The sequence below is a fragment of the Martes martes genome, assembly GCF_963455335.1.
Source record: "Martes martes genome assembly, chromosome: 1".
NCBI classification, from domain to species: Eukaryota; Metazoa; Chordata; class Mammalia; order Carnivora; family Mustelidae; genus Martes; species Martes martes.
The window spans coordinates 208640811-208773918 of record NC_137888.1 but is presented as its reverse complement, the minus strand read 5'-3'; the positions used below and the strand labels follow the sequence as shown (position 1 = coordinate 208773918).

General features: G+C 55.2%; 13 protein-coding genes across 26 annotated transcripts in view; 5 read left to right on the top strand and 8 right to left on the bottom strand.

Annotated features, from left to right (window-relative positions):
• Positions 1–26383: 26383 nt before the first annotated feature.
• On the bottom strand, positions 26384–42095 carry MAN2B1 (mannosidase alpha class 2B member 1). Of its 2 annotated transcripts, none has more exons than XM_080798082.1 (24): positions 41886–42095; positions 41042–41144; positions 40701–40874; positions 40142–40335; positions 39228–39360; positions 38835–38980; positions 37626–37742; positions 34743–34828; positions 34540–34660; positions 34383–34461; positions 34086–34195; positions 33700–33807; positions 33265–33381; positions 31855–32028; positions 30696–30793; positions 30494–30611; positions 29182–29300; positions 28990–29091; positions 28731–28818; positions 28471–28551; positions 27831–28058; positions 27167–27319; positions 26958–27060; positions 26384–26578 (listed from the first exon to the last, which is right to left on the bottom strand). In XM_080798082.1, the coding sequence occupies exons 1-24, from the start codon at positions 42048–42050 to the stop codon at positions 26469–26471; spliced, it is 3027 nt and encodes a 1008-aa protein (XP_080654208.1). In that variant the 5' UTR covers positions 42051–42095; the 3' UTR covers positions 26384–26468. The 2 variants fall into 2 exon arrangements, with proteins under 2 accessions (XP_080654208.1, XP_080654209.1); XM_080798083.1 differs by having other exon boundaries at positions 34743–34825.
• Positions 42096–42895: 800 nt separating this feature from the next.
• On the bottom strand, positions 42896–44502 carry WDR83OS (WD repeat domain 83 opposite strand). Its single transcript, XM_080806296.1, has 4 exons — positions 44203–44502; positions 43981–44086; positions 43369–43466; positions 42896–43273 (listed from the first exon to the last, which is right to left on the bottom strand). The coding sequence occupies exons 1-4, from the start codon at positions 44250–44252 to the stop codon at positions 43207–43209; spliced, it is 321 nt and encodes a 106-aa protein (XP_080662422.1). The 5' UTR covers positions 44253–44502; the 3' UTR covers positions 42896–43206.
• A 44-nt stretch (positions 44503–44546) lies between these two features.
• WDR83 (WD repeat domain 83) lies at positions 44547–48682 on the top strand. The gene is made up of 9 exons (XM_080806281.1): positions 44547–44742; positions 44820–44940; positions 45023–45128; positions 45737–45785; positions 45861–45987; positions 46843–46910; positions 47005–47113; positions 47193–47307; positions 48380–48682. The coding sequence occupies exons 1-9, from the start codon at positions 44640–44642 to the stop codon at positions 48527–48529; spliced, it is 948 nt and encodes a 315-aa protein (XP_080662407.1). The 5' UTR covers positions 44547–44639; the 3' UTR covers positions 48530–48682.
• On the bottom strand, positions 48577–52265 carry DHPS (deoxyhypusine synthase; the record flags this gene model as incomplete). Of its 5 annotated transcripts, none has more annotated exons than XM_080806237.1 (9): positions 48577–48784; positions 48866–48991; positions 49732–49835; positions 49915–50020; positions 50580–50666; positions 50747–50843; positions 50926–51047; positions 51273–51437; positions 51968–52265. In XM_080806237.1, 9 exons carry the CDS (start codon positions 52172–52174, stop codon positions 48689–48691), a joined length of 1110 nt encoding a protein of 369 aa, XP_080662363.1. In that variant the 3' UTR covers positions 48577–48688. The 5 variants fall into 5 exon arrangements, with proteins under 5 accessions (XP_080662363.1, XP_080662367.1, XP_080662364.1 ...); XM_080806241.1 differs by having other exon boundaries at positions 48866–48920; positions 49728–49835; positions 51968–52174; XM_080806238.1 differs by having other exon boundaries at positions 48866–48949; positions 51968–52174.
• On the top strand, positions 52075–58591 carry GNG14 (G protein subunit gamma 14). The gene is made up of 5 exons (XM_080806306.1): positions 52075–52212; positions 52654–52746; positions 52945–53023; positions 56160–56252; positions 56338–58591. Exons 4-5 carry the CDS (start codon positions 56160–56162, stop codon positions 56461–56463), a joined length of 219 nt encoding a protein of 72 aa, XP_080662432.1. The 5' UTR covers positions 52075–52212; positions 52654–52746; positions 52945–53023; the 3' UTR covers positions 56464–58591.
• Positions 57040–62234, bottom strand: FBXW9 (F-box and WD repeat domain containing 9). 2 transcript variants are annotated; one of them, XM_080806227.1, is made up of 10 exons: positions 61755–62234; positions 60499–60638; positions 60293–60421; positions 59227–59339; positions 59050–59141; positions 58075–58223; positions 57871–57984; positions 57651–57740; positions 57494–57559; positions 57043–57421 (listed from the first exon to the last, which is right to left on the bottom strand). In XM_080806227.1, the coding sequence occupies exons 1-10, from the start codon at positions 62161–62163 to the stop codon at positions 57347–57349; spliced, it is 1377 nt and encodes a 458-aa protein (XP_080662353.1). In that variant the 5' UTR covers positions 62164–62234; the 3' UTR covers positions 57043–57346. The 2 variants fall into 2 exon arrangements, with proteins under 2 accessions (XP_080662352.1, XP_080662353.1); XM_080806226.1 differs by having other exon boundaries at positions 57040–57421; positions 57871–58223.
• A 1246-nt stretch (positions 62235–63480) lies between these two features.
• TNPO2 (transportin 2) lies at positions 63481–79904 on the bottom strand. 2 transcript variants are annotated; one of them, XM_080806470.1, is made up of 25 exons: positions 79822–79904; positions 78236–78347; positions 77485–77560; positions 77250–77399; positions 74343–74449; positions 74126–74259; positions 73968–74049; positions 73771–73893; positions 73547–73665; positions 72677–72737; positions 72411–72576; positions 72045–72197; positions 69869–70094; positions 69492–69663; positions 68929–69015; positions 68742–68849; positions 68493–68651; positions 67774–67861; positions 67489–67587; positions 66820–66915; positions 66447–66552; positions 66086–66185; positions 65932–66006; positions 65662–65789; positions 63481–65571 (listed from the first exon to the last, which is right to left on the bottom strand). In XM_080806470.1, the coding sequence occupies exons 2-24, from the start codon at positions 78332–78334 to the stop codon at positions 65682–65684; spliced, it is 2694 nt and encodes an 897-aa protein (XP_080662596.1). In that variant the 5' UTR covers positions 78335–78347; positions 79822–79904; the 3' UTR covers positions 63481–65571; positions 65662–65681. The 2 variants fall into 2 exon arrangements, with proteins under 2 accessions (XP_080662596.1, XP_080662597.1); XM_080806471.1 differs by having other exon boundaries at positions 66447–66522.
• Positions 79905–84634: 4730 nt separating this feature from the next.
• On the bottom strand, positions 84635–88081 carry TRIR (telomerase RNA component interacting RNase; the record flags this gene model as incomplete). 2 transcript variants are annotated; one of them, XM_080806452.1, is made up of 3 exons in its annotated part: positions 87652–88081; positions 85397–85474; positions 84635–85066 (listed from the first exon to the last, which is right to left on the bottom strand). In XM_080806452.1, exons 1-3 carry the CDS (start codon positions 88003–88005, stop codon positions 84959–84961), a joined length of 540 nt encoding a protein of 179 aa, XP_080662578.1. In that variant the 5' UTR covers positions 88006–88081. The 2 variants fall into 2 exon arrangements, with proteins under 2 accessions (XP_080662578.1, XP_080662579.1); XM_080806453.1 differs by lacking the exon at positions 84635–85066 and having other exon boundaries at positions 85398–85474; positions 87675–88053.
• A 1440-nt stretch (positions 88082–89521) lies between these two features.
• On the top strand, positions 89522–94916 carry GET3 (guided entry of tail-anchored proteins factor 3, ATPase). Its single transcript, XM_080821148.1, has 7 exons — positions 89522–89704; positions 90537–90684; positions 92640–92788; positions 92873–93023; positions 93631–93738; positions 93827–94024; positions 94430–94916. Exons 1-7 carry the CDS (start codon positions 89544–89546, stop codon positions 94559–94561), a joined length of 1047 nt encoding a protein of 348 aa, XP_080677274.1. The 5' UTR covers positions 89522–89543; the 3' UTR covers positions 94562–94916.
• A 3865-nt stretch (positions 94917–98781) lies between these two features.
• On the top strand, positions 98782–102619 carry BEST2 (bestrophin 2). Its single transcript, XM_080817701.1, has 8 exons — positions 98782–98854; positions 99556–99789; positions 99883–100037; positions 100378–100455; positions 100634–100786; positions 100873–100953; positions 101149–101303; positions 101785–102619. Exons 2-8 carry the CDS (start codon positions 99606–99608, stop codon positions 102206–102208), a joined length of 1230 nt encoding a protein of 409 aa, XP_080673827.1. The 5' UTR covers positions 98782–98854; positions 99556–99605; the 3' UTR covers positions 102209–102619.
• A 1289-nt stretch (positions 102620–103908) lies between these two features.
• On the bottom strand, positions 103909–115684 carry HOOK2 (hook microtubule tethering protein 2). 5 transcript variants are annotated; one of them, XM_080800024.1, is made up of 22 exons: positions 115543–115684; positions 114941–115026; positions 114799–114871; positions 113763–113813; positions 113526–113658; positions 113366–113433; positions 112943–113005; positions 112564–112644; positions 112275–112435; positions 112044–112184; positions 110841–111042; positions 110464–110574; positions 110268–110355; positions 109827–109896; positions 109002–109139; positions 108807–108894; positions 108565–108599; positions 105390–105472; positions 105206–105309; positions 104881–104991; positions 104741–104812; positions 103909–104650 (listed from the first exon to the last, which is right to left on the bottom strand). In XM_080800024.1, the coding sequence occupies exons 1-22, from the start codon at positions 115585–115587 to the stop codon at positions 104501–104503; spliced, it is 2154 nt and encodes a 717-aa protein (XP_080656150.1). In that variant the 5' UTR covers positions 115588–115684; the 3' UTR covers positions 103909–104500. The 5 variants fall into 5 exon arrangements, with proteins under 5 accessions (XP_080656150.1, XP_080656152.1, XP_080656153.1 ...); XM_080800025.1 differs by having other exon boundaries at positions 103918–104650; positions 105206–105306; XM_080800026.1 differs by lacking the exon at positions 114799–114871.
• An 11025-nt stretch (positions 115685–126709) lies between these two features.
• Positions 126710–128467, top strand: JUNB (JunB proto-oncogene, AP-1 transcription factor subunit). The gene has a single exon (XM_080821188.1). It carries the CDS (start codon positions 126983–126985, stop codon positions 128024–128026), a length of 1044 nt encoding a protein of 347 aa, XP_080677314.1. The 5' UTR covers positions 126710–126982; the 3' UTR covers positions 128027–128467.
• A 1716-nt stretch (positions 128468–130183) lies between these two features.
• PRDX2 (peroxiredoxin 2) overlaps positions 130184–133108 on the bottom strand; it is a 3605-nt gene continuing 680 nt past the window's right edge. Inside the window, exons 2-6 of one of the 2 annotated variants that reach the window (XM_080829619.1) lie at positions 132934–133045; positions 132693–132846; positions 131965–132087; positions 131667–131797; positions 130184–130890 (exon numbers count right to left, since the gene is read on the bottom strand). In XM_080829619.1, coding sequence (XP_080685745.1) covers positions 130805–130890; positions 131667–131797; positions 131965–132087; positions 132693–132846; positions 132934–133036 — 597 coding nt within the window. In that variant the 5' untranslated portion in view covers positions 133037–133045 and the 3' untranslated portion in view covers positions 130184–130804. Of the gene's footprint in view, positions 130891–131666; positions 131798–131964; positions 132088–132692; positions 132847–132933 lie in introns of both variants that reach the window. The other variant, XM_080829620.1, reaches the window with a different exon arrangement.

Genomic DNA, 133108 nt, shown 5'->3' with positions numbered 1-133108 from the left:
ATGTGTGTCTGTCATTTCTGGATCATGTAGTCTACTTTCCCTTCCCTAAACACTCCCTGTCATGCATTTAGTCATTCCTCCTTCCCACCCCCCAAATCCCTGGCAACTGTGGCTCATTAACTGTCTCCGGTTTTGGGCTTTCCAGAACTATGCTTGGAACCATACAGTGGGTAGCCTTGCCATAGTCTCTGCTTTCACCTCACAATATGATTTTGAGGTTACCCCATGTCTTTCTGGCTTGATGCCTCCTTTCCTGTTACTACTGGATAATATTTCATTATATGGAGGTCCCAGTGATTACTTTTCCATTCACCTGTTGTAGGATACTTTAGTTACCTGTAAGTCTTGGCAATCCCGAATAAAGCTCTTATAAACACTCATGTGCAGGTTTCTTTATGAAGTATTTTTATGAGTTTATAACTCAGTTGGGGTAATAGGAAGAATAGTGACTGCTGGATAGGATGGTTAAAAAAAAAATAGGTTGTTTTTTAAGAAACTGCCCACCTCGGGCACCTGGATGGCTCAGTGGGTTAAGCCTCTGCCTTCAACTCAGGTCATGATCTCAGGGTCCTGGGATCAAGTCCCGCATTCAGGCTCTCTGCTCAGCGGGGAACCTGCTTCCCTCTCTCTCCCTGTCTCTCTGCCTACTTGTGATCTCTCTATGTCAAATAAATAAATAAAATTTTTTAAAAAACTGCCCACCTCCCCAAATATGCATATATTCTCCATTCCCATCGGCCATGAATGAAGGCTCCTGTTGCCCCACATCTTCACTATTAATTTGTTTTTTTTTTCAATGTCTTGAATTTTTGCTCTTGTAATAAATGTCTAGCTATATATCATTCTCTCATTCACAATTTCTAATGACACGGTGTTGAGCATCTTTTATATGCTTAATTACCATCTATATATCTTTGGTGAAGGGTGTGTTCACACCTTTCTCCCATTTTAAAGATTTTATTTATTTATTTATTTGACAGAGAGAGAGATCACAAGTAGGCAGAGAGGCCGGCAAGAGAGAGGGGGAAGCAGAGAGCCCGATGCATGGCTCGATCCTAGGACCCTGAGATCATGACCTGAGCCGAAGGCAGAGGCCTAATCCACTGAGCCACCCAGGCACCCCATCTTTCTCCCATTTTTTAATTGTGTTGCTTGTCTTATTGGTCTTAAGAGTTCTTTGGACATTTTGGATACTAGCCCTTTATCAGAGAAGTGTTTTGTGAAGATTTTCTCCCAGTCTGTGGCTTCTGTTTTCCATCTCTTAATTTTCACAGATCGGGTTTTCATTTTAATGAAGCCAAACTCAACTACCTTTTTTCCTTTCATGGATCTTGAGTTTGGTGTTCTGTCTGAGAAAGAATTACCAAACCCCAGGTCATCTAGATTTTCTCCTATGTTATCTTACAGGAATTTTTTATATATCTCTGAGTCCGTTTTGAGTTAATTTTTACAAAAGCTGTAAGCTCTGTATCTATAGATTTTTTTTTCATGTGGATTCTGCTTTTCCTGGCACTTTTTGTTGAAAAGACTGTCTTCTATATTGAATGGCCTTTGTCTTTTGTCATAGATCAGTTGACTATATTTGTTTGGATCTATAGGAAGGCACAATTTTTCCTTTTCTATATTAACTTTTTTTTTTTTTTTTTGAGAGCGCAAGCATGAGAGTGGAGAGGTCAGAGGGAGAGCAGACTCCCCGAGGAGCAGGGAGCCTGATGTGGAACTCGATCCTGGGACTCCAGGATCGTGACCTGAGCCGAAGGCAGTCGCTTAACCAGCTGAGCCACCCAAGTGCCCCGCTATATTAACCTTTTATCCCTTCAGCCTTACTCTACTCTCTTCTAGTTCAAAGGACTTTCCTTGTTGTTGTGGATTGTTTGACATTTGCTCCTTAGATAGTCATTTTTATATGTGTCAAAGACAGTTTTTGTTTTTTACTTTCCATTCTGTATGCCCTTTTTTTTTTTTTAAGATTTTCTTTATCTGACAGACAGAGATCACAGGTAGGCAGAGAGGCAGACAGAGAGAGAGCAAGAAGCAGGCTCCTCACGGAGCAGAGAGCCCAATGCGGGACTCGATCCCAGGACCCTGGGATCATGACCTGAGCCGAAGGCAGAGGCTTTAACCCACTGAGCCACCCAGGCACTCCTGTATGCCTTTTATTTATTTTTCTTGTCTCCTTTTTTTTTATTTTTTTTAAAAGATTTTATTTATTTATTTGACAGATCACAAGTAGGCAGAGAGGCAGGCAGAGAGAGAGGAGGAAGCAGGCTCCCTGCTGAGCAGAGAACCCGATGCAGGACTCGATCCCAGGACCCTGGGATCATGACCTGAGCAGAAGGCAGAGGCTTTAACCCACTGAGCCACCCAGGTTTCCCACTTTTTCTTGTCTCCTTATATTAGCTTTGACTTCTAGAGATCGTGTCCGCTTCCAGAGGTAGAGGTTGAGGTCCTACGAGACCACACACACACACCCAGGCTGCTATCCGTGCTTCTGACCTACAGATTAGAATTTCTGTCAACCCCCTCCAACTCAGGAGGGCTGGCACAAGTCCAGGTTGTGACCTATTCTGACTGGTGATAAATCAGAGCTTCCCACAACCTCCTCCTTGGCTCTGGTTTGATGAATACTAATTTGCTAGAGCGGCTCACAGAACTCAGTGAAACATTGTACTTACTAGATTGCCACTTATATAAAAAGTTACAGCTAGGAATGGCCAGATGGAGGGGGGTAAGGTGTGGTATAGGGAAAGGGCTCAGACCTTCCATGTTGCCTGGATGCACCACTATCCCGTCACCTTCATGTGCTCTCCAGCCCCATCCTGTTAGGTTTCTGTGGAGACTGCATTACATAGGCTTGATTGGTTAAATCACTGGCCTTTGGCCACTGATTCAGCTCCAGCCCCTGGCCCCCCTGGAGGTCGGGGCCGGGTGGGGGGGGACCTGAAAGTTACAACTTTCCAATCACATGGTCGGCTCCATTGGCAACCCAGCCCCTTCCTTAGGTGCTTTCCCAAAGTCCCTGCACTAACATAGCACCAGCCCTTACCAAACTCCAAGGTTTGGGGTAGGTTTTGAGGCCGGAACTGTGGAATAAGACCAAATATGTATGCAAAATATATTTGGTCATTGAGATGACCAGATTGCACTATTGCAGTCTTTGTGAATTTTCCATGTGAACTTGAGAAGAATATGTATTCTCTTTGATGACGTAGCCCACAGTTTTAAAACTAAATCCAGGGGTGGCACTGCCCAATTAAACTGCGACTTCTCTAATATTCTTCCTCCTGATCTGATTACTAATAGAGGGTGTTGACGTATTCAACTCTAATAGTGGATTCGTCTGTTTCTCCTTGTCATTCTGTCCATTTTCCCTCATGTATGTTGCCACGTTATTATTCACATAAGCAGCATGAAATTCTGTGTCTCCTTAGAGACTTTTTTTTTTTTTTTAGGAGAGAGCCTGAGTTAGCAGAGGGAGTTGGGGGGATGGGCAGAGGGAGAGAGAGAGAGAGAGAAAATCCCAAGCAGGCCTCAGCCCAACACGGAGTCCAATGCGGGGCTCAGTCTCACAACCCTGAGACCATGACCTGAGCTGAAATCAAGAGTTGGACGCTTAACCAGCTGGGCCACGTGGGGTAAATACAAGGAAGACGTTTGGTCTTGAGCACGCTTCCTGGCAAAGATCCCTATAGCCCTCGGAATTTCCTGAGCGATAAGGGTGAGAGAGCGTGTTTTGTTCTAATGAGGCATTTCTTGGTGGACTCCTGCGTAGCTCCAGGATGAGGATTGGACACCAGAAACGCCAGGCCTCGATGGGAAGTTTAGAACTTTCAGCCCCAGTTCCCAGCCTCTGGAAAGGGAAGAGTGGTTAGAGATTGAGTTAATCACCAAAGGCCATGAGTTAATCACGCCTGCCTACATAATGAAACTTCTATCAAAACCCTTAAAGATGGGACTTTGAGGGCCGCCTGGGTGTCTCAGTTGGTTAAGCAACTGCCTTCGGCTCAGTTCATGATCCTGGAGTCCTGCGATCGAGTCCCGCATTAGACTCCCTGTTCAGCAGAGAATCTGCTTCACCCTCTGACCCTCCCCCTTCTCATGCTCTCTCTCGCTCTCTCATTCTCTCTCTCTCTCAAATAAATAAAATTAAATAAAATTTTAAAAAGGTTGGTGAACCCGTGAAGGTACTGGAGGCAGAGGGAGGTGGGGACAGCTTGTGGGGAGAACATGGAAGCTCCAAATGATCCTGCCCCCCTCACCCCTGCTCCCATTCTTTTCCCTATGTATGTCTTCCATTGAGCTGTTCCTAAGTTGTTATCTCTTGTCGTAAACCAATAATTGTAAGTTAGTTGCTCTTTTTTTTTTTTTTTGAAGATTTTATTTATTTATTTGACAGAGAGATCACAAGTAGGCAGAGAGGCAGGCGGAAAGAGAGGGGGAAGCAGTTTTCCTCTTGAGCAGAGAGCCTGATGCGGGACTCGATCCCAGGACCCTGAGATCACGACCTGAGCCGAAAGCAGAGGCTTAACCCGCTGAGCCAACGAGGCACCCCAGTCACTGCTTTCTTGAGTTCTCAGAATTGTTTTAACAAATTATCAAACCTCGGGGGTTTCAAAGGCATCTGTGGATTTGTAGTCGGCTGGGTGGAAATGTCAGTAGACGAGGCACACCATTTAGGCTGGCATCTGAAATGGGGCAGTTTTGTTGTAGTGAGTGCTTAATCTGTGAATCTGACACTTAGTGTTAGTACTGAGTTGAACTAATGGCCACATAATGGGGGAATCAGAGTTGGAGCCGTGGTGTTAGGGGAACCGTCACATACTTCATGTCAGGAAGGAAAAATCCTGTCACTACCAGAAGTATTTCTCTGTCCTCCACCTCCTCAGGTCCACCAGGTGCCAAGAAAATCACAGTCAGTCATGCTCTCATAAAATAGATTTTGAGAGGTGCCTGGGTGGCTCAGCCGTTAAGCATTTGCCTTCAGCTCAGGTCATGATCCCAGAGTCCTGGGATCCAGCCCCGCATCGGGCTCCCTGCTCGGTGGGAAGCCTGCTTCTCCCTCTCCCACTCCCCCTGCTTGTATTCTCTCTCTCACTGTCTCTCTGTCAAATAAATAAATAAAATCTTTAAAAAAAAATAGATTTTGAGAGGACAGGCCTGGTAAAGAACAGGATACTTTGGACATATTTTTAATTGGCTACTTTTTGTCTCTCTGACTTTGGAAACGGTAGTTTCCCTATGACCTCAGTTCTCTGATGCATCTAAGAGAGTTGTTGATTTTAACGCGTGTGTGTTTTTTTCCTAGGAGGACAAGAATAGCAGCGTCTAAACTCCTTACATGACTGACCCGAAACCAGGAGTCTCTGACATTTTTTGATGTTTGTCTGCTGACAGCTTTCAACCTTCATCTCTCCTTTCCTCCCCTTGCACTGCATCTCCGTACAAGGGGACAAGACAGCCTAACTGTTCACTGCCTTGGCGCTGGCAAGATATTCAGTTCATTGAAGGCCCTGTTCCTGTACCTGAAGTCTCACCCTAGCCCACTCCCAAACCTTCATAAAAAATCCAGCCAGGTTCCTTTCCTTGCTTTCTCAAGGCATTTCTCCCCTGGTCGAGAGGCCTGCCCTGCCCTACCTCCACTGGGCACTTGCATTATGGAAGAAATCTTTTCATGCCCTGTTGGCCTGTGTGTGTGGTCAGTCTGATCTGAGTCAGATCTTGGGTGGGTGTCTACCTTCCTCTGCGGGTGACTATTAGAGCTACAGAAAAGGTAACCTGGTGTATATATTGCAATGCATTTTCCTTACTTTTTCTGTTGATAAATCCTTCACATCTTTCCATACCAATATGTCTCACCCTTTGTTTTTAAGAGCTATGTAACCAATTCTTTCAAAATAAACACTTGTTACCAGTTTTTGCTGCCCAAATCTGTGAACTAGAATAGAATTCAGATTTCTGTATTACAGGGCCAAGAATAAAAAAAAAGAACTTCATACTTCTCCAAACTTAATTGTTTAAATTTTTATCATCAGATATATTCAGAAAATTATATACATAATGCTTTATGGGAAGATTTTATAGTAAAAACAATATAATAGTAATAATAACATCTTTGTGATTATCATTATTTATAAGTGGACCTTGGGCAGGTTTTGCCTCCTGAGGCTCCTGACCTGACTTCTCTCCATCCTGCACCATGAATGACCTCTGACTTGATGCTTTATTCTCCCTAACCTTTGCCATCTTTTTGTTTTTCCACTAAATGGTATTCTTTTAGTTTTACCTTTAGATATATGAGTACAGGGGCGCCTGGGTGGCTCAGATGGTTGGACATCTCCTTTTGGCTGGGGTCATGGTCCCAGGGTCCTGCGATCAAGCCCCGCATCGGGCTTCCTGCTCGGCAGGGAGCCCGCTTCTCCCTCCCTCTACTATCCCCCCACGCCCGCTTGTGCTCTCTCACTCTCTCTGTCAAATAAATAAAAATAATAGATTATTAGATAAATAAATAAATAGATATTAATGAAATCACATTCAAAATGTGTTTTTGTTTTGGTTGGTTCTTTGCAATGGTATGTTTCGTAGATGCTTGTATCTTGAGGCTGCGAGCCGTCCAACTTACTCACCCGTTGCTATGCTTTTGGTATTTGGACTTTTTCAAATTTCATTTTTACTCTTATTAAAAATACAGCTCCTTTCTTTCTTGTGTCAGACTGCCAAGTGCAAGTACACAATAAATTCTCTGGACATTGGAGGAATATTGTAGCTCGTGATCAAATTCAGATTGACAGGAAATGGCAATGGAGCATATCAGTTGATGGTTTCCTCCATTCGTGCATGATTTATGTATTTGTTGACTGGTCATCCACACCTGGCGTTATTAAATTGACTAATTTTTATCCTAATCAGTATGAAATGTAATGTGCTTGGCCTTTTTTTTTTTTTTCCTGAGTACTTAGCAGATAGACTTTTTTTTTTTTTTTTTTTTTTAGATTTATTTTTTTAGAGAGAGATGGCACAAGCGGCAGGGGCAGAGAGAGAGAAGGAAAGAGAATCCCAAGCAGACTCTGTACTGAGTGTGGAGCCCTACGTGGAGCTTGATCCCACAACCCCAAGATCACAACCTAAGCCAAAACCAAGAGTCAGATGCTTAGCCAACTACACTACAGAGACAGCCCCAGATGGACTTATTTTTTTCATATATGGTCTTTCATCTTCCTGTTAAATATGTTTTGATTATTTTCTAATCTTTAAACTGTTCAGTCTTACTCTGCAAGCTATTTTTTAATATCGTTTTTTAAGATTTTATTTATCCATTTGACAGAGAGAGAGCGCACAAGCAGGAGGGAGCAGCAGGTAGAGGGAGAAGCAGGCGCCCCACTGAACAAGGAGCCTAATACAGGGCTTGATCCCAGGACCCTGGGATTGTATATGTGCTGCCGAAGCGAGCACCCAGGACCCTGGGATTGTGACCTGAGCTGAAGGCACACGCCCAGCCAACTGAGCCACCCAGGTGCCCCCTAACTCTTTAGTATTGCGTGTTATTACGGATATTTTCTTCTACCTTGTTTTTTAATTTCCTTACTTTGATTATGAATTGTTCAGTCTCTTGTTTCAGGTCTTACTCTTTCCCTCTTAGGAGAAAATCCTTACTATTTTGGGGTCAATGAAGCATTTATCTATGACTTCTACAAGTGTCCTAGTTTTATCTTTCACATTTAAATCTATAATGAATTGGCTATTTTCCGTGGAATAGAAGTGAACACAATGCATTTTTCCAGGTAGATAACATTTTGTCTTTCTGGGAACACCTGGGTGGCTCTCAGTCAGTTAAGCATTTGCCTTCCGCTCAGGTCATGATCCCAGGGTCCTGGGATCGAGGCCCGTATTGGGCTCCCTGCTCAGCGGAGAGTCTGCTTCTCCCTCTCAATCGGCTCCTCCCCGAGCTCATCTCTCTCTCTCTCTCCCCACCCCACTTTTAAATAAATAAATAAAATCTTAAAAAAAAAAAAAAAGGGTTTCTGATGTCTGCCACTGTACTACAATGCCTGATTTGCCCTTGACCAGCTTCCAGAATTTAATGCTGGCCCATGGAAGATGCCTTTCCTTTCTCTTGGTCTGTTTTTCTCTCGCTAATGCGGTGCTGTCTGGAATGCTATAGTTTGAGAAACTTTGATGTGTATTAGGCAAGCCACCCCTTTGTTCTTTGGAAGACCTTTTTTCCTCTTACTAGGTTTAGAGGAATAGTTTTTGTTGACCCCTAAAAAGTCTGTTTTGGGGATTGATGGGATTTTATAAAAAAAACATTTTGGGAGAGGAAACATCTTGGGAAGTGGAGTTGTTTCTAAGAACATGTACCATATTTTCACTTTTTTCATTCTTTGATGCTCAGTAAAAATGTAAATCTTTTTGGGCACCTGGGTGGCTCAGTCGGTTAAGCCTCTGCCTTTGGCTCAGGTCATGGTCCCAGGGTCCTGGGATAGAGAGCCACATCGGACTCCCTGCTCAGTGGGGAGCCTGCTTCTCCCCCTGCTTGTTCTCTCTCTCTTTTGTCAAATAAAATCTTTTTAAAAATCTAAATCTTTTTCTGTTAGGATCATTAAATATCATCCATTTGTCTTATTTAGTATTTAATTAAATTGGTTTGGCAGGGGGGTGGGGGGAGCGCCTGGCTGGCTCAGTTGGAAGAGCGTGCGCCTCTTGATCCCGGGTCATCAGTCTGAGCCCCACATTGGGTGTCGAGATTGCTTAAAAATAAATAAACTTTAAAAATTATAATATAAGTAAATTTGTTCTGGAGGAAACCAGATGCAAGCTTCAAGGAGATGTTGGCTCCTGTTGTACTCCATAGGAAGGGTTCAGTCCCCCAAGTGACATGTTGTGACAGCACATGTAAATGTTATCTTCCCAGGAAGCTTATTTAGAGACTTAGTGCCTGGGTCACACAGGCACCCCCTTCTGTGCATAATGAAAGTTCAGACTCTCAGAGTGAAAACTAGAGTTTGGGATGTATCATATTCTTTGCAGAAACAGCTTATGGCACACTGAGTCCCTCTCATCAGGTTGGTGGGCTCCCTCCTATATCTTGGCTCCCAGATACCAACCAAGGACAAATACCGTGGGCAGGCATTCATAAGGATCAGCAGTCTCATGCCTGCTAGTAGTGTCCACTCTCGTCTGCACACTGGGTCGTAGGACGTTTTATGAGCAAGTGCGTGGGTCCATTATAGAAAGAGTCATTAGAGCCCACCTGGGAGCTCATTTTACTTCGTGGATCTGCCAAGTGTGAGTTTCCTCTCTCTTTTCTTAACCAAATGGGTGAACTCTGCCATCCAAATTACTGTGTGGGAGCTGTTATCCCCTGCATATAGACATCTGTGGGTTAATCATCTTTTTCAGAGACCAGCATTTAGGGGAATGAATTAGCTGCGGGCTATGCAGGTCGGGAGGTGAGGCAGTCATACCCCTGTGCCATACTTGAGGGGACAGAAGTGAGAGAAATGGAAGGGTGGCCCCCAGAGCAGCTGGTTGAAAATCACTGCCTCCTGAAATTGGGGAAGGGAGGTCTTCTGTTCTCTTGGAGGAAAACGCCGCTGAGCCCTGTGTGTGTTTTACAGCAGTGGACACACTTGCCACCAAAGACTATAGCTTTCAAATGAACTTCCTTGCAAATTGCAGCTTTTATCCCATTCCTCACGCTCAGCAGGGCCTGGAGTACGCCATTAATGGTTCTGGAAAAGCTCTTCTAGCCTCTTAACCATCCCAGTAGATGTGCATATAAATGCTAAAGGTTGGTGAGCGGCAGCTCTGAGGCCCATGAGTATAGGGATTTTTGTAGAGTTCTAAGTTGTGATGCTGCCTTTTTGAGCTGTAGTTTCTGGGTAACTCCCTCGCCCCATGAAATGGGGCAAATAGAAAGGAGTAACTCAGTTTCTGAAATAAATTCTTATAGACAAGTTAAAATTAATACTCTCTGCTAGGTACCTTCATTCAGCCAGTGGCATCCGACTACTTCTTATGCCCTGGAGCGCTTCAGGACAATATGGCCAGCTGGTCCTGGTTATACATGGGATCCCCACAGGCCCGCTGGCCTTACATGTCTGGTGATGGACATAGAAGGAAAAGCTCCCCATGTTTCACTGTGTTTTTACGCATTAAAACTTCATGAGGATGTGACCCTGTACTTCGTGGACTGCTTTGTGATATGGTGGCTAATAAGGAAGGAGCTGAGTTCTCTTCTCACAAGGACTTGGTGGTCTCAAAATGCAAATGTTTCTTTCCTTTGGATATCATTTCTCGCATTCTCTGACGTGCTTGGGACGCTACCATCAGAGAGCAGTAAGATTTGAACGTAGTAAAAAAGTGGAAATAATTTCCGTGTGTTCATGATATTCCTAAATTTATGAGAAATGATTACCTACAGAGAGTGAGAATTCTGATGACCAAGTCATAGATAGAATTTTTTGAGATTACAGAATCATGTGAGCTTCTTACGAATTGACTAGATTCCTAGTGCTGTCTCATCCAGCCTCCTCTGCACATATGTGGGATGTTTTAGGACCCAGTGGCCTTTGAGGATGTGGCTGTAAACTTTACCCTGGAGGAGTGGGCTCTGCTGGATCCTTCCCAGAAGAAGCTCTACAGAGATGTGATGCGGGAAACCTTGAGGAACCTGGCCTCAATAGGTAAGGACGACACCTTACTTTGACCTTGTCAATTAGAGGACAAGTGTTTCTCGCCCATCAGCATTCTTTGATTTGGAATGGGAAAAGGAATACTCCGGTAACTCAGGCATGGTCAGAGCGCATCATGGACTTGTATTAATTCTTCTATAATTTATTGGTTTTTTCTGGGTTTTCATTGTAGGGAAAAAATGGAAAGACCATAACACTGAAGATGAGTACAAAAACCAGGGAAGAAAACTAAGGTGAGTTGCACTCGTGGTGGAAAGCAGCATCCAAGGGAATCTTTGTATGTTACGAAAATGCAAAAGCAAGCCTAGCTTCAGGTGTATTTTCTTCTAGAAAATTTTCACCAGAAATGTTTTCTTAAATGTGACACATCTTCAGTGTTTTCAAAAATAGTTCATTTGGAAATTCTATCCAGAAACTCCATATGTGACTATCACTGTTCTCATGTAATAGTTATGGTTGAGCCCTCTTGCAGAATACGCATTTTCAGACAATTCAGACAAGACAGAAAAACCTACCCTTTCCCCTATATGTAAATGATAACAATGTAATTCGGGTACTTACTAATAGATGGGAAATCACAATAATACCCTTCTGGTTGTTTTTTGGGTTTGTTTTACAGAAGTCATACGGTAGAGAGGCTCTGCCAAAGTAAAGAAGGTAATCAATGTGGAGGAAACTTCAGTCCTCTTCCAAATCTTAATCTGAACAAGAAAACTACTGAAGTAAAACCATGGGAATGCAGCATGTGTGGAAAAGTCTTTATGCGCCATTCATCCCTTAATAGGCATAAGCGATCTCACACTTCACCTAAACCATACAGGTATCAGGAATATGGAAAAAAGCCTTATAAATGTAAAGAATGTGGAAAAGCTTTCAGTTATCTCCAGCCTTTTCAAAAACATGAAAGGAATCACAGCGTAGAGAAATCTTACAAATGTAAGGAGTGTGGGAAATCCTTTAGATATCGCCAGTCTGTTCGAAAACACGAAAGGACTCACACTGGAGAGAAACCCTATCAGTGTAAACAATGTGGAAAAGCCTTCAGATATCATCAAACCTTTCAGACACATGAAAGGACTCACACTGGAGAGAAGCCCTACCAATGTAAGCAGTGTGGTAAAGCCCTCAGTTGTCCCAGCTCCTTTCGAAGTCACGAAAGAACTCACACGGGGGAGAAACCCTATGAATGTAAAAAGTGTGGTAAAGCCTTTAGTTGCCCCAGTTCCCTTAGAAAACATGAAAGGACTCACACTGGAGAGAAACCCTATGACTGTAAGGAATGTGGGAAAGCCTTCATTTCTCTTGGAAGCTTTCAAAGACACATGATAACACACACCGGAGTTGGACCGTACAAATGTAAGGAATGTGGGAAAGCCTTCAGCTGTCCCAGCTCATATCGAATACATGAACGATCTCACACTGGAGAGAAACCCTATGAATGTAAACAGTGTGGCAGAGCCTTTAGTTGTTCTAGTTCCTTTCGAACACACGAAAGGACTCACACTGGAGAGAAACCCTATCAGTGTAAAGAATGTGGAAAAGCCTTCCACTGGCTGACCACTTTCCAAGTGCATGTTAGAACTCACACTGGAGAAAAACCCTATATATGTAAGCAGTGCGGGAAAGCCCTCAGTTGTCCCACTTCCTTTCGAAGACATGAAAGGACTCACACTGCAGAAAAACCCTATGAATGTAAGCAGTGCGGGAAAACCTTCAGCTCTCCTCTAGGTTTGCAGATACATGGAAGAACTCACACTGGAGAGAAACCCTATAAATGTGAGGAATGTGGGAAAGCGTTCGTTTCTCTCACAAGTTTTCGAAGACACATGATGACACACACTGGAGATGGACCTTATAAATGTAAGGAATGTGGGAAAGCCTTCAATTGTCCCAGTTCCTTTCGGATACACGAAAGAACTCACACAGGAGAGAAACCCTATGAATGTAAAATATGTGGCAAAGCCTTCAGTTGCTCAAGTTATGTTCAAGTACATGAAAGAACGCACACTGGAGAGAAGCCCTATGAATGTAAGGAATGTGGGAAAGCTTTTATTTATCGTACAACCTTTCGAGGACACATGAGAGTGCACACTGGAGAGAAACCCTATAAATGTAAAGAATGTGGGAAAGCCTTCAGTCGACCCAGCTCGTTCAGAAGCCATGAAAGAATTCACACTGGAGAGAAACTTCTGGAATGTAAACATTGTGGGAAAGCCTTCAATTGGCCCACATCCTTACATAAACATGTGATGAGAATGCACACTAGATAGGTAAATTATAACTGAAAAAATACAGGAGAGTTTTCAGTCTTAACAAATACAAGGTCATGTAAAAACACCACTGCAGAGAAATACTATAAATGAAAGCAATAGGGGAAAGTCTGATATAAATTAATTCAAGTATAATACTCCAGAGAATTTGCTACGTGAAAGAAATGCTTCAAAATTTAAAATAATGAATTTCATTCTGAAACTCAGTCTCCAGACTGTGGTTTCCAGTTGTTGCTTTTCAGCTGGACACTGAGTCGAGACAATTCTGTAACCACTGTTTAAGCAATAGTACATACGTAAGCTTAGTAGGTAGCGTTTTTCCTTGAATCAGGTCATAAAATTTTTGTCTTTCCCTTTTGAAGTCTATTGGATCGATGGATGAGTTAAAGTGTATTTCTAATATGTAAGGAGGGCTAATTTTTTTATTTTTTTTAATTGTTCAGTAAGTGAAGGGGCCAAGGAATGATGACATTTTGGTATTTGTTGAGATTTTCCTATTGACCTCATGTCACAGGTCCTGGATATTCCTTATCCGTTATAAATATTCCTCCTTTCATATGAGAAAAGATTTCCTTCTTTTTCTTTCATCAGAAGAGACTTACTTTCCTGGCTAAGAAGTAGTTGGCATACATTTGTAAGTATGCAGAGTTTATCATAGAGTATTATCTCGTTAGAATTGCTGTTTACTTATTTTCCTTTTATTCTTTGTCATTTCTCCTGTGGGTTTGGATATGACACTTTAGGAGACCTGTGATCAAACAAACAAAAAATGTAGACTTGGAGACGGCTCTCCTGGAATGTGCCAGGTCAACATGGGTAATGTTTTGGCCTAATTTTCTAGAATCTGTTCTCTTTATAGTTTCCTATTAGAATTCACTAATAGCCTCACTTGCATGAGATTTGGAAGGCAGAAGGGAAGAAGGCCTTCATTTTTGGAGTTACAGTACAGGCAGTGATAGAGACCAGAGGCGTTTTCCACACACCTTCCAGGCCATTCTTTGCCCTGCCCATCAAGAGGATCTTCAGTACCACCACCAACTACTTGACTTCCATTTTCTCAGAGCGTAGGTTTCCACAGATGTGTTCACAAGTTCCACAGCAAAGATCGATGCCATTTGGATTTTCCTGCAAGCCATCATGTGTCCACCAGGCAACACATGTAGACTATCGTGGTTGAGAATGTCCTTTAAAACGCTGACATCCTTCTTCTCTGGATTGTGTTTGTGTAAGGTCTAATACATGTAGTGAGCATCTTGTCCTGGGTTCCTCGTTCCACCAGCACAGCTACAGTGATGCAGTCAAAAGGAACCCTGTAGTAGTTTGTTTCTCTACTGCATTGTACGGTGACTTCTGTGACCCAGTCCTTTCTTGTGAGAATAAACACCTTCCTCTTACAGGCAGACTGTGGGTGTTTCTCATTACTCAAAACCGAACCTAATTCTTCAGTACGTTTTCAGTTATGTTTGTATGTGATTTACATTTTTTTAATCAAACCAGCATTTCTGTACATGTTCCTTTAAAGTGTCTTTATTAACTGCTGTATACGGACAAATATTATTTTCTCCATTTCCTGATAGGATATATTAAAACATGCCATTGCAGTTGTGGATTTTCAAATCAACTTGTAATTTTGTCCTCATGATACATTCTGGGCCAATATCATCATGTGCATACAAGTTAAAGTATTTTTTCCTCAAATGTTTTATTCTGTAGTTAAAATTTTTGCAATTAAACAAATTTGTCATCATCCTTAATTCCAAAAACTTACATCATGGTTTTGTCAGTGCCTTCTTGCCAGAGACTACCAGAATGACATCTGCAGTCAAAAAGAGAGGGGGAATGAATTGTAGTTATTAAAGATGACCACAAACCATAAAGAACAATGGATATTGGGCACCTGGCTGGCTCAGTTGGTGGACCGTGTGATTCTTTATCTCAGGGTTGTGAGCTTGAGCCCCACACTGGGTTGTACAGACTACTTTTAAAAAATAAGTAAAACCTGGGGCGCCTGGGTGGCTCAGTGGGTTGAAGCCTCTGCCTTAGGCTTAGGTCGTGATCTCAGGGTCCTGGGATCGAGCTCCATGTCGGGCTCTCTGCTCAGCGGGGAGCCTGCTTCCCTTCCTCTCTCTGTGCCTGCCTCTCTGTCTACTTGTGATCTCTGTCAAGTAAATAAAATCTTAAAAAAAAAAGTAAAACCTTTTTGGGGGCACCTGGGTGGCTCAGTTGTTGAGCATCTGCCTTCGGCTCAGGTCATGATCCCAGGGTCGTGGGATCCAGTCCCGCATCGGGCTCCCTGCTCAGCGGGAACCTGCTTCTCCCTCTCCCACTCTCCCTGCTTGTGTTTCCTCTCTCGCTGTGTCTCTCTCTGTAAAATAAATAAAATCTTTAAAAAATATAAGTAAAACCTTTTTTTAAAGATTTATTTTAGAGAGCATATGAATGGGGGGGACGGGACAGGGAGAGGGAAAGAATCTTCAAGCAGACTCCCAGCTGACCGAGGGTTCGAGCCCATGACCCATAAGATCATGACCTGAGCCAAAACCAAGTCAGTTAACTAGTGAAAACCAAGACACTTAACAAACTGAGTCACCCAGGTGCCCCCAAAATAAGGAAAATTTTTTAAAAAATGGATTGTATCAGTGTGAAGCTTCTCAAAAGATTTAGGATTTGGACTTAATGAGACTCCTGCAGATATTAATACATTTAAAAGCAGACATGTAGGGACGCCTGGGGGGCTCAGGTCATGATCCCAGCGTCCTGGGATCGAGTCCCACATCGGGCTCCTTGCTCAGCAGGGAGCCTGCTTCTCCCTCTGCCTCTGCCTGCCTGTGCTCACTCTCTCGCTCTCCCTCTCTCTGACAAATAAAATCTTAAAAAAAAAAAAAGACAGGTAAAATTAAAAAAAAATTTTTAAGTAAAAAATAAAAGCAGACATATATATGGGGGAATTGGGGTGGAAATCACACCCACAGACTGAGGGAAGACCCATGCCCAGAAAAGGCCTGAGAATACCTTAAGTCTTCATGCTGGGCTGGCAGTGAAGGTCTTTCTGTGCATGGAGCCAGCCTGCAGGGTTCAAATGCCCAAGTTTCAACAGAAGAGCACAAGGCTCACAAAGATACTTGAAAACGTGGCCCACTTGAACAAATTAAATCCTAAATCTCCAGAAGCCAACCCTAATAATGAAACAGAGGCTTCAGAGTTAGGAGACAAAGAATTTAAAGTAATACTCTAGGGCACCTGGGTGACTCAGCTGCTTGAACATCCAACTCTTGACTTGGGTTCAGGTCATGATCTCAGGGTTGTGAGATCAAGCCCCACATCCACGCCCAGCATGGAGCCTGCTTAAGATTCTCTTCCTCTGTACCTCCCCCAGCTTGAGGGTGTGCACACTCTCTAAATAAATGTGTTAGATATATTTGCATTTTATATATTTATATATAAATACATATTTATATATTATATATGTATATAACTCTTAAAGGACTTCAGAGGAAAAGTCAGGAGAAGAATAGATGAAGAAATTGAGAACATCACAGAGAATTATTTTTAAATTGAATTGAAAAAAGTCACTAAAAGGATCAAAAGCAGATTTGTACATGCAGAAGAAACAATCTGTGAACTTGAACACTGGTCATTTGAAATGGTAAGTCTGAGGAGCAGAGAAAGAGTTAAGGAAAGTAGGCCAGGGACCGTCTGGGATACCATTAAACCAATCAATATTCACATTATGGGAGTCCCAGAAGGCGCAAAGGGAGAGGAAGGGGCAGAGTATTGATTCTTCTTGGTCTGATACTTCCATTATGCATATGTTTTTGTACTTAGTATTCCATGTTTTCCAAGGACTCTTCATTTTTCTTCATTCTAACCTGTTCTTTAGATTGCATAATCTCTCTCCGTCTGTAACTCCTCGTTGATAGTCTTTAATGTGACATCATCGTACCCTCTTTTACTTCTTTAACTGTGGTTTCCCTTAGTTCTCTGAGCAGATTGATAATGGCTGCCCTGAAGTCCTTGTTAAATCTGTCATCTAGACCATCTTGCAGGCAGTTGTCTGCCTTTTTTCTGTTTGTAAGTCAGTCCTTTCCATTTTTTTGCAAGTGTTACACATTTGCAGTCGAAAATTTGACATTCTAGATCTATAGTTCCCAGGGCTGCTTGTCTGTTTTATTCGCTTTGTGATTAGCTGGCTGACATTTTGGTGACATGTGTTTTTTCCACATGTGAGCATCTGATGTTGCTCCCCAGGGGACCCAGCCTCGGGTTTGCTCACAGTCACAGTGGGATGACCGGTTTTGACAGGTCGTTGACTCTCTCTTTCCCCGATCACACTGTCGCAGCAGACTGCTTCATTGTTTTTAACGGTACCCTGGGATGCAAATTACCCCAGAGCATGATCAGTTTCATTCTTGCCCCTTTGTGGAAGCAATTTTTGAGGCCAGTGTTTGAGGCTTGTTCTAATCCCCAGAGGGCTTTCCTTCTCTCTTTCCCTGGTTCTCTAGTAAACTAGTTGGCCTGCTTGGTTCATAAATTGATCTCCTGAAGCTACTAGCCTCCTCCTCTTGGCTTGCCGTCAAAACCTCCCTTGTCTTGAAGAGCACCGTTAGTCTTGAACTTCCGCCATTTGTTTCAAATAAAGTTCACCCTTCTGGAGAGAACTTCGGAGCTGTCTGCTCTTAGGAACTGCCTCTGCTTGTGAACAAAATCCTTGCACCACAGCTCTGGAATAAATGGGTGGGGTCATTGGCCTGCATTTCTCGGAATGACCCTCCCCCCACTTTGGGGGAAAGATTTTTTTTTTTTTAAAGATTTTATTTATTTATTTGACAGAGATCACAAGTAGGCAGAGAGGCAGGCAGAGAGAGGAGGAAGCAGGCTCCCCGCAGAGCAGAGAGCCCGATGCGGGGCTCGATCCCAGGACCCTGAGATCACGACCCGAGCCGAAGGCAGAGGCTTTAACCCACTGAGCCACCCAGGCGCCCCTGGGGGAAAGATTTTAATAGAGCGGCGGGAGGGTCAGAAGGACAAGCAGACTCCACACTGAGTGCAGGAGCCCCACACGGGGCTCAATCATGACCTGAGCCAAAGCCAGACTGAGCCCCTGAATAACCCCCTTTTAGGGGAAAGACGCTAGGTGTGGGTGGCAGCCTCTTCTTGACCTGCCTTTTGGCGTAGGATTTCTGCCCTATAAATGAGCTAGGAAGAGGGCAGTTGGGCCTCCAATGTTCTTAACATGCCATATCTGAAGTGGGGTCTCCACGCCTATCAGTGGCAGCCAGATGGAAATGGCCCCCCGCAGTCTGTAGCTGGGAGGGAATGACAGGGGCTGGTGCCTGCCCCTCCCGGGAAGATAGATCCCTGGACTGAGAGCAGGGTTCGGGGAAGCCTTGTGTTCTTGGCTGCCCCTGCCTGGGGTGGCGTTTGCATCATTGACATGAGAGGGGCGGAAAGCAAGGTGTGGTTTCAATGCCACAGACTCTCACTCCCCTTACTCTTACTTAGGTTTTACTGAATACATGTTTATTTGTTATATCCCATTATGACACTTCCCAGAGGCTTACAATAATGGGATTTTTTAAAGATTTTATTTATTTATTTGACAGAGATCACAAGTAGGCAGAGAGGCGGGGGAGGGGGGAAGCAGGCTCCCTGCTGAGCAGAGAGCCTGATGCAGGGCTCGATCCCAGGACCCTGAGATCATGACCTGAACCAAAGGCAGAGGTTCAACCCTCTGAGCTACCCAGGCGCCCCAATAATTGCATTTTTAAAGTGACTCTTTATATTTGTTTCACTGGGGAAGGGGTCCACAGAGCTGGCTCCTCGTGCTGCCATTACAGAATAGTGTCTTTCCCTTTGGTGCTGTGGGGAATGGGATTTTCTTAATTTCGGTTTGGGATTTTTCATTACTAGTTCAGAGCAAAGTGGGTTCTTAGATCTTCGATCCCATGACCTTGCTATTTTAAGTCTTTTCCCCTCAGAGTCAACAGTCACTTTTACAAACAAGATTGTGTCATCTGCAAATAAGAGTTTTGCTTCTTTCTTTCTTATCTTTGTTTCTGTAAGTGTTCTTCCTCGCCTTGCATCAGCTAGCGGCTCCCGGACAGTTTTGAATGGAAGTTGTGGAAGAGGACACTTGTTTTGTCTCCATTGTGAGGGGACGCGCATTCAGCCTACACCTCTACACGGGTAGAGTGTTAGCTGTAGGCTTTTCACATTTCATCAGATTGAAGTTTCCTTCTAAACAGCATTTGACAAGAATTAAGTCCACCCTTCTCTTCTTGGACAAACTCCACTTCGTCATAGTGTGTAAACCTTTATATGTCTGGCCATGTTTCATTCGTCAATATTTTGTTAAGAGGTTTTATGTTCGGGAAGGTCTTCATCTGATTGTTGGAGGTTTTTTCCCATTCCTTTTTTTCAGTCGACCCAAACCCACTTCTGTTTTGGCGTTCTTTCTTTCTCCTCCAGCTTCACTGAAGTATACGTGACAAATACATTTATTATTTTTTAAAGATCAACCTAAGTATACCTTTTTTTAAAAAAATATTTCATTTATTTATTTGACAGAGAGAGATCACAGAGAGAGATCACAGAGATCGCAGAGAGGGGGAAGCAGGCTCCCCGCTGAGCAGAGAGCCCGATGCGGGGCTCGATCCCAGGACCTTGAGATCATGACCTGAGCCAAAGGCACAGGCTTTATTTAACCCACTGAGCCACCCAGGTGCCCCTGACAAATAAATTTAAAATATACTTTAAAATATACATGAGAATGATTTGACACAAGTACACTGGGTGAACGGATCCCTGCCATTTTTGTTCTTGTAATACCTTTGTCTGGATTTGATAAAATTATTTTCAGTGTAGTTGCTCCTCTTTTATTAGTGTGGTCCTGGTATTTCTTCATTAAAGTATGTTAGAATCCCAACGGTGAGGCTGTCTGGCCCATGGCTCTTCTTTGTGTGAAGATTTTTAACCAACTTCTTCAACTTCTTAACTTGATAGAGACCTGTTCAGATTTTCTATCTCTATTTCTTCCTGAGTTTAGTTGGTATGAATATGGCTAGGAATTGTTCATTTCAAATAAATTATCTAATCTAGGGCACCTGGGTGGCTTAGTTCACTGGACGAGTGCCTTTGGCTCAGGTCATGATCCTGGAGTCCTGGGATCGAGTCCCGCATCAGGCTCCCAGCTCCACGGGGAGTCTGCTTCTCCCTCTGACCTTCTCCCCTCTCATGCTCTCTCTCTCTCAAAGAAATAAATAAGATCTTTAAAAAATAATTATCTAATCTTTTGGCATAAAATAGTTCATATGATTCCTTTATAGCTTTAAAAATCTCAGGTATGTTTGTAGGGCTTGTGGGTTTTATTGGGAGAGGGGTTGGAGCAGGTATATTTGTTTCCTTGTTTTTCTATTTTTGTGATTCGTGTCTTTTTTTTTTTTTTTGGTTGGTCCTGTTTTGATTTTATCAATTTTCTTGATCTTGTCAGAGAACCAATTTTTTGTTTTATTGATTTTTTTCCTATTGGTATTCTGGTGTTGTATTTCATTGATTTCTGCTTCTATTTTTTTCTGCCTAAATATTTCCTTTTTTAAATTTTACTTTTGATGTGCTTTTTCTAGTTTACTGAAGTTGAAACTTAGACTATTGGTTTTAGACCTTTCTTCCTGTCTAATGTATTTAAAACTATAATCTTGACCCTAAAATTTGTGTGTGTTCCATAAATTTTGATATTCTATTTTCATATTCATTTACTTCAAGGTGGTTTTTTTTTCAATTTTTTTACTATTTGGTTTTTAATTCCTTTTTTGTGGTTTGAATTATTTGATTTCTTTGAGGATCCAAAGCACTTTTTAAGGTTAAACTCTTTTATTCCCATACACTTAACATCTTTTCCATGAAAATGACTTACTATTTTTTTTATGACTTACTATTTTAATAGAAACTTATATCTTGCTTTCATCAGTGCTGTGCAGCCAGAGATTACCAGGAACACAGCTACAGTAGAACATAGTTGAGTTATTGACCCATTGCAGTGGTGGAGACCATACGCCATGAGGAACCATGATGCATCTCAGTAGACGGTAATGGGAACAGAGGACTTATTCTGTGATCTGGGCTTACACTGGTTGGTTGGCAGGGGGAGGGAGTTCAAGAAACTGGGACACTGATTAATGATATAGGAAGTAAATGTAATTCTATGATCAGATAATTTTTTAAAGATTTTATTTATTTTATATGACGGAAAGAGATACAGCAAGAAAGGGAACACAAGCAGGGGGAGTGGGAGAGGGAGAAGCAGGCTTCCTGCTGAGCTGGGAACCCAATGCAGGGCTCGATCCCAGGACCCCAGGATCATGACCTGAGCCGAAGGCAGACACTTCACCGTCTGAGCCACCCAGGCGCCCCTCTGATCAAGTAATCTTAATCATTAGATCTAGAAATGGGGCTAAAACCAATGATAAAGAAGTAATTGTCAATCATTTTTGTCAGAATAGTGAGATACTTGGTAATTTCTGTGGCTTGGACAATTTCGTTGTATAATCCAGTTACAGACAAGATAGTGGCCTCATGTGGGTCTTGTTCCATCAGTCAGAGAATGAACCTGTGGGCTTTGGTTGTCTGGAAGATAGTTCATGTTCAACATCAGAACAACATAGCCTTGGGGCACCTTTGTGGCTCAGTGGGTTAAAGCCTCTGCCTTCGGCTCAGGTCATGATCCCAGCATCCTGGGATCGAGCCCCGCATCGGGCTCTCTGCACAGCGGGGAGCCTGCTTCCCCCTCTCTCTCTGCCTGCCTCTCTGCCTACTTGTGATCTCTCTCTCTCTGTCAAATAAATAAATAAAATCTTTAAAAAAAAAAAAAAAAGAACAACATAGCCTCGTTACAACAGGCCAGCAACTAGCAACACCAACGCCTATCTAGCACCATCTGTCCAGCTCCCGCCTTGCCCGGTATGCTGGCAGACACCATGTCCATCATCTCATGGAAATTACTCGGTCCCCACAGATTAATTCAGTAAAACTTGAGCAAATTCTATAAAATAGCTCTGTATCCTCTTTAAAAAGCAAGTGATTGCAGTAAATTTTAGTCACAAAAGGTAGTAAATGATAAAAGATTGAATTCAAACCCACAGCATTTGGCAGTTCTAACTTTAAAGCCTCTCCTCTGGGCCAGGGGTCCTCATTCAGAAGTAGATCCACTTTCTGCAAAAGAGTCAGATTTGTTCACCTGAGCAGTCTCCGTGAGCTCTGTCACAACTACTCAATTCTGCCATTGTCCTCTCCATGAATGGGACAGAGGACTCAGAGTTGCAAAATATTAGAGTGACGTCAGCAGAATGGTGGCTGTGAAGCTCGAAGCCCTTGCCCGCCCCCCCCTCCCAGAAGCGTTGGAGAATAGTCGACAGTACGAGCTTTACAGCAACCAAGTGATACCCTGGCAAGAAGTCGCCATCTTCAAATGGGAGGAAAGTTTTTATGTTTTTTGTTTTTTGTTTCTTTACTTAACGCTGCCTGGTCTTCCCAGCATGTAAGTGGCCTTGATCTTGAAGCAATGACACCTTGGTTCCCAGTTCTTCCCTTGAACCCAAGGGAGCAGAGCAGACCTGATCTGCAAAATTATTGTGTGTGTCTGTCCTAACCTGTCTGGAGGAGCCTGAAGGAGTGCGCGGAAGCCACACGAGACCACAGCTCTGCCCAGAACACCTTCCCAGGCTTCCTCGGCCAGACATGGCCCATGCCCAGGACACCAGTGAGATTCAGAAACATTTCCAGAAAGCCCATCGGTCAACAAGGCCTCGTGCAGGATAATGGCTGGACCCAGTCAACTTTCCCGGGGTGTCCTTAGCATGTTCAGGCCGGAGCCTTAGAAAATTTGGAACATACTCAAGTTGGCCTCATGTGGGACCATGGCTGGTTGGGGTCCCCTTCCAATTCCTCCCCCATCCAGCCCAAGGCAGTCCCAGCCTCCAAAGAGGGACTAAGAAGACTTCTGGGAGGCACACTCTGAGACCATGACCCATGGTGGACTGAGGCCTAGCCAGGGTGCCCTCCGAGAGCCGGCCACGCTGTCCAGGAATTGGGAACGTCTTCGTGAGCTAACCTGGGCCTGGCAACACAGACCGATGCTTCCACTGGTGGTGACTGAACACATTTCAGAGATCGGCCTTCATGTCCAGGGTGCCCTCACAGGTCATCCCTAGCGGGCCCAAGACAGCGTCTCCCCTCCAGGAAGGGGAATCAGAAGCTCCTTCAGGAAGTGCGTGAGTCAGCAGTGACCTCTTGAATCCCTGCGGCCAGACCTGGATGCCTTCCCCAGCCACCACGGACCCTAGACAAGCTGATTCTCCTCCCTTGGTTTAGAAGGCCTCTCCTCTCCCCGGTGCAGGAGGGAGGACCCAAGCACCCTGAAAACACTTCTCCCAACCCGTGGGCCCCACCCGGCTGTGGACGGGACCTGGGCACGCTCCCTCGGCCTCCCTGTCTGGCTGGCTTGTTACCATGGAGAGACTTAGAAAAATTTTCTGGAGGAGCAGCCAATGAACCCCCACGTGACTGCTCTTCCCCTCACACAGGGAGTTGACTCGGGGCCTTCCTTTCCTCCGGAAACATTTTCAGAAGGGCTAGGGAATGACTGGAACCCCACTGAGGACAGCTGCCCGCCAGGCCTCCCTGCCCCCTCCTCAGAAGGGGAAATTTCAGGGTGCACATCCAGGGACCCGGCCCCACACAGGACTGCAGCCGGGTGAGGGGAACGCCCCCACCAGGACTTCCTGACCATGATCCCGGCCTCAGGAGGGAGAATCTAGAAACCAGGCACCAGGTGGGAACACGACCAAGCCCAGGACACTACCTCATTACCTGCAACGTCTCAAGGGAGTCCCCGTGAGCGGAGGGGACCGCCGGGCGCCGGTCAGCCCATCCGCGCAGTTCCTGGATGTCGCTCTCCTCTATATTGCAGTGCCGATCTCAGGGGAGCCTGTCTCGCCAGGGCGACACCGCCACCAGTCTCCTGGAACTCAGCCTTGCTTTTCAACAGTTGGATCCCATCCCACGCCCGCACAGCCGAGCTCCGGGGACGACATAAAAACAGCCACCAGGTGGCGCAGTTCAATCAGCGCGACCCTGATGAACCTGGATCCACCAGGACCCAGCTTGCGTGAGTAGGTCTCACCCACATGATGTAGCTCGGCCCACAGCAGCCGAGGAGGAGCCTGATGGGCCCAGGGCACCATCCGTGGAACTCCCGGGGGCGCCCAGGCCGCTCTCAGCTCCCAGAGTACAATTGAGACGTTTTCAGGAGATGCTCCCAGTGACTAGACCCTCTCTGAAGCTGGCCCGCCACGCCTCCCTGGCCATCTCAGCTCAGTCTTCCCGCTGCCAAGAGGGCTTAAAAATATTTTTGAGAAGCATATGTAGCCACACAGCCCAGCACAGGAAGGCTGCTGGGCCCAGGACACCCTCCCCGGTGGCCCATCGCCCAGCAGGCTGCTGCCTTCCTTTAGAGGAGGACTTGGAAACAATTTCCAGTGGCATATGTGATGACTAGGGCCCTACATGTCACCGTGGCTGGGCCTGGAACTCGCTCCCTGGGCCTCCCTGGATGGCTAGGGCTGTTTGCCCCGTTCAGAGGGGGAGGGGGAGTGCATTCACCCTCTGGGTGGTCCTGAGCTCCACAAAAGAACATAGAAACTTCTCGGGAGGCGCTCCCAATGACTGGGACCCAAGAGTGACAGCACCTAAGCCCACGGCATCCTTCATGGGTTTACTTGCCCAGCACAAGCCATTCAGTGACTTCCTTGTGGATGGGGATGTGGCTGTGTTTTCAGGGGACACAGCCAGGTGGGTCCAATATGAGGGCCCATGCAGAAGCTCAGCCTGGCCCTGGGCACCTTCCTCCCCCCAAGTCTCTCTGGCTGGCCTGTCCTTGTCTCCATCACCAGATACAGAGGTTTGCAGGGGCCAATCCAACAATCAGGTACCATGGGGACTACAAGGGGGCCTGGGGCAACCTCCAGAGTCTCCTTGGCCAGCCAGGATGGTGTCCACCTTTGGAGGAGGGTTAGTACTTTTCAGGAGATCGCATGGACTACCAGTCTAAAGATGTCATCCCTGGGGTGCGCTACCTGGCCAGTGTCCTCCTTACCACCAGAGGATACTTACAAGCAAATTTGGTGGGCACATCCTAAGATGGGACCCTACAGAGGGGTCCAGACCACCCTGCCTGGCTTTGCTGCCTTTCCTTTCTGGAGGGAAACTTTTTTAAAAAGTGGGGGGGGGGGGTATTTATTTGAGAGAGAGAGAACAAGAGCTAGCACAAGCAGGGGGCAGGACAGAGGGAGAAGCAGACTCCCCACTGAGCAGGAAGCCTGACATAGGGCTTGATCCCAGGACGCTGGGATCATGACCTAAACTGAAGGCAGACGCTTAACCTGAGCCACCCCGGTGCCCCAGAGGGAAACTTTAGATGAAGTTTCTGAGAGGTGCATGCAGTGACTGGACCCCATGTAGAATGGCAACGAGCCTGGGGCTCCCTCCCTGGGTCTCCCTGGTCCATCTCTTTAAGGGGAGACTTAGAGAAAATTTCAAGATGCACATCCAGCACCCAGGCCCCATCTGGAACCTTACCTAGGCCTGTAGTGCCCTCCCCAGCGGTTCCTAGCTGCCCAGGCTCATCCTGCCACCCCAAGAGGGACTTACAGATTTTTTCTAGAGGGGCATCTGACGATCAGGGAAGCACGCATCCCAGGTCAGCCTAGGATGCCCTGCTGGCCTCCACACACCTTCAAGGGACTTGCATAAGGCTGTCCTGACCAAGGGGGAAGTCACTCACTTTCGAGTCTAAATCACCAGTTTCATCTCAAAGTGTCCTTCCTCCATAACAGACCCCAGAGCACACCAGGGTGTGCCAGGCTCTCCACCTGTCTCCTAGGAGCCCAGCAGCTCTAGCCCACCTGTCCAAGGCCTCACTTTGGAACCTGGCTCCTGTTCCAGCCCTTTACCAGGACCTCCTGGATTCCTTGCCCTCAGGGCCTGGATTCCCCAAGGCCAGGTCTGAACGGCTCCAGCTCCGGGATAGGCTCCGGGGTATGTCTGACGTAGAGACTGTCTACGTTCTCATGCAGAGTGAGACGTACTCATACTCTGAGTATGCATACGTATACTCGAGAGATGTATCCCATGCAGGCCCACCCTTGGTAGCTTCTAGAGACAGCTGTGCCACAGCCTGAGTGGATGAAGGAGTGAAGGAGGAGTGGAAGACAGTGGCAGATGAGGCGGGTGTGGATGGTGCAGTGTGGTGTGACTTCCCTGCAAGGCCTCAGATCAAGTCAGATAGTGCCTGCTGACCCTCCTAGACCAAAAATGCATCCCCCCCCCCAGAAACAAGCAAAACCCCACTCAGTCACGCCCTGACCCAAGTCTTGGTAGTGGCATTTTAATGGCTTTTGTTAGTGGCGGCAGCAGCAGGAGGAAGAGGGGGCGAGTTTGCCTGCCCCCAGCATGTCTAGCCGAGCTCTTTCCACTGGACCAAGGCCAGGAAGGTGCGGATCTCCATGGGCTGCAGCGTGATGGCAGTGGGGTCCAGCCGGGGGGGAGAAGGCTGGGGCGTGGGGCCTGGGGAGGTGCGAGAGAGAAGTGAGGGCTGCAGACCTCCTCTGCTTCACCCCCTCCTCCTGCTCCTTCCCCTCCGCCTCCACAAAGCCATATACCCTCAAATCTGTACCCGGGGCCTTATTCCCAGACCCATTTTAAACTGTCTCCCAGGCCCTGAATCCCATCCTGGATGTCAGGCCATCTCCCTCACACCGTCAAGCCCTTCCTGAAGACCATCATGCCAACCCCAGGGGTGATGGGCATACCCCTCGCCCCAGAACTAGACACCCATGGAATCCCATCCCAAACCCTCCAGACCCGCTGCTAGTTGGGACATTCCCACACCCACAACATTCGCACACGTCCCACACAGCCCCCAGCTGCCAGGGCAGGCCCCCACCTGTGGCTGGTGTCCACTTGAGCCTGGAGGCGCCGGCCCGGAGCTGGTTGGCCGCCAGCGTGGTCTCCTGTAGGTCCGTGATGGTGAAGGCGGAGAACAGGTCCTGTAGGCAGTGGATGGGCCCGGCTGAGTGGGGACAGAGCAGGGTTTCCCCTCTCCCTGCTCTCTCTGCCTCTGTCTTGTCTCCTTCCCACTTCTGCCTTACTCACCTTCAAATTCACGGTCACCGGGGAGCTCAAGTTGCCAGAGCCCTCCCCTACAGCGAACTGGTGCTCCAAGCGCAGCAGCAGCGATGTCCTGTCCCAGCGGGCCAGCGTGAGCAGATGTACCGAGGGAGGCAGCTCCCGGCGGAGCCCTGAGAACTGCAGGAAGGGGGTGGGGCTGAGGCGTGGTTAGGAGGCGGGGCTCTGACCCAAGGGGCGTGATTTCATGGGGAGGGACGAGGATCGGCTAGAAAGGGGAGGGCTAAGCCAATGAGAGGATGGGAGAGACCCCGGGAAGGGCGGTGCCAGGCTAGGGGCGGGCCCGGGCCCAGAACGGGACAGAACGGATCTGGCCTGAGACCCCCTGAGATAGGGCGGGCAGGACGCTCAGAGGGTGGGGCGGGGTGGGGCGGGGCTGGGGGGCGGGACCGTGCGCGGGGCCGGGGGCGGGGGTAAGCGAGCCCGCGGGAGGGGAGAGAGCTAAGGCTGTGCCAAGACCCAGACATAGTGGGATGGGACTCAGCAAGCGGGGGACTGTAGGGGAACGGGGCTGAGGTGAGGGGGTGGGAGCAGCTTATGGCTTCCCCAGAAGGAGATAGGGGTGGGCGGAGTCGGTACCCCCTAAGGCCAGGTTCTTTGGGGTCCTATCTGGCGGCCCCACCCCCCTCACCTGCTTGAGCGGGGCGACTCCCGGGTGGTAGGGGGTGCCGCCACCGGGGGCCAGCACCACCTGCGGGGCCAGCAGCTCCTTCTCTGCCTGCAACCGGTGCCTGGTGGCCGCGGCCGAAACCTTGTCGAGCAGCACGAGATGGCGCCCTCGCACCCACAGCCCCAGCCCGTCCTCCAGCAGCGGCTCCCCGACTCCACGTCCATCGTCTTTCAGAAGCCTTCGGTGCACCTGCGGGGAGTGGTCAGGAGAGGGTGAGGCGTCCCTCTGGCCGATTTCGGGGCCAGAAATTTGGGTAAGGGCTTGTGGAAATTTCAAGAGAAACTTAAGAGTGAGAAGGATGGATGCGGAGAGAGGTCTCGTGGGGCACCGCCAGCACAAGTGGTGATCCAGCCTAGCAAGGGACTAGCACAGAGGGAGGTGAGGGTCTAACGGGTAGGGCAGGTGAGGGCCTGGAGGAGATGGAGAGTAGGTAGGAAGCCGACAAAAGCTTGGAGTGAACTTTCACCTAGGAATGGAGGTGTCAGCTTAGTGGGGACTACACAGAGGGGTGCACCTAGCAGACAACAGAGAGAAACCAGCTTTCAAGGTCCAGTGGGGGGCCAGGGTGGGCACTGGCTGGGACAGGGCTCTGGCCACTCACCATGAGCTCTACAGAGCCATCCTTCAGGCTGCTGCCCCCCTGGGAGCGGTCGGTCAGCACCGTCAGCTGCGTCTTGCCATCCTGGGGGAAGGAGGGCGAGGGGAGAGTGAGGGGCCCACAGCCAGCCAGCCATGGCCCCCAGGCAGGCACCACAGGGGATGGTGGAGACCACCAAGGACAGCTGAGAGATGCTAAGAATGAGGGTGACCCCCCGCTATGTGGAGGGGGGCTAAGACATGGGGAGCAGGATGGGGGGTTACCCTGATGTAAATGCGGCTGTTGACTGGATAGTAGTTTCCTGCCACTGGCTCCGTCTGGTTCAGCTTCCAGGTGGGTCGATAATCCCGCCTGGGGAGGGGGAGGGTTTGGTCAAGGCTCCAGCTCCCCTTCCCCGGTCTACCCATGCCTCACTCCCCCTTCATTCCCTCCTTCCCACATTCAGAGGATCAGCAGATGCCCCCACAAGCCTGGGCCCCCACACACTACAGACCACCCTCTGTTACCCCCCAGTCACCCCACCTCCTCTCCAGGATCTCCCGGCCGTTGCTGTCTGTGTAGAAGAGTCCTTTCGTCTCCAGCACAGTGTCGAAGCGACTGATGACCTCCTTCCCCCAGCCGTCACTGGACCCAAGGGGATGGCAAGACTGTGAGCTTCCCCTATCCCACTCTGCCCTTGCCCGCACCCCCGAAGTCCCCGTGGGTGCCACTCACCCCACAGGTATTGGTCCCACTGTCCACTCCAGCTCCAGGTGCCGCTGGCCTGGATACAGGCGAACCACCTGGGAACACCAGGCTGAGAAGTTCTGGTGCACCTCCTGCACCAAGGGTGTCTGCGGGCACGTGGGGGGTGGGAGCAAGTCTGAGCCTGCACCTGCACACAGGCGGGCCCCGCGGATACCCAGCCCTGCTGTCAACTCACAAGGGCTAAAAGCCAGGTCAACCCCACTCATAAAATGGGAACCTGCCCCACCCCATCGGTGTGATGCCCCCATTTCCTATGTCAGATGTTACCACCTAACTCTTGAGTGTGGCATGTACGCTCGCTGCCCACCATGACCCCGTCTTCTCTCTTAGAACAGGATTCTAGCTTGGCAAGTGGCTACCTGGAATAAAGACCGTATTTTCCGGTCTTCCCTGAGGCTATCGATAGCTGGGTGACCACGGTTTGCTCGATGGAAAATGACCAAAGAGGTATGCGCCACGTCCGTTGCCTCTTTCCCTCTCCCACTGGCTCCGATGCCAGTGCGACAGCTGGACCTTGAGCAGCCACCTTGGGCCACGAGGTCAAAGCCAAATGTTGATGAGGGCAGAACAATGAGACAGAAGAGGCCTGGATGACTCTGAAGTCACTCCCCCAGCCCTGGACGGCCCATCCAGACTTTCTGTTAGACGGAAAGAAACGTCTATCTTGTTTTAGGCACCACATTTTGGCAACTGTTACTGGAGGCAAAACTATGCCCTAATGCAGCAACCCACGTAGGCGGAAGTTCCCCTCACGGGGAATCATGTCCAATGTGAATCCTGCTGCTACCTGCCCCACCCCTACCCTAAGAGGAAATGTCAATGAGAAGCCCAGAGAAACCCCACAAGGGGGAGCCCCTGTTCCAAGCCAGCTGCACCCTCAGATATCCACCGTAAGTGAGAATCGCCCAGCCCCTATCCAAGTGTGAACGCTCCCATAGACACCTCAAATATAATCCCCTCCTACCACAGATACCTGGTGAACCTTCAAGATGCTACACCTGGTTCTCCCCATTCCTGGGGTGGGAACACCCCACTCCCAGTTTCAAAAGCTAGTATAATCCTGACACCCACAGCAGACGTGAAAGCCAAGGAATGACTATTACTCAACCAGCCGAAAATACCAGCCCTCTGGGAAGATTCTCAATATTCCCCGCAGGTCCTAACCCTCTCATCTGATAGAGATACAAACCCGCCCCCACCACCACCCCCCCGCACGTGGCTCCACCACCCCCAGGCTCCACACCTCCCTCACACCCACTCGTCATTCAAGGCCCCAGACCTTCACCACGCGCGTTTGAGCCCAGTGGCTCACGATCAACGGTTTCTGGCGGTCGGGTCTGAAGATGTAGGCGCCTGAGGCCTGGCTGCTGAGGCTGTTGCCTACGCTAGCGTTGTACCTGGGGCCGGGGCAGGTGAGAGTCAGGGAAGTGATCCCAGCTCTACTCACGCCCCCCTCCCTGGCCTGGTGGTCCCTCCCTCACCAGTAGAAGGCTTGGCGAACAGGCAGCAGGAGGTTCTGGTCCAGGTTCTCCAATTCCACCAAGAGTCCCGTGTCAGGGTCAAACCTAGCCCGGAGGTGCTGGGTAGAAAAGGGACAGCCAGAGGTTAATAAGCATCGTCTCATCCAAGGGCCGCTTCATCCTTCCTGGGGTTCAGGAGGAAGCCCAGAAGCTCCCCTTCCCCTCCCCCCGGCCCTATTAACAAATCCTAACAGCTCTACCTTCCACCTCCTCCTCAGTCTGACCACTTCTCACCATTTCCATGACCTTCTGGGACTAGTGCAGGGGACCCCTTCCAGGCTCCCTCCCCCAGTCAGTTCCTCCCGCCGCGGCCACCAGAGGGCGCCAGTGACACCCTAAATACCATCCCAGAGGGTCAGCTTGGGCCCCTGGGCTGACTCCGGGCTGACTGGGGCATCTGATTAAGGAATCATAGTGCCACCACCCAGTGGACTTTTAGGGGCCAACAGAAATATGTAAATTTTAATTTCTTTAAGAATCAGAAGAAAATGTAAGTGCAATAATAATGAATATTTTATACTTGTCTTCTACAGCCACCTGCTCATGAAATACAATTGTCACCTTTTTATTTTTTCTGACGGAAAAAGAGACCCAAGAAGGCAAAAAAAGGCTAGGGCCCATTACAGTCTTAATGCAGCCCTGTTTCTGACATGGCTCCTTCGAAGGAAAGCCCAAGTCTTGTCCCTCAAGTCCTGCGGAGTCTGACCTGTCACCCAACACCTGCCCCCTTTAGCCTCAGGGGGTTCCTGGGACACTCCCCACCCTCCTGCCTGAGGCCTCTTGCTTCTGCGACTCCCTGTCCGCCTGGATCCTTCTCCCCGCCACATGGCCACGTGGCTCCCTCCCTCGGGTCTCTGCCTGCCTCATTTAATTCGCAAACCCCTACCACCGTCAGCCCTTACTTATCAGTCCAGTGTCACCCATAATTACACTGGATCCTCACAGTCCCAGGAAAGGCCACTGAGGCTCAAAGGGAGGTGGTCACTACCAGAGGATACGTAATAGGGCACTGGTGACTAGACCATGAACCCAAGACCCACTGATCCAGAGTCCACGCAGCTCACCATGACACCTCAAATTTGTCGTGGGGGAAGGGAGGGGCATCTGAACGGAGTCTCACCTCATTCTGGATGGCCAGGTCACGCGACCAGGACTTCTGGGATCTGGGGTGGCGGCTGTGGGCGTGGAGGCTTCGGCCAGGCACCTGGGTTACTGAGTAGACGCTGAAGCCCAGGGCAGGCACTGAGGCTGAGAATAGCAACTCCGAATTGTCTGAGCTAGGATGTATCACCACCTTGGGTAAGGGAGGAGGGAAACTGAGTCAAGAGGCTGTAAGTCCACATACTGAGCTGTACATAAAGGGCCGTGTCAAACTCCAGGAGGGGAATGAGCCCCAGATGGGGAGAAGAAATACAGGTGTTGGCCAGGGAGGATGGAGTGTCAAATTCTGAGTTCAAGATTGCAGAGAAGATTCATAAAGTGCGGGGAAAAAACACTTTGGGGTGCAGAGACTGTGGGAGAAGGGGAAGTGAGGGAGGAAGTAGGGAAGGAAATCCTTGAAGCAGGGGAATGAGGGTAAGGCAGGTTCTAGGGGAGGAAGAGATTCGTAGGTAGAGGCCTTCCAGGACAAGGGAAATAAGCTAAAAAAAAAAAATATAAAAAAATTCGGGGTGCCTGGCTGGATAAGTTGGTAGGGCAGGTCCCTCAGTCTCAGTGTTGTAAGCTGGAGCCCCACACTGGATATGGAGATTACTGAAAAAATCTTAAAAAATAAAAATTTTTTAAAGATTTTATTTATTTGACAGAGAGAGAGATCACAAGTAGGCAGAGAGGCAGGTAGAGAGAGAGGAGGAAGCAGGCTCCCTGCTGAGCAGAAAGCCTGATGCGGGGCTCAATCCCAGGACCCTGGGATCATGACCTGAGCCAAAGGCAGAGGCTTTAACCCACTGAGCCACCCAGGCGCCCCTCCTCATGAATTTTTTAAAAATATTTTATTTTGGGGGCGCCTGGGTGGCTCAGTGGGTTAAAGCCTCTGCCTTCGGCTCAGGTCATGATCCCAGGGTCCTGGGATTGAGCCCCGCATCAGGCTTTCTGCGCAGCAGGGAGCCTGCTTCCTCCTCTCTCTCTACCTGCCTCTCTGCCTACTTGTGATCTCTGTCTGTCAAATAAATAAATAAAATCTTTTTTTAAAAAAATTCATGAGGAGACATTAAAAAGGGAGAGATTGCCTGAGAGGCAGGGCAGGGGGCTGAGGGGAATGGGGGGAGCAGATGTTTCCAAGGGGGTATGATGTTAAGGGGCAGAAAAAGAAAGTACTAGACACAAGCTATTGATAAAGGGGAAGATATTCACTAAAAAGAGTTACCCGAGAGAGAGGAGGTGTCCATGGGAGGAGGTATCCATGGAGGGAAATGTTGCCATGAGATGGGGTAAGGTGGGAGGGTGAAATCCCCAGGAGGAGGTGTACAACGCAGGAGGTACTCATGGCGGGGTGGTACTCATAGGAGAAATACTTGTTGAAAGGACTTACGTCGCTGGGCACAACTGTGCCATTCGGGTCCCTCACGTCGAAAAAGTGTTCGCTGACTGGCAGCCGCACCATCCAATCCACTTTCCGCCCCAAGGGGTTATAAATGATCACTTGGAACTGGTGTGGGAGGGCCAGATGGGGTATGGGTCACAGCAGGCCTTCTTGAAACCCACCCACCACACGCGGCCATGTCCTTGGGTGCTCCAAGACCCCATGGGGTGCTTTGGTCTCTCCCACCCCAGCTACACTGCCCCCCAGCAGACCGATCCTCCCAATCAATTTCACAACCAGCAGGTACCTCAAGAGTCCCTCAGTCCGAGCCCCGCCTCCTCTGGGCTCCGCCCCCTCTGGGCCCGCCCCAACTATCCTCAGTTTCTAGTGCTGTCCCACCCACCTGCCTCCCTGCCCCGCCCCTCCAGCCTGAGCCCGGCTCACGCTCTTCGCTGTCTGGCTGAGCGGACAGACACTGATGTTGAGGTTGCGGCAGTAAGTGAAGTCCTCCTTGGAGCCGCTGAGCCGCGCCAGCGCATTGCTCAGGAGAACCTGTGGGAGGGAGCATAAAGGTCCATGGGTCAGCTCTGGACTCCCACCCAGGTCTTCCCTCTGTCCCCTTCCGGACCCCGCCCCTTGCCTGTCCCCGCCCATGAGTGCTTCTAGGCTCCACCCCATTTCTGTCTCCACCTCTCTCATCCCAGGCCCCGCCCCATAAGGCAGCTTAGACTCCACCCACTGCTTTGACCACGCCTCTTCCTGTCTCCGCCCTTTCATTCTATACCCGCCTCTCCCAAGCCCCACCCCTTCCCCGGCCCCACCCCGCACACCTCGCAGGGCCCCCAGCCTGCCGCAAGCTGGCGGGCGTAGTCATTGGCCACGTGCTGCCGGGAGGTACCGCTAACCGCGTCGTGATGCTGGAGCACCGCCATCGCCTCATCTGCAGGCAGACGGTGAATCGGGTGGGGTCTCCACGGGACTCTCAGTCCAGACCCCAAGGAGACGGGAAAGATCACGTGTGGGAGGGCGGGGTCCCGAGGAGCTTTATGAAGGGACTCAATGGGGTGGCCGAGGGTCTGTGTCCAGCTTCGGACACACCCCCATCCCCTCATCGTCTCAACACCTACTGAGGGGTGCACTGTCTCCTGAGCCATAGGGTCCCACGTTGGCCGCCGGACCCGCCAGTGCCTCCAGCTGGTTGCACACCTGGGGACAGAGGGGCTGTATTAGGGCCCCGGCCCTGTTGGGACCCCAGGACGCTCCTTGAGCCCAGGGCCCACTCACCTGCAGAAAGTTGTAGCTGAGACGCTCGTAGCGTTTGAGGGCCGGCCGGCTGGAAAAGTAGCCAGTCCAGAACTTGTAGGGGCCGTCGGCATAGGGAAAGAAGTCATCCTGCTTTACAGACCTGCAGTGGCAGAGGCATTGAGGGCAGGGTCACGACCCAAAGGGCAGGCCAACCCCCCCAAGCTCCCATTTCCCCCAAATACCAGGTGAGGTTGGCCTTGTTCAGCTCCCAGAGGTAACAGGCGGGAGTGGAGTAGAGAACATTGACGCGGCTCCCGTTGGCCTGCTGCTGGGGGGAGGTGTCCGTGTGTGAGCCCTCGGGAGTCTGCACCTTCCCAGGGGGCCCACAGGTGTGCACACACATCCTCACGCACGTGTGCGCACCTTCATCATGCGGTGGGTTCAGATTCTCTTAGTACACATTTTGAGTGCAAACCAATGGCCCAGTGTGAGACTGGATTTTGGCAGCAGCTCAATATTACCAGCATGGAAAGGATTTCACGGATGCAGGAATAAACCTGAAAATTTTTTTTAAAGATTTTATTTATTTATCTGACAGAGAAAGAGAGGGCATGAGAGAGGGAAGACAAGCAGGGGGAGTGGGAGACGGAGAAGCAGGCTCCCCGCCGAACACGGAGCCCCACGCAGGGCCGATCCCAGGACCCTGGGATCATGACCTGAGCTGAAGGCAGACCCTTAACGACTGAGTCACCCAGGCACCCCTAAACCTGAAATTTTTACTAAACCTTTTTTTCATTCCAATTTTATTTTTAAAATATTTGGTGGGGGCGCCTGGGTGGCTCAGTTGGTGAAGCATGGGACTCCTGATTTGGGCTCAGGTCATGATCTCAGGCTCATGAGATGGGCCCCACCTAAGGCTCTGCAGTCAGCACGGAGTCTGCCTGAGATTCTCTCTCCTTCTCCCTCTGTCCCTCCCCTGCTCACCCTTCTCTCTAAATAAATAAATAAAATATTTTTAAAAAAATTTTTTGGTGGAGGGGCGCCTGGCTGGGTCAGTGGGTTATGCCTCTGCCTTCAGCTCAGGTCATGATCTCAGGGTCCTGGGATCGAGCCCCGCATCGGGCTCTCTGCTCAGCGGGGAGCCTGCTTCCCCCTCTCTCTCTCTCTCTCTGCCTGCCTCTCTGCCTACTTGTGATCTCTGTCTGTCCAGTAAATAAATAAAATATTTAAAAAAAATTTTTTTTGGTGGAAAAACTAAATATGACATTATAGGGCTGCAGTCATCATTTCTCACCACTGTCATGTTATTGCTTAACAACATTGTTAGAATGAACAGAGTCCTTCAACTGCGGGAGATGAAGGAACAAGAAGGTGACCTCCTCCCTGAAGAAAAAGATGTTTGTTCTGCTTGTGTCGTGAAGCCAGTGCCTGGTACACTGTAGGTGCTCACTAAACACCTGAGTGAATGAAGGGAAGTGAATGGGACTACATGCCTTATGTACAGCCACAGGTCTACCCCTGCACACACAGTCACATACACAGTTGCACACACACACACACACACACACACACAGGATTCGCTCTACAACCAACCACTTGCTTCTTCAATATGCTCAGGATTTCAGGCACAATCTAGAAGCAGAGCCCAGCCCCAGTCTCCTGGAATCCACAGCCAAGTGGAGGAGAGACACTGAACGGACAATTTGTTACTATCAGCCTGGATGTGACCTCGTAGGTTTCTGTGGGGACTGTGTGCACACAGAGGAAAAGGCGAGAGCTCCACCTGCATTTGGTGAAGGCTTCCTGGAGGAGGAAACATTGCAGCTTGCATGTTAAAGGAGAAGCAGAAGGTGTTCGGCCCCAAATGACAGTCATAAGCAAACGCCATAATACTGATTATTCATCTGGCCCTGTTCTACGGATCTGTGTAAACGAACTCATTAAACCCCAACAGCCTTATCAGGTGGGAGCCACCATTGTGCCCATTTTCTAGATCGGAAAACTAAGGTGGAGCGCTGAAGATTTCTCAGGGTCACAGAGCCACTAAGTGGCAAGCTACGGACTTGCAGTACAGGACGTACTTCCAACAGAATGCAGTAGGCAGAGGAGTGGTCGGGGCAGGAGAAAACGTGTGGCAGCTTGGGACCATGATATTCACAGAAGAAAGTGCTCGAGGTGTCCGGGGCTCCTCCGGGGGAGGACTGGGGAAATGTCTTTGGGGAGGCCTTGGTGATGTCCCTGAGAGTGTTTTGGGTGAAAGGGTGGTGCCGGGGTAAGTGGAAGGTGAGGACGTGGAGACCGCCGGCAGACAGCTCTAAGGATGGAACTGAAGGACATTTCAGATTTTCGAGGCCCAAGGATGTCTGAGTCCTGGTGCCCAGAACCTGGTAGGTTACAGGGCAAAGGGAAACTACGGTTGCAAATGGAGTTCAGGTTCCTGAGCAGCTGACCTTAAAACAGCTTATCCTGGATGATCTGTAGGGCCAATGTCATCACGAGTCTTTAAAAGTGGAAGAGAGAGGGCACCTGGGTGGCTCAGTCAGTTAAGCATCCAATCCTTGATTTCGGCTCAGGTCAAGATCTCAGCGGCTTGAGATCGAGCCCTGCATCCGGCTCGTCCTTATTAGCGAGGAGTCTGCTTGAGATTCTCTCTCTCCCTCTGCCCCTCCCTGTGCTGGCCTGCACACTCGCTCTCTCTCCAAATAAATAAATAATTATTATTTTTTTTTTTTAGAAAAACAGAAGAGGAAAGAGGGAGTAAAAGAGATGTGATGATAGACTCAGGCAGAGAGCTGCTGCGTGGCTCGCTGGCAAGACAGGGACAGGGAGGCATGAGTCAAGGAATGCAGGAGGCTTCTAGAAGTTGGACACGGCAAGGACATTTTCCCCAAGAGCCTCAGGAAGGAACCCAGCCCTGCTGACATCTTGATTTTTAACCCACTGAGAACTGTGTCCGACCGCTGGCCTATAAAACCGTAAGATATATTTCTGTTGTTTCCAGCCGCTATGTTTGTTGGTCATTTGTTAGAGTAGCAACAGAAAACTAAGAGAGCGTGCCCTGGGATGCACGTGACCCAAAGGCCAAGGGTCCAAGCACACTCATTCCCACGAGCTGGCACTCCTACCTGGGCGTTGACCAGCTGGATGAGCCGGTCAAGGTTCTTGAACCACATGTTGGCATTCTCATACTGGAAGTCTGAGCCCATGGTCATTATGGTGTGATTGGTGCGGTAGTACTGGCCCTGTAGGGGGGATGGAGAATTCCTCAGGCCGGGGTGTCCTGGACCACCCCTGTGACCACACCGTCGCGGTACAAATGCAGTCAAGCCTGTGGGTGTGCAGTGCTCAGCTGGTTGAGCATCTGACTCTTGGTTTTGGCTCAGGTCATGATCTCAGGGTCCTGGGATCGAGCCCCTCATTGGGCTCCACACTCAGCTGGGAGTCAGCTTGAGGATTCTCTCTCCCTCTCTCTCTGCCCCTCCCCCTGCACCATCGAGCTCTCTCTCTCTCTCTAAGATAAATAGGTCTTGCGACGCCTGGGTGGCTCAGTCAGTTAGGCGTCTGCCTTCAGCTCAGGTCATGATCCCAGGGTCCTGGGATCAGGCCCTGCTCTGGGTTCCCTGCTCAGCGGGGAGTCTGTTTTTCCCTTTCCCTCTGCCCCTCCACCCCTGCTTGTGTGCACTCATGCTCTTGCTCTCTCTCTCTCCCAAATAAAATCTTTAACAAATAATAAGTAAATAAATTTTTAAAAAACAAGTGTGGGGGCGCCTGGGTAGCTCAGTGGGTTAAGCCTCTGCCTTCAGCTCAGGTCATAGTCTCAGGGTTCTGGGATCAAGCCCCATGTCAGGCACTCTGCTCAGCTGGGAACCTGCTTCCCTCTCTTTCTGCCTGCCTCTCTGCCTACTTGTGATCTCTCCCACTCTCTGTGTCAAATAAATGAAATATTTAAAAAAACAAAACAAACAAACAAAAAAAACCAAGTGTGGGCATACATAGAGGAGTGGAGAGGGGAGGGGAACTGGGTCACGGGGGAGCATAGGGACACATGTGAAAATAGCCTCACGCTGTTGAATACTCTTCTGGGGCCCAGATGAGGGCACTGAGGCACTGTGCCATGCTGTCTCACGACCTGGGTGAGCATTTGGGGCAGCAAAGGGTGTCTGTAGTCTTCTAACCAGAAATGCACACAAATCTGGGAGGGGAGCCTGGCAGCGGTGAATGGAACGATACCTTTCTCCAAGGGCGATGAGGAGGTGTTAGGGAATGCCTGCGCCGTGCAAAGGGCCCAGTGCATCATGAACAGGAGTCTCACGGGCTCTGCACAGTACACTTACCTGGGCAGTGGCCAACTGTAGGAAGTAATCGACCAACTCCTTGGCATTGTACTCGGGGCTGCGCGGGTCCTCCACAAAGGGCTTGTCAGCGCACAGCGTGTCCCAGCACAGTTTCTCCGGTGGGTTGTACATATTGGGGAGCACACCTGCATGCCACACCAGGCTCAGCACCCTGGACCTGCCCTGGGCTCAAAGCTTGCCACGCCCCACCCAGGAGGGACCTCAGAATTTGCAGGGCCCCATGCAAAGTGCAAATGCTAGGTTCTTGTTCATAAATTATTAAGAGTTGCAGGAAAAGGACAAAAGAGTATAAAAGCAAACCCAGGGCCCTCTGAGCATGGTCCCAGGTCCCATGCCCCTGGGGCCAGCCTTGCCCCCATCCCAGCCCCTTACTGGTAAAGAGGTCGGCCACTGGGGGCTTCAGGCTGGCGCTAGCCCGCCAAACCTCCTCCATCTTTTGCTTCTCCTCCCGCACACTCTTATCTTGATAATCCAGACGCCCGAAGAAGAAACCGTCAAAGCCCATCTGGAGGTGGGGAGGAATGAGGACTGGGATCAGAGGGCAGGAGAAGTGGGAGCCCAGTCCTCTCCCCACCACCCACCAGTCCCCTCAGTGTGGGAGGAGAGAGTCAGAGCACAGTTAGAAAAAGCAGGTCTGAAACCAGAAAGGGTTTCAGCTCATTTTGAAGCTAGGGAACGGTCAGGTGACACTGAGGGAGGGCTGGGAGGGGTGGGTGCGACGCTAGAACAGACCTCCACCTTCCCCAGCTCGGAAAGGGCCTGACTCAAGGCTTTCCCCCTTAAGCAACCTGAGAATGGAAGGGGTCAGAGAATGGAAAGGGGACGCCATCATGGCAAAGACTGTGAAGCTTGTTGAAGAGCAGGGCAGGCCTTGCTTCCCCCTCTCTCTCTGCTTGCCTCTCTGCCTACCTGTGATATCTGTCTCTCAAATAAATAAATAAAATCTTAAAAAACAAAACAAAACAGCAGGGCAGGCTTCCACCTACCACCTGGCTTTGGAGAGGACCCGGGATCATAGCAAATGGGGTGGGGCCAGAGCTCCAATGAGGGGCAGGTGTGGGACCCGGGAGGAGCCAGCTGGAGTGGGGTCAGCCTGGGCAGAGGCAGAGCGGAAAGGTGGGGGGTAGCGGGGGAGGGGCTACTAATGGGATTCACAGCTCACCCAAGGGGCAGGGCCTCAAGGGGCCAGAGGGCCAGGGGACAGGGCCTGGTCCAAGTGAGCTTGCAGGGAAGGGCGGGGGCTTGAGTGGCCAATGGAGGAGCTAGGAGCGAAGCTGGGAAATCACCTGTGCGAACAGCGAGGCCTGCTCCCGAGAGTGACCGAAGGGGTCAATGTGCCAGGCCACACGGGGGCGCCCATCTTTGCCAAACGTGTTTTCCAGGAAGCGCAACCCAAGCGTCATCTGGTCTATGATGGCTCCGTAGTGGGTGGCTGCCTCATCGTTCATCACCCAGCCACCATTGGCAAACTCCAGGCGTCCTGTGCCAGGAAGGGCAAAATCTGGGTGGACTGTCAGGGCCAGGACTGGGGCCAGGGGTGGCAATGCAGGGGATATGAAGGCCCACCTGCAAACCCAGGCCGGGAGGGAGAAGAGGGGTCACTCCCAGGCCAGTGTAGCCAGATACGGAGCAGAGGGCCCCCTGCATGGCAGGCTTCCCTGAGGCTCCCCTGGAGGTGGGGCCCTGCGGGATGTATAGGAGTTCTACAGATAAAGGGACATTCCAGGCAGGCAGAGCCACATGCACATGCAGACTGCAGGGGACATGACAAAATCTCAAAAGCTGGAGGGTCAGAAACAGAAGCGAGCTGGGCTTCCTCTTTTCACTTCCTTTAGGCAGGCTCACCCTGGCGTACCAGCTCCCGCACAACTTCCTGTGTTGCATTTGTCTGCTGGTGCCACCAACGGGAGAAGAAGGCAATCTCCACATAGATGAATCGGCGGGTGGGCTCCACCAGCAGGGAAGAGATGACTGAGTCTAGAATGTACTGCACCCCTGCGTGCTGGATGTCGTTCTGGACTGTGGACACAGGGGTCGGGGACAAATGAGCCAAGGGGGGACATTCTTAGACACAGGAGCCCAAGCTGGGCAACGTCCCCCCTCCCAATGTCCAGGACCCACAAAGGATCTGAAGGACTCAAAGGGGCCATGGGAGCCCCAGGGGGAAGTCCCCCTGCTGTACTCACTGCCATAAAAGTACTGGTCCACAGTCTTGAGCCAGCCCACATCGTCATGCGTGTGGGCCACCAGGTGCACATTGAGCATGTCCGGATGCACCACGGGGCACGTCTGCACAGGGAATCCAAATACACACATCCTGTCAGTTACACCGGGGTTAAGAAGCAGGCTGGGGTCAGGGGTGGGGTGGAGGCACAACATAGGTCTTGATCTAGAGGCGAGTGACCCAGAGAAACCCGGCGAGGACCTTCCAGGGAGGACGCCACAGAGTTGGGCATACAGATACAACTCCCACTTGACACGAGCCCTCAGGGCAGCTCTCATTCACACCCTGGGTTAATCGTAACAGTAGTAGCAAACGTTTATTAGGCATTTGCAAGTAGCAAGCAGCTAGAGGTGGCGGGGCGGGGGGTGGGGGGGGCAGTATTATCTCATTTTCAGATGAGAGCACTGAGGATCAGAGTGGTTAAGTAACTTGCCCCAAGTCACGGGGCCAGGAAGTCAGGGAGTCTGACTGGAACTCCAGGCAGGCTGACTTCAGGGTCCCAGCTCTCAAGCCATCCCCCCGCCCCCACATACACACATCTGCCCAATCACACAGTTAAGTGCATGCATGCAAAGCCCACTCCCGGCAAGCCCACTCACAGAAGGAAGGAAGCAGGTACGGAGAGCCCTATTCTCAGACTCACACAGCCAGACCTTTCAAGGACGCAAAGCATGCCTTCAGACCACACTGTCATATTAACAACCATTCACTAGGCACCCACAGAACACACCGACCCACACCTCCGGACCCTACTCGAGGGGCTTCGCTCCAGCTTGTGCACGCTTCCGCTCCCGGGCCGCGCTCACCTCGTATCCCGCGGCCCGAGCGCCGGGCGCCGCCACCAACAACAAAAAGAGGAAGGAGAGAGGCGGGAGCAGTGGCTGCAGCGCGCGGGAGCTCGTCTTGGGCCCTGCCGCGCCCCGGCCGCCACCGCCAGCGCGGACCCCCGAAGGCCGCGCGTCGGCGCCCATAGCTCCGCCGCCGCCGCCGCCGCCGCCACCTCCTCCTCCAGGGGCTTCCCGGGCCCTGCAAAGGCAGGGCAAACACCCCGCCCCCAGAACCCTACCTAGCCAATGGCTGCTGGCGGGGGCGGGGCCAGGGTGCCGCCTCGCGCGTCACGGAACTGAGCCCTCTGCTCTGGCTAGCCCCTGGGGACACTAGGAGTGTGGGGAGGCGTTGGGCGTGTCCACCCTTGGTTGCTGGTTTAGCCAGGGGAGCCTTTAATATTTCACCGCCTCCGAGGGGCCCTTTGTACCCGTGGACGAAAAGGCTTCAGATTTTCCTCCAGGTATAGTTTGCTTAGGAGGTGAGGATGTGTGCTTGGGATCCTACGATGTCCCGTCGGTCTTCAGGGCTAGGCTCTTGGAGGGACCTAGATTGGCTAGGAGCAGGGGCTAATGGTGGTCCTGTTCTGTTCTATGAGGATTACGCATAGAGGAACTGCCCCCTGGGGTACTAAGGATGGGAGGTATCCAGCCTGATTGGAAGAAATACCCATGGGACTCAGGTGAGGAGTGACGGGTGGGGGAGGACTCAATCTTTCATGCTTTTCCCAATCCCTATTAGTCCATCCAGTTCACTGATACTATCCGATTTGTCTGATAAGGAAATGAAAGTCCACATTCCTCAGGTCAACAGAGCCCATCTGCTGAGTTGCCAGAGGACAGGAATCATTGCTCTGCTTCGGGCAGCTGACTGAAGTCACAAGGCTTGTGAAAGAAGCAAGTGAACCACCACGACCAGAAGGCTCCAGGCTGGAGCCCCTCCCCCACCAGGAAGAGCACCCACAATCCACAGGAGAGGTCCCAAAACACACCCAGAATGCAAAACTTTATTATTAACTGGTTCCAACAAAAGAAACGAGTGGATACACGTAGAAACATGGATAGCATCTCCCCCAGCAGCAGGCAGGATGGGGAAGCAGGCAGGTGGGGGAGGCCTAGGGAGTTCTCCTCTGCCCAGCAGAAGTGGAATCCCAGGGAAAGGGTCAGGTTCCCTCCATCCAGCCGCGAGCCCCTGAGACTACCTCATTCAGGGAAGCCCAGGACAGCAGCTGAGGGCAGGGGCTGAACAGCCAGGGGCCAGGCCTGGGGGAAGGTGTATGTACAGAGTAGTCCTTGGCTGACATCACCAGGGGGGCGTCATGGGCTGAGGGTTCTGCAGATATGACATCACCACGGCAGAGATGGACAGCCTGAGGTGGGAGAGAAGTGTCAGTCCAGAAAGGGTAGGCTTGGGTCCCCCTCTCCCACTTACTCAAGAGTCCTCCTTCTCTAGGCCTAGACTCACATGAAGCTACTCATCATTTGTTTAGTGTCCTCAGAGCTCCGGGAGTTGGCAAAGCTGATGAAGGAGCAGTAGACAGCGACCCAAGCGCACCACTTCAGCTGAGGAAAGGCAGGAGGATGGGGGTATTCGGTCAGTGACAGGCACACCAATGAGCCACCATAGGGGCACTCCCAGACACGGGTGCCAACGCACTGTTTCCACCCGATGCAACCTGGATCTTATCCCCAAGAATCCCTCAGTCCCATTCCCCCTAGCCTACTCCAGGTACCCAGTTTCTTGTTCTACCCTCTTGGCCGGCATTTAACAGCACCACATACCCTCAGGCCTAAGAAGAGTAGCCTTTGACATGCCTCGTGATGCTAAGAACCTCATCCTTTCTCCACGAGTCCCCTCCAAATTACTTTAAAATCAGGCCGACCTCCCCGGTACCCACCCTGACCCCGGCTTCCCCTCTGGCTCTGGCTTTCTCCGCCGAGCAACACCGCAGCCCCGCCCCCGGCCAGGCCCAGGCCCCGCCCCCTCAGCGCCAGCCCGGCTTCATTCCGAATCCGCTCCCACCACCGGCTTCGTGGTCAGGCGGAGCCACACGGAAGGAAACTCAGCGCCGCCCACCTTGAGCATGAGGCCGCACATGCTGAAGATCATGCCGAGCAGGTTCATGTAGTCCGGCGTCGGGTCGTCCAAGGCCGGGTTACACTCGCTCGGCGGGGGCTTGTACCTGCGGTAGGCTCAAGGGTCAGAGGCACTCAAAGTCCCGCCCCCGAAGTGGACAAGCGCTTCCCTGGACCTTGCCCCACAACCCGAGCCCTGTTCCCGTGACGTTGGGGTCCTCACCTCAGCACTTTGTTCGGCCTTCGTGGGTCCGACATATTGTTAGTGGACATGCCGGGTCCGAGGTCGGGCCTCTTCCGCTGCGGGAGTCGCAGCTTCCGGCGGGGAAACGGAGGGTGGCTTTTAGAGTGACACCCACAGGCTGCGAGCTTCCGTTCCCAGGGGCGGGGCCGGGACTCCTTCCAGCCGGGGGACAGAGAATTAGAAGAGACCAGAAATGTTTCTTGAAAACAAGAAGTGGGAAAAGAAACCTAGAAGCTGGAATCAGGTTTCAGTATTCCAAACACTATCCCGAAAAAAGCCAAAATACTTGAACCGGAAGTGAGAAATAGGAAGTGGGCTACGGAAGACAATAAGGTTACACCCGAGCGCGGGTCCCCAGGATTCGGAGTCTTTGGTGCAGACCGATATAAGGCGGCGAGGAAGGGAACCCGAAACAAATGGCTTTCCCTGAGCCGAAACCACGGGGCCCGGAGCTGCCGCAAAAACGGGTGAAGACGCTAGACTGCGGGCAGGGGGCAGTGCGAGCTGTACGATTTAACGGTGAGCTCCCTCTTCGTTCCGGGTCCTCCTGCCTTCTGAGGTCCTCAGCCCTATAATCCCCTCCTGGTGTTTCCCAGTGGATGGCAATTACTGTCTGACGTGCGGCAGCGACAAAACCCTGAAGCTGTGGAATCCGTTGCGGGGGACGCTGCTGCGAACGTACAGCGGCCACGGCTACGAGGTGCTGGATGCGGCCGGGTGAGCCGGGGGCCAGTCCAAGATACGGATGCAGAGACCGGGATCTAAGGTCAGCACTGACCTTCCCTCCTTTGCCCTCCAGCTCCTTTGACAACAGCAGTCTCTGCTCCGGCGGCGGGGACAAGGCGGTGGTGCTGTGGGATGTGGCATCGGGGCAGGTCGTGCGCAAATTCCGGGGTCACGCGGGGGTGAGTACAAACGAGAAGAGGCCTCATTAGAGCGTGGATGGCGGAGAAGACCCGCATTGACGTGTAGGTGGTGACAGGGAACCCTCCCGCCCCCACCCATTACCCCCCCCCAACCCCACTGCCCAGCATGCAACGTCCCCCAAAATCTTTCACCTCCCGTATCTCTAGCCTTTGCTTTCTTTTTATTTTTTAAGATTTTATTTACTTATTAGAGGGACACCTGGGTGGCTTAGTCGGTTAAGCAGCTGCCTTGGGCTCAGGTCATGATCCAAGGATCCTGGGATCAAGTCCCACCTCAGTGGGGAGCCTGCTTCTCCCTCTGTCTGCTGCTCTCCCTGTTTGTGTTCTCTCACTCTTTCTCTCTCTCTGATAAATAAATTAATTTTTTTAAAGATTTTCTTATTAGAGAGAGCACAAGCAGTGGGGCGAGTAAAGGGAGAAGCAGGTTCCCTTCTCAGTGGGGCCTGATTCCAAGACCGAGGGATCATGACCTGAGCCAAAGGCAGATGCCCCTCCTTTGCCCTTGCTTTAACCAGCACCCAGAACCCTGCCTTTGTCCCAGTCCTCCAAAGTCCAGCCTCCTCTGAGTGACAATTCCCATCTCTCAGAAGGTGAACACAATCCAGTTTAATGAAGAGGCCACAGTCATCTTGTCTGGTGAGTCTGGGGCCTAGAGAGGGTACTAACCCCTGCAACCCAAAGCTGACCTCACCTTCATGCTGGCCCTCACAGGCTCTATTGATTCCAGCATACGGTGCTGGGACTGCCGGTCGCGGAGGCCTGAGCCAGTGCAGACGCTGGACGAAGCCAGGGATGGCATATCCAGTGTGAAGGTGTCAGACCATGAGGTCCTGGCAGGGTGAGTGGAGCCAGGACCTCACTCCTCCCCTGCTGGGGATCACCACTGCCTCGCTACTTAGATTAAAATCTACTCTTCTCACCTCAGCTTACAAGGCCCTGCACAGTCCTCTCTGCTGAGCTTTTAGCTTTTATTCGTTCCAGGTCTTATTTCTCTAAATATGCCAACCGTGCTCTCACCTCAGGACCTTTGCAGTTGCTCTTTCTCGGCCTGGACTCCCTTTCTCCTTACTCAGAGTGTTTTTGAGCCTCTCTTGCATACCACTTTTTTTGTTGGGAAACACACAGCAGTTATTGAAATAGGGGAAAATCTCGGCCCACATCAGGCTGACGTTCTAGTTGCAAGAGGCAAACAACGAAAATTCCCAAGCAGGGCTGCCCAGACTATTGGCTGGTCTGTTCCCACACATCATCTCCTGGACCACACATGTTTGTCTCCTTATCCTTCAAGTCCCAGTTGAGAGGTCACCTCCTCAGGGAGGCCTTCCTAGATTACTCTCAGTCAGTAGGGCTCTGGTGGCAGAACGTGCTCTGACTTTGTTGCAGCTGTGTCCCAAGGACTAGCCCAGAAAGGCAGCTCAGTGCATATCAGAAACCCATAGAGTAGGTCCTAATTGGCCCTGGGTATCCGTCTCAAAGCCAGTGCCTGGGAATTCCACTTAAGAACTCATTTCAGTGTTTATTTCCCATGGCTAGCCTTGAGTGTGAGCATGACAGCGAAGGGTGCACAGGAAGGGCAAGCCCAGCCCCCCACACTGTCCCCTTCCCCCCCCACCCCGTTCTGGCGGGTCAGGGAGAGTCCAGGGACTGGAGCCATGGACCTCCTGATGCTTCAGCTGGATCCATCCTCTTGCAGCTCCGTGGATGGCCGGGTGAGGCGCTATGACCTGAGGTTGGGGCAGCTCTTCTCAGACTATGTGGGCAGTAAGTGTGGCGGGACTGTGGGGCAGGCAGGGCCGGTTGGGGGCAGCAAAGGGGGCCCCAGCCTCACCCACCTGTGCCCCTCCCCACCCCCCAGGCCCCATCACCTGTACCTGCTTTAGCCGGGACGGGCAGTGCACCCTGGTCTCCAGCCTGGACTCCACATTGCGGCTTCTAGACAAGGACACAGGGGAGCTGCTGGGCGAGTGAGTCCTCGGGGTCGTGGAGTGCCCCCCCCCCACCCTCTGCTAGGACCCAGGCCCTCCTGACCCCTCCCACTCCCAGGTACACGGGCCATAAGAACCAGGAGTATAAGCTGGACTGCTGCCTGAGTGAGCGTGACACACACGTGGTCAGCTGCTCCGAGGACGGGAAGGTGTACTTCTGGGACCTGGTGGAGGTGAGCATCCTCACCCCAACTCCTTACCAGGCTGCCTGCTCTGTCTTTTCCTCCATCACTCTCACACCTGCAAAGGGGAATGCTATTAGAGCTGGGGGCTTGGAGGAGTGAGTGAAAAGAAGGCAGGAAGGGCATTCCTGGCAAAGGGAACATGTGTGCTAAGGCTTGGAGGTGTGGCCCACTTGGGTCTGGAGACAGAAGTACTGTAGGATGGTAGCAGCAGCAAGAGCTGGTTAAGCAAGGCCACGCAAGCCCAGCTGACCTTGGAACTGACCCTGGGGGACTGGGGCCAACAGCCGCATCAGACCCCCACTGAGATGGGGCTATAGTTCAGAAACCCTGAGCTACCTCTGAGCATCCCCAGGGTTTCTAGTCCCAAACCCCGTGAGCCCTGTCTTGATAGGTCTCGGCCTGGTGGGAAGGTCTGACTGGAAACAGACTATTATTCTGACCTCATGGGGTCAGGACTGGGGCTTGGCCAGGGCAAGTAATGCTCCTAAGAGGATGGAGGAAGCTGGGCGGGGGGGTGCGGAGACTTGAGGGCCCAGCTCTCTCTGGCAACTGAGAACATGCCAGTGTTCTGCTTACTTCTTGAGAATCTACCAGACAAAGTCACCCTGAGCGGGGGAGCGTGTGGAGGAACATTTTCGAAGTGGGAAGAGCAATTTGGAGCCTGCTTAAGGGACCAGATGCGTTGAGCGGGGACTGCAGGCTGATGAAGGAAGTGAGCACAGAGGCCGCCCCGTGGGCCCCTAGAGCCCAGATGGCAGCAAGGCGGAGAAGCCAGGACAGGACAGGGTCGGAGCAAGGTGGTGGCTGTGGATGTGGATCACGGCGTGGTCTCAAGGCCGCGCCAGGAGCACTTGCTGATAAACGGGTGGGAGGCATGAAAGAGGAGAAGACTCCGGGATGTTTGGCCTGAGCCACACGCGCTCCAAAAGATAGAGCAACTCGGGGGTTCATTTTGGGGCAGCTGAGGTTTGCAGTGCCTGGGAAGCAGTTAGCAACGGGTGGCTGAAGGTCAAGGGAGAGGGACGCACTGATAACTGCTCCCCACCCCTTCCCTCCACAGGGTGCCCTGACACTGGCCCTTCCTGTGGGTCCCGGCGTGGTGCAGTCGCTGGCCTTCCACCCCACGGAGCCCTGCCTGCTGACCGCCATGGGGGGCAGCGTCCAGTGCTGGCGGGAGGAGGCTTATGAGGCTGATGGTGGCACTGGGTGAAGGTGGGGGACCCACCGCCACCAAGGACACGGACACGGACGCAGAAGCATCATGGAGACCATTTATTCTAGACACACGACTGACCAAGGAGGGAGGAAGGGACCAGGTTTGCAAGCTAATAAATACAGGAGCGGGGAGACTTCCCTGAGCCATAGCCATTCAGTCCTCATTCTTCTCCGGCATGAAGGCATCTCTCTTCTGGGCAAAGGTTTCAGCCACAAGCAGGGGGAAGACAAGGGAGGCGTCGGCGTAGACCTGCAGAGGGGACGTGAGTGAACCATAGGGCTTGTGGCCACACTCTGGGAGACTGCGCCCCAGCCGCCTGACTGGACTCACCTTGACGGGCTGTGCGTCCACCCGGATCTTGCCCCAGGAGACAGCTTCGTCCGGCCTGGCACCAGAGTCCGAGCCATCAAACTCCTGGGCCGTGTTGATATAGACAGAGTAGTCAGCCCCGTTCCGCTGTGGGGAGAGCCAGGGGCAGGGGGAGCTGGTCAGCCAGTCACTGGACGGGGGCGGGGGGGGCACTAGCTAAGAAGCCGAGGGCTGTGTCCTGCACACAGGAAGCCCGCAGTGGCCCCCCACTCCATAGGAAGGGCCTCACGTCCATGGATGAGCAGAGCACAAGGTTGGGGTTTGGTAGGGTTGATGGGCAGAGGTGCCCCAAACCTACCTACTGTGTGGCAGCAACTCCCACAGCTGCTCAGCAGAGCTGCCACCAAACACAACGACGACGCCCACTCTGATCATGGCCCCATCAGTCCTCACCCAACCCGCCATGTTACCCCATCCCCCACAGATGCCAGAGGGCGCCTGTGAGCTCCCAAGTGACAGCTCTGGAGGCCTGGCTCCTGCTGCTGGTCACCTCCGCTCCCCTTCACCGGCCTGCTAACTGTCCCCAGACTTAATTCAGGCACCCCAGAGCCTTTGCACTGCACGTTCTGTCTTTCCCAGAACATCATTTCTCTTGCCATCTTGTCATCCCTCATTTTTTCCCACAGGAGCTAACTGCCATGTGACATGCGTGTCACTTGTTCACTGCCTGTCTCCCTGGCTAGAACATCAGTCCAGGACAGGGATCCTGGCCTGTCTAGTCCACAGCTGTCTCCCCGGCACATGGCACAGGCCTAGCGCACAGGCATGGCTGCATGGCAAGCCCGCATCCACCCTCACTAGGAACCGGGTGCCCCGTCTCCACTCACCATGAGGTTGGCGTTGGCGATGTGGTGTTTGACCAAACCCCCACCCAGGATGATCATCCCAGTGTGCTTGGCAAAGATGGCCTGCGTGTTGATGAGCCTCAGGTCTGGGAGAAGAGCACTGTGGTCAGGCTGTGGACCCAGCCAGCCCTCCTCCCCTGCTCCCGTGTGGCCCCAGCACCTCACCCTCGACGATGTCCAGGACCAGGCCTGGGTTCTTGTAGGAATGGAAGAAGATCATGTCACCCAGGGAGCCATCTGTGAGCGCTGGGCTCAACACGGGGATGTGGTTCTGGGGAACAGCAAGACAAGACTGACTGGAGCTCGGAGCCCAGTGGCAGCAGGCTGGTCCCCATCCCACTGGCATCCCTCCTCTCTGCCTGATTCTGGGCAGAGTGCTTAAGTTTTCTGGGCCTCAGTTTCATCCCTTCTCGGCCTTTTGGCTAAGATCAAGTGTAGTATCTGGGCCTCAGTTTCCTCAACTGTAAAATGGACACAACACCTCCCTCATGGACGAAGAATCATAAGTGACGAAATCACAAAGCACGAAGGATGGTGTCTGACAAAGAACGGCAGCTCTCACTACTCTGCGGGACCTCCGCCTTGGAGGAGCATGGGACCATATGCCCCACCCCATGACGGTTGCCCCAACTGATCCCAGGTCTAGGAAACGAGCCAGGATCCCAAGGTCACACTCAGTGGCTGTGCAGCCTCAGACAAACCACCTAAGCTCTGTGTCGGATTCCGCATCTCAGAGTGGAGATGAGGTACTGACTCTCCAGGGGGCTATGAAGGTGAAACAAGCGAATACACACCAAGGCCTGGTATCTGGGCCCCACCCAGCCCCTCACCTTCTGGGCCCAGTAATACACTGATTCTGGGTTGTTGATCTCCTTGCCCAGCCGGGCAATCATCTTGGAAGGTGTCCACTTCACACCCTAGGAGGAGATACTGACTTCAGCCAACAGTGCCTGCCCCGACTCCTACCACGCCGGCCCCTAGGTCACTCCTGCCCCACCTCCGTGTTCTGCTCCAGCACCATCTGGTCCAGAATGGGCATCAACCAATCCTCAAACTTGCAGTAATTGTCATTGGGCACCAGTAAGTTTCCAATCCTGTGAACATGAGGCATGTGGGCATCAGGCCCCAGGACCCCCAGCCCAGCTCCCTTGCTCAGCACCACTCAGGGACCCCAACCTGTTGATCCCGTTCTCACGTAGCTCCTTCCCCCTGAGACTGAAATCGCCCAGGTACGTGGGTGCCAGGCACTTGATAAAATCTTCCTCCACGCCGCCAGCTGTGGTCACTAAGACGTCCACCTGCAGCCATAAGTCAGGGAGGTTGGCCCAGAAGAGGGGCCCTGCCCTCACCCCAGGTAGAACTCCCAACACTAACACAGTGACCCTTGGGGAAAGCTCTACAGCAAAAGTAGATCGTGTCCCTCTGCTTAAAACTGACCCTATCTCCCTATGTCATTTAAATCACCAGTAACTATTCCCCTAAGACCTAGAAAGGCCAAGGCCACAACCCCACGAGGTCCCCACCATGTTGTGCTGCACGAGGTAACGGATGGTCTCACGGATGCCTGAACTGATGAGGTTTGATGTGTAGCCCAGAAAGATGGTGCAGCCAGTAAGTGGGCGCCGGCTCTGGGTCAGGTCTGCATGGTGGTCTTCATCCTGCGACAGCGGCTCCAGTTTCTTCTCTATCTAGGTGTAAGGGCAGGGTCAAGTTACCCTCTGGCCCCAAACCCTAGCACCTACCACTTCTACCTGGAATACCTGTAGCCAGGGAACGAACGCCCTTTGTGCAGGGTCCGCCCCATTCACAGCTCAAATCTCAAGGCACACGCTCAGGTTTTACCCCCTTTTCAAGGAATGGGAGAGCACGACCTTTGCAAGCCCGGTCCCCTTCCCCGCTGGAAAAAACAAATCCGAGTCTGACTTAGGCTCCTCAACCGCACCGTTCAGAACACTTTCACTCGCCTCCTATCTAGAATCAGTCCCAACCTCATCCTGATTGTAGAATGCTATGGGGATGGGGTCGAGGGGGGGAGACAACGTCCTCTTCCCCGCACAGAAACTGCCGCGCAGGATGGGTCCCGCCTCTCTCCAACTATTGGACCGCCCAACAAAGGACACTCCTCCTTCTCAAGGGAGCCCCGCCCCCTCCGAGTACTGCATTGCCGCTACTCTAGGCCACACCCCCTCGATGCAGGAAGTTCCGCCCCAGGCTTCACCATGGCGTTGACTTGCTGCACGGCGCGCCCGAAGTTGGTGGCCTGGAAGCCAGTGGTGCCGAAGGCCTCCAGTAGAGCACGGTAGTCCACGCCGCGGTTGAAGTCGTAGCCTCGGACTTGGGAGCTCTCGGAGGGTAGCGCCGAGCTGTGCTTCAGCACAGCGGCCAGCGCCGCCGCGGGTGCCTTCCCTTCCGGAGGACCCTCCATGTTCCTGAGGCCGCACTCCCAGATCACAGCCGTCCCAGGTCAGGCCTCCAGCGGCCTCCAAACGCACTAAACCCCAGCACGCGCTCTGTACGACAGTACAGGAAGTAGGGCTTGGGAAAACCTGCAGAGGGGGACGGGAAGTAGCTTAGTCACATGACCTTCTTTGAGTCCCATAATCCAGGGCGCGGCCATGTTTGCGCGTGCGTTCCGTAATACGGAAGCTGCGAGGAGCCGTTATTCCTTGTCTCGTGTCTTGTCAAGCCTGAGATGAATGACGATTCCTACTTTCACTGCCGCCTGCTGGAGACCCACCGCGTTGCGCGGCGCGTTCCCATTCGTTTCTGTCCCTTCTGGGAAGGAGGGTGGCTTCTTAGACGTCGCCTTTGGACAGGATTCTAGTCATCAGGAAATGTCAAATAGTTTCTGCCCCTGAGCGTCTCTCGTCGAATGGTTTAGTGATCGCTGTCCGTACCTCTCAGGTCTTCAGAGCCTCCTCCACATGCTGCTGCGTAACCCTGCGGGCCGTTGCAGCTGTCGCTTCTTCTGGGAAGCCTCCTCTGACCTTCCTCTGGGTAAGGGACCTCCTCTGGGATCCAAGGCTGACCTCTCTTTCCCTCCGTCAAGACTGTGAGACCCTCAAAGTTGGGGTCTGTATCTCATGGATCCTCCTAGCGCTGCACAGGGTCTGGTCCAGGGGGACTCTTTTAAGCAGGCATTCTACAACTTATGGAGTCTATACTATACGCTGGGCTCTGTGTTTGGCATTTCAGACTTATCAGTGAACAAGATGCAGACCCTGCCCTCCTGGAGTCCACAGTTTGGGGAGCTAGAAAGCTAACAACAACAGTGGTAAGTGCTATTGAGGATTCCAAAATGATGATGTGTCATTTAGGAGGGGGAGGGGGCCTTATTTGAAGCGACAGGTGATTGGGGAAGACGCCAAGGAGGTGACATTTGAGCCAAGGCCAGAAAGGCCCCAAACGTGAAGATTTGGGGAGGCGTTTATCCACCATCCCCCACTGGGAAAGAGAACTGGCAGTGCAAAGGCCCTGAGGCCAGAGATTAGCCCACTTGATTGTAGAAAGAGAACGTCCTCCTTGACATCTTTGACAGTCCCCACTTGGATCTCCCTCCTCAGTTCCCACTCCTCCTAACCCTGATCTCCCTGCAGCCTTCCACAGCTCATCAAAGAGCCCTCAGCTCAGCAAGTAAGCCCTCCGTGTACCTAGTGGGCTCAACACTGGAGAATTGAGCTTAATGTCTCTCCTTCTCTCACACCCACATTCATCCCTCAGCACCTCCAGCAAGTTCTACCCACAAAATGGGCCCTAAATCCACGTGCCTTTTCTTATTGTTAGAATTTGACATTCTGTTAGTTTCAGGTGTACAACATTATGATTGGGTGTTTGTATCCAGGTCCTTCTCTCCATTCTCAAAGCCTCCACGCTGGGCTTCCTTCCCTCCAAACCATCTCCCTGCTGTGGTCAGAGAGCTCAATACACAGAAACCAGAAACATCGTTCCTTTTTTAAAATTCTCTTATGCTGGCTTCTCCCTAGGAGTAAAATCCAGGGTCTTCACCGTGGCCTGTGAATGTGCCTGCTTACTTTCCTGCCCTCAATTCCCACCACTTGTCCTCAATTCCTTCCTCTCTGCATACATCGGCCTCCTCGCTGTCCTGGAACCCACCAAGCTCGTTTCCTGACCTTTGACATACCCGCTGCTCCTTCTGCCTGGAATACCCTCTTTTCCAGCTCCTTCTCTGAATCTCTGTCTAAATATTACCTCGTCCGAGAGGCCTGCTCTGACCACCTGACTCCCCACTTACCTTGCTCGTCATTCTCTTTCATTTTGTCTGCTGTTGTCCGTCCCTCCCTGATGACAGCGGCCGCTCCGTGCAGGCAGGATTGTCTGGGCTCGCCGCTGTTTCTCTTTCTCTGTGCAGTGATCGCATACTGTGATCTCAGCAAATATGCTGAATGAATCAGTGAACCCACACAGGGGCATCAGGGTGATCCATGAGGAATGAAGGAGGGAAAGAGATCAATAAATGAACTCAGGGACGCCTGCCTGGCTCTATCAGTGGAGCTTGTGAGTCCTGATCTCGGGGTTGTAAGTTTGAGCCCCATGCTGGGTGTAGAGATTACTTAAAGATATAATCTGTAAAAGAAAAAAAAAGTTAATTCAGAGCAGGTAGAAGGTGCCAGAGGAGACAGAGCCCTCTGGACAGTAGTAAGGAAGATGGGTTTAGTCTAAAAGGCTGGGAAATGATTGGAGAGTTTTAAGATTTTTTATTTATTTGTCAGAGAGACAGAGAGCACACAAGTAGGGGGGGCAGCAGGCAGAGGGAGAAGCAGGCTTCCCACTGAGCAAGGAGCCAGATGCAGGACTTGATCCCAGGCCCCTGGGATCATGACCTTAGCCAAAGGCAGATGCTTAACTGACCAAGCCACCCAGGCATCCCAGCCATTAGAGTTTTTATTTCCCCCAACTTTAAAAAAAAAAACTTTGATTTTTAAGTAAGCTTTACATACAACATGGGGCTCAAACTCACAACCCTGAGATCAAGAGGCAGCCAAGTGCCCCACCAACTTTTTTTTTAATTGTAGTAAAACATATATAACATAAAATTTATTATCACATTTATTAATTTATTCAAGTATATGGTTCTGTGGCATTAAGCACATTCACACTGTTGTACAAACATTGCCACCATCCATCTCTACAATGTTTTCATCATCCCAAACTGAAACTGTGTCCCCATTAAATACTAACTCCCTGTCCCCCTCCCCCAGCCACCCACCATCTACTTCCTGTCTCTGGATTTGACATCCCTAGGGATGTCATGTAGACGGGAATCATACCTTATCGGTCATTTTCTGACTGGCTTATTTCACTTAACGTATGCCTTCAAGGTTTTTCCATGTTGTAATGTGATTTGTTTTTCACCAGACCCCACTGGCTGCCTCGAGGAGAAAACAGGGGCAGTGGCGAAAGGCAGGGCAGGGGAGACAAAGGTGGAGGCGCCTGTGCTGGTCCGGGCCAGCAGAGATGGGAGCAGGACTTGGGACATGCCAACGGATGTGGAGAAACATGACCAGATTGAGAAGCTAATTTGAAGTTGATCTGATGACTCCTAAGAAAGGATCAGACGAGACGTGGGGACACCAGAAGGAGAGGGTCAAAGGAGTTAAAGATGTGGGCCAGGGCATTTGAGCGGATGGTGGTGAACTGGGGGGCAGGTCTGGGGGGAAGACAATCCCGAGTCCAGCTTTGGCTGAGCTAGGCGAGAGACCCCTGAGAGCCCAGTGTGACAGACTGAGGAGGCAGTAGGCTCTTCGGGTGGATGTGAGATCAGGGAAAGCTCTGGGATGGGGACAGAGGGAGCCATCAGCATTAGCAAGTAAACAGAGTTCTCTGTGGATAAGATCCCGGCTGGTGAGTGTAGACAGACAGGGGAGAGACAGGGCTGCACCTGAGCCAAGGTACACTCTGTATGTGGTGGGGGGCAGAGGCCGGCAAAGGAGGAGCGTTGGGGCCCATCGGCAGAGGATCAAGCAGGTCAGTGAGAAGCCAGGGCCCCCATGCTCCCCCAGCGAAGGTGACACGTGACACCAGGGCAGCCACTGGGCCCCCTGGGGCAGGGACCCCCTCAGCTGAGGCAGCTGCTGCCGCTGGTGACATTTCACTCCATGAGTGTCCTGGCTTCAAAGTCTCTGCAGGGGTGGGGGAGGGATCGGAGAGGGCTGGAGAGGCCAGGCTGGCCGGGGAGGGAGCCAGAGCCGGGCTGCTGGAGGACTGAGCAGTTGGGAATCAGCTGTAGTCCTCAAGCTAAAGTACGTGGTCCTGACGGGTCGGGGACCCACCACCCCCTTCCCATAGCCCCCAGGGGGACACAGGAGGTGGCTAGGAGACTCTCGGGTAGCCGTACGGCTCAGAGTCTGGAATCGAGCCCACTGCCTGTGACCCCGCTCACTTTCCTGCAGATGTCCGGCAAGGTGGCCATTGGCAGTGACATCGGGCAGGCCCGCCGGGCCGTGGAGCAGCTACGGATGGAGGCAGGCATCGAGCGCGTGAAGGTGAGGGCCAGGGTGGTGGCAGGGGCGTGTCTGGGCAAGGGGGCAGGCGGGCAGCCCGGGCCTGGCTGACCAGGCTGGCCTGCAGGTGTCCAAGGCGGCTTCCGACCTGCTGCAGTTCTGCATGGAGCAGGCCAAGAGCGACCCCTTCCTCGTGGGCATCCCCGCTGCCACCAACCCCTTCAAGGAGAAGAAGCCCTGCACCATCCTGTGACCTCCACGGCCCCGACCACTTGGGAGGCCTCAATAAAAATGAAGTGAAGGATCCCCAGGACATGGCTTGGCCAGGCTTCGGTGGGGGCGGAGGGGGGCCCGTGCTGGGGGCTGCCCGCGCATCTGGCACAACCCCTGCCCCCGCCGGCTCTAGGGTCCTGGTGCCAGCAACACACACGTCCTACACCCCTGGAAGGACGGCACACACCTCCCCCACCCCTCCCTGCCCCCCGCACCTGTGGGGTGGCCTCAGCAGATCCCCTTGCCCACCACACAAACGCGCTCAGGGTAAGAGTCCCAGTCTGGGTGCCAACACGCATCACAAACACCTTCACGCCACACACACACACACACACACACACACACACACACACACACGCCATTACACAAACATGTGCACACCCTAGAGAGCCTCCCCCTCCTCACACACACCCACATCCACTGGCCCACAGACAAGCATAGACAGGGTTATTGTTACAACACTCACAGCCAGACCTGCCTCCCCCGCGACACACTGTCTCCCAGACGGTCACACACCCGGCGGCGCCTCCCAGTCCCAAGCAAGCACAGGCAGGGCCCTGGAGGGACACCAGTACATCGGGTTTATTTCTCCTTCACTCTGGAAGGAAAGCAGGTATCCAAATCCTAACAAAAACAGGGCCCCAGGGAGGGGAGCAGTCCCCTGGGTGGGCTTTAACACCAGGCTCACCTCCCCTGGCATGGGTCACGGCCCATGGGGCACAGCTCACCACGGCCCAGACTCCTTGTGCCTCAGGGCTTCGGGACAGGGCAGGGGCAGCACCAGCACAGGGGGGACGGTCCCCCAAGAACAGAGGCCACGGCCCAGCCTGTGGGCCGGCAGATCCACGTCCGCGTCCTCCTGCTCAGGCCTGCAGCCTCCAGACCTCCAGTGACAGGCCCCCAGAGGCAGCGACCACCAGGTTGCCCTCTGCGCAGATCTGGGGATGCAGGGCAGAGGGAGTCAGGGGCGCTCTGGGCACCTGGGCAAGGCGCACGGGGCAGGGCCTTACCCCATTCAGCACGTTGTTGTGGCTTCGGGTGCAGATGGTCCTTGGCGGGTCCGTAGGCACGTGCACCTGGGGAGGAGGGGCAGCGGGCAAAGGTCTGGCCATGCACCGCTGGCTGGTGGGGGCAGGGTAAGGGAGGGGGCCTGTCTCGGGGGCTCACCCGGATGGTCTTGTCGGTGGATGTGGTGTACAAGGCCCCCAGTGAGTGTTTGATCCCTGTGATCTGAGACCTGTGGCCCACGTCAAAAGACTGCAGGAAGGAGGGACAGGGAACACTCAGGGAAGGCCTTGCCCAGGGTCAGCCCGCCAGCTGCCCAGGGGGTCAGGAGGTAGGGAGGAGGCCCAGGGACCGTTGGGCAGGGGCCAGCTCCCTGGCGGACCCGGACAAGCTGGAAGCGGCCGTTGTGGTTGGCGAAGACATGCAGCAGGCCCTGGTTGTCACCAGCCCAGAGCTGGGGCTCCTGGTAGGACATGCAGAGCAGGTAGGAGTCCAGCTGTGGGAGGAATGCGGGACAGAGCAGCTCAGGCTGGGCCAAGCCACCACCCCATGCCCGGTCCCTGCGGGTCCCCCGGGGAGGGTCCACCTGCAGCCGCTGCAGGACGCTGTTGGCCCTGCGGTCAAACACCACGAGCGTGTGGTCCTCGCTGCCCGAGATGATGTGCCGGTCGTCAGCCAGCAGCGCCAGCACCGCGCTGGAGTGCAGCCGTCGGCTCTTCAGCAGGGCCGGGCCGACTTCGGGAGTGATGCGGCGAGGAGGGAGACATCAGAGCCCCTGCCCCTCGCCCCCCCCCCCGCCCGCCCCTATCCCGCGTGGCACATCTGCTCTGCCCACCCCCATCCCATCTCTCTCTCCTGTCCCAGCAAGGTCTGGGGCCATCCAGGACCCCCAGATCTCAGGCCTCCCGCCCCCCGCCCAATCCCATCTGCTCTCAGTACCTAGCCGACCTCAGCGAGTTCTCACGGAAAATGCTTCCGCTCCCAGGCGGGTCTGAGACAAGCCCCACTCCCATGACCAAGCCCCCGCCTCTGGCCCCGCCTGGGAAAAGACCCCTAGCCCTACAATTAAAATAAGAATGAATAAAGAAAGAAACAACAGACAAGCCTTCGGTGCTGGGCAGTGTTTTTCTAGGCTTTTTATGTAAACTAGTATTTAATCCACCAATGTTCCTACTGTCCTCTCCTCCTATAAACCCTATGGGGCTGGGGTTATTATCCAGATCTTACAGACGGGGACAATGAGGTTCAAGCTTGACAGCTAGGATGTGGGGGAGTCAGGGTTCTAGGGGCTGCTCCACCTCCCACAGTATTGAGGCTCAGAGGATCTCCCGCCCTCCAGACACTCCAGGTGGAGAGGGCTGCCTCTGCCCCCAACACCCATCCCCCACCAGCTGCCTCTGCTGGCCCAGCAACAGCACGGGCCACTCGGAGTGGTCAGCATCTGGTTGAGACTGTCATCCCAGCCAGGCTGTGAGGTCCAAGTGTCTCCTTCCCCAGCATGACCCTGGAGACCCCAGGCGGCCCTCCTCTCCCCACCTGGGTCCCCGGGCCCCCAGCCCACCTCTGGGGTCGTAGACGGTCACCTTCTTGTCATAGGTGCCAGTCACCAGGATGTCAGGCCGGTAGGACAAGCACAGCACAGCCGCCTTGCCCCTGGGAACACACAGAGCCCGAGGCTCGGGCTGTGACTAGCCGGGACCCAGCCCGGCCCCGCCTCCCTGCCCAGGACCCCACACACTTGATCTCGCCGAACTGCTGCCCATCAGCTGCCATGTCCCAGAGCTTCACCGTGCTGTCCCAGGAACCAGAGCACACGCGGTGGTCCAGCGCTGCCAGTGACCACACCCAGCCCTGCAGACCAGACCTAGCGGTCAACCCCATTCCAAAGGTACCAAAACCAAGGGTCGGAGGAGGGAGACAACTGAACCCAGAAGCCAGAGCAAGGCAGCTCCGAGTAGAGGTCAGGACTGAGGTCGGTGGGTCTGTCTGACTTCAGAGCCCGGGATGTGCACACCCACGCAGAATGATACTCCCTAAGTCCAGTCCCTGCCAGACTCAGCACCTGTGGTGGTTTGCGGCCACGTAACAAGTCGATTAAAAGTGGGGCCTCCACTCCATTACTGGACCAAATGAAGTGCTCTCCCTCAGTTTCTTCACTGGGAAAATGGGCACCAAAAAACAGCGCCTGCCTTGGGAGCTAATAGGCACAAATCACTGGCTGGTGGCTAACCCATTCCTCACCAAACTCCCTGAAGAGAGTGCTGTAACCGGGTCGCATGCTACAAACGAGGACACTGGAGCACAGAGAGGTTGTGTCCCTTGCCCAAGGTCACACAGCCAGGGAGTAGCAGAATAGGGATTTGAACCCAGTGGCCTAGCTCCGGCACCAAGCTCTTGGCCACCTGCCTACACCACCTCGGTGGCTGGTGGTGGTGGTTTTCCTCCACAGCCGCTTCTCAAGAGATGACCGCCATGCTCAGAGCTTTGTGAGCCCCACAGGCAGCCTCATAACTGCCCCGCCCTATGCCTCTCAAGGTATACCTGATGTCCCCCGAGTGCCTGCTATCCCAGCCCAGGCGAAGCTCTATGGCATAGTCATCTCATTCATGCTCATCCTAAACGAGCCCTAGACACAAGTAGAAATGGAGGCCGAGAGAAGTCCCGCATCTCACCCAATGTCACACTAGTCATGGCAGAGCAAGATTTAAATCCACAATGTCTGGTGCCGAAACTCCTGCCCTTAACCATGGCACCCTACTCAGGCCCCACGCCTCCTTCCCCTGTCTGGCCTCCTAACCCCTCACCTTGTGGGTGCTGTTCTTCTCAGTGCCCAAGGCCTTGACTAGAACCTGGCTGGGTTCCCCTCCCAGCTGCCGCAGGTCCCACAGATTGACATTGCGATCTCGGGAGCCCGACAGGCAGAGCGCACCACCCTGAGAAGAGAACAAGGTGGTGGTGTCAGAGTCACCCTGGCCCAGCCCTGCCTGCCCCCCACCGAGCCCCAACTCACCTGGAGCAGCAGCACCGAGTCAATGGAAGCAAAGTGCCCATCAGCCAAACAGAAGTACTCAGCCCAGCGCCCGTCCTCCGCCCAGCGTGACAGGTGCTGTTCCAGCTCGATGCAGGCTGTCGGCCAGTCGAAGTCCTCCTCTGTGGGGCATCGTGAGCAGGGCAGGAATCCTGACATCCACAGCAGCTGTCCAAGCCCACCCCTGGCTTCCAGGAAGCCCAACCTTCACCAGACTTGGAGAGAACCCCACCTGGATTCCTGACCCCACTCAAGAAGGCCTAGGATCTAGCTTTGGGACCCCTAGCCACCCACCTTCCAAGCAGGCCTAGGACTACTCACCCCAGTTTCCAAAAATAGGGTAACTGGAGCCTCAGGACCATCTTCGCAGGTCTCAACCCCCGACCCAAGTGTGGAGGATAGTAGCCTCAGGATGTTAAGGTCCTGCCTCAACCCTCAGACAAGGCATCAGAACTAGGAAGTTTTGCCTCCACGATCTTAACCAAACCCAGGGAAGTGTTCTCAGATTAGTTTCTGTAAAGTGGGAACCTTGTCAGGATGCAGAACTCAAGGGCTAGGTGCAGAGATTCAGTGGTATAATGGGGCTCAACCAACTATCAGGCTGTTCAGGAAAGCCCCATCGGTTCAAGGTGACCAAGCTGTCTTATTCCCCAGGTATCAGTGACCTCAGGGACAGGAGGAATTACTATCAGTCCCCAGCCTAGGTTAGACCCTGGGCTTGAAGATTTATCTGTGATTGCTAGTAGCAGGGATCCTAACCTCTAAGATGTGGCTTGATTTAAAGGTTGCAGGCTTGGGGCCTTTAGTCCCTGCCCCATCCCTACCTAGATCAAGACTGTAAGGGTGAGGAGCTTTGACATCACCACTTGCTAGCTCAGCATTTATACCCAGAGGATTCTTGGCCTTACCCTGAACCCCAAGGGATTCCAATTGCTAAGACTTCAAGTCCCTGTGTCAACCCCCAGCCAGGGGTCAGGTCCGTGGTACCACCAGACCCCAAGCCTAAGGCTCATTGGATCCCGAGTTCAGGGACCCCAGACCCCCAAGGTAGATTTCCACAGCCCCAGGAGCCCCAGCGCCTAGCTCATGGTGCACCAAGAGGTCAGGGGCTTTGGCACCGTCGATAACTACCTCAGCCTCCACCCAAGCCAGGACCACCAGGAAGCGTGCTTCAGGGCGGTGCTCACAGCACCCCAGCCTAACCTGGGCAGCTGACCCCGGCCCCCAGGCGCGCGCACCTTCCACCACTGGGTAGGGAGCGCGCACGCGGCGCTGCGCGCGTAGCCTCCAGGTGACCTGGTCACGCACGAGGTCGCGCAGCGTGTGGCACACGCGTGGCAGGACGTGGAGCACCAGGCGCGCGTCTAGGTAGGCGCAGATCTCGAGCAGTAGCTCCGGAGGAAGGCTCAGCAGTCCCGGGACCCCCACGGGCGCACCCTTGGACGCCGCCCGCGGCTCCAGGGCGCCAGGGGATGCGACGGGCGCGGACAGCAAAGGGGCTCGTGGGGGCCCCTCCCCGACTTTCGGCGGACTGAGCACGCGGGCCACGTAAGCCTCGGCCTGCGCGTCGGGGTCAGGTTCCGACTCCGGGTCCGAGTCATCTTCCCAGGCGCGGGGATCGTCTCGTGGCCCTGGGGGCAGCTCCATGGCGACCGGGGTGGGCGCGGCCAGCCGGGCCCTGTCAGCCGAAGGCCCGCGTCCCGTCTCCTAGGCAGCGCAAAGGCACTTCCGGCGCCGCTTGATGACGTGTCGGCGCTGACCGGAAGCGAGCGCCACGTGCGGGCTCTGGAATCACGCTGTTCTGAGGGCTGTGGTGGTGCAGCCGCGGCAGCCCTGGGCTAGAAAATGCCTATTCCTGTTTCTAGCGTTTGTTAAACAGGCATCTGTGGCGGACGGGCAGCTGAGCCTGGTTTGACACGGTTCTGTCCAAAGCACCCCTCACCGGTGGCACTGAGCTTAGAAATGCAGCCCCTGAGTTCAGAGGCTAGACCGTAGCGGGATTCCAACTCCTTCCGGAGACAGAAACGTGCAGCTGTACCGCAGGGGCTTCAAGTTCTCTGAATTATCTGCAATCGCCTTTCTCTCTTGAGCTGGGCAGTTTTAACCGATCCATATAAATGTCTCAAAGCATTGCTGTTCAGCCTCTTTGGATATCCACGTGGCTCTTTGCTCAGCTATCACCTTCACAGTGAGGCCTTCTCAAAGTATCCTACTGTAAAGCTGACTGTCTTACCAACGTTCTCTCTCCCCTCCCAATTTTTTCTCTATGGGACATACCACTGTTCCGCAGTTTATCTCCTATTCGCTCACCAGAAGGTACAACATGTTTGTTGAATGAATGCTGGATATATGTCAATGTCAGGTTTTTGTTTCTTTTCCCAAGTCCATGCAGGTGACCTTTGGCCAGGTTGAAGTAGCAGCAAGATTTTATTGAGGCTGTGTGTCCCAAGAACTTAGCAATTCTCATTTACCTCTGTAATGCCGCTCACACTTACTACACCTCCCACAGGCCAAGTGCCAAGCTTAGCTTCCTACAAAACTGTCCAACCTGCCCAATGACCCAGAGTTGCGAGGTTAACCAAAGATGAGAGTGCCACAAGACTGCCCCTTAATTTAATGTAAGGCAGATGGGATCTTGAACCTGGGCTGTAACACTAATGGCTCCCTTTTAAACTGAGCTCAAGACATTCAGTGAGCTGTAATTCCGTTCCAGAGGACCCCACACATGTGTGTTACCACATCTAATCTTTTTCCTTCACATTCACCTTCCCATTTTACCGGGAAGAAAAGTGAGAGGCTTGGGGTCCCAAGAAATGTGCCTGGGTAACACTTACTTATTTCCCTCCTCCTGAATTATTTCCTGAGTCCTGTGCATCCCCATTTCTAAGACATTCCAAGCCCCCCTCCACATCTATTCTCTACTGCCAAAGCCAAGCATACAGGAGGCCAGATAGAGACCAAGGGTTTCACAAGAAACTGATCTTTACTCAACAAAGTTCTACACAAGTGGAATCTCACGCCACCTCGGCGCCAATCCCCAGCACAGCACAGTAACAAATGGACAGACCCTGGAGCCCGTAGGAGGAAGAGGGTGAGGGGGAAGGAGGGATGTGGGACAAAGAGGGACTGCAGATCGAGGCCAGTCAGGGTCCGCAGCCCTGGGCAGGGGAGAGGGTTGAGAAGCTGAAACTTCGTTGTGCAAAAATCAACCAAAAATAAATTAAAAAATTAAATAGTTTTCTTAAAAAAAAAAAAGAAAGAAAGAAAAGAAAAAGAAGAGAAAGAAGAAAAGAAAGAAACTAGAACCAGGCTCCCCTTCCCTGAAGGTGGCTGGAGCCCCCCCATCCTGGGTGGAGAAGGGGTCACCAATCCCATCAGACACCCAATCCATCCACACACCCCAAGACCCAGCAGAGGATGCTCTAAAGAACTGGATTACCAGAAAATTAAATGGTACCTAATTTTTTTTTTTTTTTTAAACAAATGGCTTCCAGAGACCTGCTGGAGTTTCACAGGGTAGGGAAGCCAGCGGAGTTTATGGAATGTGCACCAAGTGCCCCTCGGAATAGAGGCAGGGCCCAACCTTGTCTGGGAAAGACAAAGGGCTATGATGGGGCTGGGTCCAGGGCCCTGTAGGGATGAACAGAACAAGCCCCGGGATGCAGGAATCCAGTCAAAGCCCACATAACCCCCAAAAGGCCCCCGAGAAAATTAAAAGTAGGGGAGGAGAAAAAGGAAAATAGTAAGGGGGCTGCAGGGCCCGGTTCAGTTTTGAGGCCAACTGGGAAGTAACCATGGCCCCCCTCTAGGGGCGCCTCCCACACAGTGACCGCATCCCCAGCCCATCCCAGAAGGTCCTCTAGAATCACTGTCCATGGGGTCTTCTAGCCCACTGGGAGCTGTGATGAACAGGGAGCCCCAGGGACAGAGAGTGGGGTCAAGAGGTGGACCACGTTCTCCTCCTCCAAAGGGCTCGATTTCCTTCTTGCTAGAACATAAGCTTTCATCCCTGATCCCACGGATTAAATGGCCCAGCCCCAGCCCTCAAGTTAAAACTCAGGCTGGAACCTGAGAGGAGGGCTCTCAAAACGGGCCTGCCCTTGAAACAGACTTGCTTATGGAGAGATGCAGGGGTAGGGATCAGCAGCTCTGGCTGCCCCCAGCTCTCTTCAGGAAAAAGACCCTGGCCCAGTGTCTTCAAAAGTCACTGGGGCACAGTGGTGGTGGTGGGGGTGGGGTGGGGTGGGGTGGGGGGGGGGAGGGCAGCCTCTGGCCAGACCCAGCCCCTCTGGCAGTCCCCTGCTCTTCTGGCTGGGACAGAGCAAGGAGGGGGGACACACAGGCTGCGGCTGCCACAGAGCTGGCAGGAAGTGTGCGGAGCAGGTCCCAAGCGTGCGCGTGCTGACTTGGGCGGCCCGGAGATGGCCGTCCTCGTCCCCCGCCCCAGGGTCCCAGCGGAGGCCCCCAACCCACCCAGCCCTCCCCAATCACCAATTCCGGCAAAACAGCAGAAGCTTCTTAAACTCTAGATGCAGGTTACACGGAAGGCCTTACGGGTTAACTCAGGGGTTCACTAATTCTACTGTCTCCATGCAGTCGGGGAAATGGTGGGGCGGCTGGCCCAGCCTGGCTGGCTGTGGCGCCGCACATGCGTGTGTCCACGTGTGCACATGTGAGTGGACGTGTCTCTACAAGGACCCCCCTCCCCGCCTGCTTTCCCCTCGCCTCATCCTAAGCCGGATTTGGTCGACCGTGTTGAATCTTCCCTCCCGCGAGGCTGGCCCACGTGGGCTGCCTGAGGTGACCCCGATGGAGAGCAAAGGGCCCTTGCTGCCAAGAAGTCCCCCCCCTCCCGTTTGTAGGATGAGTGTGGAGACCCCACCCACCTGCCCGCTGGCCGGCAGGCCACACACACACCCATGGCAGGTAGGTGGACGGGGAAGGCATCTGGATTTGGGTCCCGCTCACTCCTCCCTAACCCCCCTCGACCAGGGCACAGCGACTTCTGGACGCAGCGCGCTCCCCAGCAACCCCTCCAACGACGCAGACAGAAACCTGTGGGAAGAGGCGGGGGTCAGGGCCTGCGCTCTGCACCACCGCCCCCCCCCCCGACACCAACGGCCCCCCAGCATGCAGCCTCCTCACCTGGCGGTCGTGATGCTCGTCTAGACCCCATAGAAGGCAGCCAGCCTCTCCTTGAGCAGAGGCGGGAACTGCTCTGAGAACTGCTGCCAGTTCTCCTCCCCAACTTGGTCTTTGAAGCCGTGGAGAATCTGCGGGGAAGCAGGAGGTGAGGCGCGCCCCACAGCAGAGCCCTCTGAATGCAGCCTCTCCCCCCAAGAGGCTCCCCCTCCATCCCCCCACCCCACCGCCCTCTGCCTCCCAGGACGACATCAAGGCCAAGCAGGAGCTCACCTTATAAAACATGTCCCGAAGGTCGTCCTTCGGGCTCACCCAGGAGGCTACAGCGTCGCAGAAGAAAATAAAGTCCTGAAACGTGACAGGTCCTGTGTGAGGGGCCGCCCGAGCCCAGCCCCAGCGCCTTCCCTCTGAGCCCGGCGGCCCCGACCTGCACGACGCCCCCGGGGTTGACGCCTATCATCATGCAGATGCCTCGGAAGGCTGAGTCCTTCTCCTCGTTGTCCCTGATATTCCTGAGGGACGTGCACCTGTGGGGGAGGTGAGCGGCAGGCAGTCAGCTGTCGGGGCTGGGGCAGGGTGGGGATCTGTGGGGGGCAGTGGGTCGGGGTGGGGGGTGGTGGTGGGTGGAGCGGGGGTTCAGCAGGCGATGGGCTGTGACGGGCATCCGGGGGCGGACACAGGCCTGGGAACGGGTCAGGCCTGCCCCACCCGCCCCGCCGCCCAACCCGCCCGAAGTAGGCCCCACTCGGGCTGGGGGAGGGGACGCGGGGGGATGGGGTGTCACACACCAGGGCCGGATGAACTGCTGCAGCATGGGGGCCACCTCCTGTGGGCACACGTAGCCCAGGCGGCCGATGGTGATGGCTGGAATGGCAGAGGGACTCGTCAGGCGACCTGCAACCCCGAGCGGCCCCGGGACGGTACGTGGCGGGGCCTCTGGCACGAGGCACCAGCCCCGCCCCGTGGGCCCCAAGGGAATAGGCCCCACCAGGGTCTCCCCCCTGAGCCCAGCATCTTCCCTGGGGCTCTTCCAGAATCCCCTCTCGGGTCTTCCCAGACACCATCCCTGGTTCTTTCCCAAGGTCTCTTCACCGCTACCCTCCCGGCCGGGCAGCCCGAGTCCACGTAAGGGAACAGCAACTGCTCAGGCCTGGCGCCCACCTGTGTTTTCTAGCAGTGTCTTGGGCGTGTTGGGCCGGTTGATGATCTCCACCAGGTTGTTGAGGACCATCTGCACGTAGGGCTGCATCTCCGCCCCTGGGGGACCCGTCAGTCAGAGCCCCGCGGAGCCCACAGCACCCCTGCTTATCCCCAGCTGCACCCAGACATTGGCCAGCTGCAACCAGTGAGGGGACAAAGAATATCCTGCAGCTGGTGCCCCGCTCGGGACCCATAACTAACCAGGGATGGACCCACACCTCCCAAACACCAGAAGCTTCCCTGGAGTCACTGTTCAACACCAGCGTTAGGCCATATTACCCACAGATTCCCTGCGGGGAGAGGGGGAGGGAGGAAGCGGCCACAGTGTCCCCAGCAATCACAGTGGGCCTTTCAGCCAGCTGCACAGGGCGGGAGGTCACAAACAGTCCAAACAGAACCAGCTGCCCGTTCGGACTCTTTGGAAAAACCAACCACGGGTGCCCTTTCAGCCATCTGGCCAGGATCCCGGAGGAAACGAACTCAGAGAAGTCTCCTTGCACACCCCACCACAGTGGCCCTCAAGAAGCCCCAGGCCTCTCTTATGTGGACCTGTCAGGCTGAGCCCGGGTCCAGCCCCCCGAGGGGAACAGGCCATCGAGGAGTGAGGGGCGGGGACTGCCAGGGACTCACCCATCTGCATGCAGATCTCGCCGATGGCCCAGGTGGCATTGTTGCAGACAGAGATGAACTCGGGGTTCAGGTTGGTGCCCAGGATGGGCATGAACTCGGCTGGTGGGGAGGAAGAGGAGGGCTGAGCAGGAGGGCCAGCCAGGGCGAGCTCCTGGACCCAGCCCGGCCGACCCCATCAGACAGTACGAATACGACCCAGTTTGGTCACTGTCCTCCCAAAGTCATTTCTTCATCACTTGAGGCCAGAGTTGGGGTCATGGGGTCATGAAAAGAGGGGCGTCCTACCGATACAGGGCTTGACGTGGATGAAGCAGGCTTTGGTGAGATCTCCCAGGAGGGCAAAGGAGCTCTGCCGGACCTCAGGCATGGAGTCCTGGGGGTCAGAGCAGGGTCAGTGTGGCAAGGCTCCGTGCCCCCCAACCAGCTGGAGTCCTGACTAGTTCCTCAGGGTAGGGCAGCTGGGGGAGCAATCCCTGGGGCACAGCCTGACCCTGTCACTTCCCATCAGGGGCCCGGGCCCCATCTGTAAAGTTGGGACTCTGGGCACACCGAACCACAGTATACCCCTGCCTCGCTCGGGGTACCACTACGGCGGGGAGGAGTCCTAGCCACTGCCCACCCTGACACACCAGGCGTGAGTGTGTATAAAGCTAGGGGAGCTTCTGCTTTTGTATGTTCTTCCACTTTTTTTTTTAATGTCATGTCCTTGCCCAGCGTGGGGCTAGAACTCACAACCCTGATTGAGATAGAGAGTCACGTGCTCTACCGACTGAGCCGGCCAGGCGCCTCTCGTTTTTCTTTTTAATTTTCTCTGTCGTTAGCTTATTCGGTGAGATTTGAGTCACGTCTTACTTGAATCACTTTTTAAAATAAAGACAAGCACGTTTCTCCCCCGTGGGTCCCCTCGTCCAGATGTCCGCTCGGCACCCCAGGGCCTCGCATCACCACAGGAGGCTTGCCCCGCCGCCAGCGGGCTCACGGGGTGGGGGTGGGGGGCCACCCACCTGCATGCACTGGAACAGCAGCGTCATGATGTTGCTGCGGGCCACCAGCTGCTCCACGTGGCCGCCCAGGCCCTCGGCCAGGCCGCTGAGCAGGTCCAGCGCCACAATCATGAAGTCCTTGTCGGGGGCCTCGTACTGCTCAGGGTGCTGGGTGTACATCTGGGCAAAGACGGGGTGGCCGGGCAGGTAAGGGGAGCGGGCCAGGGCCAGGGCAGCCGCAGAGGAGCGCAGGGGCGGTGGGATGCTCACCATGGCCTGGGCCAGAGTCTTCTGCACCAGGGTGACGCAGCGCTGGTAGACGGGCTCGCAGTACGGCAGGAAGCCGCTCTGCAGGGCAGTGGCCACCGACGACAGGCACTGGTCGGGAGGAGGGCAGGAGAGGTGAATTCGGGAAGGATGGGGCGGGGCTTTGGGAGCCGGCCAGGAGCCCACCCACCTCCAGCAGAGGGAAGAGGTCCTTGTCTTCATCCTTGAGCTCGTTCCACTTCTGGATCAGCGGAGGCATCAGCTTCTGGATGTATTCCTGGAGAGAGAGCATGAAGTTGGGGCTTCCTGGGTAGGGGGGGGCAGCCTGGCACCAGCAGGGCTCCCTGTGACTCAGAGGCACCTACTGCCTGAGCGATGAGGTCTGAGCTCCTTGCTGTGGCTCAGGGGGCCCTATGAGGCCCTGCCATCCAGCCGGACCTCCAGGCCCCGCTCAGCAGCTCCCTTCTCACCGTCCCTGCCCCACCCGCCCCACTCCGCCCCGTCGGAGCCAGGGTCAGCCCCTCCTGGTTCCGGCAGGCCCCTGAGCTTCCCCAGCACAGCACTTACCACGCTGTCTCATAACTGTCTGTCTCCCCCACTAGACTGAGAGCAGGGCGAGGGCGGGGGCCAGGTCTGTCTGTCTGCCTGTTGAGGTCACGGCCATGTCCCTGGCGTGCGACACGGGGTCGCCGCCAGGTCACTGGCAGCAGAGGAGCACAGGGCTCGAGAGAGGGAGATGCTCTGGGGTCTCACCGGCTGGTTGAGGTGGTGGCCCACGGAGTCGGCCAGGGTGCCGATAGCGTCGTAGAGGATGAGCAGGTTCTTGTGCTGGTACTTGCCAAAGGCGAAGACAAGGGTGTCCAGGATATAGCTGAGGTAGGGCACCAGCTCCGTGCAGGCCTCCTCCTCCAGGGTGGCAAAGGCACTGGAGTGGGGAAGGGGTTTAGTGGGTGGCCACAGGTGGGGCTGGGCCTGTGGGGGACGGGAGGGGAAAGGGATGCCCTTGGGATCAGACAGTACGAATACGTGAGAAATCAGCGCGATGTCAAGATCACAAGCGTCATCACTTCCCAGAAGGCAGCTGGTGGGGCAGGGGTGGGGGCCGTGGGGGGCGGGGGGTCGAGGGTCACCTGCAGGCCGCCTCCTGCACCCTCTTGTTGCCATCCAGGATACGCTTGAGCAGCTCTGTCATCAGGGGCTTGAGGTGCATGTCGGGGGGCTGGCTGACCACCCAGTGGGCGTAGCGGCTCAGCGTCCAGCAGGCAATGGAGCGGACCAGGGCCTTCTTGTCCGACAGGCACTGGATGAGGTGCGGGATCAGCTCAGGCAGGTAGGGCACCATGCCCTGCATGCAGCCTGCAGGGACGGGCACAAGGGCAAGCCTGAGCCCCGCCGGAGCCAGCCACAGCCACCCTCCTGAGCAGAGCTCAGCAGCACCTAGCGCGGGGGGATGCTGAGGCCGGGAAGGCCAGGGTGGGAGGCGGCTTCCGAATCTGCCTTTCCCCTCCGTCGGCGCCACCCTGGCACAGTCAGTCACGGATTCACAGATGGCCGGGCAGCACAGTGACCAACGTGGATGGAAAACACTTTTCTTTCAATTTTTAAAATTTTATTTATTTTGGGGGGCGCCTGGGTGGCTCAGTCATTAAGCATCTGCCTTCAGCTCAGGTCATGATCCCAGAGTTCTGGGATCAAGCCCCACATCAGGCTTTCTGCTCAGCGGGAGCCCTGCTTCTCCCTCTCCCACTCCCCCTGCTTGTGTTCCCTCTCTCGCGGTGTCTCTCTGTCAAATAAATACATAGAAATCTTTAAAAAAATTTTACTTTTTTTATTTCACTTTTTTAAGTAGCTTGCATCCCCGGCTTGGAGCCCAGTGCAGGGCTTGAACTCACAACCCTGAGATTAAGGCCTGAGCTGAGATCAAGAGTCAGATGCTTGATCAACTGAGCCACGCAGGCACCCCTCTCCTTTTTTTTTTTTTTTAACTTAAGCTCTAAAGGGGCACTTGGGTGGCTCAGTGAGCTAAAGCCTCTGCCTTTGGCTCAGGTCATGATCTCAGGGTCCTGGGATCGAGCCCTGCATCAGGCTCTCTGCTCAGCAGGGAGCCTGCCTCCCCCTCTCTCTCTGCCTGCCTCTCTGCCTACTTGTGATCTCTGTCTGTCAAATAAATAAATTCTTTAAAAAAAGTAAATAAATAAAAATTAAAAAATAATAATAAAGTTAATAAATGAGAAACTTAGGCTCTACACCCAATGTGGGGCTCGAACTCTCGACCCTAAGACCAAGAGTCGCATGCTCCACTGACAACCACCCAGACACCCCAAGTACTTTTCTTCTAAAACATTTCTTAGATGTTTGTGAGTTTTCTAGTTTTCATCTTTTGGAAAAAAAAAAAAAAAACATAAACAGGGGCGCCTGGGTGGCTCAGTCGGTTGAGTGTCTGCCTTCAGCTCGGGTCATGGTCTCAGTGCCCTGGGATCGAGTCCCGCATCGGGCTCTCTGCTCCCTACTGGGTCTGCTTCTCCCTCTCCCACTTCCTCTCCACGATCTCTTGATCTCGCTCTCCCTCAAGTTATTAAAACAAAAAAAACAAGAAACTGTGACCGTTATCTCTTGTTCGGAGAACACAGGTAACAGCACACCACCTGATAATCCGAGACCCAAGATCTATTTTTACCAGTTGTGGGTCAATTCCTCTAAATTTTTTCCCATTAAAACCTTTTCCCAGAACCTTCAGGAAGCCCATGAGCATACACACACGTGACGTTACCGTAACACACGCTGCGCTTATCATACAAGGAAACCTTTCCTTAAATAAATTTCGAAAGCTCTCTAGGGTGAAGGCTCCTGCTGCCGGGCCTGAACCTCGCACGACAGGCCTGGACGCTGCGGTGCCTGCTCCCGAGTGACGCGGGTAACACGCCCGCGGGAGGGCCAGGAAGCAGTGTTATGGCGTAAACCGCCCCCATTTCCCCATCTGTGCGCCCCCACCTCATCAGGAGGGTTGCCTGTTGTTGCTGTTGTAGCCCTAACTGTGCCGACCCTTTCACAGAACTGCGGTCGGCAAGAATCAGAGGGAGGGCTTGCGTCGTGGCGCCCGGGGGTTCAGACCCAGAGGCGGAGGGGCAGATTCCCGTCCCAGAGCTGTTTGTCCGGGACTGAGCAGGCCTCCCAGAGAGAGAGAGAACCTGCTGGGCTCAGCCGGGCCCCACAGCTACGCAGCACAGCCCGGCCCCGGCCAGCTCCGGAGTGCCGCGCCAGCACGGGGCTTGAGGTCAGGCCCTCCCACGCCAGCGGGACACTCACCCTCAGCGATGGCGCCCAGCACCAGGATGCCCGACTCTTTGACCACCCACTCAGGGTGGAAGAGGAGTCCCTTGAGCAGGGGGAGTAGGTGCGGCAGCAGCTCCTCCCTGAAGACATTGGCCAGGACGTCCAGTGCGGCTGCCGAGCACTTCCCTGGGATGGGAGGGGAAATGAGGCGGCAGGTTCAGGGAAGCCCTTTTGGACAGGCTGCCAGCCTCCTAGACTGTAGGCCCCCAGGATCAGAGATCATGATGAGCATCTTCACCATCTGCTCTGAGTAGGCCTCTCATCACCTCCCGAGAGAGGCAGCCCCTGGGCTTGCTGCCCTCCCCCACCCACCCAGCCCCCACAGGCCGGGCCACGCACTCAGATTCCAGTCAGACAAAGCATCGTCATCATCATCGTCCTCCGCATCCTCCGAGCCATCGGGCCGCTCAGCCTCATGGGGCAGTGTCACTGTGCGGGACTTATGGAAACGTGGCTTGATGTCCTGCTCGCTGTCAGGGACTGCCTCGTCCTCCTCCACGTCCCCCTGTGGGGCCGGGCAGACCACTAAGCACCAGCGGGGCCCCCAGCCTCAATGCCCCGGCCCTCGCCTGCCCGTTCATGCCCAACAGTGGGCCCTGACTGACCTTGAGCAGAATGATGTCGATTTCTGAGTATTTCATCCCATTCACCAGGATGGGGATCAACCTGTTGGGAGAGATGCTGCTCATCGAGGGGGAAACGCTGAGCCAAGAAGCAACGTATGGAACTTAGGGGTATTATCCTGACCTAGTTTTAGCCACTGGGACTGAGACAAAATGGACACCACTCCTGGCTCCACAACAGGGTTCCTGACCCAGGCCTGGCCCTCAGGGAGTTCTAGACCTCTGAATACACCGAAAAGCTTAGGACAGTGGCTGCTCCCTAGCATACTGTAAGGCAAGGAGGACTTATGAGTCTTCCCCAGGATGGGCCAGGTCAAACAAGCCAATAGGCAGGGCAGCCGGTCTCCCCAGCTGGACCCCGTGCACCTAGGGACTGGAAACTTTGATTCATGACTCGGCAATAGGCAAGTGACCCAAGTTAGTCAAGGAGGGTCAGCCCTAGGACTTGTGCTGCAAATACTAGCTGAGACAGAATTTCTTTCCTCTGAGGTTCCTAAGCTTGAAGGTAGCAGAAAGCCACAGCACTACAGAGAAGGAAGGTCGGGCCTGATGACAAAGACAACGCAGAGTGTGTAGATCTGAGACCATAGTGATGTCTTTTACATCCTTTGAGCACCTGGATCCAGCTATACCTGAAGCCTCTGTCAACTTTTCATTTTTTTCACCTATAACTTACCTAATTTCTAAGTCACTAAAAACTACCACACTTGCTAAATAAACATATGCGGGGATAGAAAGTAAAGGGAGATAGAAAATACAGACTGAGGGTAACACAGCGGATAACCAGAGGGAAGGCAGAGCACAGCAAGGGACAGAGGCTGAGGCGGGGCAGAGGGCAGGAGTGGCACTCACTGGACCAGGTGGGAGGCCAGGACTTCCTTGCAGATGGGCTGCTCGGCCAGCGTCAGCCAGAACTCACAGGCCTCCAGGGCCACGTTCTCATCATGGTCCTGGGTTCTCTGCAGCATGTACTAGGGCAGAGTGGGAGAAAGGCTAAGGCCCGGTCCAGCCACGGGTGCCTCCCACAACCCACTGCCTGCCCCACAGCACGCGTGGGCCTGCCTGGCGGGGCTCACCTGGATAATGCTGTGCATGTGGGGGATGAGCCTGTCAATCCGCACTTCCAGCAGCATCACCAGGGCCCGGCACACGTTCTTCCGCACCTCAGGGTCATCGTCCACGGCCAGGGCGAACAGGTGCTGCAGGGAAGGTGGGATCAGCGGCAGCATGGCCCTCGGCCCTTGCCCTGCTCACCCCCGGCCCGGCAGCCCACCTCGATGAACGTGTCGATGTTGTCCATCAGCGCCTGGGCCCGGTCCATGATGAACTGGTTCACGCAGGCGATGGCATGGGACCTGGCAGGGAGCGGGCACCTGGGTCAACCCTGACTTCACCCCCTCCAGCCCCCTCCCCCCGGGGAATCACACCCACCGGATCTTTGGACTGCAGTGCTTGAAGAACTGTAAGAACTTGGGGATCATGATGTTGAGCGGCCTATTGAGGGCATCACTGTCCAGGAGCTCAGATGAGTCTTCGCAGATCTTCTGCAGGGCTCCGAAGGCTCCCTGAGCGGATAGGAATGGGCAGACAGCTGTGAACCCCGGTCCGTCCCAGCTCCCACCCAGGTGGGCCACAGCTAGTCACCTACCTCACAGGTGTTATAATCCTCCGAGTTGAGGAGGTTGCACAGCTGGGGCAGCAGCTCGGGCCACATCTGCAGCTCGCCCTTGGAAGCGATGGTGGTGATGAGAATGCCTGGGGCAGCCGGGAGAGGACGCTGCCTCAGGCTGGGTGCTGGGTGCGGGCCCGCAGCGCACTCCCTCCACGGGCTCACAGGCTGTCTGTGCGCAGTCCCCCAGAAGCCCTACCCACTCCTTTGGAGGTCCTCTGAGCCTTACTGTAAGCCAGCTCCGCTGCAGGCCCTGGGATGCAGCACAGAACTAAACATAAAATCCCTGCTATTGGGAGCTGTCTAGTGAGAGAAGTTTCAAGGTAAAAATAAATCAGCGAGGGGCGCCTGGGTGGCTCAGTCATTAAGCGTCTGCCTTTGGCTCAGGTCATGATCCCAGTGTGTTGGGATCGAGCCCCGCATCAGCTCCGTGCTCAGCAGGAAACCTGCTTCTCCCTCTCCCACTCCCCTTTCTCCCTCTCCCACTCCCCCTGCTTCTCTTCCCTCTCTTGCTGTGTTTCTCTCTGTCAAAAAAATAAATAAAATCTCGGGGCACCTGGGTGGCTCAGTGAGTTAAAGCCTCTGCCTTTGGCTCAGGTCATGATCCCAGGGTCCTGGGATGGAGCCCTGCATGGGGCTCTCTGCCTGCTTGTGATCTCTCTGTCAAATAAATAAAATATTTTAAATATATATATATTTATGTGTGTATATATAAAAATATAAATGTTTAAAATCTTTAAAAATGTTTGAAAAAAAAAGTTAAAAATAAATAAATAAAGACCTGGGAGGCTAGATGCTGAAAGCTAAGGGGGGGGAGTAAAGCAGAGAAGACGGCAGGCAAGGGCTGAGGTTGAGGGCAGCAATTTTTTTTTTTTTTAGTTTATTTATGTATTTATTTTTTCAGTAATCTCTACACCCAGCTTGGGGCTTAAACTTATGACCCCAAGATCGAGAGTCTCAGGCTCCTCTGGCCAAATCAGCCAGTCGCCCCATTTTAAAAATGGGTGGCTAGAACAGGCCTCGCCCAAGGTGATACCTTGCCATCTGAGCAAAGACCTGAAAGAGAGGAGGGAGGAGCTTTCCAATTCCCTGGGGCAAGACCGGCCTCTGGCCCAGGCAGAGGGAATGGCAGGTGCTAAGGCCTGGGGCAAGGGCAGGCCAGGTGCGCTCCAAGATGGGTGAGGAGCCAGAAGGCGGAGGTGGGGGCGGGCAGAGGGAGGTGGGGAGGGCTGAGAGGTGACAGGCGCAGGTTCGGCTGCCCATAAAGCCCTGGGGAGACTTGTAGAAGCCCACGGGCAGCCGGCAATAGGCATGCGCAGTGCGAGGGCCAAGAGGCAGCCGAGCTGAAGTAGGGTGAGGGCAGTGCAGAGAGGGTACTGGAAGCCAGGAGGTGGCAGTGTTTTCCCAGCAGGGATAACTCTGCCCAGCCATCCCTCCAGATGACCCTGCCTCCTGCTTCTGTTAGGGAAGATGTTACCTGCGCCAGGGAGACTATGAGGACTTGGGAATGAAGTCCCAGTCCCAGTCCCACCCCTGCCTGTGCAACCTTGGCCACATGGCCCAACCTCTTTGCGGCTCACTGGGGGATAAAAAAACACGCTACTAGGGCTACTGAAAGTTTCAATACCTTAATTCAAACACACTGCCGTAGTGAACTTGCTAAGTCCAGATCCTTCTGCTGGGGGTGTTGTCAGGCCTATGGGTAGCAGGCCCCAAGATCAGGACTTCTAGCAAGACAGTATCTAGCTCAAACTTATTACTATTTTTCTGTCTTTACTGCACATTTTTGACGTTGTGTTCCCTTTACTGCAAGCAAATGTCTTTTCGATTAAAAGTCATATAGAACTTTCTTCTAAAGACAACATTTTTTTTTAAGATTTTATTTATTTATTTGACAGAGAGAGATCACAAGTAGGCAGAGAGAGAGAGAGAGGGAAGCAGGCTTCCCGCTGAGCAGAGAGCCCGCTGCGGGACTCGATTCCAGGACCCTGAGATCATGACCTGAGCCAAAGGCAGTGGCTTAACCCACTGAGCCACCCAGGCGCCCTAAAGACAACTTTTAAAAGTTGACATTAATTTAAACAATAAAAACCGAAGTCGGCTGTATGTCAACTACACCTCAGTAAAGGTGGGAAAAGAAGCAAGTCAGTAACAAAAGAGCTGGGCTGGTGTTTCTCAGTTGCAAAGAGGCAGGGGGTAAAATTGCTGGAGAATTCTCAGTTGTCCTTTTCTTTTAAAAGGTTTTATTTATTTGACAGACAGAGAGAGATCACAAGTAGGCAGAGAGGCAGGCGGGGGGGTGGGGGTGGGGGGAAGCAGGCTCCCCGCCGAGCAGAGAGCCCGATGCGGCTCGATCCCAGCACCCTGGGATCATGACCTGAGCTGAAGGCAGAGGCTTAACCCACTGAGCCACCCAGGCGCCCCCTCAGTTGTCCTTTTGTTATCTTGCTCAGGCAGCCTTCCTGGGAGTCAGGAAGGTCCAAACACACACCAAGCTCTCATTTCACCTCATCATTACTGGTGAGAACTAGCTGAAAACACGAACTCCACAGGAGGGGGTGGGGGGCATGTACTTGTCTTCGAATGTGCTACACCCTCAGGATCTAAAAAGAATCCTGGATACTGAGTGACCGCCTCCAGAGTGGGAATGGCTGTCTTGGGAGGGAGTGGTTCAGAGCACAGACCAGCGCTGGTTGCTTCTGAGCTCTGCTACTTACCAAATAAGGCCCTTAACACCTCTGTGCCTCAGTGTCCTCCTCTGAAAAGTGGCAACCCACCAACAGTACTACCACCCACCGTACTGGAGCAGCCAGTGAATCGATGCCCTTAACATGCTGAAAAGCTCCTTCACTGGGAGTAAGAACTCGGGGTGCCACCCGCTCTCACCTATGGTGGCTCGAATGAGCGAAGAGGCATCGCCAATGTTGTTCAGGCACTCCTGCTTGATGAAGTCGGCCACGGGGGGCGGAAAGCTCTGATAATGTGCCTTCACGTTGTTCTTAAGGATGAGACCGCTGAGGGAGCGAGTTGGCTCATCTGGGGCAGGAAGGCAGAGGGTCAGGGGAGCACGGAGGAGAAAGAGGGGTCCCACCGGAGTCCAGGGGAGGCACTGAGAGCATACCTTCCGACTTGAGTCTGGTCAGGACAAAGATCAGGTAGTTGTTGAAGTCGGGAAACTGGTTCAGTTGTTTAAGTTTCTGCCAGGTTGTTAAGGGACTTGGGAGACAAGGGCCTTCCCCAGGTGGGTTCCCTTACTGTCGTGTAGCCAAAAGTCCTTCTGGCCACTGGGACCAGGCAGACAGCTCCTGAGACCCCACCCATCAAGCCCCGGGCCAGAAGAGCACAGCGCTGCAGGCACGCCAGTATCACCAGGCAGGTGGGAGTCAGCAGGCCGGCGGGAGAGCACGCCTCAGCTTCCCATCCACTCTCTCAGACCTGGCTGGAGCAGGAGAGGGTTGCCAGGGCCACTCTGTCCAACCAAGGCAGCTGCTACTCAGTCCTGCTCATAAACAGTCCCATGTTGCCTGCTTTTTTTAAAAAGAAGGGAATCTATGTTTTCAAGTAAAACTTGCTGATAGTTTAAATACCTTAAACTTTAACTTATTAAGTTTAACTAAGCATCGCCTGGGAAAACAGAAATGGTAACCACAAACCTAAGCAAAAACTAAATGCCAGCCCCCTCCCCCACAGGGCCACATTTCCTCTAGAAATGGGACCCAAGAATTCTAATCCCTAATTCTCTGCCAAAGCTAGCTCCTGCCTTAAGAGAGTCTGTGAACTTGGGAATTAGGGAGTCAAGCCCTTTCCCCTGGCCTTCAGGGGCTGTAGATGTCTGCCCTGTTCCCCCTAGACCGGGAAGGAAGGAAGGATACGTCCTGCACGATGCGCTGCGTGGCTGTGTTGGGCGACTGCGAGTCCTTGAGCAGCTGCAGGACCTGCTGCAGACCCTGCTCATCTGGCTGCCAGTCCATGGCGCAAGGTGAGCTGTTGGGGTAGGGGCCAGGGGTCAGCACTGGGTCCCAGGGGCCCCGTGTGAGACCCGGGCTGAGCCCCCGTGGAGGTGGCTGCAGTTGCAGCACAACGGGAGCGCCCTCGGCGGACAGGCGGAGGCTGCCGATCCACACCAGCCAAAGTGCCGGGTCCCCGCCAGCTGCGCCATCCACGACCGCGCAGTCTTGGGCTCGGGAGCGCAAGTGAGGGAATCTGGAAGCGGGCCGAGGGAGGCGGTGGTGGGGGCCGGCGGGGCCTCATCCGGCCCAGCACGGAGCCTTCGTCCCAGGGCGGCCCATGCCGCCTCCCCCCGCTGCGGGCGTTACGGCTTCCGCCAGCCTCACGGCCGCCAGGCAAGGCCCCAGCCACCTCTCCATCCAGGGGCCCTGCTCCAGACCGTGATAGCGCCCCTGTCCCCGTGATCTCCCTGGTCCAGACACAATCCCCAAAGAGCCTTCTTCTTCCGAAATCCAGCCCTCAAGCTCCGCCAGATCCCAGGCGCCTCCTCCGTCCCTGTCTGGCCCCTGAGCCTCCCAGATTGCACGGTCCCAAGGTACCACAGTCGTCCCGATTTCTGCCACCTCCCCTAATCCGTCCCTCCAAACGGAGCCGGTTGCCACACGCTCCTCTTTTTGGCCTAGCCAGACTCCATCCAGAGATTTCCCCTTAATTGAGTCCGAAGCAATCCCCGGACAGGTCCTAGTTGCCTCTCGGAATGAGAGCCAGCCAAGCCCGCCACCCTGTGAAAGAGGACCCCTGGACAGGTCCCTGTCGCTTTCCCCAATCAGGTCTGGCCAAGTCTACCCGCCACCACCACCTCCTGCCCTAGTCAGCATTAACTCCTGCTGGCAGATGTCTGTTGTTTCCCCCAATCAAGTTTGGACAAGGCCCCCACCACTTCTTCCGATCTCTGCAGCTTCCCTAGTTAGGCCTGGCCGAACACCTCCCGGAGCACTCCCCTCAACGGATCCTAGCGACGCCTCGAAGTCAGACCGAGCAAAGCCCTCTGGAACGAAGTCCGACGACCCTCCTTCTCAGGGTCCAAGAAGACCCCCAACTTTTCAATGAGACCTCACCCAACTAGATCCAACGAAAGCCCTGTCGAAATACCCCCCCAACACACACACCCGATCCTCGCGACATTCCCCAATCAGGCCCTAAGCAGTCCCCAGGCGCTTCCCCCAGATCCCCTCCAGCCCGACCCCAGCCGCCCCACTGGCCCGATTCTCGAAGCACCGGGGTCTAGCCCGGCTCCGAGGCCCCGCCCCCTAGCCCCGGCTCGGTTTCCCCCTCCCCCGCCCGAGCCCGTTCTCACTGCCTCGCGAATGGGGCCCAAACCAGGTTCTCGGCCTTTCCCGGTCAGGCGCGGCTCCGACGACCGGGCCGCGCGCAACGCAGATCCAGAGCCCCGGAAGGGTCAACGCAAGCCCGGGCTCAGCCGGTCGGACTTCGGGTAAGGCCCACTTACCCGGCCCCGGGTGGCAGCAGCGGCGCCGTGCGCTGCGGCTTCTCCTGAGACTCCCGCGGAAGGAGGGAGCCAAAGAGAGGGAATGAAAAAAAAAACGCGGCCGTGGATGAACCACGGCGGCTTCCGTACGCCGTTCAAATTGACCCAGCCGAGCCAATCGAAAGGCACAGCCGTAACACGTGGCCCGGCACGGGGGAGACCTAGGCCCCGCCAAGGCCGGGTCACGTGACCGAAGTGTTGGCGGCTCGCCGGGCCTCTCTGGCCGTTCGGTCTTCCCAGCGTCTCGTTTTCTCAGCGTCTCTCACGCCTGCCAGACAGCCGCTTCCTTGCTAGGAGCTTGGTGGCGCGTGGGACTTTCGGTATTTGGTGGGCCCGTGAACCTCTCGGCCACAACCAGTTGTGCCTTTCACCCCCTTCTCTACGAACAGAACTGGGCCTTTCCCCGCGCATCCGGAAGGTTCCTGAGAAGAGCACAGGTGTTCTCAAGGAAAGATCGGAGGGAATTCCTGAGCCTAGCGTGAATATTAGACCCCAGACACAAAGGAAGGACTAAGCCACACAAAGGGAGTGCCTAAGATAGGCTGCCTTCCTGCAGAAGCCTCTGCCACATTTTGTGTTATTTATTTTCCAGTAGTTTGATACTTTTTACAAGGATATGAGAAAAACCCACAAGGATATAAAATTCTAAACGAAATGAATCAACGCTGAAATGAAAGGCCTATTACCTTTCCCTACCTGAAGCTGAATGAGCTGAAACAGACCAGGAAATTTAGGCAAGGGCAGGGTCATCATGAAAGACATCTTCGAAATCCTTGCGCCATCTAAGAACAAAGCAGGGCGCCTCTTTTAAGAGTGGAGCAGCAGACGAGGGAGAAGCTAGAGACCCTGGGCCCTCGGTTTCCCCATCTCCTGGCCAGGCTGATAAACAGATAGGCAACCAAAAAAAAAAAAAAAAAAACAGGCAACCTAGGGCCACTCGGGAGTCTTAGTTTCCCGGCTAGTCAAATGGGTTTAAGACTAGTTTGCTGGGTTAGCGATCACCAAGTTAAGCATTACCAGGCCAGCTGCAAACTGTTCTTTGAAACTTGGCTTTTACCCTGAGAGTCTCAAGGCCATCCTTTCATTGTATTCAGCCACACCCTAAGCCAATATTTACTGAATTTAATCAACTAGGCCTCTAATCTCCAAGGACAACCCAGCCCTGCCTTGAGGAACTTTTTGGCTCCAGGAGTGGCAGGTCAGTTTTTGGTCCAGCCTGAAGGAAGGGGACTGGTTTCTCAGCCAACTTCCCTTAGCCAAAGTCAGTGCCCCTCTGTTCATTTATGGAAGAAAGGTACCTAATTCCTCTCCTGCCAGCCAGTACTGGGGCCTTCCAGACTTGGGAAGGGCCGGCTGGCGCCTAACGCCAATCGGAGACTTACTAAAGGAGTAATCGGGTTTTACTTATTAAAACCGAAACCCGGTGGAGAGACACGTGCAGAAAGCGGCCGCTCACGCATGCGCAATGGCCTTCCCGCGCACACCCTGAGGCGCTGGAACTACAAATCCCGTCTCACCGTGCGCCCGCGTCACCGCGCCTACGGATTCTGGCTATGGCTCAAAACCTTGTGGTTCTGAGAAACGCCCCCCCCTCCCCCCACCCCAGCTGAAGGTGGGCGGTGAGCTGAAGGAAGAGTGATATTGAGGGACTGGGACTGGAAGTTTCGGGAGGGGGTGCTAATGGAGTTTTCTGCTCAGTGTTGGGAGTTGCCCCAGATAAGGGTCAGATGGGAAGAGGGCTGGAGATGCGCGAGAGAATTTAATGCTCACCCTCTCCTGTTTATGTGTCAAGTTTCCAGTGGTCCTGCGCAAGCCTCAGGAGCGAAGAGAGGCAGAATAAAGTGACCCTTGCTGTCTTTGTGGTCCACGACACTAGCCCTCGTATAATCACAGAAGTCTTTCTTCCTACTCCCAGCTAGTGGATTTAAGTTCCGATTCCAGGCTTTTCCCCCATTTCTTTACTTTTGTTTTTTAAGTAGGCTCCATGCCCAGTGTGAGGCTTAAACTCACGGCCCTAAAATCAAGAGTTACGTGCTCTACCGACTGAGACAGCCAGGCACTTCATATCCCTATTTCTTAAGCACCTACTTTACTGCCTATCATAACAGCCCTGTACACAGCAAACTTATTCCAAACTAGAAGCGCTCGGTACAAAAAAGAAAATCAGGGAGCCGGTGCCCAACCGTGAATCTGAGATGGGAGACAAAGTCCTCTCCGTTTACAACAGCCTCCCTGTCCGAGCATCTCTTCACAGGGCACCCGCGTTTAAAGGTCACCATTTCTCAAACAGGTCCCCCAACCCAAGCCAACTGCTTCACTCGGAGAAACAATGACAGCTGTTTTAAATAATGTCAGAGTTAATGTTGACTTTCAATATTGCCGTTATTTTAGAACTTGACTGTAGAGATGCTTCCGTATTCTACCCCTATTATTTATTTATTTAAGAAGGTGAGAGAGAGAGAGCACACAAAGGGAGAGGGAGAAGCAGACTCCCTGCTGAGCATGGAGCCTGATGTGGGGCTCTATCCCAGGACCCTGGGATGGTGACCTGAGCTGAAGACAGACACTTAACCGAATGAGCCACCGAGGCACCCTTACCCCTGTTTTAGACATGAAGAACTTAAAACACAGAAAGGCTGTTACTTACCCAAGATCACGCAACTAACAGGCACCAGAATAGTTTGAAGCTGCAGCTGTGTGACTCACCAAACCCTGAATTCGATTGTCCTCCCCTTCAGACTTTCCCCAGGTCAGGACGGGTGAATGTAGTGAAGGGTGATGCTGGGACTCCATCAGCTCCTCCTGCCTCCTGACACTCCAGAAAAGAGGCTGAGCTGCTGCAGGGGCGACCTACTTCTCCCACTTGTGTTTCTTTTTAAAGATCCAGCGGCTGCTGGTGCCTTTGAGGAAGGAGGTAAGGGTGGCGCATTGGCTGCCTATGTCCCCTCCCCCAACACTACATCCCCAAGGCTAAAGTTACATCTGGGCCAGTTCACCAACCCCAAAGTGGGAGGGAGAGACCTTTGAGCCAATGTGGAAAATATTAAATCAGACAAGCCTAAGTGTATTAGCCAGGAATGAGAGGGGCAGGTCTCCTGTTCCAAAGCCTGCTTGTGCTTTTCTCTTTAACAAGCCAGGCCATCTTTCAGCTCAGGGTCTTTGTACCTGTTCCTTTGGCCCTGAATACCTCCAAGGATCATCTTTAATGCCTTCAGAATTAGGAGAAGCGTTACCTTCTTAACAAGGCCATCCCTGACCAACTTAAAATTGCCATCTCTCCCATTGATCTTGGTTCCCCTTTCATACCTCTCCCCCCCCATAGAATGTATAACCGTTTGATGTGTTCTGTGTTCTAGTTTGTTTCCTCAACTAGAATGTTAGTCCCACTGGAACAAGGAGTTTCACCTGTTTTGGTGCTTAGTATTTGGAATGCCCCACCCAATTTCCCATAGGCCGGAGCTGGCAGTCTGAGGCCAGGTGGGTACCATACTACCTCTGCCTACACGGGTCTCAGGTACCAGGTGGCCATCATGATCCTCCTGATGGATGGGGATGGGAGCCTGAATCTGGGATGGGCAGGGGTGGCAAGCTGCTCGGCATTCCTGCATGGGAAGGTCTGGGAGGTGAGCCCATGGCTGGGGGACCCACATGTGGCTCCAGGTCTAGAAGGTTTGAGAAGGGAGGTTTGGGAGGCAAGGACCTCTTAAAACATTTGTGGGCTCAGTGGGGGAATAGGCAGCTAGGCAGTTTCCAGGAAGGCCCAGAAGTATAAGGAACACTAAAGGGGCACTAGGGAAGTCAGGCTTCCCTTAGGACACCCCGTCCCCTGACATGTCAATAATCATGTTCTGCAAGGTGGTGTTTGTGCTCCTTCTGATCATATATATACAAGGGTGGGGTCAACCGAGCCTCACTGGAGGGGCTGCAAGAGCAACCCCACCAAATCCAGATCCCAGCCCTCCTCACCTCAACCACCAATACACCACCACCTCCCCTCCCGCAATCATGGCCCAGCCTCATCTCCAAGTTCTACCCCAGCAGCCAGAGAGTGCCTGTTAAGACAGACAACACGTAACCTATTGCTCCTTAGCTCGTACTGTCCCCCAAAGGAAGACTTTCTCTTACCAAGAATGAAGTCCCAAATCCTGACCCTAACAGACAAGGCTGTGTATATAATCCACACCCTATCCTCATTCTTAGGTCCAGTTATGTGGGCCACCTTGAAGCTCCCCACAAAGGCCACACATTCTCCCACCTGTTTTTACACTGGCTGTTCCCTCCACCTGCTTCCTCACCTCCCTAAGGACTCAGATCAGATGTCAAGGGAAATAGACAAATTTCCCCTAGCCTCTACCCTGTATTTCTTCCCAGTCACCTCCCAAAATGGCTTCCCCTTTTTGTTCGTTTCCTTCCAGGAGGGCAGGGAGTATACATGGTCTGTTCTTTTCACTCTTATGGCCCCAAGGTCCAGAACAGCACAGGCACACAGTAGGCATTCATGTCAGCTGAATGAAGAAACGGACAGTTCTGGCCCAGCCAAATGGGGCCGTGATGGGGCACTGAGCATGAGCAGCAACACTGCGGCTTTCAGGGGTAGGGGGAAATGGGTCCTGAGGAGAGTCCCATCACCAACAGGAGGGGATGCACCCCTGTCTGCCTCACACTCCCAAATAAATCCCTCACCAAGCCAGACCCAGGACCAGGTGTAGAACTGGGCAATGGGAGGAGGGAGTGCTGAGGGTGGAGAACAAAGAAGGCAAACCAAGCACACAGCTCCGGCACTAAGTCAAGTTCTTTACTTCCCAGAAGTGATGGCTAAGGAGGGGTGGGGTGGGGTTGGGGTGAGGAAGACAGAAAGAGCCAGAGACAGCGAGGAGGTGGGAGGAGAGGGGACAGTAAACCACTGTTCTATAAGTCTCAGGAGGCAAGTGCTCAAGGTAAAAAAGAGTCCTGGAGAATCATCCGCGGCTGCGGGAAGCATCTCGATTTCCTTCTGTGTAGAAGTCCTTGCGGGGAAAGGCTGCCGCCGCTGCCGCTGCATTAAATAGTTATGTACATCGCAGAGAGTCCCAGGCCGTAGGCAGGCAGGGGAAGGGGGTCATTTCACCAGGGGCCGAGTTTTATCATCATCGCCACACTGATGGGCTTTGTACTTTTTCACCTCTGCCATGTACTTGGCCCATGCATCACCTTTACTTGTTAATACCTGTGGGTGGGGAGGGGGGCATATAGGGGTTGCAAGAGGATACCGAGGCGGCCAGGAACTGGGGTCAGGACTGTCCTGAGACAGCTGACCCCCCCCCCCCGCCCGCCACACACCCACACCCACCCTGCATCACCCTTAAGGTCCTGGGTTTGAGGTAAAGATATGCAGACTCAGTTTATCTGGGAATCCTGTTGAAAGCCTCCTCCCCCACCCAGCCCCTGCATCCAAGGCCCGGGGGGGTTGGACAGAGGGGGAAAGGGCTCAGCCGCCAGGCACTAAGGCTGGAAGGGAAAGGCACCGCGGGTGGCCCCCCACAGCCAGCCTGCTCACCTCATCCTCCGTCTTCTGCTTCTTGGCTACTATTCCCGTCTTGAGGGCTAGTTTGTTCCCGCCTCTGCGCTTGCCCACCTGGGTGAAGGGACAGAAGACTGCAACGGTTACAGGAGCCGGGCCCGCCCTTGGCGGCGCTGAGGCCCACTACACCTTCCTAGCCCGGCCCGGTGGCCCGTCCCGACGCCGCGCCCAGCTCCGCCAGCCGGCCAACCTGCGCAGCAATCAGAGAGGAGCACACGCGATGCTTAGCGCCTGCCCTGGGCCCATGATGCCTTGGCAGTCGTGGGCCCCTGGGCTGCCCTCCCCAAAAGCAAGAAGAACCCCCACAGGCTGTCCTCTCTCTCCAGGCCGAACCCTCCCCCTCCCCTAGCAGGGACCACACAGGCAACAACAGTTCCCTTTACTGAGCACTCACTGTATGCTAAGCTCTGTGCCAAGTACTTTCGATGTATCATCCTTCACTTTCACAGCTGCCCTAAGAGGAAGGTTACAACCATCCCCATTTTGTAGATGCGGGAACACCTTTGAGAAAGAAGAGGGCCTACCCTGGTTGGCAGCAAACAACGGAACTGGATTCAGGATCAGATGGGTCCAAGCCACAGAGCAGTATCCTTACCTACCAAATGACACTGTCTCCCCGGCACCAAACCTGGCCTCTTTAAGGGTGCCCCTTGGTGAAGAAAAGAAAAAATCAGTGACAACTACTGCTACTCCCACTCACAAAGAGTCACTCAGCCTCCACCTCTGGTTCTTACACCAAGCCAAGAACCTAGGTCCTGACACACTCTCTTCTGCCAACATAAGTCTCACTCCAGACCTCATCCTAGTCCTCCTTCTCCAACCAACTGAGCACTCTGTGTCACAGGCAGCAACAGGCTTCACAGGCTTCATCCCATCTCTACCCCTCCGCCAGGCATCAAGTAACCTGTGCTGCTGGGACTATCCCTACTCACTTTTAACAATGAAGAAAATGGAGAAGTTAGATCACTTGCCCAAAATCACACTGTTAGCGCTAAGACCTGACCTCCAGCCTGTTACTCTCAAGTCAACACTTTTCTCCACACCACAGGGACTTGACCTCTGAAAAAATTAATATCTGGGCTGTGAATTAGCTACCTCCCCCCCCCTTTTCTTTCTTTCTTTTTTCTTCTTTTTCTTTCTTTTGGTTGTTAAATTTTTAAGTGTGTCTTTTTTTTTTTTTTAAACAGGCTGTACACCCAACATGAGGCTTGAACTCTAGACCCTGAGATCAAGAGTCGCATGTTCTACTGAGCCAGCCAGGCGCGTTCACGGATTCGATCTCAATACCAGAAACAAAGCAAGCTCAGAGTTGACCATCAATATAGTTGCCATTTATTTAGCCTAGAGTTTCTTGACTTCACACTAGCGACATTTTTAACTGGATCATTTCTGTGGGCGGGGGGCTATCCTGTGCATTGTAAGACGTTGAGCAGCATCTCTAGCCTTTACCCAGAGATGTCAACAGCACCCCTCCCCCAATTCTGACAACCAAAAATTTCTCCAGACTGCCCAACTGAAGGGGTTTGGGAGGGGGCGGTGTTCACTCCCAACTAAAAACTACTGGTGGTTTAGCCCCTTCTATAAGACAAAGCCAGTACTAACCTCCGGGATGGCCTTACAGAACCCTCATCACATCACAAGATGCGATGGTAACCATATTTGCAAATGGGAAAATTGAGGGTAGGCCAGCCCAGACACTCCAGGAAAGCAACAATCTTGTCATGGTCAACACGGCACATCCAACACCCAGCACAATGCTCAGCATAAGGTATGGTGCTCAATAAATGGACACTGGAGGAATGAGACTCAGGGAAATGGAGCAAATTTCCTAAGGTCACACAGGAAGCTCTGAGTCTCCAATCCACAAAGCTCAGATTCCAGATTTGAATTTGCCCCTCTTCCCCATAGTGGGAGATGGTCCCAGTACCCAAGTTTAAGTGCCACTGAAATAGGAATCCCGGAATCCTGATTTCCCCATCCCCGGAGCGCTGTTCCGAATGCAATTCCCCGGCTCCCGGTCCCCGCGGGCGGGCGCGCGGGCCCAGGGGGGTCCCCACCCCCGCCCCCAGACCTCTCGTCGAGAATCCAGGTTCCGGATCCTCAGCGGGCGACCGGACGGCCCTCTCACCGGGGCCGGAGGGTGCACCTGGATCCCGATACCCTTTCTCGGGCCCCGATTCCCTCTGCCAAGGCAGGCCCTGGCGCCCGCCCCCACCCCCGCGGCTCCTTACGAAGCTGAGCGTGGGGCCCGGGCCGCCCTTCCTCTTCAGATCCCCAGGGCCCGCGGCGGCAGCGGCGGCAGCAGGCTGGTCGGGTCGCGGCGGGCCCGGGGGCGGCTCCTCCTGCCGCTGCCGCTGCTCCTCCTCCATCTTCCGCTTGAACAGCTCCAGGAAGCTGCCGTCGTTGGCGAACAAGTTCACACCGCCCGACACTGGGCTAGAACCCGCGCCCGACGCTTCCTCGTCCCCGCTCTCGGGCGACGTCCCGGGTCCCGACTCAGCCCATCGGCTCCCGACGCCGCCGCCGCCCGCGGGGCCCGGCGCCTCCCGGCCGGGAGGCTCCGCCCGTCTCCCTCGGGCAGCCATTTTGTCGCCAGGTGCCTCGCAAAGGACTCCGGGAAGGCGGCTCCAGCCCGGCGCTTGGCGCCCGACTTGCCCTGTCCCGGGCAATGCATGCCGGGAAAAGCGGTCTGGGCCTCAAGCGTCCGCAGCGGGGGCGGAGTATAAGGGGCGGGGCGAACAAGGGGGTAAAACCTGACGCCAAGGGCCCGCCGAGCCAGCCACGCGGATTTTTATAATCCAGCTAGAATTGGGCAGGCGTTAAACGCAGGGTCCCCGGGAAGGGAACCATTGTCTGGGACTGGGACTGTGGCTGGCTCTCCGGAGTGAAGTTCCCACTTGAAACTGGGAGCACATTACCTTTCCGGGGCTCCCTTCTTGCACCAGAGATAATCTCCCTTCTGGCCCCAGGGTTAATCTCTGTGAGGGAAAGGACCCCGTCTGAGAGTGTGTGTTCAACTGACACCTCGAAACCGAAGTCCCGAACTCGGTCTAGAGGGCATATCTAGGCTAAGCACACACCACCCCGAACAGAAATGGGGATGTCTCTGGTTTGGTTGGGTACCTGCCTCTGGAACGGAGCTCTCATTTGGGAATGGGAGTACAGCTGGCTTTGTGGAGGTGGGGTCCCCACCTGAAAATAAGGATGTTATGGGCTGAAGTGCTCCAAAAAACTCGCGGGCATTTTTTTTTACTACAGTCTATCTAAGGTTAAGAGTGTTCGCCAAAGGCCTGGGACCCAGCGGTATTCCTGTCCAGGACAGAGGTTCAAACAGAATTCGCTGGAATCTCCCCTCGAACAGAGAGCAAAGTGAGAGAAGGCTTCCGGGAATAGGGGCCCTTCGGCGACGAGGAGCGCAGTTGCAGGTGTGGTCTCTGCCCTGGCCTGCCCGGCATGGGGTCAGGGCGCCCTGGACGAAGATCTATAGACTTCGCCCACAACCAGAGTTACTCTCCCTCTAGCCCACTTGCGGTGCAGGGACCTGTCTTCGGCCAACTAATCGGTTTGTCTGTGATTGGTTTGCGTCAAGAGCCAGGTGGCTCACAGCCAATTGGATAGCAGAAGAGACAGACCTGAGGCAATGTTGGGACCCAATTTAGAGAATAAGGACAAATGATCGACATGAAGTTGAACCTATGGAGTCAGGCCAGGGCGGACCTCGGATCTAACTTCATGGAAAGGGCATGGACAGGGTGTTTGGCTGGTTGCTAAGGAGAGGTTGGCGGCTACCGGGACATAAGACTGATTGGTGAAAGTGAGAAAAAATGTAGCCAATGAAAGGAGAGCTGAGAGACTTGGGAACTAGTCAGAGAAGGGGAGTAGTCTGAAAAGTACCAATAGGTTAATTCGGCAGGGGGAGTCTCTGAAAAAACTTAGACAAGAGGGCGACAAAGTTAACCCTAGAAAAGAAAGACTTTGGAAATACAGCTCCTGTTACCTCCTAAAAGTCAGGCCATGAGGAAATTAATTCAGGCTCCTGGACTTGATGGGTATGTGCTAGGCAACTTCCCCTGTAGGTTCTATTCATGGTGCGCTCCGCTTGATCACGTGAGCCGGTTCCAAGATGGCGGCAGGGGTGGCCGGGTGGGGGGTTGAGGCAGAGGAGTTCGAGGATGCGCCTGATGTGGAGCCGCTGGAGCCCACGCTTAGCAACATCATCGAGCAGCGCAGCCTTAAGTGGATCTTCGTCGGGGGCAAGGGTGGCGTTGGCAAGACCACCTGCAGGTAAGGAAGCTGCGGCGGGGGCCTGGAAGACGGGTGGGATGTACCACCGGGCGAAGGGGAGGAGGCTCCGGAATGGCTTTTCCACCCCAAGCCGAGCAAGGGGGCTGGACCGGGGTCTTCCAGATTGTACTCCCAGAAGTTACCTGGGGCAAATGGAAGATACTGCCTGAATGCAGGCTTGGAACCCTCTGATTTGGACCGCCCCCGTTGCGGCTCAAGGGCAGACCCACATTGAACCCAGCGCACGGGAGCCACGAGAGCACTTAGGTGTCCCAGTCAGCTGCACCGTACCAGAGTGAGCTCGGAGTAGGGGGAGGGGCAAACTATCCTAGTCGGGGGAACCTTGACATTTTTTGGCCACGTGGGGGTAGGGGTGGTAGGCGGGAGGGGAGGCACGTGATTAGACCATTCCTGTCAGCTGGGCAGAGGGGGTTGGGGTCCCTGGGGCAAATTATCCTGAACCCTCCTGAATTTAGCGGGCGATGCAAGGGACCCTTTAGCTTAGCGTTTAGGGATGGGGTACAGGGTCAAGCCAGGCTGGCTGGACAGCTGGACCGTGCCACTCTGTGCCAACAAAGCAGCAGCGGGCATCAGGCCAGACCAACTCAGACAGCTGAACCTTATCACTGTAGACACCCAGAGGAGTCAGTAGGTGAAATCTGAGAAGGTCCCTATATAGGGGTTAAGTCTTGATTCCACAATTACCCATATTCTGTCCCAAGGCCCCTGTCAATCCAGATCCCCTGCTCCTGGGCCCTCTATAACCCCTTGCAGGCCTAGGGAGCAGAGCCTGACCCCTCACTCCCTGCCTTTTGACCTTTCCCTTGCCTAGCTGCAGCCTAGCAGTCCAGCTGTCCAAGGGGCGGGAGAGTGTTCTGATCATCTCCACGGACCCAGCCCACAACATCTCTGATGCATTTGACCAGAAGTTCTCCAAGGTGCCTACCAAGGTTAAAGGCTATGACAACCTCTTCGCCATGGTGAGTGGAGCCGGGCTCAGCTCCCCACTCTGGCAAAGGCCCTTCAGGCGCTCTCTGTGAACACCCACCATCAGCTACCATGTCCTGCACGTTCTCCATCATCCCTCAACATACCCACAGGACAACAAGCGATGAATGTTTGCAGAGCAGAAAGGAGGATGGCGTGACCAGAGTTTAGTGAACGAAGGGAAGGAAGGAGATATCATAGGTCAATCACAGCTCCATGGTATGAATCTTGCAGGCCACTGCCAACAGCTGTGTTTGATTCCAAGTTTAATAGGAAGCTGTTCATTTTAAGTAGGCCAATGTCATGGCCAAATTCATTTTTCGGAAGCTTCCCTATGGCTGCCATGCAGAGAAACTCAGGTGGGGGCAGAATGCTAGGAGAAGTGTTCAGGGGAGGAAGAAGTAGTGGGCTCCAGCAGGCACATCAGATCTAGAGAGACCACTCTGGGAGTGGGCGCAAAAGCCTGCCCAGAGTGAGTGAGCTGAGGAATGGAGACAGTGATCGCCATCATAGCAACTGAAAACCAGGGCCATTGCTGGAGGCACCTGAGGGTGGGTGTTGTTACGGAGGCTTTTTTTTTGAGTGGGGGGCTGGAGAAAGGAGATGCTGGAGCGTGTTTGCTGATGCAAATGCTCCAACAGGAAGGGACAAGTGAGGCTTCGGAAGGGAGCGAGGATGCTGGCAGAGAACGGTCCTCAGGCAGGTTGGTGGGTGTAAATTTCATTCAGCTCTCAGACCCAGGACATGGAGGCAGGGCAGGGTGGGAGGCACCAGGACCTTTCCTGTGGGGAGTTAAGGGTGTTGTCAGCCAGTGGCTTCTTTTTCCAATCAGGCACAGCACTGCTCTTAGCAGAGAGCAGGGGCTGAATGGAGCAGGGGGTGATGGGTAGGGTTTAAGGAGAAAAAAGAAACTCCTGAGGGTGTGTCTGGCTTGAGTGCCTATTGGGGATTGTGTTCAGGAATGGGGAGCTATGTGAGAAGTGTTTCTCAGCTGCGTTCCCCAGCTGTTCACCTCGGTGCAGCCATCCCAGAGAGCTAGGAATAATCAAAGTGGGGATGTTGCCAGCCACAGGGCAAAGTAGGCACCCTGTGGAGCCCAGGCTGGATAAGGGTGCCGGCCACAAGGGACACAATGACAGTGAACAATGGGAACAAGAAGGCCCAAATAGGTAGGAGGCAAGGAGGCCCAGGTCAGAGAGTGAGGGGTGGGAGCTTAGAGGTGGCCCAGTTACTGGCAATAACCCATTAAGGGTGTGACTGTTGGGGGTGGTGGGTGGCAAGCTCCCTGCAGGGAAATGACCCCTGAGGCCAGCGAGTTGGGGGCTTCACCATGGGACATGTGAAGTCCCCAAGGGCTGACATGGGAGGAGGATGAAGAGAGAGGCACTGAGTACAGGGCAGACCAGACACCCCGGGGACAGTTGTCCCTTCATGGCTTCCACATACATGTAGAGGGCCCGCTGTGGGCCAGACACTTCTGGGTGCCAGGGACACAGCAATAAACACAGAAAAACCCCTGTCTTCACAGTGCTGACCGCTGATAAAGGTGATAAATGTGATGAATCAACCATGTGAGGAGGGGTGGGGGCAGCTGGGGCGACATTGTTAGATGGGATGGTCAGGGAACGCTCTTGTTAGAGAAATGATCTGCACAAGGTCAGGGCCCCAGTTGGGGGAACAGCCCATGCAAGGGCCCAGCCATGGGCTTTGACTTCCCTCTGGGGCACTGATCACAGTTTACAATTTTCTATCTGTTTGTGAAACGGTTTGACCATTTGGGTGTCCACACGGGACCTGAGGGGCCAGGGGGAGGGCACCTCAGGGGTATCCCCAGCGATGAGCCGATGAAGGTTGGCATTCGGGGCCCTTTGTGGGCTCTCTTGCCTGCCGCCTGGGTGAGAAGGCCTGACAGTGGCAGCAGCCTGAGTCTTGACCCCTCGGCTCTCAGGAGATTGACCCCAGCCTTGGCGTGGCTGAACTGCCTGACGAGTTCTTCGAGGAGGACAACATGCTAAGCATGGGCAAGAAGATGATGCAGGAGGCCATGAGCGCCTTCCCCGGCATTGACGAGGCCATGAGCTACGCAGAGGTCATGAGGTCAGGCCCGGGCAGCAGGGGCGGGCGCTGCCTGGGGCTGGGGTGGAACGGGGCAGACAGGCCTGACCCTCGTCTCCCCCGCAGGCTGGTGAAGGGCATGAACTTCTCCGTAGTGGTGTTTGACACGGCGCCCACAGGTCACACGCTGAGGCTGCTCAACTTCCCCACCATCGTGGAGCGGGGCCTAGGCCGTCTCATGCAGATCAAGAACCAGATCAGCCCCTTCATCTCACAGGCAGGCAGGGCCCCAGGGCTGCCGGGCACCCCCCATGTCAGAGTGTGCGGACGAGCAGTAGCAGAGGCCTTCCTCACACACGCCCTCTCAGTCCGTAGTTCCCTGTGGTTGGGATGGCTCTCTCCCATGGGGGTGGAGGGAGACTGTCCGCCTAGTCCATAGGATTTGTATCTTGCCCCTACCCATGGAGTGCTCCAGGCAGAGCTTGGAGACACCTCCAGAGTCAGGTGGCTCTGGGCCTCCCCTTCCTCGCCTATCAAATGGAGGCCATACATGGGTTGTTCTTAACATGACAACCCCAATGCCCCCACATTTCAGCACACCACCACCCTCTCCCTTGGTGGTGTGTGGTCCCCCTACAGGGACTTGTGCCTCAGTACCACAACTGTTGGAGGAAAGGTCTACCTGTGGGGAAACAGGCTCCAGGAAGTCAAGCCCTCTGGCCACAAGCCCCCAGAAATGCCAGAGCTGAGTTGACCCCGGTCTGCTTGAGGGCCTTTAACCCCAGGAGGTGTCAGAGGTTGTCCCCCTGGTATTTATTGTGTCCCCAACCTGCATGCTGTAAGGCACCCCAGGTAAGCTGTGAGCCCCACCCCACCCCCCACAGATGTGCAACATGCTGGGCCTAGGGGACATGAATGCAGACCAGCTGGCCTCCAAGCTGGAAGAGACGCTGCCTGTCATCCGCTCCGTCAGCGAACAGTTCAAGGACCCTGTGAGTCATGGTATGGGCGGGTGGTGAGAGGCTTGGGATGGGGACAGGGCCGGAACTTGCCCTTTGCTGTCCTTCCTCATGCCTGCAGGAGCAGACAACGTTCATCTGCGTGTGCATTGCTGAGTTCCTGTCCCTGTACGAGACGGAGCGGCTGATTCAGGAGCTGGCCAAATGCAAGATTGATACCCACAACATCATCGTCAACCAGCTCGTCTTCCCTGACCCCGAGAAACCCTGCAAGATGTGTGAGGCCCGCCACAAGATTCAGGCCAAGTACCTGGACCAGGTGTGCATGCCCCACTGCCTGCCTAGCCCTCACACCTTTGACCCTGGAAGTTGGGGCCTGGTCCAGCCCAACCAGAGCCCTATGGATCAGTTACTGTATTCTCTGACCTTTTACTCCGTCCTGTCTTCTAATCCTCTGCCCCAGCCTCCTGCTTTCACCCTAATTCTGACTCTCAAAGACAATAGCTGGCCTGGCCTGGTACCTCTGACCCCAGGGTGGGGGAGGCCCAGGCCTGTGATCTCTGACCTTACTGGTCTCACCCCCACCTATCAGCATGTGAAGCCCCTGTCCCACATTCTCCCCTGATCCTGGGAACCCCCAACCCAAACCCTCCCATTGACCCACATTCTGTCCCTGCCCTACAACCCCCTGACCGCCACCATCTGCCCTATGCCCTGGCCACAGATGGAGGACCTGTATGAAGACTTCCACATTGTGAAGCTGCCGCTGCTGCCCCACGAGGTGCGGGGGGCTGACAAGGTCAACACCTTCTCTGCCCTCCTCTTGGAGCCCTACAAGCCCCCCAGTGCCCAGTAGCACTGCTGCCAGCCCCAGTCGCTACCATTTCACACCCACCCTCCATCCCCCACCCCAGGGGGCAGAGTTTGCACAAAGTCCCCCCCATAGTATAGGGGGAGCCACTTGGGGGGCGGGGGGCGGGGAGGAGGTCTGTTCCCCCTGGTGGGGCTGAGGGGGCTATAGCTGCCCCCACCTCTCCCTGCCTCTCGCCCCTCAATAAAATGATCTTAAACCACTGTGGATGTTGATGTAGAGGGGTTAGGGATCAGCACCTTTAGGTACAGTTGCACAGGGTGTACACTGCACAAAGATGTCACATCTAGAGGGACCAAGTCACACCAGAGATCTAATAGAGGTGAATGTTTATTATGGTAACTTTGGAAGGAGTGTATCTTCTTTAAGAGAGTGTCTTTTTCTAACTCAGTGGGTAGCAGTGTCCCTGCTGGGCCTATAAAATCTGTAGTAGAAGGGGAGCATCTGCCTGCTTCCTTTGAGGTTCAGAGCGTGGGAACTGGGAGGCCCCTTGGCCAGCCCTAGGCTGGTGGGGAACGGATTAGGCCGGCAGCGGGCCCAGCACTGCCTGCTGTTTGGTTTAGGAATTAGTGGGCGCCCTGGGCAGAGGTTGGGCCTGCCAGACTGAGGATTAACAGTCTCCGCCCCACGATTCCTGTTCCCATGGGATGGCATCAGCTCTTCCCAGCACAGGGCTGCAACAGGGGGCTAATTAGGAGGCAGGATGGAAGAGGACTCAGGTCAGGTGGGCCCCTGAAGTCCTGTCTGCCTAGAGAGCAGCCTCACTGGGGGATAGGCCCCATGCTTCCTGCAGTTTGAACTCTGGTCCTTTTATCCCTAAAATGGAAACATAAAGTGTGGCCATTCAGAATCATGGTAAAATTGACCAGACCTTGGAAGGGTTTAGCACACCAGCTCGGAAGGCATTTAGTGGGCTCCCTTACCCCTTCACTCCTCCCCCTGCTACTGCCTGGACAGCCAGTGTCATCCCCACTTGAGAGACCCAAGACTGGGGCATTTGCAAGTTCCAAGCCAGAGCTGGTTCGAGGGGACAGAAAGAGGATGCCGGAGGACATGCATGAGTCAGGAAGTGGTGCTCAGGCTGCACACGGGTGTGCCAGGGTGTGCGTGTCAGGGGAACCCAGCCCCGAGTCTAGATGTGTCCCCCCCACCACCACCACCATTCCGCTGGGTGTGTGCAGGCAGGCGTGGACAGGTTCAGGTGGCCCTTGTAAACAAATACAGTGGTGCAACCTGTGACAGACCCCAGGCTCCGAGCCAAACTGCCTGAGTTCAAAAACCAGCTGTGCCTCAAGCCATGTGTCATCTGAGCCTCAGTTTCCCTACCTGGATAGTCGGAATAACAAAAGCACCGGTTTCTTAGGTCCACTTGTAAGGACTCAGGTGAAGTAAGCAGCGCCAGGCTCCACCAGGCACAGAGCCGCCAAGGAGTGTTTGTTATTCTTCCCTGTAACAATTATTCTGCATGTGAACTAGCCCGGGCAGCCCGGGCAACCTGCCCCAGGACCAGCGGGGGTCCAGCAATCAGAAGTGTGTGGGGACATGCGTGAGTTGGGGGAGGACGGCTGAGCACAGAGTGGGGGCTAGCTGTAGTGTGTGTAGGGACGCGGCCTAGGAAGTGGGGACCCCTGGTCATGAACCGAGACCATCCTCTGGAAGCCCACGCCCTGCCCTGGTCCTGAGTTGAGCCGCGCCACTCCCTTGCCCCCTTTTATGGGCTGTCCGGCAGCTGGACAGCGGAGATTTGGGTCTGAGGGTGGCCAGCCCGGGCCAGTTCCTAATTACCCCGGGGCAGGGCAGACATCTGCCAGGCTGGGAACACGGTGTCCTGGCTGGCAGGGCTGCAGGGCGGGGCTGCAGCAGGCCTCCTAGTGCACACAGGGAACCCGAGGGGCTTCAAAGGTGCCCCTCTCGGGGTTGGAACTCTGAGCCTCCGCACCTTCCACACCGGGTTATGAGTTTGATGTTGGGGAAGGGGCTATTGTGTCAAGCGGGGGGGATCTCCCTTTGTAGGGGTGTCTGTGAAGGGGGAGCATCTGCCTGCATCCACACCAAATTAGGGGACAAGGTTGTGTGTTCATGGTAGTACTGAGAGTATCTGGCACCGAGGTGTGTGTATGGGTGTGGGTGCTTGGCACACTGCGGTGAGGGAGCAGTGGGGGGAATGGCGGGGGTGGGCATGAGCCCATCTGGTTAGAAGGGCCTGTGGGACTGTAGGGGAGGGGTCTCTGTTGTGGGACCCTGCTCTGACCCCAGGACCATGTGCCACTGTGTTGAGGGTAAGTGTGCCTGCATCTGGTGTGTGACCACAGGTCAGAGTTTGTGCAGGAGAGATCGGGAGTAAATATATGGTCCTCCCGTGTATGGTTGTGTGCGTGAAGGCATTCTGGGGTCTGTGCTTAGCGGTTATGTGACCTTGCATGTCTTTGTTCCATGGTGTGATCATGAGGGAATGCGGGGTCCCGGGTCCTGAGTGGCTGGAGTCCCATACAGATGGATACCTGAGAGCCGAGAGCCTGATGGGTTAGGGTCCATCTGCCCATATTTAAATGTTGGGGTGGGTAGAGCTACCCGTGTATTGTGTGACTACATAAGTCTTTGTGACAGTGTAGACTGCCCTCTGCGTTACCGCAGTTGTGGGAGGTTGTGTTAAAAGCAGCTCAATTTGTGTCTGCATCTACGGTGTGTCTTTCTATGTGCATCCTTGTGGAGTGACACACCCTCAGCAGTGTGTGTGTGTCTCTGGAGCTGGGAAGGACACAGTCACTGCCCCTTCCCCCAGCTTAGGTCCAAGATCCCTTGGACGGGCCAGTGACTAACAAGGACAGAGACAGGGAGGAGCGAGGGAGGACAGGGTGGATTGCTCCCCCTGCCCCAGGTAGCAAACTGGCAGGACTTCTCCAAACAAACTTCTGAGGCTGCAGCCAGGGGGCGGGCGGGCCAGGGAGGGGCTGCCCACGCCCACTCCCCAGCCCCCTCCCCCCAGGGTCTGGCTTCAGCCCCACCTAACGCTGAAGTCACCCGCCCATTCTGTCCCTGGCCCCGTTTGTCTCTGCACCCTGCACCAGGTGAGAAGGGCCCAGGCCTGGGGGAACAGGATCCTGAGGAGAGACGGGTCCTTAGGCAGGAATCCATCAAACTCCTCAGGGTGGAGAATCAAGGGCTCTGAAGGCTGGAGGGGAATGGACAGATGAAAGGTCCAGGTGGGTCCATGAGAAGGGGGAAGGGACAGAGCCTGGGCAGTTAAGTCAGTCGGCAGTGGGTAAGCTGGGGGAATTGTGTAGGGGAGAGACGAGCCGGAGGAGAGGGCCTGGGGGACAGAGCCTGGGGAACTGGAGGCTTGGGGACTGGGTTTCCAAGGGCTTCAGAAGGGCGTGCAGGGCTGGAGGATGAGCTGAGACTGGGAGCTGTAGGGGTGAGGTGGGGGACCGGCTGAGATGGGACCTGTAGAAGGGGATCTAGGCTGGGGAAGAGCCCGAGTCCTATGACTCTACAAACTGAGGCGCTGGGGACTCAGGGAGTGGGGAAGGCTGTAGCTGGAGCCCAGGAAAGGGGGCTGGGATCGCATAGAGGGCTACTGGGGCTGATTCCGGGACCCAAGGATCTTGGGGGTGGAGGGTGGAGGGAGAGGGCCTGGAGAGGTAGACGCCAGACGCTGGGACCAGGAACCTTGGGAAGAGGGAGGCCTGCCAGAGGGGGCTTGGGAAGGACTGGGGTCTAGGGCCGGACTGAGGACGCGCGGTAGGAGACCGGAACCTGGGCGCGGGACGCCGCCGAGGAGACCATGGTGCGGGAGTGGAAACCAAGCTGAGTCGGCCCGCACCTCTCAGCCCCCGTCCGCAGCCCGGGGGACCCGTTCCTCCGCCCACAGGCTGGGGTCCGCTTCAGCCCCGTCTCCTTCGGCGCAACCGGCCGGGCGCTGCGATGACCGTCACGTACACAGCCCGCGTGGCCAATGCGCGCTTCGGAGGATTCTCGCAGCTGCTGCTGCTGTGGCGCGGGAGCATCTACAAACTTCTGTGGCGCGAGCTCGTCTGCTTTCTCGGGCTCTACATGGCGCTGAGTGCCGCCTATCGGTGAGGCGGCCCTGGGCTGGGGGGCGCCGGCCAGGGAGCCTAGGGAAGAGACCTTGGGTGTGTCCAGGAGGGAGCTCTCCTGTGACCCCCTGCCCCCTCCCTCGCAGATTCGTGCTGACAGAAGAGCAGAAGCGTTACTTCGAGAAGCTCGTCATCTACTGTGACCAGTATGCCAGTCTCATCCCTGTCTCTTTCGTGCTGGGTGCGTTCGCTCCTGAGTTCCCCATTCCCCTAATACCCAGAAACCCATTTCCAGGCCTTTTGGAGACCCCATTACTCAAAAGACTACCCCCTCAAATCCAACCACAACGGACGCGTATTTCTACATCTTTCATGCCAGGTGTGGCCCCAATTTACAGAGACCTTGGATGTCACCTGGTTACAGTAAGCCATGAGAGCTCCGTATCACCCATAGGCTTATCCTTGGCCATCTCAGGGTCTCCCCCCTGTGTCTGCATGAGACTCCTAATGGCTCCCTACATGTCCTGGGCCCCAGGGGCCCCTCCAGTGACCCCATATGACTCCATCCTCTCAAGTGCAGCCTGGAGGACATTTCTCTGACAAGTCAGTGACTTCACGTGACCCCAGCCTCCAGTTTCAGGTCCCCACGCTCCCAACCCTGGTGACAACCTGTCTTTGTAGGCCCTGTGTCTCCATCTCCGTACTGAGATCCCAATCCCCGATCCCAGGTGACAATCAAATAGCCAGGGTGACCCAGCCTGCTCTAGCCTCTCTGACCAGAGGGCTGCCCCCCCCACCCGATTCCCAGCCCAAGTGGCCCCGAGAGGTGGGTGGGTGACAAGCGTCCCCGGGTATCTCTGATTGCAGATCATCCCTCTTGCCACGACCTGGCCCTAGGATCCCCACTTAGCCCCGCCCCCCCCATTGCCGGCTGTCCTGCAGGTTTCTACGTGACGCTGGTGGTGCACCGCTGGTGGAACCAGTACCTATGCATGCCGCTGCCCGACGCGCTCATGTGCGTGGTGGCAGGCACGGTGCACGGACGCGACGAGCGGGGCCGCCTCTATAGGCGCACGCTCATGCGCTACGCGGGGCTCTCGGCTGTGCTAATCCTGCGCTCAGTCAGCACCGCGGTCTTCAAGCGCTTCCCCACCGTGGACCACGTAGTGGAGGCGGGTGAGGTTCCGCCCCGAAGCCGGACGGGGGCGGGGCTGAGGACAGGGGGCGGGGCGAGTAACCTCCCACCCACCCCGACTTCACCCCGTCCAGGATTTATGACCCGGGAGGAGCGGAAGAAGTTCGAGAACCTGAACTCGTCCTACAACAAGTATTGGGTGCCCTGCGTCTGGTTCTCCAACCTGGCTGCTCAGGCCCGGCGCGAGGGCCGCATCCGCGACAACAGCGCCCTTAAACTGCTGCTCGAGGTGGGCCCACCGGGAGGTCATTCATACAAAATTCCAGGGAAATTACACCTCCCCGGAATTGTGTCAGACGGCGGCCTGCCACGCGCCTCCCACGAGGCAGATTCCCAGATTCCTAGCAGCCCCCAGGTGCACACTTATCCCTAGGGGGCCAACTCCCAGGCGCATAGTACCCCTACCCCAGATGTACACGCCCCACTAAGTACTCTCCCTGGAGACCCAGAAGCGCACGCCCACATCCCACCAGGTAACCACTCACCTCCAGCCCACGTACCTACCCACACCTGATCCCCATGTGTGCGCCCGCAATTCAGGCCCTCTCGTGACTTGTATCTGCACCCAGGAGCTGACTGTGTTTCGGGGCAAGTGTGGAATGCTCTTTCACTACGACTGGATCAGCGTACCCCTTGTCTATACCCAGGTAACCCTGCCATGCCTCCGCTTAAATCGGGCATCAGACGCTCTGACGCACGGGTCTCAAGGAAAGACTGAGGGCCAGCTAAGACCCCGTATCAGTGATGCCCCGTCCTAGTCCTCGGCTCTCCAGGACCTCCTGAGACCGGGAGAACCCTGACCTGGTGACCCACCCCGCCCCCCAGGTGGTGACCATAGCTGTGTACAGCTACTTCCTGGCCTGCCTCGTCGGTCGCCAGTTCCTGGACCCAGCTCAGGGCTACGAAGGCCACAACCTGGACCTGTGCGTGCCCATCTTCACCCTGCTGCAGTTCTTTTTCTACGCTGGCTGGCTCAAGGTGGGTGGGGCCCCGAGGCAGGGCCCCCGGGAGTGGGATAGGCACGGGTTCACAGGGCTCTACCAAACTATTCTCTCCCCCTTCAGGTAGCCGAGCAGCTCATCAATCCCTTCGGAGAAGACGACGATGACTTTGAGACCAACTTTCTGATCGACCGCAACTTCCAGGTGAGACTCGGTTGTGACCATCTGGGGCTCCCAAACCGGCCTTGGCCCCACCATCCGCCTAGACTTGTCCGAGCTTGGGCCCTGAACTATCCTTCTTTCTTTGGTCACCATACTCCTAACCCATCCTGAGGTGTCCACCCCGCGGTGCCCGTGCTGTGCCAGGCTCCACCCGGCCCCGCATGCCCACGCCCGCAGGTGTCAATGCTGGCCGTGGATGAGATGTATGATGACCTCGCCATGCTGGAGAAGGATTTGTACTGGGATGCAACCGAGGCTCGCGCCCCCTACACCGCAGCCACCGCGTTCCTGCTGCAGCAGCCCTCCTTCCAGGGCTCCACCTTCGATATCACGTGAGCCAGCGGGATGTGCGGGGCCCATCGGTGGGGCCTCCTGCAGGAGGGGCTTCTGGCCCTGAGGGGATTATCCAGTCGAAGGGGCTATAGGACCCCAGGACAGGGCCAATTTGGAGACTCGGGGCTAAGACCTAAAGTCTGTGAGGACTAGAATGGAGGTAGGGGGCAGGATCCGGGTCAAGGTCTGGGACGGCCACTGACTGGGGGCAGACCTAAGCGCTAATAAGGTCTATGAGGATTGGACGGGCGGCCAGAGGCAGTGCCGGAGACGGCGGCCGTCACAACTGAGACTTGAAGGGCTAAGTTTGAGCTTAGCCAAACCCAGAGGATAAAAGCAGGCTCTCTAGAGAAGGACCAAGGTCTTTTGAGATAAGTGGGACAAAGGTGTGGGTGGAACCAGGAGGACCAGCTTGTCTCGGTCTCTGTCAATCAAGGAGAGCAGCGAGGTCGCAACGCTTAACCACTGTCCGTCCGACAGGTTGGCTAAAGAGGACATGCAGTTCCAGCGGCTGGACGGCGTGGACGGACCGCTGGGAGACGCACACGGCGACTTTTTGCAGCGCCTCCTGCCGGTAGGCGCAGGCATGGCCGCGGGAGGCCTGCTCGGCCGGCGCCTGTCCCTAATGCGCCGCAAGAACAGCTGCGTGTCTGAGACGTCCACAGCCGCCAGCTGCGCGTGCGCAGGCGCCCCCGACGGCGTGGCCCCGGAGTGCGGTTGCGGGGACCCGCTGCTTGACCCCGGTCTGCGGGAGCCAGAGCCGGAGCTCCCCGTCGGCCCCGAGATGCCCGTCTCAGGGCCCGCCCCCGAGCCCTTCACAGCCGTGCCTATGCCCGCGCCGCGGGGACCGGCTCCTCCCTGGCTGCCCAGCCCCATTGGCGAGGAGGAGGAGAGTCTAGCCTGAGGGCCTAGGATCCCCAAGGACAGGGACACAAACCCCGACAGGGCACGCAGGCAGCAGTTCGGGTCTGCATAAGCCGCGTGTGGACTCTACCTGTCCGATTTCGACCGGTTCCCGCCTCCTGCGCGCGGCCCTTCACGTCTGGCACCGGGGCTTGGAGCGCCTCCTGTGGGCCAGGCACTGGGCTAAGGGTGAAGGATTCTTCCAGCTCCTTCGAACAGCAAGCAGGTCCTTCTCACCAGCTCTGCTTCCCTCCCTCCACCGCCTGAGAGGACCCATCGGTGTGCCTTGCCTTTATTCTTTCCTTAAAATGGAGATGTGAGTGCCTACCTCATTGAGCTATGGGGATGAAATAACGGCTTTAGAGTGTTGATCCATAATAGGTGCTCAATAAAATGTTAGTGGTTTTTACACAAACATTATTAGCCTGACTTTTCCTGCCAGGAATTAGGCTAAGTAAGATTTGAGAATTCTTCCAGATTCTTTGGTCGCACGCTGCCTTTTTCCCCCCAAACTCTGCCCTCTGAAATGACCCCATCAGTGTCCATGGCTTTACTCATTCATTAATGTACCAGCCGGTCCCCAGACCACAGCCTCCTCCTGTCAGTCTTGTTTTATGATTCTGCAAGTGACTTCTCTGCCCCAAGTCCCTGCATTCTCTGATACCCCTTCAGCGCTCCCAGTCTTAATTCAATCATATGGTGAATTCACACGTGCAGCCAGGATCCCTCTCCAGATTCCAGACTGGGAGAGCCACCTGTCTGCTTGGTATCTCCCTGCAGCACCTTGAACAGAACATGCCCCCCCAAACCAGCTCCCTCTTGGCTCCCCAATCTTCCCCAACCTATCTGTTGGCTTTGTCCTTCTGGGTGATAGGCCCAAATTTGGGAATCCTCTCCACCTCTTTCTCTTACCCCCTCCATGTCCACCTAACAGCAAATCCTATCAGCTCCGTCTTCAAATTGTATCCAGAATCCGACCATTTCCCATTCCTCTAGGGCCCACATCTCAGAGCCCCCAATGTCACCCGCCCACTGGGACCAGGAACCACTGCTCTTGTCTCCCAGCTCCGGCCCTAACCACCCCCAATCTGTTTCTTCTACAGTAGCCAAAGAGAGCCCATGAACACCTAAGTCAGGTACTGTCCCTCCCTTCCTTAGGACCTAAGGAAGGTCCCATATCCCTTGGAATAAAAGTATTCCCTGCAGTTCACAATCTCCCTGCCCTCATTTCTCTCCCCTCCTCCCCTCACTCACTCCACACTGGGCTCCTCACTGTCCCTCTAACCACGAAGCAAAGCCTCATGGCAGGGTCTCAGGCATATCCTGCTCCCTCTGCTTGGAACACTCTTTCCTAGATACCTACACCACCCCCCCTTCAGGTCTCTGCTTAAATTATGTCACTTCCAGGTGCCTCGGTGGCTCAGTGGGTTAAATCTCTGCCTTCGGCTCGGGTCATGATCTCAGGGTCCTGGGATGGAGCCCCATGTCGGGCTCTCTGCTCAGCAGGGAGCCTGCTTCCTCTCTCTCTCTCTGCCTGCCTCTCTGCCTACTTGTGATCTCTGTCAAATAAATAAAATAGAATCTTAAAAAAAAAATTATGTCACTTCCTTGGTGAGGCTGCTTCTGCTGGCCTTTCACTTAAAATCACCCCATCCCAAATGGACATACCACATCCCCATCACTTCTGACTGCTTTCTTTTTCTCTGTAGTACTTCTCACATAAAACTTTTACTTTATTTTGTTTATTGTCTGTCCCCCTTCGTGAGGAATGACAGCTTCATAAGGCAGGAATTTTTGTCTGAAGCTTCTTCAAAAAAACGACCACACGCCCATACACAGACACAAACGTGGTTCTCACCCCACAGTGGGTGCTGTCAGTCACTCATGCTTTAGTAAGAACACGAGCCAGGCCTTTCAAAAAGCAATGCTCTGAGTCCCTGGCCTGTCTTCTCTCCCGCTCCTCAGCTTCCAGAGTTCAGCCAGGGCAGATTGAAAATCTTTATTGTTTTTCTTCTCAAATATAAAAATCACTCTCTCCCCTGGCATCTCATTAACCCCAGGTTGAAAATCAAGGATAAGAATCACATTGCTAAAAAGAACAGGCCCTCCCCTGCCTCCTGCTCTATCCCGCACTCTTGTCCCATCTCAGAGAACAGAGGGCAGAAGTCATGACCGTAAGGCTCTCAGGCCGCTGACTGAGGCCTTCCTGATGCTGGGCCCCAGGTGAGCTGGGAGGAATCCAAGGCGGATTGAGCCCCAGCTGGCTGGGCAGGTGGCAGGATACCGAGGTCCATCAGTGCTTGTCCGTGGGGCGCGTGTTCAGGGATGCTAGGCGTCCCAGAGGCCCCCGGCGAGTGTTGGTGGCCAGGCGCTGCTGGGCCAGAAATGACTGGGCGTGGGCGGGTGCCCGCTCCTCCCCAGCTCGCTGCTGCAGAGCCATGCCCTGGAGGGAGGAAGAGGGGGGATGGCTGGGGTCAAGTTGAGCCCCACAGCAGCACATCCCAGAATCCTTACTACAGAGACGCACACTCACCATATTATACCAGGCACTGATGAGCAACTTTTCTTCCTGCTCCCGCTGACTTCGACTCTTCTCAAAGTCCATCTGCCAAAGAGGGAACAGTCAGGGGCCTGGATATGCTGGGGACAGCGAGAAGTGACGAGGACACCCACCTCCAGGTGCCGGATGCGGACGTCCCGCTCCCGGAGCTGTGTCCTCAGGGTGTGAAGTTCTGGGGGTGGCCCCCCCGACGGCCGTTGTTTGGGTTCCGGGGTCTGCATGACCTAGGGTTTGGGAAAGACACAGGCAGGGTGACCTTGGCCTTGCAGGGCCTTGGATGTGTTGGGCTGCATTAAGCATGGTGTAGAAGTCTGTGATACGATGGGGGTATGGCAGGTGCAGAAGTGGGAGGCAGAGAGGTGCACGCTGGTGGGAGGCATGGGTCGGTGGGAGGCGGTAGCCTCGGCAGGAGGCCCATGGAGCCCCCAGGGTGCTCACCGTGCACACCCTGTCCACGTAGCGGCGGTAGCGCTCTTCCATGGCCCGCAGGTCCGCATCCTTCTTCTGCAGGCTATGCTGCAGCTCCTCGATACGCCGGGCTGCTGTGGGAACAAGAGGACCCCTCAGCTCCCCACCTAGCTCAGAGACCTCCCGCCCCACCCAGCCGCTGCGTCCCACTCACTGCCGCTGTCAGCGGGTGGTTCCAACTCCTCGATGTATTCTCGCTTCCTCTGCAGCTCCAGATCCGCTTCATGCAGCTTCTGCCTGTGCACAGAGGATGGGCAGCAGCAGGCTGACCGCTGGGCCCTCTTCCCTTTCTCCCACTGACAGCTACAGCCTTCCCTGCCGGCCACCGTGCACCTGCCCGGCTGCAGAGACCTGGGTGCCAACCCCCCAAGACAGAAGCGCTGTGCCTCGGCCCCATCATCTCCTAAGCCATCGGAGCCACAACCGTTCACGGCCCTCAACAGGTGGCCCCTGCGCCAGCCCCCTGTGCGTCCACTCCTCTCCATTCCCCAGCCCACATGCTGGCCCAGCCACCATTACCCCATGCCAGCCTCTTCTACGCTCAACCTCAGTGCCTTTCTCCACCCAGCAGCCAGGGATCTTTCTAGCAGGCAAATTTCTTCTAACAAAAAGAAACTGCAAGGTGTAAAACCTTATAGTTCTGCCGCCTGCAGCAAAACCCCAAAGATTTAAGAACACTCCTTGTAGGTGAGATTATTATCGTGTGCTAGATATGGAGCTCGGTTTAACACCTAACCATGAAACTCGGGCTACGTCTACTAAGGTTATAAAGGCATGTGCTCTCTACGTCCCCAATTCCACTTTGTCAGCATATCTGCACAGAAGCAAAATGAAGCACGTGTGAGGTTTTACTTTGTTGCACTGTTTGAAATTGCAAATACTAGAGAGAATGACTTTTTTAAAGATTTTATTTATTTACTTGAGAGAGAGAGTGAGCAAGAGAGACCACAAGCCTGGGGAGGGGCAGAGGGAGAGGGAGGAGCAGACTCCCTGGTGAGCAGGGAGCCGGATGTGGGACTGGATCCCAGAACCCTGGGATCATGACACTCGATGAAGGCAGATGTTTAACCGACTAAGCCACCCAGGCATCAGAAAGAACGACTTAAATACATTATGACATTCACAAAAAAATGTTACAGGCCAGCCCTCCTAGATTGGAATTTTACAGGAGAATTAAGCCCTGATGTTTCCATATATCCATCCTCTGTAAGGAAATAACTTTTTTCTGCACTCTGGGTTGGTACTAGCTACAATCTATCCTTGGCAGAAGTCAAGCAAATCATTTTCTGTAAGGCCTAATTTCCCCATGGAACCCTAGTCAACAAGAGCTACTGTATTTATTGAAACAAAAACAAAAACAAAACAAAACAACAACTATTCATATGGCAAAATTTCCCAGCCATCTTCTTAAGTAAGAGAAGCAAAGGGCAGACTAGCAGATATCAAGTTACTTTTCATGTAGGTGACTGAGAAATCAGAATAAAAATTTATATTCATATTCATTTACATTTGCTTAAAAAATTTCATGAGAAAAAAAAATCTCATGAGATTTTTATTTATTTGTTTATTTTTAAGATTTTATTTGGGGCGCCTGTGTGGCTTGGATGGTAATCGTCTGCCTTCATTTTGGGGCATGATCCCCAGGTGCTGGGATCTAGTCCCACATCAGGCTCCCTGCTCAGCAGGGAATCTGCTTCTCCCTCTCCCTCTGCCTCTCCCCCTGCTTCTGTGCGCGCTCTCTCTCAAATGAATAAATAAAATATTTTTTTGGCTCAGGTCATGATTCCAGGGTCCTGGGATCAAGTCCCATATCTGGCTCCTTGCTCAGCAGGGAGTCTGCTTCTCCCTCTGCCCCTGCCCTTCCCTCTTCCATGTTCACTCTTTCTTGCTCTCTTGGTCAAATAAATAAAATCTTAAATAAAAAAGTTTCTTTTTTTTTTTTTAAAGATTTTATTTATTTGACAGATAGAGATCACAAGTAGACAGAGAGGCAGGCAGAGAGAGAGGAGGAAGCAGGCTCCCTGCTGAGCAGAGAGCGGGATGTGGGGCTCGATCCCAGGACTCTGGGATCATGACCTGAGCCAAAGGCAGAGGCTTTAACCCACTGACCCACCCAGGTGCCCTCAAAAAAAATAGTTTCTTAAAAAAATAAAATGTGTGGGGGGGTGCCTGGGTGGCTCAGTGGGTTAAGCCTCTGCCTTCGGCTCAGGTCATGATCTCAGGGTCCTGGGATCGAGCCCCACATCCCGCTCTCTGCTCAGCAGGGAGCCTGCTTCCCCCTCTGTCTCTGCCTGCCTCTCTGCCTACTTGTGATCTCTCTCTCTCTGTTAAATAAATAAATAAAATCTTTAAAATTAAAAAACAAACAAACAAAACAAAACAGGGGGGATGCCTGGGTGGCCCAGGTCATGATCCCAGGGTTCTGGGATCTAGTCCTGCATTGGGCTCCCTGCTCAGTGGGAAGCCTGTTTCTCCCTCTCCCTTTTCCTCTGCCCTTCCCCCCACTTGTGCCCTCTCTCAAATAAATAACTAAAAATCTTAAAAAATAAAAAGTAAAATAGAATAGGGGCGCTTGCCTAGCTCATTCCGTTGAGCGTCTGACTCTTGATTTCCACTCAGGTCATGATGTCAGGGTCAAGGGATTGAGCCCTGGATCAGGCCCTGTGCTCAGCTGAGTCTTGCTTGTCCCTCTCTCTCTGCTCTCCCTGCTCATGCTGTCTCTCTCTCAAATGACTAAGCAAGTAAAATTTTAAAATATAAACCAAATAAAATCATTTTTTCTTTAATTATTACTATTATTTTTTTAGTAACCTCTACACCCAATGTGGGACTCAAACCCATGACTCCGAGATCAAGAGTCACATGCCCGGGGCGCCTGGGTGGCTCAGTGGGTTAAAGCCTCTGCCTTCGGCTCAGGTCATGATCCCAGGGTCTTGGGATCGAGCCCCACATCAGGCTCTCTGCTCAGCAAGGAGCCTGCTTCCTCCTCTCTCACTCTGTCTGCCTCTCTGCCTACTTGTGATCTCTGTCAAATAAATAAATAAAACCTTAAAAAAAAAAAAGTCACATGCTCCACCAACAGCTAGCCAGGCACCCCCCAAATAGTTTTTTAACAGTGTAAAAAGTGAGAATCACCATCGTTCCCCCCATTATTCCCCCCAAGCAGTTCATACTCCTTCCTTTGGCCCCTAAGACCCTGCTTGATCTGATCCTTCTCTGTTTTGGCTGACTGGTTCTCCTTATAAATAAATCCCCATAGACAACAAATGTCCCCCACACCTGTGTCCCAGCTCCCCCCCCCCCAGGAATGCCCTCCCTCTGGGACTCACAGATGTTCCTCCAGCTTCCTCTTCAGCAGGGCGGACTGGGGGAAGAGAACGGGCACTGAGTGAATGGGGGTCCAGAGGTCCCAACTCCTTCCAGGGGTGAGGGTAGGGGGTGCCACCCTGGGCCCACGGTACTTACGATCGACTGCAGAGGACATCGTGCAGCAGGGAGGAGAGAGAGAAGGGTTACGGGCGGGGTGGGGGGGCAGGAGAAGGGGGCAGGAAGGGAGGAGGTGGGCACTCACATCCTCAGTCTTGCCCCCCTGCTCTTGCAAGGCCTTCTGCAAGTCCTCCACCTGCGCCTGCAGCTCCAACAGCTGCTGCTGGTTCAGCCTGCAGGAGTGCGGGGCTGCTGAGTGCCTGGGCCCGCCCTCTGCCCCCACTCACACGCCCCCTCCACGCGCGCGGCGGGGGGTGCCCTCCACCAGGTGGGTCCTCACCGCAGCTGCGTTTCCAGCCCGTGGCGCGCGCGGTTGGCGTCCTCCAGGTGGCGCTGCAGCTCCTCCTGCCGCTCCCGGTAGGCCGCCTCCTGCTGGCACAGCTGCTTGTTCTCCAGCTGAAGCCGCAGGAGCGTCTCCCTGCCGAGGAAGGGAGTGAGCGGGGCTGGAGACGGTCACCCCGCAGGCCTGCCGGGGCTCTGGCAGGGACACTGGGACGGACAGGGCTGGCAGAGGGACAGAGCCCTGGGAAAGAGCCCCGCCAGACCCCGGGGCCGGATTAGAGTAATGGGGACCCAGCGCGGGGGACCAAAATGGGCGGAGTTTTGAGCGGGGCCTAAGGGTGGAGCCAGGCAAAGGCGGGGCTACGGGAGCGGGTTAGAACATTCAGGATCCCGCTGTGGCTGCGAGAAAGCAGGGCTGCTCAATGACAGACGCAGAAATGGGAAAAACTGGGCTGGGGGAGTTCATCTGGGCAAGACACGGGGCACTGAACCTAGCACGGGCTACAGTGAGGACAGCAATACGCCCTGGGGGCAGAGTCCGACGTGAGCGGGTCTGGGGGGTAGGAATTTTGCTCGGTGAGTGGAGCCAGATGGGTTGGACCTAATTTGTGTACTGAGGCTGGATCCTGGAGAGGCAAGCAACCCATAAGGCCTAGAGCGCCGACCAGGTAAGGGCCGAATTAGGAATGAGTGGACCCAGGAGCCAGGCTAGGACCAGGGATCCCAGCACAGCAGGCCAGGCCAGTAGTAGGTGCGTGCACTGGGAGGGGGGCTGAGGGGTGGGCTCTGGGTGCGGACAGAGCTCTGAGCGACCCAGGCGTACCTCAGCTCCGCAGGTAGGATCTCTGCTGCTAAGTTTTCCACAGCTGGTGAGGTGGGATCCAGCGAAGGGTCTGGAGTATGTCAGAGACGTCTTCAGGTTGATGCACGACTCCTGCCCCCAGCCCTAGGGTTCTCTTTCCAAGAATCATCTCTGGGGACTCAAATTTGGCCCAGAGCCTGGCTTAACACAAGCCTCACTTCCAGCTTGACAGGGAGCAGTGACACATGGCGTGAGTTTGCTTTTGCTCTACCCTGATCCTGGGAGGTCAGCGCCTGCCTTCTGTTAGCCCTTGTCACCTCTCTCCGTTCTAGCCTGTCTCCAAAGTGGCCTAGCTTTGGCCCCAGCCCAGACAAGCCCTGGGGCGCTGGTTTTCTGTCTGCCCTAACAGCACCTTAGGGCCCCCCTTCCCCAGGCCCTAGGGCTGACAGTCCTCCGACTCACCAGCCTGGGTCAGCCCCCGGGGCTGGAGCTGGGCACAGCGCAGTTCCTCATTGGCCTCCCGCAAGGAGTCCCTCTCTGCCAGCAGCCGCTGGAGGCACAGGGTGCAAGACGCCGTTGGAGGGAGGGCTGGCCTCCTGGGGACCGGGCTATGCCAGGATGGACAGGGTGGGGCTTGGATGCGGGACTTCAGCCTCACCTCCTTCTCCTTCGTCACCAACTCGTACTTCTCCTCCAGATTTCGACACTCAAAGAGCCATTTCTCAGCCTTCATGGCCTCCTCCTGCCTTTGGCCCTGAAGTTCCTGAACCTGAACAGAGAGGAGGGGTGAGGAGCCAGGGTTGGAAGGTGGAGGCGTGGGGCGGGAGAGGCCAGACGCAGAGAACTTGAGAGCGGTGAGGCTTCCAAGCCCAGGGAGGAGCCGCCATGAGTGAAGGGTGCTACCCGAAATGAGGGACAGAGAGCTCTGGGGGCAGGGGCTCAGCCACCCTGAGGATGGGCCAAAGTGAGAAGGGTGAGGGGTCCAGCGGCCTGGAGCACCCGGCCCCCCAGGCTCTGCCCTGGTCTCTGCCGCACCTGCCGTCGCTGTGCCTCGAGCTGGGCACGAAGCGAGCCGGCCCGGCGTAGCTCGTCCTCCAGCTGCCGGGTGCGCTCGGCGTGGCCGGCATTGCGCTCCTCCAGCTGCCGCACCTGCCGCCTCAGCTCCCGCAGCTCACCCAGCCGGCGCCGACAGCTGCTCAGCGTGGCCTCCAGCTGTCCAGCACGCTCAGAGGACTGCCTGGGGGAGGAGGCAAGTTGGGAGAGGAGGCCTGGGTTTGGGCTCAGGGTTCAGCTTGGATCTAAGGCCCTCCAGCGAGGGGAAGAAGTCATGTCACCTGGGGATGTGTGCGCTCAAGGTGGTAGATTGTGAGGGTCAGAAGTCAGCCAGGGCCTGGTGATGTTGGGGAGTCATTAAGGGGCACAGAGAGAGCCCTAAGCACCAGTGGTTAGCCCAGGGTCATACTCAGGGATGGGGGGGCAGATTTGGGGGATATGGAATGACTGAGGGGTTCCAGGAGGAATGATGGTGCCCAGAGGCTCTGACGAGCCTCCAAGGACATTTTGAGGTTATAAGGTGGCTACGGGATCAATGAGGGCATGGTGGGGTCATGGGGGGAACTTCAGAGCAGAGGCCTCTGTGGTCCTTTAAGGTGCAGTAGGGCTTTGCTAGACACTCTAACATTACAGGGGTGCTGGAGGTCCCAGGGGAGCCTTCTGAGGTTACACAAGGCATGGTGAGGTCTAGGAAGTGGGTGTTCTGGAGGCCCACCATGTTCTCTGGGGCCGCAGGAGTGCTATGGAGTCCTAAGAAGTGACAGTCCTATCATGAGGGGCACAGAAGGGTCATGGGGGGTGGGAGGGTAGGAATGACTGCATTTTGGGTCCTGGAGGGCACAACAGGATCCTGGGGCACGATGGCACCTGGGCAGCAAGGGAACAGGGGTGGGCAGCTGGTAGCTGGGGTTGTGGGGATGCGCCAAGGTCTGGGGACTATATTGTGGGATCACAGGGGCACACTGTGGGGTCCTGGGGGGCACTAGGGATCCAGGAACCTTGGTGGTGTCCAGAAGACACAGGGGAGTCCAGGGACAGTACAGTAGGACTCAGGAGGTCCCCGTGGAATCTAGGAGACGTGGTGCAGGTTCATCGGGTATCTGGGGTTTTTCGAGGGACTGTGGCATCAGAGGGACACGGTGGCAACGAGCGTGTGCGGTGAGGACCCAGGGACCAGCCACTCACCGCAGCTCGTCCATCTCATCCTTCAGCGCCTGTGCCTCCTGGGCCAGACTGGTCAGCGCCTGGTTCCGCTGTTGCAGCTCCGAGACCTCCCGCTCCAGCTCCGCACAGTGCAGGCGCTCGTCCTCCCTGCCGTTCTCCAGCCTGGGGGCGGGGCGGGAAGAGAGGGACGCTTGAGGCCACTGGAGGCGGGCCGACCCCTGGCCTGATGGCCCGGGCCCCAGCTGACCGCACCTGAAGTTCTCCTCCTGCAGCTGCTCCAGCTGGGACTGCAGCAGCAACAGCTTCTTGGCAGTGAGGCCCGCGGTGCCCTCGCCCTCTGGCCGGCCAGCCCGCTCCCGCAGCGCCGCATTCTCCTGGGCCAGGCTCTGCTTCTCCTCGGCCAGGAGCACCAGCTGCAGGCAGGAGGTGCAGAGAAGCTAGAGTCCGGCGCGGGGGGGTGGGGGGGACGGAGTGGTGGGGGGACGGAGGTGAGGCGAGCAGCTGGGCCCCAGGACCGCCTGCGCACCACCCCCCACTTCACCTGCCGCTCCAGGTCCAGACAGCGCTGCCGAAGTTCATCCCCTTCATCGGCCTCCTCGCTCAGGAAGTAGTACCTTCGGGACTGAGGAGGGGAGTGGAGGGTGGGGAGGGGCGAGGAAGTCAGGGAACCCCCCTGCAAAGAGACTAGGGGGAGGCTGGTGCCTCTAGTGGCAGAGAGGAGGAGCCCAGAAACCCTCGTGACCTCACAGAGGGCTGGGACTCCAGGGCACTGGAGGGAAGGTGATGTGGGAACGAGGGAAGAGGCGAGGACCCTGAGGGATGGAGGGAGTCTATACGCTTAAGGTCAAGTTCCTCCTCCTGAGGCAGCCCTGAGACTCAGCGGTGGGCTTGGGCCTTTAACAAGGTCCCCCACCTCTTACCTGGTTATCAAAGTTCCCATATGTTTCTGGTGACAGGGAGTCAGGGGTGTCTTTGGTCATGAGCTGAAGTGGGGCAGGAGGACATGGAGATGAGCTGGGGCCTCTGGGGGTGGCCATTAAAGCTTCCACGCTCCAGCCTAAGGATGTCTCCATCCTCCTGTCCCCACAACCAGTTCTCCCCAAGAACCCCAGTCTAGAGGCTGCCTTCCTGCCACAGATCCAGCAGGGAGGCTGGGTCCTTTGAGGGTGCAAAATTGTGACTCCAAGCTGGGAAGAGCTGGCAGACATATGAGACAGGGAAATCTGGCCAGCTGAGTTCCGGGAAGAGCCCAGACTTTACCAGGCCTGAGCCTGTGCCCAGTGGCCTCTGTTCTGGTGTCCCCTCCCCTGGTGCTCCTCGCCACATTGGGCACCCCCACCTACCTCCTGGATGGCTTCCATTACCACATGCTGCACAGATTCCTCCAGTGTCATGATTCTCTGGATGTGTTCTGGGGATCAAGGTGGGGAACAGTAAAACCCGGGGACAGGGGGTGAGGAGGATTTCCTCAGGTCGTCCCCTGGGGGCCCCGAACCCGCATACCCTGCTTCTTCTCGCAACTGATGGCACAGCCAAGCACCAGCTGAAGCAGCTTGCCAAGTTCTTCTGGGTCCGAAAACTCGCCAATGAGGCTCACGTCTGGAAGGTGCTGCTCCAAAACAGGATGTCCCAGGACCTGAGGACAGGGGGTGGGGGTGGGAATAGGGGATATGGGGGCTCACAGACACTCACCTCCTCCCAAACCAACCCCACCCCCCAAATCCTGTCACAGTTACTCACATCCTGGGAGTACTCCACCAAGCTCTGTAAGATGGTCTTCAGATTGCTAACCTAGGGAGGGGCAAGGAGTTGTGCCCAGGGTCCCAGAGTGCCCCCAGAACAAGCCAGGCAGCCCCCATTCTGAATCTGCCTATCCCACCCTTTTCCCTCTGCCTCATTTCCCAATCCCTGGTCATCTCATCCTGTTTGGCACCATTCTCTGTCTGAATGTCCCCTCTCCTAGGGGTGACCTATCCAGTCACCTGCCCTTCTTGTCCACCTGCCTATCTTGTTTGCATGTCCCCAGAACTCAATCACTTCTCATCACCTGCCCTGCCACCCTTTGGCCCTAGCTGTCTTCATTTCTCACCTGGATTACTGCACCAACCTGGTCTCAATTTCCACTCTTGCTGCCTACCCCCCATTCCTCTCCAAGCAGCCAGAGGGAGCTTTTTCAAAGTCCAAATCTAGGTTGTGTCTTTCCTCTGCTAAAACCCTCCCTTGACTTTGCACAGCACTTAAAATAGAATCCATCTCCCTGCCCCAGCTTGCCCTCCTCCTGATGACCTCATCCACCATTCCTGCCCCCCTTGTTTTCTGTTCTGACTGCCCTGCCTTTCCTCGATACACCAAGCTTATTCCCCACTTCGCATCTTGTTCCCTGTGCCTGGAATCCTATTTCTCCAAATTTCACATGGAGATCAACCCATCTGGAGTAACCACCCACCTAGCTGCCCTCTCTTGTGGCCCAGCTTTTATTATCTTCAAAGAACTTACTGCCACTGGAAGTTAATGTTTCTCTGTGTGTGTGTGTGTGTGCGCGCGTGTGTGCAAGTTTTTGTCTTTGTTATTCCTTGCTGCACACCCAGGCCTGTCCCATAGGAAAAGGAAAGAACAGAGTTGACTCGTCACCAGACATGTGTCCCTTTTCCTAGCGAAGTCTGTCCATCACCCAGGACATGTGTCTAGCTGACCCATTACCCAGGACATGTCTAGCTTAGCCTTCCCTGATTATCTCTTTGCCAGTCTGTCCCCCAGTCATGAGTCCACCTGTCACCTTCAGCCTCCAGTTGGGACCTGGGTCATCTGAGATGCCCTGGAGCCACGCCTCGTTGAACCAGGAAGGGTCTCTGGGGGCGAGAAGGTGGGATGAGCTGCTGGGGGACCTTTTCCGGACCCTCCCCCTCAGCCCCACTCACATCTGGTTCAGCACATAGGCTATGGCGAGGCCACTGCTCAGGTCCTGGGGGTTGGTACAGGGGGACGGGACGTGGAACGTCTGCAACTGGGGAGGAAGAGGAAAGGGTAACGGGCAGTCAGGGCCTGGGAGAAGAGAACCATTCTCCTTCTGCAGACTTTCCCTGTCGGCAGGAACGTTCACAGTTGGCGGGGACTGGCCTACGGCTTTCTCAGACCAGCTCCACGGGGGAGTGGCCTCTGCACACCTGGGACTGGAGGGGGCGTGGCCTCACTTCACTTCTGTTCAACAAGCCCCGCGCGACCAGGGCAGGGCGGAACCACGAGTCACCTGGTCCCTACAGGCCCCACGTGACCAGGTCAGCTCACCTGTGCCCTCGCCCTGTGTGACCCAGCCGCGAGGGGGCGGGGTCTCACCTGTTCTTTCCACGCAGACCTGCCACGTGACGGGGGCGGGTGCTCAGGCAAAGTCCAACCGCCCTGCAAGCCCACCACCCTTTCGTCCTCCCAGTCCCAAGAACAGAGGGGTAGAGTTAGCCAAGGCCAGGGCTCCCGGGCAAGAAGAGCGGACGCACACCTGTCCCTGGCCCCGCCCCCGACCTACCCAGGTGAGCAGAGACCCGCATAGCTCGGCCTTGTCCACGCTCATGGCTCCCGATCGGATTCGACCCCGGCCGCGGAGCCCCGCCACCGCAGCCACCTCCTGATCCGCCACCAGCGAGCGCCCGCAGCCCCGACCTCCCGCTCGGCCTAGAGCGCCGCCCCGCCCCGCCCCCTAGGCGTAGGCCCCGCCCCGGACACGTGATCTCCCGGCGCCGGGTCGGACTTCCAGTTCCCCCATCTTGGATCCGGGCGGCGTTCGACTGCCCGCCTTGCCGCTAGGGGTCAGTCTGGGCCCAGCTTGCACATCCCAAGTGTGGCCCAGCTACCCCTCCTCCTTGCCTCTTTTGGGGGTACCAGAGACCTCACGATAATTCCTTATCATGTGAGGCGGAGCTGTCCCACCCTGTTATACGGGCTTATTCACGTCCTTTCCCTACAGCTGGAAGAAATTCTGCTGCCTAACCACCTTATCGGAGCCCTGATCTGCCCTGGGAAAAGGCAGGCCATAACACGTTCTTTGGACTTCGAGGAGAGAGCCTAAAGGGGTCTTCCCGGTGGAGGTGACTTGGGAGTCTTGACTCAGGGGTAAACAAGGGGAGACGAGCGTGGTCCTTAGGTCGAGAACAGGATGAATCAGCCAGACTCAGGTCTTGGGCGATGGACAGACACGCTTGCCTAGTATGGATCTAGTTCCACCAAGCTTTGCCTGAGCCATACTGGCGCCACCCCACCCCACCCCACCCCACCGCCAGCCCCGAGCCCCTGAGGTCCTCCAGCTTCAGATCCCAGGACCAGGCCGCCCTTAGTCCCCAAGGCCCACCAGGGGGCGCAGACTGCAGGAGCACCGCCAGCAGGGAAGCAACGTGCCCTTCAGAGACCCTGCCCGGGCGATGGAGGGGACTCAAAGGAAAGTGATAACAATAGTAGTTAATAAAATCGCAGTCACCATTTATTGTCTACAGTATGCAGTTCCTGCGCTAATCGATTTAAATTATATAGGCGGTTGAAATCTCCCCACGACTAGGTGGCAGGTGCTGTTTTAATTCCCGGTCGCAGGAGAGGAAACAGAGGCTCTAGTTGGCTTTAGAGGAAAGGGCAAAGCCCCGGCCCGCACCCTTTGGCGCCAGAATACCCCAGCAGCTCCTCTCCCACGAGGCGGGTAAGGTAATGAGCAGTAATTAGAGGTTATTAGCTGTACCTGGAGGGAGGGGCGGGCTCTGCTTTGGGGGTGGGTCTAGGTCTGAGGGGAGGGGTGCTACTCTCTCCAACCCTGAGTCTGGCTCCCGCGACCCTGCCCTGGAGCGGGTTGAGCAAGATGAGAGCACCCCCACGCCGCATCGCAAGAGCACAGTCACTCTGCCATCAGAAACCCAGTTACAGCCCACTCAGACGCGCAGCCGCACGCACGCGGGGGCCTCCCAGGCTCGTCTACACCCCCACACCCCCTTCCCGCGTCGTTTTCGGCCTCCAACCCCTGGGAGCCGGGTGAGGAGGAGGAGGAGGAGGGAAAGGGACAGGGGCCGGCAGTGCTGGCTTCCGGGCTGGGCTACCTTCCGGCGGGCGTGGGAACAATTACCGCTGGCTCCCCTTCCCGCACCCACCGGAGGACGGGGTGCTGCCAATAGGGGGAAATGGAGCCACCCTACCCCCACATAAAAGTGGAAGATGGGCCGGGAACCACGGTTCTTACAAGCAGGGGGGTGCTGAGACTATTTGCGGGAGGGCCTGTTTGCCCAGTGATGGGAGACATGCTGTGACCGCCACATATTTGGGGTCGGATCCCCGATATTTGCCAAAAACCTGCAGGGATCTTGATGTGTAGGAAGAATCTGGGAATCCAAATATTTGGGGCATAGACTTAAATTGTTCTAATGTGATATTATGGGTTTTCTAGATTAGATGTTCAGTGACCTGAGTCCCCAGATTTAAGGAAAGGTCTGGGTGCCCTCAATTTGGGAGAGAAGCCATAACCCTCCTTTTGGGGCTGCAGGGATTCTTACGTTTGTGGGGAAAGGAAGCTTCCATGTTGGCAGGAAAGAGTGAAATCTCTGTTAAGGGATTCAGGGAGCCCCACTGTTGGGGGCGATCTGGGTACCTTCAATTAAATGAAAGGGATCACAAACCCTCACTTTGGGGCAGGAACCTTGTATTTTGGGGAAAGATGCAAACCTCCATTTTTGGTGGAGGGAGCCCCAAATTTTGGGGGATGCCCCAGAGGCCTCCGTTAGTAGGGACAGAGAGTGTGGGTGGGGGCCAGCAGCCCCAGCTGGTTTGGAGACCCCACCCCCTCCTGCCTGTTTCCAGGAACAGCTGGGTCCAGCCTGGGTTGTACTGCTGGGAAGCTGGTGACTCAGCCCCTCCCTGCGGCCACAGCTGGACCCCGGCCCATCCCCTCCAGCCTTCACATCTGGGCAGAGACCCAGTCATGAGGGCTAGGATGGGGATCCTGGGTGCACACAACTGGAGGATGATGTCCTTTCCCCAGGACAAGGGGAAAGGACATCACCCTGTGGACACCATGGTCCATACCAGGAGGGACTCTGGCAGGCCTTTTGCCCTAAAGACACTGACAGCCTACCATCAGGAACTCCCATCCTGTCCTCCCTGTGTGCGCGCGTGCGTGTGTGTGTGTGTGTCTGAATCCGTGTAAAGTGTGCTCACATTTATGTGAGATGGTGTGAGATGGTGGGTCTGTGATTGTGTGTGCACAGGCATTGTGTCTCCATCCGCCTGTGTCTTGGGGCCCGGGGAATTTATGCAATAGACTGTGATTTGGTGGTGGGGGTGCTGATGGGGACTGGGGCACATGCTTCTCTAAACGCAACCTTGTGTCTACATCCCTGTCATTATTTTGTATGAGAAGTGTCCAGCTTCTCATACAATGAGAAGTGTGTGACAGTGTGTGACAATCAGTACCTCAGTGTGGCTTTAGGTTCTGTTTTTGTGCGACCATGTCTTTTCTCTCCATGTGGCTTTCTGTGATAGCATGACCCTGACATGTGTGTCCTTGATTTGTCCACATCCCCATGACAATCAGAGTGTCCTGTGTGTGCCGTTGTGGGTTTGTCTGTGACTCTAACTTGTGCACCCTATTTGTGATGACTGTTCCCACCATGTGTCTCTGTGCCTTTACAATCTCTATGTGAGAGGCATGGTGGCTGTGTTGCAACTGGAGTCCTGGCGTCCAAGATTTTTTATCTGTGTCTTATTTTGTCTTGAGGATGACGGTGTGGCGTTATCAGAGTACCTATACATAGCACCCACCTGTGTAGGGAGATAGCCCCGTCTGTATCCACACACAAAGAATAACAGGTGTGCCTGTGTAACCATCTGGGTCTCCCTGTGTGTCCGTGTGACCCTCTCCGTGACCGCTGCGGGGCTGGCTGGACTACTGAAGGTTTGCGCCAGTGTATGGCAGGTGTATCCTGTGTCCCTGTGACACTGTGGGTCATCGGAGAGTTTGTGACCTTGTATGTGAGGGGGTGTCAAAGTCACCGGGGACACCGCGCTCAGCGGAGGCGGAGATGTGCGCAGTGGGCACCAAACGCCCCACGTCCCGCTGCTCTACGCCGGGAGGAGCCCCTCCCCGCGCTGCGGGGGCGCGTGCGTCGTGCGTGACGTGAGACACGACGGGGGTCGCTGCATGCGTGAAGCCCGACGCGGTCGTGCGTGCGAGCGCGGGGCGGGGGATGGGCTAGCTGCGTGCGCGTGTGCGTGGGCGGGCGCGGGGTGGGGCGCGCGGGGGCGCGCGAGGTATAGCCCCGCCCCCTCCCCGGGCTTTGGGCGCCAGTGAAACCCGGGAGGGGGCCGCCGTTAACCCCTTCCTGCCCGACCTGAAACTTGTGGCCCCTCAACGGAGCGCGCGGGGGCTTCCCCGGCGCGCGGGGGCCGTCCCTGCTGAGAGAGGAACTCCCCCCCGTGGAGCTGAGAGACCCCCGGTTACCATGGGAACCGGAGCTTCCCGCGCGGCCTGACGCGTGCTTCCTCCCCTCCCCCCCGCTCCGCTCCGCTCCTCTTCAGCTCCGTGGTCCACCGGCAGTGCGCTTCCCGCTCCCGGTCTAGTGGGGGAAGGGGGTGGGGGTCAGCGAGGCTGGAGCGTGCGTGACTCAGGCCAGCGCGGGGGTCCCTTGGCCGCAGCCGACCTTGCTCCCCCTTCTCCACCCCGTGACTCACCCTTCGCGGCTTTCCCCGAGTGTGAGTCAGGCCCCTGGGGAGGGGGCTGCGAACTCTGAGACCCCCTCCAGGCAGTGGGGGCAGAGAACCAAGTTTTAGGGACCTCCCGGTCCAGGGGAGAGGGGCGCCCCTTCCGGGGGCTGACGGCGTGTTCCCTTTGCCAGCCCTCGCCAAGGTCGCTGGAGGTGTTTCCCTCCACTCTAGAATTGGCAGGGCCTCCCCCAACAGCCCAGGCCTCCGGGAACCCAGCTCCCACCCCTCCCCCTCAGCCCACAGGAAGTTTTGGCAGAGCCCATCGTGGCGATGAAACGGTTAAAGCCGTTTTCTTATTCATTTCAAACAGGGGCCCCTTTTGACTCAGAGCTAGCCCAAGCCGGGCGCCCCCTTGAGCCAGGCCTCATGGGGGCCTGGGTTTACACTCCACCCTACATGTACCATTTTTAGAGAAGGGAAGGAAGGCGGTTGGTGAGCTGGCTGGGGGTCTTGGGTAGCATTCAGAGCTGGGTTCAAATGCTGCCTCTGCCATCGTTGCCATCTCAGTCTCAGTTCCCCCATATGAAAACTGGGGATAATTATACCTGGCCCATTGTGTTGTTGTGGGAATTAGGTGAATAATAGAGGGGACGCTTTGCATCCTGAACTGGGTACAGCAATAGGAGAGGCCTGGCAGCCAGAAGGACCCAGATTCCTCCTGTCTCTCCAGCCTGGGTGTCAAGGTGCCCAACAGAAGCCAGTCCTTGTGGGGTGGGCCGTGCCCCACCCAGGCGCTCTGAGGCCATGGGGTTCATCCCATCCACCCCCTGCCCCAGGCGGGCACCCAGGAAGTGAGAGGCGGGGCAGGAATGAGGCGGAACCTGTTGGGCCCGTAGCCTTCCCACCTCCCACCCTCATTCCGGGGCCCTGACAGGCCACCCCCCCCATGCTGCAGCCCCACCCCCACTGCCCCGGACGCCTGGGTCCTGACCCAGGGGTGGCCACAGGGAGGGGATGTCGGCGGAGACAGCGTCTGGGGAACATCCTGTGGACTGCTGGCTGGACAGACTGGAGGGTCAGCCCCTCCCGGGGCAGGGCAGAAATTGGCTGGGGGCAGAGTAAACTTGGCCCAGGGTGGCCAGACTTGGGGGAGGGGGTGGCAAGGAGAATACACACACACAGTCACCCCAAAAGAGACCCAGTCCAGACACACAAACTCCTGTCACCTTGGCCACAGGGAGACTGCCAACCAGAGACACACCGACAGGGTCAGACACACATCTGGGCAAGCCAACCCAGCGGCAGCTGTCACATATAGGGCAGTGACAGGGCAGACTCAGGAGTGAGATGGAAACACTGGCCAACTCATGGAGACATCGGCCGCTCGGAAGCAGACAGGTAGGATGTGTGTGACACAGGTAAGAGTACACACTGACAAAGGCACAGAAAGACATTCAGGTGAGAAGCACACAGCCCAGCAGACACAGAGCCATGCTCACTCACAATGTGACAAATACGACGGGCCAGACACACATAGACAGGACAGCGACCTAGAGAACTGGATGTCAGACACAGGCAGGCGACACACACATGCTGACAGTCTCAGAAGGGACAGTTGCTCTCAGGATGGGTGCATCTGCTGCATGGGAGATGTGCAGACACACACGCGCACACACACAGATCCTGACACAAAAGAAAGCAACAAGGCACGTGCACGCACACACAGGCGCGTGCACACACACACACCAACGAGATCACCACATCAGCAAGGTACTTGGAGGCGAGAGAGACAGACCTAAACCTATAGGGAGGTGGATGAAGAGGACACAGACACACCACGACAGAGAGCCCCAGCCTCCCACACACACCGCACACACACATGCTCCCAAGGCTCCAAGGGACACCGAGTCGAGGCCTTCCAGATACACAATACCTCAGCAGTACCACACACAACTCAGACCCACCTACAGACTAGACAGATGCAAGCAGACAAACGGACATATTTACAGACATGGTCTGGCCAGACAGTCACACCCAGCACAGAGAGGCATGAACAAGCCATAGTCGGACATTCATAAACACATTGGCTCAGAGACACGCTGACAGAACTTGTTGGCTAGCGCACGTGCACACACACACACAGCCACAGAGCTCACATAGACCAACCACACACACGCACACACACATACAGCCACAGAGTTCACATAAACATACAGACCAGCCACAGACCTCACACACACACACACACACACACACACACACACACACACACTTCACACAGGCAAGCTGTGGACCCCACACACACAGACACACATACACACTAAACACAAAACAACAAATGCATATGGGTCAGCCACACGCAGCCTGTTCCCTAGACCGTGTGCACACACTCACCCACCTCCCGCCCCCCAAAGCAGAAGGCCCTCCACACCCCTGCAGGGCTGGGCCAACACACAGACACATGCACTGAGGAGACAGGCCTCACACACACTCTCACACGCCCTGACAGGCCAGCCACATGCAAACCCACAGCCGACCAGACACACACGCTCTCCTGGACCAGGCAGAGTGCTGTGGGGCTCTGTGCTTCCCAGTCTGTTTCTGTGCCCCCCCATCCCCCCATCCCGGTGCTTCCTCTCTCCAAACATCCCCCCCCCAAACTTCCCTCCCTGCTGTTTGTCACTTCCCTTAGGAGGCCCAGCTCGTCAGCCTCGGTCCTTGGTGGGGTGTGGGCTTACTTTCTCACCACATCCCCTGTAAAGGGGACACCCAGGATGTCAGCCATGCTCAGGTCCCCCAAGACCTCTCCGGCAGTGGGGAGAGGGGCAGAAGTAGTTTTGTAGGAAACTCCCCTCATGCCCAGCTGAGTCAGCCTGAGGAGACAGACTCTCCTTCCTGCTTCCAAGAAAACCCAGAAGCTTCCTCTCCAGGAGAGGGGGTGAGGGACCCCAAAACTGCAGAGGTGGGGGAAGGAGGTGGCTGGCAGGCCAGGGGTTCCTGGGGGAGGGCCTCCATGATTCTCAGCCTCTTCCTGCCCAGCTGTCTGTCCACACCCAGGGGCAGGGACGCGGGAGGCTGGGTGCTATGACTTGTGGGTTCTCGCCCTGGCCTGCCCACTTGGCTGACTCACGGGCAGCCCCCAGCCCAGTTTCCTGGTGAGGGCCCGGTCGGTCAGTGGGGCTGGGGCAAGGGGGTCACCAGGCTATTTATAAGAAGGAGAAGTCCCTCAAGGCCAAAAGCCCCAGAGAGACCTGTGGGTGGGGGTGGGTGAACTTCCTCCTTATTCTATTCCTCAGGTCCCAGGCCCCTGGGCGTTGGAGAAGTCTGGGCCCAGACTCCTCAGCCAGATGCTGATCTGAGGCCCAGGGGCTGGGCAGTACTCAGCTGCCAGTTTGGGCACCCGGGCTGGGTGGGGGAGGGGGCTATCCTTACACCCTCCTCACAGCCGGCCTTGGCGCCAGCAGGGCGGCGTGAGGGGGTGGTGCCCAGGCCACAGGGGTGAGACTGGCAGGGGCCTGGAACCGGCTGTACCAGCTTGGCTGGGCCCCCGCCCTCCTTTGCCGGCCCAGTCCCCACCCCCTGCTCAAACACCCATGTGGAGTACAGGAGCAACCGGACCCCACTTCAGCAGGCTAGGCTAGCCGCTCCCACCCCGACCCCCACCCCTCTGCCCTGTGCCCAACTCCACTCCTCTGCCTCCTCTGCGGATTAAAATGAGACCCTGCAGGAAGGGGCCTGCAGACCTTGACATACACTTGGTACAGCATAAATGCCTCTCAGGTTATGAAAATCCACAAGACAGTGGCCAATACGCTGGAACCGGACAGCTCTGGCATATTCTGACTCTAGTGCTTGTAGTCAGGGGATATGGGGCAAGTTCCTTACCTCCTCGAGTCTCAGGTGTCCTGTCTGTTACATGGGGATACATGCAAGCATTTTGCTGGGTGGTTGGAGGCAGGCAATGAGTTACTCTGTATATACCGCTTAGAAGAGGGCCTAGCTCATGGTTAGAGCCATGTAAGTGTTAGCTATTAAAATAATAATTATTATTTCTCAGTCTGTCTGCCTATCTTAAGTGTCTCTGAGTCTCACTGTTAGTCTGCATGACGCTAACCCTGCCCCCGGTTTGTCTCTCTGGGCATCTCTCCCTGCCCTGACCCCCACCCCCACACATCCACTCTTCCTTGCTTCATCTTTGTCCTCCATCTCGACCCTCTGTGGGCCAGCCTCACCTCTGCAGGACTCCCCCGGCATGGCCAACCTCAGCCCTGGCCAGGGCTGATTCACTGTGGCCTCCTGGCCTGCAGGAGCTGCAGGTTGGCTTCCCAAGATGCTGCCCTCAGGCCAGACCTGCCCAGCCCCCCAACGCTGTCCGCTGCGCCCCCGCAGGGCCCGGCCAGATGTCAGCTGCAGTTATTAGCATGGGCGGGAGACACAGGCCTGGCAGCATGCCCGCCAGACTCAGCGGCCAGCCGCTGGAATCTCCCTTGAGCCTGGGGTGGGGTTAGGGGAGCAGTTCAAGCAAGAGGAGGAGGGGAGGGAGCACCCAGGGGTCACAAGGACCCTCCAAAGATGGGGATACCCCCAGCTTCTCATGGGACCTTCCTCCCTAACTTTGCTGCTCTGCTGGACTTCCCCCTGCCCCCACAAGTTCAGTTTCTCTTTTGCCTCTTTCATTTTCCTTCTCTCCCTCACACTTAACAAGAGTGTGCTCTCCCCCTGCCCTATAAAGTCACCTAGCCCCCCTCAGCCTCTCTCTACCCTAAAGAAACCTCCATCCCCCCAGAAGATAGAGAGACTGATCTTTCACCTGTGGTTCTCGTGGCTCACGTTCTGCTTGGAAGTCCCACTTTAAGTCTAACTAGGAGTCTCACCATCTAAACCTCCATATAGTGCTGGGGAAGGGGCACTGAGCTCCCTCAGATTCTCTCCCCTTGGATTTTCTGGCCTCCTCTGACTGAAGGAGACACCCTGAAGGGGGAGGGACCCTCCGCCCCATTTTAGAATTCTGGATGGTTGACGGACCCCTAGACTAAAACAGGAGTAGGGCCCCTCGCCAACTGGTGTGAGGGAAGGAGCACCCCAGCCGCTAGCGATGGGGGGGAGAGGCCCAGACCTCCTGCTGTAAAGGAAGGGTACCCCACCCGAGGAAGGAGGCAGTCGTGCCAGCCCGCCTCGGCGCCGGGGGCGCCTCGAGGCATTGGCCCGCCCCTCCGCGCCCTGTCGGGCCGGGGGCGAAGTCCGACCCAGGCCCGCGGGCAGGCGGGGACCTGCCAGGCTGGGTCGGGCCGGGCTCGGCAGGACGCAGCCCCAGAGCAGCTGGGTGGGGCTCAGCGAGGCGGCCGTGGGGGCCTCGGGGGCGGCGGCGGGGCTGGTCGGGACTAGCCGTCCGGGGGCCCGGGCGCGCCCTGGGACCTGGCAGATACCCGGGCTCCCGGGTCCTGGCTCAGGGCCCCGGGACGGCGCTGGTCCCACCCCTTCCTGTGTCCTTATTTGGGCGCGGGAGAGAGCCTCCCGGGGCCGCCCCGCCCCCAGTTCAGCCCGCGGACTCCGGCCTGTTGCCATGGCGACCAGGCCCGCTCCCCGGTGCGTCCCCCTCCGTCGGACTAATGGAATCGTCCCCGGACTGCCAGCCTCCCCGATCGCCAGCGGGTGCCGGGGGCTGAACCATTGCTGGTAGAGGGGTACAGTGATTGGAGGCCTATGCGGCTGAACGTGTTCTGTGCACCCTTGGCCTCAGACGGAGTCGTACGTCCACGTTCCTCTTCTGAGGCAAAGAACCCGACCGGACCCAGGGCGGGGCGCAGGGTCCCGGAGGATCCGAGTGACGGAGACAGGGCCGGGCTCCTTCCCCGGGGGCTGTTGCCACACTTCCTGCCGCGGCGCTCTTTCCCCAGCCTGTTTCTAAGGAAGGAGTGGGGTTGGGCGACCGCGCCCCGGCCGTCGGGGTAGGTTCAGGCACCAGGAGTCGACGCGGTGTTGGTCAAGCCCCGAGTCACTGGGGGAGGGCTTTGAGATGGGAGCAAAGTATACAGCCGCTTAGAAGTCACCCATAAGAGGGGGTGCCAATCATGGAATATCCAGTAGTCCAAATCCCCAGGATCCTCAAAAATCCCTCCTCTCAAGTCCCAACTGGAGACCCTGTGTCATTATCTTCTCAGCTCTTAAGGTGTGTCCCGACTCTTTTAACTCTCCTTTATCAGGACTTTGCAGATGACCTCAGTGACTCCCAACCTCTAACCCTAACCCCATCTTCTCCCCCCCCATATTTTCCCCAGTATACCCCGGAACACTCATTTTCTTCATATCTATATCCCCTCCCCCCCAATTCCTTCCCATTATGGAGGCCCTCAGTCTCTCTCATGGACGTCAGGACCCCTACTCATTTCTTAAGTAATCTCCTCCCTTTACCCTTTCGATTTTTCCCCCTCCTCACTTTTCCTGGATTCAGTCCCTCCAGTAAAAGTTCAAGTCCTTTAACTCCTCTGTACTCAGGACCCCCACACAATTACTGAATCAGGTATTTCCTTACCCCTCCTTCATTTACCCAGGTTAACCCTCCTGTCTCACCTCTGCGGGGTCTCCCAGTGTATAATCAGCCCTCCAACCCCTCCCGGATACTCGGAGTCCCTCAGGCCTTTTCGTGTGCACCCTGAAGGACCCTCCCCCCCGCACCCCCCAGACACACTTGCTTTGTATCGGTTCCTCGTACCCAGGGGACTCATCGCCTTCCCTGGAGTCCCTCCCCGCGTCTTGGACCAGCACCCCCTTCTTCGCACACCCCAGGGTCCCCCGAGCCCCTCCCCCTGCAGCCGCGCCGAGCCACCCAGCCCGTGGCCGCTGTTTACAAGGACACGCGCTTCCTGACAGTGACGCGAGCCGCCTCCTCCCCTTCCCCACGCTGGAGGAGGGGGGCGCGGGGGCCCGGCTCGCGCGACGACCAATCGGAGCGCACTTCCGTAGCTGACAATAGCCGTATAAAGGCGTGTGGCTCAGGCTGAGCTGCCGGGACCTTGAGCGCGGCCAGGCCAGCATCGGAGTCAGTGGGGATCGGAGAGCAGGGGGAAGCGACACCAGGAAAGCGAGCGCGCCAGACAGGGCAGAAGGGCTCGAGAAGCCGCACGGAGCTTCCGCGTACAGCCGCCGGCTGGCCTCTCCCTGCCGGCGCCAGCTCCTGGGATCGCGCGTCCAGATACCTGGTCCAGCCACCACCGTCGCGGACAGAGCGCCGCTCGCCGCAGCGAGGCCCGGGGCGGCCCCGCAGGGACCCCCCCCAGACCGCCTGGGCCGCCCGGATGTGCACTAAAATGGAACAGCCCTTCTACCACGACGACTCATACGCAGCAGCGGGATACGGCCGGGCTCCGGGCGGCCTTTCTCTACACGACTACAAACTCCTGAAACCCAGCCTGGCGCTCAACCTGGCCGACCCCTACCGAAGTCTCAAAGCACCCGGGGCGCGGGGCCCGGGACCAGAGGGCAGCGGTGGCAGCAGCTACTTTTCCGGCCAGGGTTCGGACACAGGCGCATCGCTCAAGCTTGCTTCATCGGAGCTGGAGCGCCTGATCGTCCCCAACAGCAACGGAGTGATCACGACGACACCCACGCCTCCGGGACAGTACTTTTACCCCCGCGGGGGAGGCAGCGGCGGAGGTGCGGGGGGCGCCGGGGGCGGTGTCACCGAGGAGCAGGAGGGCTTCGCCGACGGCTTTGTCAAAGCCCTGGACGACCTGCACAAGATGAACCACGTGACGCCCCCCAACGTGTCCCTGGGCGCCAGCTCGGGGCCCCCGGCTGGGCCCGGGGGCGTCTACGCCGGCCCGGAGCCTCCTCCAGTCTACACCAACCTCAGCAGCTATTCCCCAGCCTCTGCGCCCTCTGGAGGCGCCGGGGCCGCCGTCGGGACTGGGAGCTCGTACCCGACGGCCACCATCAGCTACCTCCCACACGCACCACCCTTCGCTGGCGGCCACCCGGCGCAACTGGGTCTGGGCCGAGCAGCCTCCACCTTCAAGGAGGAACCGCAGACGGTGCCTGAGGCGCGCAGCCGCGACGCCACACCACCGGTGTCCCCCATCAATATGGAAGATCAGGAGCGCATCAAAGTGGAGCGCAAGCGGCTGCGGAACCGGCTGGCGGCCACCAAGTGCCGGAAGCGGAAGCTGGAGCGCATCGCGCGCCTGGAGGACAAGGTGAAGACACTCAAGGCCGAGAACGCGGGGCTGTCGAGCACTGCTGGGCTCCTCCGGGAGCAGGTGGCCCAGCTCAAACAGAAGGTCATGACCCACGTCAGCAACGGCTGCCAGCTGCTGCTCGGGGTCAAGGGACACGCCTTCTGAGCGTCCCCCGTACGGACATTCCCCCAGTCTGGACGACTGGGCGCACGCCTCCCAAGGGGCGAGGGGGCAGGCGGTGGGCACCGGCCCCCGCGGCACCGCAAACCACACTGGACTCCTGCCCGCCCGCTCTGCGCCCGGTCCTTCCACCTCGACGTTTACAAGCCCCCTTCCGCGTTTTTTTGTATGTTTTTTTTTTTTTTCTGCTGGAAACAGACTCGATTCATATTGAATATAATATATTTGTGTATTTAACAGGGAGGGGAGGAGGGGGCGATCGCGGCGGAGCTGGCCCCGCCGCCCGGTACTCAAGCCCGCGGGGACACTGGGGAAGGGACCCCCGCCCCCTGCCCTCCCCCTCTGCACCGTACTGTGTATAAGAAACACGCACTTGGTCTCTAAAGAGTTTATTTTAAGATGTGTTTGTGTGTGTGTGTGTTTGTTGTTCCGACTTTTTATTGAATCTATTTAAGTAAAAAAAAATGGTTCTTTATTAATTTCTGTTGTCTTTTTTTCCAAGCCGGGCGGGAGGAGGGAGGAGAATAGTGGGCTGCCCCCACCCCGCTCCTGTTTGTGACTCGGTCCGGTATCTGTATCCTCCTCACCAGCTCTACCTAAGCATCCTGCACTCCTAGTCCAGGCGTCCAACCCTTCTCTTGTCCCCTGATCTCTGGGGTTGGAAGGTCCAGGGCGGGGACGCTGTCCAGCCGCCCATCACCAGGGGGCAGGATGCCTGGGGCGAGACGCGCATTGCGCGGGCGCAGCCCCGCCCAGGTGCGCGCGCTGGGGCTTTCCCCGCTGACGCAGCGGAAGCGCTGCCCCTACATGGGCCGATTCTGTCCAGTGACGCGACGGCGGTCTCCGGGCAGATTCCGGGAATCCCCTCCCCCGCTCTGCCGGGCAGGGCTGCGGCGCCGGGAAGGGGGCCGGGATTTTCCCAGGCAGGCGGCTGCCGGGGCCCGGAAAGCCCCAGGCCTGGGTCCAGAGCGTCCGTGGTGGGAGGGCCATGCTCCTGGGTCCCGGAGACTGCCCCATCGGGTTGGAGTCCGGGCCCCGCCGCGCCCACGCGCGCTCCGTCTGACCTGACCCGGGCGGGGGGTTGCTGCAGCCTTCGTTGCCGCCGCGGTACCCCTCACCCCCGCCAGGAAGGGCGGCGTCCGCCTGCCAATTTCCCCTCCCGGGTGCCAGGTTGGGAGCAGGGCGACTGCCAGGTCTGGTCCTGCCGGGGCGGCTGCTTGGGCGGCCGGGCGCCGTCGCCGCCGCCGCCCTCTCGCGGGACGCCCGCCCCCGCAGCTGGGAAAGGTGGGAGGGCTGCTGGTACGCCCGTAGGGGGGTCTAGCTGGCTTCGGAGCTGGAAGCCCCCAGAACAGCGAAGAAAAACAGGCTGAGAAACCGCAGGGGTGGGGTGGGCAGAACAGACAATTCATTAATTCATTTATGAACCTTGGAGACACTGCCTGGACCGTGGCAGACAGACAATAAACAAACATGATTCGGAGATGGTGGTAAGTGCTAGCAAGGGGAAAAAAAAAACCCAAAACAGGTCAAAGTAGTGGTGATGGGGCAGGGGAGGTGGGCTGCTTTGGAGAATGGATTGGAAACGTGGACCTTTAATGATGAGACTTTTCATTTTTAAAGCCAGGTTCTGGGACAACAACATTCTGGGCAAGAGGGAACAGTACATGCAAAGTTCCTGTGGCCAGAACAAGATCAGTCTGTTAAAGAACAGCAAGAAATCAGTGTGTGCCTGGATTCGAGTGAACGAAGAGTGGGTAGATGAGGTCAGGGAAATCCATGCACGGCCTTGGGGAAGGACTGTAGATAAAATTCCAAGGCCCAGACGAGTGTTTTGGAGGGTTAATAATCTAGATAGCAATCCTGTGGAAGGAAATGGGGGCTCGAAATGGCAAAACCACTTGCACAGCATCAAACTGCACTCTTGGGAACACTCTGGCTCCTAATACCTGCCTCCCAGCCTGACGGTCATCCTTCCTCCCCAGGAGCAGGTGGGCAACCCTTCCAACCTAGAGTGGGCCAGAGCTTACAACAGGGCCTGTACACGGAGCTCAAGCTCCCACTCCTGGTTCTGCTCTTAGGACTGGGTCCCCCCTCCCTTCTTCCCACCCCAGGGACAGTCCTAATAACTACTAACTGGGCTCCAAGCTTCACATACTGTGTTGCATTTAATGTGCATGGTGATGTTGAGTTAGTTGTCTTTATTCTCATCTGACTGTTGAACAGACCCAGGAAAAATCACAGCTCTTGAATGGTATTTAACACAGGCTGGCTGATGGCAAAGAGTGGGTGCTGCCCTGCGTGGCCAGGTTTTAGGACACAGGCCATCCTGGGGCTTGCTCCCAGCAAGGGGCCAACGCCTACCCCCACCCAAAGTACCCTCTGGCCAAGGAGAAAGAGGAAGCAGTGAGCATGAGGTAAGACTCCCACCTTGTGGTGAAAATAAGTAACTACAGGGTCAATTTCCCAGGGAGAAGGGGCGGAATTAGCAAGGACACCAGGACAGACCACACAGATGGAAACTCATGTCTGTCCTAATACTTTATTGGTCACCTCTAGGCCTGTGCCCAGCTAGATGGGTCCAGGGAGGGGCTCACCATTCACCAGCTCCCAGCTGGGAGAATGAGAAGACCCTGGCCAAGCCCTCCAGGGTCATGGACTATGGTGTTTAAAGGGGCGAGTCTGGCCTTTCCTGGTCAGCAATGGGGTATCCAGGGAGAGGCGCAGGTGGAGGCCAACAGCCCAGGCTTTCCACCTGTCTGCAGTCTAGTTGTGTTTGGAGAAGTATTCCTTGCTCTCGTCCACGTTAGGCTTGATTGTGTCACTGCCTGGCTTCCAGCCAGCGGGACAGACTGTGGGAAGACACAGGGATGCACATGTGAGGCTAGATCCACATCTTCGAGGTAGGGCAGTATGAGGGGATGAACAGAGGCAAAGCAAGAGCCGGAGTGGCAGAAGAAAAAGCCCGGAGCCAAGTGGTACAGCCCCAAGGCTGTACAGCACATTGGGAGAAGCTCTTTAAGCCCGGATACGGGATGTTCTGGCTGACAATTCAATTTCTTTTTGACCTCCCCCACACTGTTTTTTAAAGATTTATTTATTAGAGAGACAATGCATAAGAGTGCAGGGGGCGGGGGTGGTGGGCAGAGGGGGAGAGAGAGAGAATCCTCCAGCAGGCTCCCTGTTGAGTGTGGAGCCTGACAAGGGGCTGGATCCCAGGACCCTGAGACCATGACCCGAGCCGAAACCAAGAGTCAGATGCTTAACTGACTGAGCCACCCTGCCACCCCTCTTTTTGACCCCTTTAATACTGCTTCTTCCTCAGCCACAGACCCAATGGACATCGAGGGCCTGGGATCAGGCTGTGTCCCACACATGAGAAGGTCTCTGATTCGACTAATATTATTCCAGCTCGAACTGGTACATGCCTTCTCAGATACCTTCGATAGATCTGTTACCTCCCAGCCCCCACCGTCATATTGGGGTATCTCCCTCTCCAGACTAGACAAGTCCTGCAGACAAGGCTCTGAACTGGGGCCCTCACAACCGACAGGGCAGGCAGGCAATGTCTGCCTGAGGGATGAGGGTGTACCCACATATGAACACAGGTGAACGTGTGTCTGCTTACCTTCCCCATGCTCATCCGTGTACTGGAAGGCCTGAACCAGCCGCAGAACTTCGTCCACAGAGCGCCCCACAGGCAAATCATTGACAGTGATCTGGCGAAGGACACCCTTGCCATCGATGATAAAGAGGCCCCTGAAGATATCAGGGTTCATGGTGAGGAGCTGGGAGTTCCCACTGCCAGGGCCGGGGGAGGGAGTATCGACTCCCTAGCGGCCACAGGGCTGGGGGCAGGGAAGACAGTGCCCAAGCATTGTCCCCTCACCCTGAGGACTGGGGGCTTTCTGGGAGCTCCACGGTACCTGTAGGCAATGCCCTCATCTTTCTTCAGCACACCATAATCTTCAGATATATTTCTGGTTACATCAGCCAGCAGGGGAATGTTCAGGGGGCCCAAGCCTCCTTCCTTCCTCGGAGTGTTGATCCTAGGGGTGAAAGAGATCGGTCTGGGACCTCCAGATGCCTGACACAGCAGGGTCCTCCCCCTGGGACTCTGGGTATGATAAAGGCTGGAGAGGAGGTGCTGGAGCTGAGAGATAAGGGTCTAGCCTCCCCACCCACCGCACCCTGAAGAGGGTACAGGGGCTCTTTCCCACAGCTGGGAAGACTCAGCCAAGGCTCCAGGTCCAGCAAAGGGCGTTCACATTTGCTGGTGGCCTCCCACATCTTGGGGCAGAAAGCCTGCCTCAGCATCCCCCTCCTCCTCCTCGCTCTAGCTCTGTTCGCTGGGGCCCAGCCCTTCACTGTCTAGAACTGGAGTTTCCACCTTCTTGAAATAGTTATTGGAAGCGAGGTTGTGTTGCCCTAAGTGAGATAAAGCATCTCCAAGTCTCTGGGCCGAGCAACTAGTTTTCAGATGCTAATTACTGCCATCATCATTAAGGACTTAGGCGTCCTTAATTCTACTATTTTCAAGATGGGGGAAAGGGAGGCCCAACTGTTGAGCAACACCCACAGGAACACACAGCTCGGACCCCTGGAGGATGGACGCTTGGCTGCATCCCCCCTCCCTGCCCTTCCCCGCTCATACCAAGCCAGGTGGGTGAACTGAGAGTCGACAGAAACCCCCAGCACCTCACAGCCCAGCTTGCGGAAGTCCTCCGCCCGCTCGCTGAAAGCGATGATCTCCGTGGGGCAGACAAAGGTGAAGTCCAGCGGGTAGAAAAAGAGGACCAGGTATTTCCCTGCGGGAGGGAGCGGGGATAGACAAGGAGTTAGGCCTCTGCTGTCTGGGCCCCATCCCCACCTGGGCCCACTCTCGCCGCCCTCACCTTTGTAGTCGCAAAGCTTCACCTCCTTGAAGGCGCCGTCCACCACGGCGGTGGCCTGGAAGGGCGGGGCGGGCTTTCCGATGTGCGCCTTGCCAGAGGCCATGGCTGAAAGCTGAGAACCCCCCCCCCGCGCCCCGGCCCGGTCAGTGCGCCCGGGAAGACCCTTTGTCCTCCC

What these genes read in the sequence shown, in the direction of transcription:
- GET3 (XM_080821148.1), top strand. Translation starts at nt 89,544, where the DNA reads ATGGCGGCAGGGGTGGCCGGGTGGGGGGTTGAGGCAGAGGAGTTCGAG. An exon ending in ATGACAACCTCTTCGCCATG is followed by an intron (nt 90,685 to 92,639) that starts GTGAGTGGAGCC and finishes CTCGGCTCTCAG; the next exon opens with GAGATTGACCCCAGCCTTGG. An exon ending in TCAGCCCCTTCATCTCACAG is followed by an intron (nt 93,024 to 93,630) that starts GCAGGCAGGGCC and finishes CACCCCCCACAG; the next exon opens with ATGTGCAACATGCTGGGCCT.
- WDR83 (XM_080806281.1), top strand. Translation starts at nt 44,640, where the DNA reads ATGGCTTTCCCTGAGCCGAAACCACGGGGCCCGGAGCTGCCGCAAAAA. An exon ending in GCGAGCTGTACGATTTAACG is followed by an intron (nt 44,743 to 44,819) that starts GTGAGCTCCCTC and finishes GGTGTTTCCCAG; the next exon opens with TGGATGGCAATTACTGTCTG. An exon ending in GGCCACAGTCATCTTGTCTG is followed by an intron (nt 45,786 to 45,860) that starts GTGAGTCTGGGG and finishes TGGCCCTCACAG; the next exon opens with GCTCTATTGATTCCAGCATA.
- GNG14 (XM_080806306.1), top strand. Translation starts at nt 56,160, where the DNA reads ATGTCCGGCAAGGTGGCCATTGGCAGTGACATCGGGCAGGCCCGCCGG. An exon ending in CAGGCATCGAGCGCGTGAAG is followed by an intron (nt 56,253 to 56,337) that starts GTGAGGGCCAGG and finishes GCTGGCCTGCAG; the next exon opens with GTGTCCAAGGCGGCTTCCGA.
- TNPO2 (XM_080806470.1), bottom strand. Translation starts at nt 78,334, where the DNA reads ATGGACTGGCAGCCAGATGAGCAGGGTCTGCAGCAGGTCCTGCAGCTG. An exon ending in GTGCAGGAGGCGGCCTGCAG is followed by an intron (nt 69,664 to 69,868) that starts GTGACCCTCGAC and finishes TCCCCACTCCAG; the next exon opens with TGCCTTTGCCACCCTGGAGG. An exon ending in CCACGTCAAGCCCTGTATCG is followed by an intron (nt 67,588 to 67,773) that starts GTAGGACGCCCC and finishes CCTCCCCACCAG; the next exon opens with CCGAGTTCATGCCCATCCTG.
- FBXW9 (XM_080806226.1), bottom strand. Translation starts at nt 62,163, where the DNA reads ATGGAGCTGCCCCCAGGGCCACGAGACGATCCCCGCGCCTGGGAAGAT. An exon ending in CAGCAGTTCGGCGAGATCAA is followed by an intron (nt 59,142 to 59,226) that starts GTGTGTGGGGTC and finishes GTGTGTTCCCAG; the next exon opens with GGGCAAGGCGGCTGTGCTGT. An exon ending in GCCGCTTCCAGCTTGTCCGG is followed by an intron (nt 57,741 to 57,870) that starts GTCCGCCAGGGA and finishes TCCTTCCTGCAG; the next exon opens with TCTTTTGACGTGGGCCACAG.
- BEST2 (XM_080817701.1), top strand. Translation starts at nt 99,606, where the DNA reads ATGCCGCTGCCCGACGCGCTCATGTGCGTGGTGGCAGGCACGGTGCAC. An exon ending in GGACCACGTAGTGGAGGCGG is followed by an intron (nt 99,790 to 99,882) that starts GTGAGGTTCCGC and finishes CACCCCGTCCAG; the next exon opens with GATTTATGACCCGGGAGGAG. An exon ending in GGCTCCACCTTCGATATCAC is followed by an intron (nt 101,304 to 101,784) that starts GTGAGCCAGCGG and finishes TCCGTCCGACAG; the next exon opens with GTTGGCTAAAGAGGACATGC.
- MAN2B1 (XM_080798082.1), bottom strand. Translation starts at nt 42,050, where the DNA reads ATGGGCGCCGACGCGCGGCCTTCGGGGGTCCGCGCTGGCGGTGGCGGC. An exon ending in TCAGCTACAACTTTCTGCAG is followed by an intron (nt 34,462 to 34,539) that starts GTGAGTGGGCCC and finishes CTCTGTCCCCAG; the next exon opens with GTGTGCAACCAGCTGGAGGC. An exon ending in ACCTGGCCATCCAGAATGAG is followed by an intron (nt 30,794 to 31,854) that starts GTGAGACTCCGT and finishes TTTTCTACCCAG; the next exon opens with CACCTCCGGGCTAGGTTTGA.
- WDR83OS (XM_080806296.1), bottom strand. Translation starts at nt 44,252, where the DNA reads ATGTCCACTAACAATATGTCGGACCCACGAAGGCCGAACAAAGTGCTG. An exon ending in AGGCCGAACAAAGTGCTGAG is followed by an intron (nt 44,087 to 44,202) that starts GTGAGGACCCCA and finishes AGCCTACCGCAG; the next exon opens with GTACAAGCCCCCGCCGAGCG. An exon ending in CAAATGATGAGTAGCTTCAT is followed by an intron (nt 43,274 to 43,368) that starts GTGAGTCTAGGC and finishes CTCCCACCTCAG; the next exon opens with GCTGTCCATCTCTGCCGTGG.
- HOOK2 (XM_080800023.1), bottom strand. Translation starts at nt 115,587, where the DNA reads ATGAGCGTGGACAAGGCCGAGCTATGCGGGTCTCTGCTCACCTGG. An exon ending in GCGGGTCTCTGCTCACCTGG is followed by an intron (nt 115,027 to 115,542) that starts GTAGGTCGGGGG and finishes CTTCCTCCCCAG; the next exon opens with TTGCAGACGTTCCACGTCCC. An exon ending in TGGTGGAGTACTCCCAGGAT is followed by an intron (nt 113,659 to 113,762) that starts GTGAGTAACTGT and finishes CCCTGTCCTCAG; the next exon opens with GTCCTGGGACATCCTGTTTT.
- JUNB (XM_080821188.1), top strand. Translation starts at nt 126,983, where the DNA reads ATGTGCACTAAAATGGAACAGCCCTTCTACCACGACGACTCATACGCA.